Source organism: Lepisosteus oculatus, chromosome 12 (assembly GCF_040954835.1).
Source record: "Lepisosteus oculatus isolate fLepOcu1 chromosome 12, fLepOcu1.hap2, whole genome shotgun sequence".
In the NCBI taxonomy this organism is placed as follows: Eukaryota; Metazoa; Chordata; class Actinopteri; order Semionotiformes; family Lepisosteidae; genus Lepisosteus; species Lepisosteus oculatus.
Genome location: NC_090707.1, coordinates 17,555,542 through 17,699,720, shown reverse-complemented (window position 1 = coordinate 17,699,720; position 144,179 = coordinate 17,555,542). Strand labels below are relative to the sequence as shown.

Sequence of the window (144,179 nt, the reverse complement as noted above, 5' to 3'; positions counted from 1 at the left end):
AAGCAGAAAAGCTGTTTGGTGTTTATACAAATTAGGACTTTTCTATGCTTTTACTAGTGTTCTCAACCATTTTTAAAAAATCTTAGTTAAGTTAAGGTTTGAAGCCCAGCTATGAAATAAAATGGTTACTATTCAGTATAACTTGGGGTTCAAAACACATAACAGTCGAATACGCCTAAGGGTTCCTTCAAACATTAAGTGCACTGTTTGAGACTGCCCATGTTCTGGCTATGGTCTCCTTTGATAAGTTCCAGCTGCACCATGTCACCAAACCAAATATATGACTGCATGTAAATCTATCCAATTTCACATTCTCGGATGGTGATAAAAATCAAGGGAAGTACAAGAGTGCAAAGGAGAAAGTGTAATAGATAAACATCACCATAATTAAAGGTCTTTCCAAATCTCACAATGCCCAGGGACACTCTTGTCAGATTTCAGCCTCACAAAAAAAGGGTTCAGGTTCTCCATACATTTCACAGCAATGTCAAATCTCACGATCAATTAAAGAAGGGTGAAATAGTGCGCCTTTTCCTCATGGAGCGTAACATTATTCTGTCCTGTGATATTTACTTTGATTTGCATGACTGCAAATTTTAAAGAATTATTTGGGGGCAAGCACACTACATTGAACAAACAGTGCGAAATATGTTTGGAGAAGAGAAAACTAGTCGTTTGAAACCAAAATAAAACTAGAACAGGATGGGAGCCATATTGTACCAATGAATGTGAATGGATTTGAAAACAAAATTATGACTATTTTTTAACAGAAAATAATTGCCATTAATAATTCCTTTTGAGAAGGGTGGAAGGGGTGGGGGGGAGGCTTTCGTTATCTCTGACAGATAAATAATTTCCACCAGGGTTTCTATCGATCTGCCTCGTAATCAATCAGAACGGGCAGAAAAAAACACCCCTCCATTACTCAACACGTTCACAAAGTGAGACATTTTCTGTTTCTCTCTAACAGTACAAAACCACTGATGACAAGGGGAGGACTACAAGTAATTTGTCAAACTTTTGTTTATACCCAGTTTCCTTCTCAGTACACACAGCTGGAAGGCTGTGAGACATTGTTCAGCAAAAAGTGCTCTGATTCAACCCATTTCTTCAAGCCAATCTAAAGCCAATTAAACCATCACTCCAGTTGACTCACACCGAGTTTTTTGGGGAAAAAGTTAATAATCTGAAGAATTTCCTAAATTTAAAAAAGCGATTGTGGAAAAACCAAAGTTTGGGGACACTTCAAAAATATAAGATTTTTATTTGACTGGCAGGTCTATTGTGTACTTAATTATCAGAAATAATAAAAAAACTGTTAAAAAGTGGTAGAAAATAATGGACACTGCATGTGGGTGTATTTAATGACAAGTATTTGAATAAAAAAATACCACTTGATGATCACATTCCTTTTACTGCCCTTTAGCAAACACTTCAGTAAATTAATCACATATGATCTTATGAATGATGAAGGAGAGAAAGACAAATGACACTCACCCAAACTTTGCTGCAATGTCATAGACCTGTTTCTCATGCTGAAGAACCATTTCCCGATCACCTTCAAACAACAGAGTAGCCACACACAACTGGTTTGGGTCAAATCCTTTGAACTGGGAAAGAGGATATAAATAAAGCAAATAAGGTTTGGTCTGGTTTTTTTAGATTGTTTGTTCTTCAAGAATGCTTTGTACTTGGAATTTCAAAGTGACAGCGGCCATATGTGGTATTTGCATGGAAAGAAGAGACTGACCTTTGTGATATAGAATTTTTTCAGACCATCCAAGAAAGAAGTAAAAATCGAAGATACTTGGGGTTTCAGAGCATGTCCTACATTAGAAAGGAAGAGGAGAAGAAAAGTAAATTATCTCAATAAGGAATAGAAAATAACATTAACCTTTTTTTTCCATTCTAGGAACAAAACACTTATTAGGCTACAGATTTCTATCAAATGAAACATTTTTTAAATTGTTGAATAACTTCTGCTCTCTCATTTCCCAGGACAGCAATGGGAAAAGACTTATTTGGTTTTGAAGAACAAGAATCAACAGTTTCTGCTGGACAATATTACAACTTAGAAGCTACACACACAGTAACACTAAATCTTTAGAATACTGAAAAATGTTTAAATGCCATGGCAGTATCTTCATTAGTATTTTCATCATTCTTATTGAGACAATTTCTGTGCAGGACCTCAAACAACAGGAGCCAGATGTAACTTATCAATCAAAATGAAAAAGTCATCACCAGCACTGTGGAGATTAAGGACATTTTAATCAGGCCGAATTTGTTTTGTAGTTTCTACAGCATCAAGCCAAGTTATAAAATTATGTGCAAGTACAGATAATTTTGTTTTGAACAAAAGCCGAATTCAAAGCTTGTTTAAAGAATGATAATTCTTTCTTCATACACACATAAAATAAAATGATCAGTTTTAAAGTTCTGCTAAAAATGTCAATCTGGATTAATATGAGTATACAGCCATTAACATGTAAAATATGAACTATTGGCAAAACTTGGTAAGGTGTGCATATAGTTGTTAGCCACTTCAAAAACTAACAAGGATGGAATTAATCAAAAAAACATTTTTAAAATTTAACGTAACACTAAACTGCTTGCTCTCATTTCAGCCATTTAATATTGAACCACATTCAAATCACTTATTGGCAATGGCTTCTTTTTAAGGCCAAACATAGGGTGAAAAGCGAAAGGCCATTTAATATTTCATACATCACCATACAAATATTCAAACTGTTAACTGTCCCCCGGTCAGAGGTATAACCACAAACGTATTACATACACAATCCTAAAGCTTTTTGTATAGAGACATTTTAGCAAAAGAAAAAATAAAGAGCATTACAAGGTAGAAATAAAATCACTAATAAGCTCTATGTGTACTGAATTAAGGGCTAGGATTTTAAAGGAAAAGAAGTGATTCGTTTTCAAGCTTTACAATTAGGAGCATCTCTTGCAACTGGTTTGTAGTCTTGTTATCGATGAATAACATTTTACCCTAAATTTACATCTCGAGTTCATCAATATATCAATAGTTGCATTCAGTTTAGAGATTCAGATGCCTCACATCATACTTGTCTCACAAAAAGTTAGAGCAGCCAAATACCTGATAAACCAGTTAAGAGGGAAAGGATAATTAAGGAATCAAGACAAAGCATTAACTGGGAGTTATAATATGGCTCCATATTTTAGTTGTTAGCAAAAACCCTGGAGACATTACATCTTTCCTGCTTAATGCTAAGAAGTGCAAACACTGTAGAAATCTTGAAATATATTGAAAGTAATGAGGTCCCATGGGAACTACACGCTTTCTAAGGTTGACTGCTTTGGGCAAAAGGCCAATATTTTCACTGAAAACATAAAAAAATGATACAAAACTGTAATAAAACAGAAAACGAATTGCTATAAAGGTAACTTTAGTCATCCTTATATCTTAAATATATGTGTTAAAATGTAAGATCATAAAAATGATAATAAAATATAATTTAAGTAAGAGGACAGAATATCAATGCAACTATTGCAAAACCTTTTTTGATTTTCTTCCTTGTTTGATTAATAATAAAATGCATGTCAAGCACAACCCCATGAATACCAAAATACAGGAGGTCAACTGATGTACTGTAATGCAGGTGACTGGATGTCTTCCAAACAACAGTACCAGGTGTGTGTACGCATTTCAAAGTCAGACAGATTCGAAACCCTCTCAGTTTCTTAAGTTATCCAGCGACAAGCTGTTTACAGAAGACCTGACAACAAAACCATGACAAGGTTTTAGTACGTGTTAATTTATTTCTTTAATATTACATCAATTATGTATTGAGAGTCACAATTCTCACCCAAAACAAAGATTTTATTTCCCCAGTTTAGCCACAAAAAAAAGGAATGCAACAAGAACACCTGAAAAACACCTGCCACAGTTAGGTTAAAGATAAATTTTACTCCTTCCATTCTTTATCCCATGATAATGACATAAAAGCCATGGTTGACAACAGATTTTTCCTACTTTTTACATTTACTGTGCACAACTGATTAAACAACACTAGAAGACGGGCTTGTACCAAACAGAAAAACACTGAAGTGCTGTGTTTGACAAGCAGAAACAAAGGTCACAGCCTCTGTAAGATGGGAAGGAGAGAGGCAGGGGTAGTACAATAACTCACTGGCGATGACGGATTAGCCTTGAGGAAAAAAATGATTTCGTAATGAAGTCTGAATCTTAGCAAGAGCAGTTCAACATTAAATACAACCGTTCACAAACGCAAACCTTTTATGATTATTTTTTTACCACGTTAATGGTATTCTATCATTTTTCAAATTAAACAGTACTGTGTTTCCCAAAGAAAAAAAAGACTACGGAATAAATTCACAATCAAATAATCCAATATAGACCCTTCTGACTCATATGAAGTGCTGTAATGTGCCAGCAGAGGATAAAAAGGAAAAAACCTGTCACTAGCATGGTGACAAAGGTTTCTTAGGAGGATATTAAATACTGTCCCTGCCACATAGCAATTTTCAGTCCTAATGAGGAATTCCACAGTGGAAGTCTTGTGGGTCCACCATGCAATGATTAAGTGCCAGAAAATCTCATTCTGCTATTTGTTTCCTAACTTTCACATTCATTGCAAGCAGCAGAGTAATACGACTAACTCCACATTTTCACCTCAAGGTACACACATACACATATTGTATATAGCCATCTTGTGTTCTAACCTCACTGTATGCACTTTTTATAAACACAGGTGTACAGAACAAGAATTTACGGAAAGGTATTTTTTAAATTGTGAAAGAATGCAAACAGGGATATCTGCCCCCCCCTGATTCTGTAGATTGAGAACCCAAGTTCAGAAATAGAAAGAAAAATCTTGTCACAATGTGTAATGTGCTAAAGCACAAGGTACCACTCTGTAAGTTGTTTGCAGACTTGCCTACAAGCTGCCATCTCATTGCCTCAAAATGATCAGGCCCACATCAATGTCATACTGTATTCTTTCACATTTTGCACTGTAACATTAGTCTGCAACTCCAAGAAAAGTACAACTTCTAAGTCTGAAATTAAGCCATAAAAACCAGTCAGGAAGCTAGAAATCCAATCCACAGGAATAAAAAAAAAATATTTATTTGGTGATGAAATCGGTTTCATTTTTTTCATTCTTTCAGACTTTTGTATTGCTGCTGGTCTCCACTGAGATTGCTTACATTTTTATTGTGGTCACCTCTCAATGCAGCCTTGCTTTAATGAAAAGCCAGAAAAGTACATTGAACATGCTGTGACATGCTTCTCAATGCAACTGAATGCTTAGGTATGGATAGTATCAATGTTGCACTTTAAAGAATTGCTAAGGGACTAACAATTGCGTGCAACATCTACTGAAAACTGGCTTTAAGTTTTCAAATTACGGTTGGACACGAAAGTTGAGAAATGTGAGTTCTTTTTGGTTGTGGTATTGTTTAAATATAAGTTTTAATTATAAAACAACATAAAGGCAAAACAAAACTCACCAAACTGAAACTGTGAGTTGTCCATTAGTCGAATGGATGCAGGTGCACATCTCTGTGGAATTCAAATACAGGATATCATAACATCATTAATTCAAATACATTACACCATTTAAAAAGTCCATTTCAATTCTGAAGTTTCCTAGATGTATTTTTGCACTGATAATTCTGTTTTTTGGGGGCTGGGAAAACATGCAGATTACCAACACAACACCATCACTACTTCATTAGTGGCAGATAAAAAGCATTTTCAGCAATAATTTTGAATGATCTAGCTATTAATTGTGTGCCATATTAACACAATGATAGAATGCTTGCTTGCATGCATTAAGTACATTAAAGATTAGATATTTTTCACTTAAAACTGTTTTGCTAGTGATTTATTAGAGGTGGATCAATGCGATTCTAAATGGCTACCAAAGAATAATACCTTTGAGCTTGTATTGGATACTGAAGACCCTTAAGTTCAGGAAATAAATTATGCTTGGGGCAAATAAGAAAAAAACTAAAACCCTCCCAAGAGTGCTCCTCATGTGTTTGGGACTATTCCACAGAGGATCATCCCAATAAAGCCTAGCAACATGATCAATAACTTAATTGTACACTGGCAAGAACAAGTGAGGCTACAACTTAATTCATTTTTCTTGGAGTAATGACTCAATTCCACAGAGGCTTGACTGTCCAAGACCACACAAATTTCAACAACCTAATTGTCAATAATGGTTTCATCAGTGATAGTGCTGCACCAGTTAGCACAGCAGTTTTAAGTGAGAACTGTTTGAACTTTCGAACAGCTCTGAAAATTTCTACCAATTACAGCACGGTAAGCGAGCTGCCAATTCTATTACACTGTGAAAACTGCCAGTTAGAAATGCATTGATCTGTGGTAGTACTTTCCGCATCTACAATCTCTGCTGCACAGTTTTCTCACATACTGTAACATTAGCACAAAAAGCATGAACACTAAAGACTTTTGCTTTGGCGGCATTGTGGTAACACATTAAATCCAACTGGTTACTTGGTTAATTCTAGGAAAAAACCTCTCCCACACTTTATTTTATAAAATAAAGAGACAAATTTAACAGTTCTACACAGGACTCAGATCTTGTTCAGTTTTTTGATCCAGTGGCACCATAGTGTGCCGCAGTTCACAATTCTGACTAAGCAACATTTCTTCTTCTCCTTTACCCATCACATTTGTAGGTGCTAAGCACATAAGGAAAATACCATGAAGCTGTCAGGGAAAAGCAACCACTGTACCTTGAAAGGACAAATATGTGAAACAATATATTTTACACAGAGATCTGCTACTGATTCTGCTCACTAAACACTTTTTAGTATCCGTTAGAAGTAAATTTAGAGAGCTTACTTCTATAATGGTGTGGACATAAATAGTCAAAGGTTAAGGAAGAAAGTTTTCTATTTGGGTCACATTATTAGGAATGCCCCCACCAAGTGTCTCTCACACTAGCTGGCAGTGCGTGGGTTGGTTTGACTGGCACAAGACAGCTTTCCATCACCTTTCCTTTCCAAATCAAGGCCTCAGTCTCCATCCTACCGAGACCTCTTCAGACCGGTCCAACGGTCCCATTTTCCCTCATTACAACCTCAACTGAAGGTGATCCCACAGAAACAAGGGGATTCCATTGGACAGAAAATATTACAAAGCTCTGTGGAATACATATGATATCCTCTGTGGGTGTAAATGTCACTAACAAAATCTGAAGAACAGCTATCAATGGTGCTATGTATTCATATTAATGTAAAGGCTATAAAGTTAAAGCAATCCAGAGGCCTGATCTGGTTCTCTTTAGTCATGATTTAAAACTCAACTCTTCCTCTACGAACTGCCTGGCTGAGATCAGATTCTCAATAAGATATTATATTTCTTTCAGAGTCCTGGCTGCAGGTTGTTTTCAAACTTACAGTATACCAGGGGCTAAGGGCTAACTACATCAATCTAACCAAACAACAGCACAGTCAACTACGAAGGATCTTACCTGTTTTGCGACCTCTCTCAAGCAAGCCACTCCCTGTTCAAAATTGGGAAAGACAACCGATCCATATTTCTGATACTCTGGGACTGGCCTGATCTTCATCGTGACTTCAGTGACAACACCAAGGGTTCCTGTGAGGGAAAAGAGAACAGTGATGAATGTAAAGGTGTATGAAGGAGTTATCTGTTGTTAACGTGATCAATTGTAATTAATATATTATTTATTGTATTATTGATTAGATAATCTGTGTGATTATACGTAAGAGTCAGATAAATAATAAACTAAGTGAAAGAATAAATAAGCCATGTGAAAGACACAGACTACAAAATGTATAATAAGCACTCATTCCCAGTGACTAGGTTTAACTTATACTAGGGGTTACTCAGATTCTTAATGCACAGTAGATGTAGTTCTGTAGATATCAAATTAATCTCAATGTAAGCACCACATTGTAAATACAGTGGTAATCTAAGGAATCATAACCACTAGATTTACCAAGAGATTCTGTGTTTTCAGTTTTCGCATCGTCAGGCACTTGGGTTGAAGCAGAAGTGCATTTTGGCAGCTGTAACTACAACTGAACATTCTGTTCCCTCCTTTATGGAAGAGACTAGAAAAGATGTTCTAAACATACATAGTTAGCCTCGTCAAGCCTGAAATATCAAGAACCTCACGGGCCATTCAGACAACAATTACCCAGACAATCTGCGGCAAAGAACTGCAGACATGTAACATATTTGTTCCAGATTAGTAGGGAACCTTTATAATATAATATAATAAAATAAATCATTATATGATTTTTACTTAAGCCCCTATTATGGATTCACACAACAAAACCCAAAGAAGATTTCTATACCCAGATCAACCAAGTGAGATTTTCTGTGGAATCCCGAAGGAGGACAAACTTATTCCACTTGGAGAATTCAATGCCAGTCGCAACTACCAGCAAGAATGGAGTTAGAAAGGTCAATTCTGGCAGCATTCTTTGCCTGACCAATGACCACGTGCTCATCAGCACCAACACCAACACTCCACATTACCAGAAAAACAGACACAAAACATGGTGCCACTGTCCATGCCCACAATCGCAAAAAGGTCCAGATCAACCCATTTTTTCCATAAAGGGTCAAGGGGGAGCCAGAGCCTATCCTGACAAGCAGCAGGCACAAGGCAAGATACACCCCGGATGGGACACCTGTCCATCTCAGGGCACACACAGACACAAACATGCACACACTCACACCGGGGCCAGAAGTCAAGATGTTCACATGTCCATGGAAAATCTGCATCAAAATACTGAAGAAATCCTATCAAAAAAGAACACATTTGTGGAAAACAATGCATTAAGGACACTAAAAAAAGTGAGTACAGTAATCTGAAGAATGCCTGCTCAGCTTCCCAGAGAAGTCCAATTCCCAAACCCCATATTTATCACCATTGGGTTATTAGAGGACAATCGCTCTCGACTGCAAGGGACAGCCAATAAACGCATGTTCTTCATGAATTTTTAATGCAACACTGACCAGGAGAGAACTCCAGTCCAATCATTGTAAAAATGCTAAGCACAAAACTAACCAAGAAAATATATTGACATTTAAGAAAATGTAAGGCTAATGTCATGTCTCTCAAGAAAGCTGGCATTTTAAAAAAAAGTACAAATGTTATTGGAAAGTCAATACCAAATACAACATTTTTAAAATGACAAACTGCATCCAACTCAAACTCTTTGTAATCACCAACTGCTTGCAGGTAGTTTTTATGAATCAGAAAAAGATACCTATATATAATATATAATTATATAGAAAGTTTATATTGATGCATGAAAAAATACACCTCTTCCAGCTATTTGCTCATTTAATGCTTAGCTTCAAAAAAGGCAATCAACCATCTAGCCTGCATTGTGTCAGGAGTTCAAAGCCTTGCCCATTTGTTTGCCATATTTCATATTCATGCACAGATAAACATGCTAATGTAGAGCATGTTTATAACCCCCACATTCAGCAAACTGCAAAATCCGAAATGTGGATATAAAACTAGTTATGCTCCTGCATATAAAAATCCACTTTGATAATACTGTCATCTTAATGAGTCTGCATAAAATAACCACTAACTGAGACTAACTGGTATCATAAAAAGGAATGTAGTAAATCCATAATTTGCATTCTGAATGGGTAACTGCGAGTTCTTTTTTATAAAGAATTTTAAAGCTTTGACAGGTATACTGTACAATCCACTACGAATGCAGATATCTTCCTAATTATCTTATCTATGGGCATTTATTTTATTAACATTATAGTTTTGAGGAACACAAAAGACTAATGTATATATGTAATATCTTACATACTATATATGTAATATCTTACATATTATATATATATGTAATACTGTATCTATCTCAATGTATCTGACTTTAACGATACTGGAAACCCCAAGTTTAGCTGACGAGCTATTCATCAAATGCACATCAAAGTCATGAGTAAAGTGTGAAATGCAAAGATTGTCTATAACCTAGAAACAACACAGGCAAAAATGGCAGACTAATGCAGAAATATTTTCCTTTAAAAGACAGACATCTTTCCAAAAATGCCTGCCTATTACTTGAAGCCTAACTGCTTATGCTGTATTGTGCAATGCATATACAATGTACAGGATCACTGAGTTTAAAAAAATAACAGGTGGAAGGATGACACATTAGAGAACATGAGCGCACAGCAAAGAAAATATTCAATTATCACTAACAAACAGTTAAACTCATAACTACAAACATTTGGATTGCAGTTAAAATAATTACCCTTTATGTAGGAAACAACAACAAAGCCAACCCCATTAGCACAGTGGGTACGGGTGCTGTGTGCTAATGAGCCACTAATATCACACTACATGCTGCTCTCTAGTGGCCTAATGGTGAACGTAATTTCTCTTCATCATTCAGCAAGTACGAATCTCAGGTACTCTCGTCTCAGCGTTCAGTGTTCTGAAAATAATACTTGGTATCAAGCCTCAGCTTAGGTGCTTGGTTGCTTCATCTTCACAGATGTCTGAACTTCAGATTTTATTACTCAAATAATTAGGCACAAACTTCCACTTCTTCCATAGATTTGGACTCGCAATTTAGAAATTTAGAAAAAAACATTAGAAAAAGTCTCCCATTCACTGCAGTTTACCCTGAAAGCTTTAGGGAAGACACATTTTCTGCTTCCACTCTGTTAGGTACCCAGAGGAGTGTGAAAATCCCTTTCTTCTGAAAGATTCAATAAGTATGCTACAGTAAACTGCCACATTGCTTTGTAACAATTTCCACTCAAAGTCATTTTAGGCAGCTAAGAGTCACATTAGCACTAACTCACATTTTTACCACAGAACATTCTAGGTTTCATCTGTCTCCACATTAAGTAAACATAACTTACATCACTGCAGTAGAAATACCACCATCATATTAGATTCATTTTAATCACAGGAACATAGAACTGCATTTCAGGTTTTTATAGATTTATCCCATAATTGTACTTGGTTTCCGGATGCTTCCGGATGGTTCAAATATAATTTCCTATAAGGCACTGGTAAAAAATGCAGGGTACATTTGAAATGAGGTATTTTCAAGTTTTCTAGTACTTTAATGGACAGAAAAATTGAAATAGAAAACACAATATACTAGGGATTGAGCAGTCAGCAGAAGCCCTACCAAGAATCCCATTCCATGCCTCCAGGGGGTCTGTTACTGAGGTTTGCAGTCATCAGGTTTTAATACAAAAATGAATTGGTTTCTGAGAATACAACAGCAAAGTATTACTCGCCCTGTTTTGGACAGATGAGCATTTCAGATAGCTTGCCATTATCTCAGAATTAACCTTTTCCGTCCTGAAGGCAAAAGTGTCTTTCCATGCTGTCTAAACTTTTAATACCGATTTATAAAATTGGAAAAAAGACACTGCAAAACAATATGACAACGTTTCAATCAAAGAAAAACTAAAGTGCTTTTCATAACAACGGATGTAGACAATGCAAACAAGACAGGCCCCGAAACATTACATTAATCTTTTTTTTTTCTGGTCAACTCAACATCTTTCCCTAAAAAGCATATAGGGCACAACTGCTTTCACTTGAAATGCATGCTTTTAGAAGTGAGCACTGAAATCCCTGGCAAAGGGAAGTGTTATTCTTAAATGCCAGCTGCTAACCAAGGGGATTTTTTTCATCAGAAAGGGTCACAGAAGGGACCTGCTTGCTTAGTGTCCCATATCAGGATACAATTCTCAAAGGGACTTTGTAACTGACAAAGAACTGAAAGAATGAGAACCACATGGACTATCTGAAAATATGTGGGTTAACAGAGGGGAAAAAACACCTAATGATTTTTTTTATTGCCCTCGAACTGCTGGTATTTTCCTGGCATCCAGAAGGCTAACCAATCTTTGCTTAAGGTCAACGTGCAGTCTTTGATAGGCACGAGATGAAAGTCAAACTTTCTCTCCCAGAGTATTTTGTTTAATGCCAATGCAAGACAAATGCTAATCCATAACCCAGTACATCACATTGCACTATAAAGCCAAGATGGAATCCACAGACCTCGAAGCACAAAATGTAAGGAAATCATTACGATCCTCAAACTGTAAATCAAACAAAACCCTAAAATTAATTTTACCTTAGTTTTAAATAGGTTCTAAAAAAGTATTCATTCACAGATTGCTGATATCAATGCAAGATTTAGAGCATTATTAATATATATTAAGTAATTCATCCTGAGTGATGTTCTGAGGTAACCTGTTAAAAACATACTGTATAGTACAAAAAACAAAAATGATCGCGTACGATTTCCAACTAGACACAGAAATTGCATTTGAGAATGGCAAGGAAAACAAATTAAAATTACAATATTGTAATCCCTCTTAATATAGGCTTAATTTGTTCCTTGAGAATGGCTTGTACGGTGAAAACCGAAGTAAGGGAAACAAAATTTCTATGTTATAATCTCCAGTTTCTCCCAAAACTCAAAAATGTCCCTCAAACACCCAAGCTTCACCTTAATAAAGCACAGGATAGTACCTAAGGTATGAAAGAAAAAACATTCCTGGTTAGTTATTTGAATACCATGCTTAAAGTCATTAGCCGATGCATAAACAATAGATACAGTAGCAAAGCAATAACAATCCTCCTCATTTATGGTACAGTACATTGGCGACATTTTTACAGCCATTAGCAAATGCATAAACATATATTAATGATAATACACATAAGGGTTTATTCTAAAAAAAGTTAAAATGTAATAAAAAAATGTAAATTCCTCATCCAAGAAGATGAGAGAATTTCGGCAACGCTTGACAAGAGCCCAGCTTGAAAAAGTGAAAATCCGCTTGTTAAATTAAAAGACGGGTAAGAATCATTACATCTCGTATAAATGAAAACTCATAAAGCGAGGGATTACTGTACATCCTTCAAAAAGATCACCTGGTGGCACTCTATAGTGTAGCCCCTTTCGAATAATTTTTTTAAACATCAAAACCTAGACAGAAAGTTTTCCATTACAAATTATGTTGCATCGGAGACACAAAATCTGTTTGACAGAGACACTCCAAACCTCCAAACTAAGCAAATGTCATACTTCTAACTCACAAATTATTCACTTGCATTATGAAGGCATATAAACAGTAACTTCATTATTGAATATGGGGCAATAACCAGTGTTACAAATACTCATAAGATTGCCTACTAAAGTGCAATTTGCCATTACAAGGACTAAAAATGAGTATAAATGTCCTAGGTATACACTGCCTTGCACTCAGCAGGCTAATAGCTGTATTTTGTTCAGCTTGTTAGCAAGCAGATGTTTAACATTACAATGCCAATACAAGCTTTATTGAGTCCAGAATTTTCTAATTAAGCTGGAAGAACCTGGCATATGGCAATATTCTCCAAGGGTTCCCAGAAGGACAAAGCAGTAGAAAAAAGGGCAGGTGTGTGCCTGGTATGCAAATGGTACCTTCCAGTCAATTCTAGTTATAGCTAAGCACACTTTCATACCAGGCTGAGTTTCACTTATATGGATAGCCTGCACTCAAATTCAATTAACACAAATATTTGGTTAAGAGAACTTTAATTCAATTCTTTGACAAAAGTAACTTCCTTCTCAGCACATCTGGTGCTGCAACTCCGCTCCAATTTACTCTCACAAAAACCGCCTGACAGACAAGCTTTTACAGCCACATTTTCAGTGACGGAGTTCAGTGGCAGGCACAGAAAACACAGAATACCTTCAGATCCCAAAATGAAGTGATGTACGTCGGGACCGGTCGACATGCGAGGGCCCTGACAGCTCTTCTCTACCACCCCTCGAGGTGTCACCATTTTTATGTGGACAACCTGCAGAGCAACAGAGTGGGAAGGTGGACATTGCAGCATTAGGCGAAAATACTCTGTGGACATGTGTATTTTCAACAACACTTTCCAAAGAGAAACCACCAAAAAAAATCACATTTTGAAAGCTGTCATTAGCTTGTCAACTTTGTAAACAATTACAATTGAGAGACCAAAAACTACCTTTTACATTAAAAAATTGTATATTCTGTGATTATTTTCTGTACAATACAAAAAAAATATGTAATCTTGTAATTAATTGCTTTGGGATTTTCTTAAACTGGGCAAAAAAGATTATCATAAACATAAACACTGAACCATGGGTTTTATTGTAATAAAGGATGTGGTGAAATTAAAAATAAAAAAAATATTGCACATAAAATTTAGGTTACTGTTGTCCACTAAAGAAGCCTCCTATTGACAAACCAAATTTTTCTCTAACATCACTGTCAACTGGTTACTTTAATGTTTATTTCAAATGTGAATTAATGACAGATCTCAGAATTTACTTGAAAAACATTTTTTTTTTCAAACAATTCTCTCAATATTGCTATCGCAATAATGAATTTATGAAGTTTAGATTGGTTGGGGCCAATACAGTTTCACCAGAAACGGTTATTAAAATGTTAATTGTGAGAAATATACTGTTTCAACTTGTTTCCAATTTTAATTTTATGATAACAACACAGTTTCATTATTGGAAAGACTATAGCATTGCATTTTCAAAGAAATGCCTGGATCATGATGCTTAGAAATATGATTTGTTTAATAAATGTGATTTTGCTTAATGCTTATTCTGTACAGTAATGTGTGCAACAGTTGATACTAATTACAGTAAACGCGATTGGTATTTGCAGACATTTATGGAATTCGTATCAGTGTAGAACTCCTTTGGAATGTTGGCAGCCATCTTGCTTGAGCAGGCTAGGAAAAAAATCTTTCAAACATGCTGAGCAGAGAAAAGGTTAAAGTACTGTAGCTGGCACTATTCCTAAGAATAGGGGTGCCAACTTCACTGTACCGTTTCTCCTTTCTGGTGTTCTTAAAATTCCTCCTTAATTCAACTTGAGAAGTAAATTCTCCGTTCTCCATTGCTAAGTTGTGGGGCTGTTGGTGCAGAATAGTGCATATAAACCAGGTGGGAGCTGTACTTTATTAAGGCTCACCTTCCAATATCTGAAACACTTTAGAGTCATATGAGGTGAAAAACTCTAAGCAATTATTACATCAAATTTTAAAAAGTATCATTATAATATCTTTCTGGCACCTGTTCAAGACCCACATGGTAGACATGAGCACCTGTGATCTTTCAACAACAACCAAATCTTTCAACAACTCTTATAAGGCACTCATGTTCCTAATTGTCAAACTGGTAAAGCAACTTTCTGGCTGCAGTACCTACAGGGTGTACTCACAATCTGTTTAAATTCTTAAAATATAACTTGTGTGGCACTTACACTCTCCCCCATCCAGTTTGTGTTAGCCTCACTGTCATTACGTGGACCGATGTTTTTTTTTTATCTTCCTGTACCCAGCACCATGATTAGTCCACATACTCATGTATTGCGTGTTACGAATACAAAATGGAAATCTACTTTACTGTGAGGCTGCCCTAGATAAAGGCAAACAATAATAAAATAATTTCACTGTGATTATTAATGTGTTTATATATTCTGACTTCCCTATAACAAAATGATTGTGATCTGTTTCCGGCATTCCCTGAATATCACTGAATAAAACTTACTAGGTCTTCAATGTTGCCATAGACATTCTTCTTCATGCCAGATGCTCTAGTCGCTACCCAGCCTCCCAGCGAGCTGAACTCCATGGAATCAGGCTCGTGCCCCGTGCAGTAGCCACTCTCATTCAACTAAGAATGGGACAAAAGAAATCCTGAACACAACGTTTCAACACCACCAGCAATCCATCGGCGTATCGGTGCTACATTTATGGCACCCGTTTTTCTGAATGTTTTCCATCAACACAGGAAAGGAAGAACTGTATTGTTTCATAACATACTGCTTGTGAAATTGTTTCTTTTATTTTCGACAAAGTAAAATTGAAACCCAAGGTGATTATTCCTCTTTTTTTCATAAACCTTCTACCAGTTAAAATATGCTGTAAAAATAGTTTCCAGGTACAACTTATGGAACAAACTAACAGTCCTAACAGAATACTATTCAACATTCCTCTGTTTTTCCAAGGATTTGTGTAAAAGGTACAGGAATATATACGTATACTATTTTTTTGCATCCCTCTCTAATAAGACTTTACAGACTGCACATAATACAGATTTGAGCACCACAATATTCAGTAAGTAATTCTCTATTCTGATCTGTAATATTTTGAAACCATAAATCTTCTTCTCATTACCACTGTACTACAAGTAACACAGGAAGACAAGAATGCAAATTCGTTTCAATGCACTGGAAAATTAACTCAAACGCAACAGTGCAATGATTCAGCTCGCTATAGTGCACTGCTGAAAAATGTTGCAATGCTTTTCAAATAACACCAGATTTTAGATTATCTCTCACATTTAGCCTTCTATTGTGGAATAAAACAAAGATCGTGAATTGAAATAAAGAAATGAGTAGCCAATAACTTAAAGAAATGAGTCAAAACTAAAAAAAATACATTTTTGAATACTACAAGCTTATGAATCTACTGAATACTAAAATTCTCCAGACAAACATTTCCACATTCTCCTTTTGCAATGGACTGTTTCGGGAAAAGTGCTAAAACCCTTCAATATATCCACGGTCTTTAAAACCAAATGAGATGTGCATCAACCTTCCAGGTTATCAAACTAAAAACAGGCCTGGTTTATTATAAATTTCCCAAGGAAGAATGGGTTTAATGTCGAGCCATCTGGTAGATAAAATTGAGCTTTCTATATGCAAAACCAGCATCTACTTGAGATGCAGAACACACATTCTTCTACATCAAACAGTAGCTAGTTTTCCATTTTTCTGAATTAGTTTGATGGAGCCATCTGTTCAGCACCTGAGTTTCAATCAATGCCCTTCAACATTTGGGCCAGTAAGGCTCTGTCGCTACCAAGTCTCAAAAGACCCTCCTTAAGCTTTTCTTTGCAGCATTCAAGCTTCATGCTCATTTGATGCCACTTTACATTCCTGGTGTACAAGTGAGTACACTCCAAACATTACACACCAGTGATTTAATTCTATCAACTATCTCTGCACTGCTCCACAGTGTCCTAGCCCTATACTGCAGCTATTGCATTACGTTGTAATTAAATGATGCACTGACAAAATATATGAACACAGATTTTTGCCATCTTTGAAATTCTTAATGTTTGCTTACATTTTTTTACCATACACATATGTACAGATAAATGTGTACATGCAGCACAAGTGGAAGATTTGGAAGCATCAAGTGTTTAGGTACAGTACACACAGAATTTGAAAGTCAGCATAATCCTTGATTATGGCATTTCTTTTTAACACTACTCCTTGACTTAGTATCTTTCTTTGCTTCGGGGTAAGATGCTATGTAAGGCACACTATAAAAGGAAACATCTGCACAGGAACAGATATGACAAGTGTTGGGATAGGAACTCGGGGAGAAAGTTCTGGAAAACTAAATACATTTTTGTGCTTATTGCACATTCAAGCATCTACTGCTTCACAATGTTGGAACTATAGTGAAGCACATATACATTTTTTTTTCCATTCATACCGGGCTATTATCATTAAGCTGTTAATCCCAACAGGCTACCACAAGTATCCCTACCTATCTATAGAACAAAACTACAGTATATATAACATAAATTTAGAAAGACGGCACTTCCCATAACTGGAGCACATTTCAAAATATGAATGTATTCATACAACAAGGTGGATGTTTTAGTCAAATTCAAGAATTCACACATCACCAGTTGAGTCGTCAACTTATAAATCTACTTACCTGTCTTTCCAGATCCTGTCCAATAATGCCAGCTTCAACATGCGCTGTTAAATTCTTCTCATCAATCCACAATATTCGATTCTGAAAAACAGGTTCACATACAGTCTCATTTGTCAAAATCTGTAACAAGTCAAGATGAGACACTAGCCAAAAGGGTAGAAAACGCTTCAGAAGATAATGGAAACCCTATATATTGATTCTGTACCATACTTCTAAATAATCCATGGCATTTTAAGGTCCATGCAAAATACATTTCTGAAAACCTTTTTACCATTGGTCTTTCATGGTTAGACTAAGAAGAGTAGATATACAGATATTCATTTTAATTTGAACAGATACTAAAAATGTTGAAGCAAAACATTTGATAAATGTACCCAAGTTTCTTTTCAAATCCCATAGCAGAAGCATGAAAATCATGAAAATTGAACCTCACAACCTACAAAAAAGACGACCATCAAATGTGTTAAACTCTCAGCTAAATACAGCCACATAACATTGGCTTATATTTTAGAGGACTAGTTTAGATGGCTGATGAAGATAATGGCTTTTTAAAATATTCACTAAAAAACAACAATGGATTTGAGGAAATTGTAGATACTGTAGCACTAGAGGCACAATTTGACAGCTTTTGTTAGCCTTGTATTTCGAGTATGAAGCCAAGGAATTGACAAGTAATCTTCCACCAGAAAGAACCTAAATTGGTAGACAGAGTTTAACCTTTTACAGACAACTCTGTTGATAAGATACGGAAATGTCTGAAACATCATACAATAGCTTCTGATGAATGGCAGAATGTTTCTGATTGGCTAGGCTCCCTAATCACTGCGGTTGGGCCTTTGCAACAATGATAATCAAAGGTGGCTCTCACTCCTGCAGTTCACTGAGTGGTTGAAAAGATCCATGCCCAAGGGTAGAATCTATGGCAATGGATCCTGACAGAAAATGATACGGAGCAGGCTAGGTTATCCATGAAATAATCCTTGTTTGGTATTGCATCCAACTCCGGTAAAGAAATGTGGAAAATCATGACTATGTAGTCCAAAAGATAAAAAGGAAAAAAAATGAATTTGAAAGTACACAGGGATGCATTACAACACTTAAATTCCTTTAACATTTAAACCTGGAAAACTCCTTTAGTTTTAAAGTGTTATTTGTGCTGTGAAAATGCATGATCTGAACACTTTCCTAATCCCTAATCGGTCATTTTCCAAAGGTAATAAAATGGGCACTGTTGTTATATGGTAGCTTTTATGTGCCGCACTAAAACTCCTGATCCTCATGACCTAAATATATTGTTATAGAAAGATTAGCGCAGTGGTATTTGTGCCACTAACTCGGAGGCAAGGAGATTAAAGAGGTAGAAAGTTTAAGACCACAGCATGAATTTATCTCTTCAAAAAGCCTTTCAGAAGCACAATATCCAACATGTATGGAATCCATTCTTATCAAGTGTTTCTTATAACACTTAATGGTTCAAAGCAAACAAATAAAAGCCTTTAAAGAATCACACTCGGACAGGGATTTTATTTCATATTGGTGTATGAAATAAAACAACACTGTTCTTAAGAACTCATTTAGCTTCAGGTAGGCAGATTGAGAAGCTCCCAAGGATAAACATAATGCAGGCAAAACTGAAGCATGAACAACAGTGAACGTCCTGCCAATTAGTTCCAAGCGCAACATCTCCACTGCATCATTAGCCCTCTCCTCCCTGCACGAGCTTCCCCTCACTTGGCCTCTGAGCTCCCAGGCATTAGAGGAGCCCTGCCAGGAACACAAACTGGCACTCCTACAGAAGTCTGTGAAGCATAACCCAGTTCCTGCCACCACCAGAGGAACAAAACTGTCTACAGAATGACGGCACCAACCTCCTTTCTTTCCCCATTCACATAGCACACAGATCTGAAGTAAAGACAAGCAGAATTAATTTAGGCCGATAGAGCAACCCATGTAAAAAGGAAGCAATAGCTTCACTCCAGTGGGCTTAAGTTTTATTGTCTGACCAAACCCTTGCGGTTCATTTTTATGAAATAATTACTCAAAATTAAATGAAGAAAAAATAATTGAGGAAAATGGTTGACTCCACACCCCATCCTCCAGTCTGACAGGTTGAGAGGTTAAGGTTGCAGTCTTTCACAGGCCAGTTAAGGGAATTTTATTACCTACCATTTGGGAGGTATCCAAGGAAACAATAGTCCTGTTTTCTTCAGGTGGGCACTCCAGGGCACTTGACACACTTGTACCTCCTACAAACAAGGAAAAGTTAACAACTGGCTGATTTGAAGTGGGAGTTTTACTTTCCCCTTCTCTCTCTCATAAAGGGCAACTGATGACTCCGTACAGATGGACTTGCTAGGAGGCTAGCCTCTAACTCCACGGCACAAAGCAAGACAAGGTGATTCAGACATGAGTCATGGTATTTCAGAACCTGTGAGAGGACAAGTGTCATAAAACAAAAATGGGGCCATCTGCTTTGATTAAAGCACTACTGTAGGAGCACAATTCCAGTCAGATAAATCTAACTAATAACACAACTTTTAGTGTTTTACATGGTATAGCCGAAGAAAATGTTTTTTATTGATCACAATCAAACGTATTTTATCAAGAGTAACTAATCTCCAACTTCAGTCTGAAAATGACAGAATCTTTTACTTTCTTTTTTGTCAGGAAAAAAACTATCGTAAAAGCCATAGCTAATTGAAACTTTAATTTCAAAGACAGCTGATTTTTGTCCTTGCCAATAAACAGTCAGCCACTTCTTAATTAGATTCTGAGATGCTGACTTTGTTTAATTGCACTTCTAAAATGAACAAGAAATAGAAATATGCACAGATAGATCAGTGGTTATGACACAATGATTTATGGCGGAAAAGTTTTTTTTTTCCTAGTGAAAAGCAGATTTGCAATTCTTTAAACTCTGGCTGAATTTAACAGGACTTAAGGAATATTTTTTCCAGAATACTTTGTTTTTTCTATTAAGACTGAAATAAGTATCTTCTAACAAAAGAAAATATTAAAATAATTTAATTATACTCACATTTCTAGATCAATGTACACCTGGCAAGGGTGAGCACAGGTCAGTACAAAATGTGATGTAAAGTGTATTTTAATAAATATCTACAATCAGTATTTTACAGAAAAATAATCCAAGAATCCAAAAGCACTGGAAAACCAAACACAAGGGCTAAGTGCAGGCTCAGATGCTCTTTATAGTGAAATCTCTTTACTTTGATGCAGAGTGCTCAAAAATTCTTATTTGTTACTTTAGGAAATTAGTCCTGTTGGCATATTCATTTTGTGATTTTTTTAATCAACATTTTTTATATGAAAAAATAGCAACATGGGTCATAAAAAGCATCTAAGTCAAATAGGTAGAAAACACATTTAGTTTTTCCTGTTCTTAAAACAGCTGTAAGGAGTTTTTAAATGTTAGTACGTACCGCCAAAAGGTATTACACAAACACTGTGTTTGCATGCCAGCTCCACGATTTTTACCACATCGTTGTGGCAATCTGTAAGGAGTAAAGGCACATTTAAAAAAAAAAGAAAATCACATTTTAAATACACAGGTCATTATAAACTTCCTGAAAGTAACAAGACAACATCCTTTTTAAATTTTATGATGAGAGTTTGTTAATGATTTGTTAATTTACCACAGTATTATGTATTTTGAATGCCTAGAAAATAAACCAATGGCTTGATTATTGAAGACACATTTTCTTTGTGAACTTGGTCTTGTGGAAAATCACAATAATTGTCTGCATTATGGAATAATCTGAAAATACAGACACCATTACAGCAACAGTACATTTGCTTAATAATACTTATAAGCACTTTTCAAAAACTCAAGGTGCTGCACAATAATCAATGTATAATACATGAAAGAAAATGATCAAATACATCCAAGGTAAAATCATACATTAAAAGCTACATTTAAAACGAAAATAAAAAATGCCCACTGTCACGAGTCTCTAATAGATTTGGTACCACAACCTTAGAGACAAACAAGAGAAGGGTTCCATTGTGGGGAACCTAGTCTAAAGTAGAATCAAATCAAATCTCAGATAAACTGTTGGATAATACTCATGCAAGAAGTCCTTATAACAATCTGGAACTAGTATTGTGCTGGGCCTTATATGGAGGACTTTAAAAAAATCACTCCAGATTTTACTACAAAACAGTACAATGCACAAAGGACAGAAGTGATATGTTGAGACACTGCAGTTTTAGTTTGCACACAACCTGTAGAAGTCTGGACATAATAAAACCTAAGTAGCTACCCAAAATAAAAATAAAATCTTTAAATAAACGCATCAATTTTTCAGCATCAGTCAGAATAAAAGACCAATGCTACACTGACAGAAATTCTACCAGGTACTTCAAATGACAAGATATAGTCAAAACAATTTCCCAAGTTCAATCAAGGGTTGAATGTCTGCCAATGACTCTGATGTCACCACTGTTTGTAGCTGTTCATGGAAGCCAATAAGCAAAGACTCTGTCTATAGTCTAGCTAAAGAAAGTCCTGTTGTATCTGTATCTTATTGTCAGACAGGTAGCTGTAAAGTTCAGAAACCACAGGAGTATCACCTGATTTAGTTTGCAAATAAATCTGAGTGCTGCCTGGGTACAGTAACTGTGAAAACCAAATCCATGAAGGCAAATAATGTAACTAAGAGATAGTGTATCTATATACAGTACATGAACTAAATAGTAAAGGTGCAACCAAAGAACTATTATATACCTGCGTAACCTGGATGTCAGAAGATTTAAAACTGCTGAGATTTACAAATTGGTCTCTATGAATCAAACAGGAGTCAAAGCAAAGAAGAGAGGTACCAGTACTCCCTATACATGAATCATGAGATAAGACTGCAACTGAGCTGCAACCACCCATTTGCAGAATTTGCAAGAAATATAAAAATGGACATAGGACAGTAGTGATTCAGTTTAGGATCCAGATCAGGTGCGACGGCACCTTACTTTAACCCTCCAGGCGCAAGACTAAATATTGATGAGGTTAGTAACCAGCAGAAACTTAAAGCTGAGTATGGGCATAAGAAAACAGTCCAAAGCTCAAGCTGTATGGCTCAATTTTGCTACTACCTCAATCACATACTGTAAGGTGCACCCAGAGCAGTAACTTGAGAAAAACTCAAACCAGAGAGTAGGAGTGAGTGTAAATGACATGGGGAAAACAGGTTATTAACACCGAGAATGAAATCTATTCAAATCTGTTAACTGTCTGGGTCAAGCTTTTAATACAAATACATTAACATTAAATTTGAATTAATTAATGGAACCAAACAAATTATTCTAATTGGAAACTAGCAGCTTTATATAATAATAAAACTATTACACAAATGAGATGAGAGAGACTCTACAGAAAAGAAAAAGCCTACAGGCATTTTTGGAAACTCAGCACTTTGTTAGGGTTGGGGAGTTCCTACTGCCTCAGGCTCCCTTGAAATGAAGTCAAATAATTTGCAGTTTGGTGGGTGTGGGAAGTGGAAGACTAGTAGAATAGAAATACAGAGAGGGTGATGCAATATTTAAGAATGTCAGCCAGCACAAAGGTAGGGTTGGTCACCTGTGCAAATGGTTAAACAGCAGATCTACTGAAAAATGCTAAGTGAATCACCAGATGCATCTGATTCTGTTGGAATCATATGTCTTCCACTTTATTTGAGGTCATAATGTATATTGACCACTGAGGCATTATACACCAAAAATCCAGGAATTTCCCCAAGTGAAATTCTGTCCAGAAACCTAACACTATTTTAATATCGCACCACAAAATGACAAGAAAAATGTTCCCGATTCTTTTATGGAAAGAAAAAGAAAATGAATCCTTTAAAAATGTATGTTGTGGAGCGATGAAGGTAACAATAATTCCTATTTGAACACTATAGTAGAAGAGCTGTGATTTGCTATCCCTGCTAATCATGTTTCAGCAATCAGTCACCATTCATTTGCATGATAAAATAGAGCCAGCAATAACAGCAGTGAACCAATCTCCGGAACATAATTCATGTTTGCACTCTGTTGCTTGAAACCACTGAGTATTGGATGTCAAATGTATTCCCCCAGATGCATCTTATTAAAGCTACATCTCATACATATTTATACTGTACACCTGCCGACTTCTGTCTGCTACGATTAACCCTTTAGGTATTTGAGTTGAAGAAAGAAAAACTCACTTGGCCATACCACAAGGTCTGGAATCCGTCCAAATTTTCCTTCACGAAGAGCAAAGATTTCATGCAAGCAATGGCCTGTTGGAACACAAAAAATTTTACGTTTAAAACCCTTTCATACAGGCATTTATTTAAAAGAAAAACTCTGTACTGTGCTCACCATGAGCACGAAATATCCTGTCTTCTGCTTCATGGGAAAAAGGTATGGCTGAAGCTTTAAGGTCCTGCATGAAGCCCTCATTTAAAATGGGTGGTTGGAGAGCACTGGCATCAAATGTGGACTGAAAAAAAAAGATAAAGAAATATATAGGAGTTAAGAGACTGCAAGCTAGAAAATGGAAATATCGAAACATTACTGTAAAAAAAAAATGAAAACTTACTTTGGGTGGTGTTTTGTGTTCTAGACTTGCTCCAAAGGTGTTTTCAAACCAATCTTTTAAGCCAGGTATTATCATGCCACTTAAACGATACCTGAAATCAACACGTACAGCTGTCAGAGGAGACGGTCCAATTGCAAACTTAAAGAATCATTCCTTCAGCAACACACTTTCTACCCACCAAGGAAAGTTTCATATCAGGTTTTGATTGTTTTATATTTGAAACTAAAAAGTTCCAAGTGCTTGTAAAATGGAAAAAGAACTTTAAGCCCTACGTTCTTCAGAAAAATGGAACATACCGACTCCGGATTCATGTATATATTACAGTCAAAGATCTAATTATGTGCTATGGAATGGACATAAGAACATAAGATCATCTCCTGTTGCATGTTTGGATATTTGTAGCAAAGTGAGTGGAAGATTTCATCAGGGTATTTCTTGAAACAAGCAATACATCAGCTTTTCCAACAGGACTGGGTACTTTGATCTAGCTGCTGCATACTGTTGCGTAAAGAAGTGCCTAATATTCTTAATTTTAGATGTACGTCCCTTTTGTTCCCACTTGTGCTCTATGATTTGTGCCTTACTGCTGGCTGATTCCAAAGAAGTCTGTACAATTTCTTCATCAATGCCTTAGAGGACTTCAATCTTTTTGAATCCTTTACACTCAACACTCTGTTCAAGACTAAAACGATTAAAATTTTTTTTAGACCGCCAGAGCAGGACATTCCTTTGAGTTCAAGAAACATAGCTGGCCACTCAGTATTATGGGTTAGTCATTAGTCATGTTCTAGTGCTAGAACAGAATTTAGAAAACAGCCATGGGACTAAAGGTACATCATCAGACAGCACTTCTAAAGGGTTAGCAAAATATTATATATACTTATATATATTTGATGTATTCATTATTTTTGTCCCATCACTAATAACAGGCTTAAAACACCTGCCACAGACTAATCCAGATAATAGTTTTATACTTCCCTGGTATGACACCAACAACTTGCCTAGATTGTGTAGTTATCCTCTTTTTTGGAGATGAAATGCTTCAGAAACTGAATTTTGAAAAAAAGGTTTAGCTTAATTTTCCATTTCTAATCAAAAAGATGTCCATTTTAAATAGCTTAACTGATATAACTGCTATAATAATATGATTACAAAATATGACAGAATGGAAATATTAAATAGTTATTTCTAGTAACCCTAAATGTAAACTAACTAAACTATATGCCATACAGAAATTATCACTTAACACATCTAACTGATTGAAGTGGAAGAAATATACTGTTGTTCATTAGAACTGTCATTTAATATTCAGATTTATAAAGATGCTGTCATTCAAGAAAATAATGAGGTGCTGCATTATTTCAGTCAAGATACAATAACAATAAATTGGACACCTACAAAAGTATCCAAACTTAAACCATTATTTCAACTCCCTGAAGAATGCATTTTTATTCACTAGCCAAGAGCTTGATTATTATTTTTATGCCACTTCTGTTTATTCCACAAGGACCTTTCTTTGATTTTCTTTTCATTTGAACTTGAATGTTGAAAGTATGTAAACTCACTCTAGACAGAATGGTTTATTCACAAAAACCTTCAATATCAGAAACATCCCTGCAAGTATCCTTAATTAATATTGGGGAATCTACATCTCTAATGGTAACATAAATATTAGTTACCACAAGGTGGCAGTGGTGTCACATGGAGGATATAGACATGGAACCACTGCAGTGTATCTGACATGCAGCTACTTATCAACTTAATCTGTTAAAGTGTGGAATTTACACAAAACACTACATCAGGATAACTCTCATTTATCAACCCTGATAACAATGGAGCATAAAAGACATGCCAAACGCAATCAAAAGTAAAACATAAAGGTGTGCTTAAAGACCTGTTTAAAATCAATACATCATCCTCAGGTGTATGGAGTTACTACACCATCTCTACTTTGTGCAAACCTTTATGTTGGTCCTAAAACATATGCATTTGTTCGTATTTATTGGCTAGTCAGAGAGGTTTAAAAAGGAAGTATTTCTAGTTGGCAATGCAGTTATAAGAGGATAACGCCAACAACTACATGAGACTAGTTACAGTGATAAAGGCACAAGACATCTGGTGGAAGGAAAGGCAGGCTTTACCTGATGTAATACTGATACAAACACAGAAGAAGAATGTGCACACTAGTGCATGAAGCCATCAAAGCAGTATTGATTCACCAGTGAAAGTCAGTATATTATTACATAAAGTTTTATGACCACTTACAGCTATAATCTATCAATGTAATGCAAAAATACAGAATCTGATTCTGTCAAAGGAGCACTGAACTCCTTTTGCAAACTATGCGTGAAAGAAGTATGTGACAAAAATGTATGCTATGATTAAAAGGAAAAGAAATACAAAATACTGTACCTTTTACCAGTAAATTCAGCTTGGCCTTTCTTATTGAACAGGAATCTCGAATCACTGTAGCCCCAGCCATTCCATTTCATAATCTCCTGCCTAAAAACACAACAACAATTTTTTTTAAACCGTTTCACTGAGGGAACATGTTTGCTAGCAACAACTTTTACATTGCAGGGACACATTTTCCATTCTGCCCAGCAGGATTTAAATAAAAATAAATTAAAATAGCTGAGAATTCTTAAGCAATAAAATGTGCCACACATGCAAAATCTGGTTAAACATGTGTGGGTACTGAAAAGATTCCTTTGGAATTTTATTCCTATTAAATACCGCATTGTATATATGTTTTTTTTCAGTGACAAAACTATTAAAGAAAAAGCTAGAAAATATACTTGTGACATGTGTTATTTCGCAGATTATAAACAGTTACTGAATGCTTTTGTTGATATATAACACAATCCTTTTTATTATATAAAATATATCAGGAAATTTCATACGGTATTGGTAAAAGCTGCATTATTATATTACATCCCCAAAAGTAATGTTTTTTTTTATTCAGTAGTATAACATGATACATGAGGAGGAAAAACAGGAAAAAAAATCTAGATAATCTAAAACACAAATCTTTACAATAAAAATTCCAACGTTCTCCTCTTAAATATAATTTACTCTAATAACATTCAGAGACACGCAATTTAAAGGAACAGTATAGAGGACATTAATGTTATCTGTAAAACACGAAATTCAACAGCTGATTTTATCTAACAATAATATGAATAATAACATTCCTGAGCCAAATGAACTTGAAAATGAATGGTGAAAATGCCTTACTAAAGTACTTTTACCACAAAGTACAAGATAAAAAGTCACAGGTAACTCAAATGATCTGGGCTCATTGAATCGCAAACAGTTCACACTGAAAAAAACAAATAGTTACCACTTAAGTGCAGTTCCTTATAGCAGGGAACACTGAATTTGATTTTAGGCAATGGATTTGTGCCCCTCAAAAAGCATCAGAGATACTTTGCAATAAGAATGGCACAGTGGTGCAGTGGGTAGCATTGCTGCCTCACAATGCTGGCACCCTGGGCTCAGTACTGGTCCTGGAATGCTATCCGTGTGGAGTTTGTATGTTCTCCCCATGTTCTTGCGGATTTCCTCCGTGTGCTCTGGTTTCCTCCCACAGTCCAAAGGCATATGGGTAGGTTAACTGGCTCCTGGAAAACGTGGCCCTGGTTCCGTGTGCCTGCATGTTTGTGTCTGTGTCTGTGTGTGCCCTGTGGTAGGTGGTGTCCCATGGAGTATGGGAGTATGCCACCTTGCTCCCATTGTTTTCTGGAATAGGTCCTGCAGCCCTGAATTCCATGAAGTGGTGAGAAAAAGGGATGGAACGGTACTTTGCAATAAAGCTCAACAGCTAAGTAAACATGAATTAATCCATGAAATTTACACAATAATCTTTGATTTTGCAATGTTTTATCTTAAGCAATGCCTTTTACGTGTTGTAGGTTAGACCTTGACGTCACATGCAACATATCACACCAGACTTCAGTTCTGTTTTTGCCCACAGTGAATGAAAACTTAAATGTTTTAATCAAATACTGGATTTTAGACCTAAAATCCGTTACTTGTTTTTTTTATATTTACATTTTGTATTTAAAACCTACAAGTCACAATTTCCATGGCCTGTGCAGGGACTGGTCCATCAGAATATTCAGCACACCACAATCTTGTTGTCAAGGTTAAGCTGCAAACAAAATCCTATCAGCTCTCAACAAGGCAATATCAACTGCAATCACTTCAAGTAACAGGCAGTGACAAGCAAGCCTTTAGTGTAATCCATAGCACATTTATAGTTTCATTCCCAACTGTTTTTCCCCCCAAACTGACAAGAACAGCGCTCATAACTAATCAGAACAATATGGGAAAAAAAATGCATCTGAACACCTTTTTATCAAAGCATTTATGAGAAGTGAAAGATGTCATGCATAATGCAAAGTATTGAGATGAACTGTCCCTGTTTCACAAGCACAAAACTAAAGAATTTACTTAGTAATAGAAAACAAAACAGCACAGAGAAATAAATTATTTTTCTGGAAGTCCACAGTAATGCCAAAACATTTAAAAAACTTTCAAACGAATCCATTTTCAAATAATTCAAATTATTGCATATTCAACATAAAACTGATTTTTTAACTGAATAATGAGTAAAAATGTTAAAACTGCAATTTATGGTATTTTACATACTGTACACAGTTTTAAAATATCTGTTTTTTGGATCTCCTTACCTTAATGATGTAATTAACACATCTTTAAACAACTGATTGCTGTAATGAGAGCTGAGAAAGTTAAACACTTACAGTACTAACAGTAAAATTGGTTTTATTTACTATTTTTGCCACCTATCTGTACCCTATAACTGTACATTTCAGCAGGTTTGTGTATATACTGTATAATTTTTAACAACGTTCATAACCGTATCGTGTTACAGAAAGGCATTTCAGATGAACAGAACAATGAGACATTCACTAACTGGTATCAAGACATTACTTGTACTTGGCAACCTTTTTGCCTGTCCTGCGAGTCGTCTTTAAATACAGGTCTGACTGAAATGTTATAATAGTCTCTTGGTGATCATGTCAGCATCAGGCAAAGCATCACCTTCAGGCAAAAACAAAACCATGAAAAACCAGTTGTAACGCTGAAAATGAATAAGCTGCATAATCAACTGCAAAAATGAATGCCCTCTTATCACTAACTGCCACCGCCTCACAAACAAATGCTCACATTTTTTCTGCACAATAATGACAAGCAAGTCATTAAAACAACACCTGACAGACTTTTGTTCAGCCAGTCTCAGTGACTGCCACCATTAAAATAAAACACACCACATTAACAGAAAGACAAACTGCCTGTAGAAGAGCTAAGAACAGAAGTGAATGTGACTTCTATAGTCCACTTCTTAAAAGAGCACTAGATTTTTATTACAATGTTTACAATGACTTTTCTGTACACTTTAATTAATGCCCTACACCGACAAGATAAATTAAATTAAATATTTCAGTCTTGAAAAGAGAAGTCTACAAGGGGACCCAGTTCAAGTAGTCAAAGTCCTCAGACGCAGTGAGAATGACTTGCAAGTGCAATTAAAACCGAGAATGAGAGACACTTGTTTATACACAGAGATGCAGGTGTCGTGGACTAGCATGTTGTTGAAGGTCGCTTCTCTCAAGAAAGGGCTCAACGATATTCTCGGATCAAAACTAATAGCAATCAAAAAGGCTAAAGGGGTATTTCTCATTTGTAACCACTCCTCTGTTTTTTGTAACAGATTCACAGAGGTTACGGCGTTCTACCTTACCATTATGCCAACAATATCGCAGGTTGTCAGGTTTTCAGTTTTGTGATGGAAAAATGTACCACACGAATGTCTTTCCTCACTGGCTGTGGTACATCACGAGAAAATTCACAACACAAAGACTGGATCATCGGCTCTCCATACTCAGGCATCATTCCACTTTGTTTAATGAATGGCAGCTAATTTCGATGCAATTTCCATCATTCAGAACTTTGAGATGGAGGATTTCTTCAGAGACACAGTACGTGCCCTACATACAAAAGTGGCATTGCCCTTCATTAAGAACAATGCTATTCATCAGTTGTTTTTTTTACTTCAGTTGATATTTCTTAGTTATGAAACTTTAAATAGTGATGATAAATATGGATTCATTCTACTGAGAATTAGTGATTCATGTGATTTAGATTTCATGTACAATTACAGCAAATGGGTTAAAGTATCAACTATGATTACTTGTTTGCAACTAGTTTGCAAATGGAAGTGCAGTACAGTGTTGTAATTCTTGGAGTCCATCTTTAGAAAAGGTAAAACATTTTTCATTTTAAAGACCCTTTTGTTTAACACTCAGTCTATCATTCGAAAACTCACAAATACAAAATTGGAAAATATAAATGACTCCTATTACTGACACTTGAGAAGCCAACATTGAATTGAATACCAATAGCCTTTTAAATCAAGATGCACCAAAGAATGCATCTTTGTTTAGGAATATCCAGGCCGTGTAAACATGTACAAGAGGTCCTATGTTTTTCTCAGGGAGTTTTCACAAAGAATTTCTTTGTATAAACTTGCAATCTCCAATTAGTGTATCCCTTTTTGATCCCTATATCATTATTGTTATTCAGTCTGACTCCCTGGGGTACACTGACAAAAACAGGGGAGAATAATAAAAAGACACAAATGCACCCTTAAGCGCTTGCTCCTAAGTACCAATAACATAATTTAGAAAACTCCACAGCACTTCATAAACACAGAAAAAGGCACATGCTCTTCCTGGGAGAAGCTTTTCTTATTTTAGAATGGGCAACTCAAAATAGCACTTAATCTCAACACAGAATCCTTTATCTTTTCCATTCTTCTTCATACACTTTTGAAATAATTTATATTTCTGTTCATAAACTAGGATGTCACCTGCACATTTGGAAGTGATGGTTGTACGTTACTGATTTTCTATCATTTAATTTTTAAGCTCACAGTAGCACAATTTATAGCTATTTCTCTTTGAGTTCCTTCGCTCAGGTTATTGTTAGAATCATTGTGTTTCCTTAAAAAGTCTGACTTTCTATCACAGGCTGCAAGCAATAAACAACACTAAATAAAAGGTATTAATCAATAAAGCCTTTTCGTACACCAGCCTGCATGTATTTCTACATTTCTACAAGGTATTATTGTGCCAAGAAATGGACAAAACACATAAGGAAGGTTATGAATGGAAGAAGGACAGGGAGCCTATCTAGTTTGTGTCTAAGTGGTACAAGGATATCTTAAAGCCACTTCCTGAAAAAAGCAGTTTTCGGCTTTGATAACACAGATACAGTAGGTAACTTGTTCCAGACCTTATAAACTTTATTTTTTGCATTAAAAAATGCCTCCTCATCTCTGTTCTAAAAGTACTTCCCTATATTTTCCATTGGTGTCCTCTGGTTTGTGTTTCAATGGTGGGTCTACAGTTCTCTTTAGGATGTGGAATATCATTTACTCAAAAAATAAATCCCTAGTAGTCAGTCAGAGTCCCTAGTAGTCAGTCCTGTTCATTCAGTTTTTTTATCCTGACAGAGAAAGACTTCCCTTTAAGCCTGGGAATATATCCAATTGCTGTTCTCTGGACTTTTTTTGCAACATGTTGACCACAATTGCACACAATATTCTGTCAGGTCTTTCTAGTGCATTGCACAACTTCAACATACATCCATTAACACCGTTTTCATTTTTTATTCATTGCAACAGGCGCATGGCAGGCTACACCCTGGACGGTACTGCAGGACACACACACTCACACCAGAGACAGTTTTCTTACAGAACCTCCGTGTTTGTCTTTGGACTGTGGAAGGAAACCAGAGAACTCAGAGCAAACCTTCACAAACATGGGAAAAATGAAAACTTAGCACCTCAGGAGCTGAACCCAGAGCCCCAGCGCTGCAAGACAGCCATCGTGCTAGCCTGACATCTGAATTTCCCAAAATTCTTTAAAAAAAAACAAGACTTTTTTCAAGATAGCTTCTTCAAGCTCAGTGTTTCCTCATCTTATATCAATAGTTTGTCTACTCTTGTCACCCTTAAATAACATCTGCCAGGTGTTGTTCCATATTGAATTTCTTTTCCTGCTTCCAATATACGTATATAGTGATTTGTAATCCTCTTTTTTCTGGTATAATCTGTGAAATTCACCATTTTACAAAATTAACCTAGAATATGGATATACAATGTAAAATAGTTCTGATCCTATTACCCGGTGGTACACGAACACTTACATCACTCCAATTTGATATTTTGCTTTTGTTTTAGCTTGCAATGCAATTTCTCAGTTACCCGTGCATGCAATTCATTCTAATCCGTGCAATTCATGGATTGTGGTTTTTTTTATATTCTTTACATATTTAACTCCATACGTCTTCTTTAGTTTCTAAATTCATTTATGAAGCCACAACTGCTTTCTAGCCTTTTATTCACAGTACTTTCCTCTAAAAAGACTCCATTCATTCTCTTCCGATTCCATATATATTCTATACTATTTTACTTCTCTCAAACTCTATCACATTGATAAGTATACTTCATAGGAAGTGCACTTAAAACTCAGAACAAGTGGTATTTTTTTTTACCCAAAGGGCCGTGGGAGAATGGAACTCCGCCATATTGTTGAAGCCGATACACTGGATCAACTAGCTATTAACTACCAAACAGGCTAGTTGGGCCAAATGGCTTCCACTCATTTGTAACTGTTCTTACAGTATGTTCTTTAACAGTTCTCTCGCTTCTGATTTCCTTTCTCTAGCTTATTTATTGAAAATAATTGTAATTGCATGTTAGCGCAATAACTTCTATTTCCTGCATTTTGTCCCTAACACCCCAGAAATGTATTTAGAAATAATAACCACATTTTTTTTCTCATGGGTTCTCTTTTTGTCTCTGCTACCTGAAGATGTTCGTCCTGGTTTAATGTTTCTTTTTTCCCCATTGTCTCTAGATCTTTGCACCAAGCATACTGGTGCCAATCTCATTTAGATAGATAGATAATACTTTTTTAATCCCGTAGATGAAAATCCACTGTAACTGCTCATATAACCTTCATCACCATTTGGTTCGGTGGCCAGGAAAGCAAAAGGCAGGTTGCTTATGTGGTATTAAAATGGTTAAGTATTAAATATAAACCTTTTCAGCATATAGGAGTACTGTAGGTTTCACTCTTATTAATCTGGATTTCAATTCTTAAATACAATAATTTTCACTGCATCATTTAGTTGCATTTTAAATATAATAGTTGTTCAAATGTAATTTTGCTTGTAAGCAACAGAAAATTGAATTTCTCATGTTCTTCCTATGCATATACAGTGGGGTTGGAATAGTCCATTTTCTCAGTCCATATACCGTATGTCTTGTGAGAAAAGAAGCCACTTGATCATTTTTATTTTACTGTCTTTCAACAGGCAACAGTATCAGGATTGAACCATTTAGTAGGGGTGGCTAACACTGTTACTGCAGACCCCCAATCAGCAGATGTTATAGATAATTAAATCATCAATTTCCAGATGGATAGATACCATGTGCCTTTAATTACAGCCTATGTTAGTGTTCCTGTTCCTTCTCTGAATAGTAATGCTGAGAGGGAGTACAGACCTATGAAACCAGAAATAGAAGAGACAAATCTTTGAATCACTGAATTTCTTATTAAGCTCCAACATCTTCTAAAACAGCTCAAAACCATTTTTTTCCCTTTCATATCATCTGCATGATCATTTACCTGTGTTGGGATGGAGGGTATGTGTTTTATTTGGCCTAAGGTACTGTATTTAACTGCAAATAAGAATATTTACTTGTACATATAAAAATGTCAACCAACATAAGAATTGTTTCTGGTGTATCTTTAGCCACTCAGTAAAAAGTATACATCATAAGTAGGTATTTACATTTGATAAACTGTTGGGAGGAATAATAAGATTGCCTTGGATCAAGATACGTAAAATGTACAATTATTAAATGATAAATAGTACTATTTAACTCCAAAGTCCTGAGAAATATGTAAACACAACCAAAGTCATGCAAAATAATCTTTAAAAATACAATTTATCAAGAAATGTCTTTATATTCCTAAATTGGAACAGCATATGTCCCGAACTTGCAATTCTACAGTATGTGCAAAAAACATGCTTTTCTTTCTCCATATAATTATGACTAGAAAAATAATTATATTTTATCCAAAACTGCATTACCGTTACGACTCCCTTGTGTATAAATTGTATAAATTTGAACTTTATACAATTTATACTATATAACTATATTATATAATTTAAAAGGAACTATCCATTCCTTTTTTATTTTACCCATTTAACACTGCTAAAAGACATTTCCTTTTCACCCCCTATGCCACTGTTTAAATATGAAAATGATATTTGTTCTATAACTAATTGGGTGTGGGTAGTCTATATATTTTAGATTCTATGACTAAAATCTATTTGAATGGGAATTATGGTAGCTGTATCATCTTTCCTAAAAATTATTAGCTTTTGAAAGCACAGCATGATTTTTCATTTTTCAATATAAACAGTCATACAGTATCTCAGAACCTACAGTATAAGGAGCTGGCTGCTCAGATTTCAGACTTTTCCATACAAATGCCTTTACAAGATGTTTTGTGACATTGGCTTGTTGAACTAAAGATCAAGTCCCACTTACACAAGGAAATAAAATCTTAAAACCGTCTGAATGGTGTTTGCAAGTGTATTTGCACACAGGTCTGTGATTGATCCTGTGCAAGACAAATAATGTTCTGAAAAGTATTAAGGAAAACATTAGAGAGACCCTGAATAATAACCTAACAGGATTTGCTCATGAAAAAAATCATTTGCCAACACCATTATTTCATTAATTGTAGATGCATTTTAGGCCCTGCAAAGAGCTAAATTATGCTATCACTGGTTTTTGTGATTAAAAAAACCAGTGGGGGTTCAAACTTTGTGATAGTACAAGCAGGAGACAGAGCATGGGTTGTAAGATAAGGATCTAATTTTTGATAATATTTGTTTTACATGATCGAACAATAAGAAATAAACAGATCATTTTGTTTTTCAAATAAGGAAAATTAGGGCTCACAGACCAGGAAAAAGGCCATTCTGTAGTTATATATTTAGTTGGTAGGTTTGGTAGTTAATACTACCTTGATCTTAAGATCTCATCCAACATAGCTGGGTAGCTCGTTCCATACTCCCACAGTGATTTAGGTAACAAAGTGCTTCTGGTTCTCAGTTTTAACCGAGTCAGTTGGTGAATTAAGCATCACAGATGCATCCAAAAGCACATAATATTCACCTTCACTCTTTAACAGAGCAACAAGGTTCTATTACAGGAACACCACCAAAGCAAATGTACTGTAGGTAGGCACTGGGCACGCCCGAGTGCAAGAGGAAGACACAGCCCTCATTGACAACAGCGCTAGTTCACAGGAAGCAAACAAGCCACAAGGCTCACAGGATATCTTAACGCAAACTCACCCAACTCCAGTGATACTTCACCACATGTGCATAAATGGCTAATGTCCTCTCAAAACAGGTAGTAAACTACAATTGGTCTTAAAATACATGCAAACAACAGGTTCAGGAAAATGAAGGCCCGGTTTGTTTCTATTTCCAAGTAAACCTAGATAAATGCAACGTGATCTTTAACTTAAAGATCAAATTGCATTTATCTAGGTTTATTTGCTTAATTACAGATGAATAGCGATTGCTTTAAATTCAACAATGATTAATTTACTTTTTGAAAAAGCTGCTTGTATCACCAGATCCCAAAAGTTGGCTGACATGAACTATGAAACTTTTTTTATTTGTAGGCACTAATCAGCTTAAAGGTGTTTGCAGTCACAAAAGTCAAACTGCAAAAAACTGCAAGGACACAGGTCTCAATCTGTTGATTCTGCTGAAAACAAACTTGAGAGAAACCCGGCATCAGAATTAGGTGCTTTTTGAAGGGGTTCAAAGACTACATTTCGGAGAAATGTTCAAGACCTTCATTGCCACAATTATCTTTACACTGAAAAAAGAAGCTCGTTTTGTGTTAATCTTAAAAATGTGTCCACTAAATGTAAATTTTAAACCAACAATAAAAAATCCTGCAACAGCCTTTCTGAAAGTCTTTGGTAATATAAAAATAACATATAGCTCAATTTAAAGCTTCAAGGGCTTATTCTGTATAAAGATTACAACATCTTTCTGAAGAAAGATTCACAAGGGTAGTACTACAGTACTGTAGTTTTCCAAACTTCCAGTTCTGATAGATTTTCAATAAAATATATTATGTTCCCCAGCCTACAGGAAGGAAGAGTAAAATGATTTGGGGTAGTCTTTTTTAAAAAGCTGGGAAATATTTTGATTTATCCCAAACACTGGCTTTCACACATGTTTTTTAGACAAATCATCATTAAATACTTTATCTTATAATTTACAAGGAATATTAACATAACTAGGGCAGAAGAGCATGCCTACGCTCAAATGTAAACTGACAAAAAACAAAGGAAGATATATAGCACTTTAATTTTAACAGTGCAAAGAACCATCCAATGTCAGAAAAACCATTTGATCTAAGCATTCATATGAAAATGTTTTTCAGGTTCTTTTATTCAAAAAAGAACATTTTAAAACACAGTGTTAACATACATATTTCATTCACATTCAATTCCACATTTTTGAAACCCTAAAATTAAAACTATTAACCATTCTCCCTGGTTTATTGAGTATCCATCTTGTGATGTGGTCACTGATTAAGCCGATATACACAAGCACATTCTCTTCTCATTGCTGTCTCTCTCTGCCTTTTCACACTTACTGCATTTTGCCACTTGGAATGTTTCATCATTTAAAACGCCCTTATAAAATCACATGTTCTGTAGCATGTCCCTTTAATTCATACAGTGTGAGAAACGGGAGTTTAGAGAGTCCAACACAGTACACAAGGTCTGTAATTTGCATAACAGTTTTCTTGACACGCCTGTTAAAATTACAAATATGCAACTATACTCAGCTAAAGCAAATTTCACACAAAGGTAACCAGTGGCATCTAGGAAGGACATGTTTATCAATTCTAGAGACAACATGAATGCTGCTGGTATAAAATAGTCACATCAGATGGAGCTAACACATATGCATCCAACTATATCCTAAAGTCCCTTGTGTACAAGGAACTTCACAATAGTACTCACTGTGGAGAAGAGCATGCATAAATACAGTGGAATCCAGTGGGACAGAAGATATCCTCGCTCATACTGCCACAAAACTGCAACTTCAGTGGGTAGGCAAAAGGCCCTCATTCAGAAGTCAGAGAAATAGGATCAAACACACGCAATCACAGAATATTTATTAGAGCACTACTATACTCTACAAAGAGATTAGGAAAGTCACTGGCACAATATATCATCTGAATAAAGGACCTCAAGCAGAGACGAACCCTACACAAACACAAACTCGGTGTCCACAATATACAAGAATGGCCCAGGACAGCATAAACCAGAGAGACATCAGAGACTGTGGACGGTGAGAACAGTACGTAGTGATAATCCTGCTACATAGCCTCAGGACTTCGAAAAACAAATGCTGAACAAAAATTCCCATCCCAAAGAAGAAAGAACAGAAAAACCGGCTTCTGAAAATGCCATAGACTGAGAGGAAGTCTAGAAACTGAATTTGAGGTCTTTTGTTTTATATACTGTGTACATATTACCAAACAGTTCTGTAAATGTTATGTAAACATAAAGCATGCAAGTGTTCTTTATAAATAATATTTATACCTAGTTGCACTGTTCACAGCACTAGTGTTTTCTTTTGGCAAACCTGGTGTACACAAGCTTGTCTTGCCAATAAAGCTATTTCAATGAAGCTGTATGAATCCATTTACTACTACAATTATCCCCCCAGAAAATATAGATTATCAGTATCAGCAGTAGAAGTACCAGCTTAAACAAGAACTTTTTTGTTCATACAGCACAACACCTTTGGATCACAGAAAACACAATGTACAAAAATAACTTGTGTGGAATGTCAAGGCTACAAGAAATGCATACAGCATTTTAGTTGTTGTAAGTTTAAGCCTTTTGAAGTCATAACATAAAATTGTTTAGAAACTCACGGTTGTTTCATTACCCCAAACCCTAAGATTCTGATGAAGGATTTACCTTTCTTTAATTTCAAAACTATGTGGCCTGACCATTAATTTCAATGTTGTAGCACAGTGAAGAATTTTAAAGATTTAAGCCTACAGTATGTCACTAAAGTAAAAACAAATAACATGCAGCTAGCCATGTTTATCTTGATGAATACAGTATTTATAGGCTCTTGCTTCTGTTTTGTCAATACAGCAGGGCATTTCCAGACAACGTTCTCAAAACGTTTAGGCTTTCTCTATTTCAAACAAGCAATACCAAAACGAAACAAGGCCCTTTCATTCTGGTCAAAATGCAGCACTTGTAGTTAATAACAGTACTGTTGACATTCTTGTCATTTTAAAAGCTTATGTACTCTGGTTATCCAGTATTAAAAAACAACAGATTTTCAGTACATTTAATCACAGTGTTTGTTAATTCTGCAAAAAAGGCAGGCAGGAAATCTTGATACGGTTTTATATCACCTGTGTAACGAATATACCCCTGCGTATAGCGCCGGAGACCCAGGTTCGCGCCCAGGTAGTGAGGGGCGAACTGGCAGGACAGGAGCGACAAGGGAAGAAACCCCAAGAACCTTACACCTGCAAATAACTTGGTTTCACAGAACATACTAATTAATGTTACTGATACAAAGGAATAAAATACTATGAGTTATACTGTATGGTGAATATTATAATTACAAGGCACGTTACACTGGTAGCTTAAAGTCTGATCAGCATTAGACTCGGTCGGAGATTTTACATCAAGCACCAGAACTAAAGGGGTTTATAATACAGTATTGAACGCAAATATTTTCAGTACCATACATTTTCATAACACTATTCAAATATCTAACACTAGATGTCACTCTGATTCTAAATATCCCTTCAATATGAAAAGATTCAACGATCAGACCACCGGGCGTTTTGACCTATCAGCTTTCAGCTTTTAAACATTATATTTACCCGCATAACTCAAATTATTAACTAGAATTGCAAAACTGCTGCCAATCAAACTGATGTTGCAAGGAAAACCACATCTTATATTTAAACCCAAAAGTACGTTTTCCCAACATCACTATAATTCTTAGGTATTGAAGCAACTTGCCTTAAATTACACCTAACATTACAGTTGGGTGAGTAATACTGGACTTATATCATTTCTCTGTTGTATAACCAGCAGTGATACACGGAAATCTTTCTAATTCCAAAATGAATATTTTATAACCACAAACTGTGAATCAAAGCATTTAGTTGTATAGCTACCGTAATACAATCGTTCTTTTTTGCGATTCTAAATTTTAAAGCAATACCACAACTCGAGTTTTAATAGTTAACAGTTTATATTTACGTCACTATCTCTATCTAGGCAGAAATGTAATTCTGACAAATTACACTGTGTGCAATTACACACACCATATTCGTAAAAAAAGAGGGAAATTGGACTGTTTTTTTAATTACACCATTAAGGATCGTGTTCTCAACACCTAATTCCTTGCAGAGTAATTAATAAATGAGCGACTATCATAATTAACCCACAAAACTTTTTGGGCGCGTCCTTTGTTTGAAATGCAATTATTAACCAGCGCGGAATAGTCCACATAGGAGCAACAAAACCGTAAGAGGACGTGCATATTAAACCATTTCTCACAGGCCTGAGTATAGCAATCTGGCATCACTGCACCCGTTCTTGTTTGAAAATGAAAGACCACATTGTCCAGAAACCATTCAGACTTAATATTCTATTTACATAATCTGCGAAGTTCATTGCCACGCCAAAGCAACATAGTTTTCGACTTTTTAGTTACGTAGAGTCGGCGATTTAAATATTGATCGCAGTCTTGTTCAGTCTTACACACAAGTTGGGGAACTCTTTTAATATCCAGCTGTCACTAAACCACAACTACCGTAACCGAACAGTAGTAGCATGCCATCGGTTTTCCTTTCCTCTCAAATCCCCACCCACCTCCGTTTCGGTATCTTCCTGTTTTTCTCGGGCTTTGTGTCGGCAGCTTCTCCTTTACAGTCATTTGCCAAGACATGGGCCGGATCCCTGTTTGCTTGTTTTTGTAAATGGCCAGCAATGATTCTCAACCTTTGCTGTGCAATCTGCTGCCGTTCGGAGCTGTTAGACGCCATGCTGCTTCCGTGTTGTGCAGGGGAAAGGCTGGGCTGGCTGTCAAAGGTCAGCGGTGATGATTAGGATGTGAGGTATAGAGCTCACCCCCAGCATGCACTGCTCGAACGAGGTGTGTACTTGCAACTTCAGAAAGCAGATCGGAGTTCTCACCTGTCAGCTCCCTTATAGTAGTCTTGTTTGCGGAGTAAGGGTGTAACAACGTACAGTACAAATACAATGGAGGGGGGTTTGAACGAGCTTTTAAAAAACAAAACTTTCCTGATCTCATTTTCAAATAAAGATTTAAAACCTTGACGTCATGAGTTTGGCTTAATAAGAAGAACGAATTTGCCATGTATTGATGCACTCAGAGACCTGTATTAAAACACATTTACTGTCCTATATTTTCAATTATTTTATCGTTATTTTGAATAGGTACACCAATTACATATACTAACGTGCATTGGGAAATTTACAGGAAAATACTGTTAATGTAACAGGAAAACATCGTACTCTAAATCATAAATTTGCTTAAATTGTAATTTAACCTGTAGTATAGTACAGGCTACATCTTTTTTTATGAAATCCCCTAATTAAAAGGGTTGTCCTGTATATATCCACCACTTTTCAAATTTTGCTCATTTTCGTTTTGCATTCTGTTTTGATCTGCTGATTGTTACTGCTCTTCTAATGTTGACATAAAGATTTCAGACGAAAAAGACTTTATGTGAATTCTGAAGTTAAAGTAAATGTAGAATGGGTGGCACTGTGGCACAGTGGTTAGCATTGATGCCTCAGGGTGCTGTAACCCTGGGTCAAATTCTGGATCTGAGGTGCTATCTGTGTGGAGTTTCTATGTTCTCCCAGTGTTCTGGTGGGTTTACTCCCGCAGTTCAAAAAACATAATAGTAGGTTAATTGGCTTCTGGGAAAATCGGCCCTGGAGTGAGTTTGTCTGTGTGCCCTGTGAAGGACTGGTGTTCCATCCACTGTGTATTCTCTCGTGCACCTGTTGCTTGATGGGATAAGCTCCAGGTCCCCCATAACCTTGTATTGAATAAAGTGGTTAGTTAATGCATGAAACAGGCTCTTGGTGTCACATTCTTTACTGATCTTCAGAATACTATGTGTGGTGACACTTCTTCAATAAAGCTTCCAGAAATCTTTTTTCTGCTTTTGTTGGATTAGAGGGTGGCAAAACGTACTCTTAAGGTGCATAAAAATCTAATCCACATAATAGATGACAAATAAGTGAAATAACTGAACAAAAGATGAAGACTATTTTAAAAGAAATGAAACCTGAAATTACATTGAATATCTATATTTATAACACTTACATAATAAGTAAATATGAGTCTCCACTTTTTGGTGTATTACCTATACAAAAGGTTACAGTACATGGACATTTCAAGCTGCAGACTTGTTTAGACAAAGGAATGTTACTGACAGATGGTAAAATCTAATGTAACATTTACTATTGCAATGGGCAATACCAAAGAAATGTTCAAAGAAATAAGATGGTGTACTGAGAGATGTAACATATGATTGATCAGAATAACTGGATGCTTTATGGAATGCTTGCCACATTTAATAAGCAAAAATACCTAATCCTTTACCATGCATCACCTCTTTGTGTGCAGAGAATCAATTAATATATATCAATTGTAATCCTGTCCTGAAAAATGAATTCTTTCTTGTTCAAATTAGGGAAAAGTAAAATCACTTGTTTTGACAAAGTGATGTAATTCTACTTATATTTTGGCTTCCTTAAGTAAAATGTGCATGCTTTGATTTTCACTTGCAAACATAAAAAACTATTTTCAAGGATTTTATAACTCTTTTCACCACTTTAAAAGAAGGACTTTTAACAGACTATTGAGACTAGAACCGTCAGACTAGAACCATTTTCTTTTTATATAGGAAAATTAAATTATCCTAACTGTAAAGTCGTTTCACACCCACAATGCATTTGGTTAAAAACAATAAATGATTTCTGAAATATCCCACATTTAGGTTGAATATACTGTGGTTAAATGACAAAAAAACAATTCTCTCCTTTATTACATAGTCTCACTGTAGTGGAAACTGACAGTTTTTCAGACTAATTATATGTAAAAGCTACCCTGTGATAAACTGGCAGTTTTGCTTTAAAATCATGCCTAACAAAATCCCATGTATTGTCAACCACATAGCATGTTATTTTAGTCAAAACCAACCTGACAACAACTGTATATGTCTTATGTCTTAGCTATTTCTTAATTACTACTCAATGTTAAATTAAAACGTATTCCATCCTTATGGAACAATCTGTGATGTGGCAGCTGCAGTTAATATTATTGTTGTGTGGCAGTTCATATACAAAGTGACTGTAAATTGTACTAAGTTAATAATACTGTATATAAAAAATAAGTGTAAATTCAATGTAATAAACACCCAGAGAAGACAGTGTACTGTACTTTACTTTGAATCTTCTATCCAAGATTTATACAGGATAATAAAGTACTATGGTTCCAATGTGTGTACAGATACCCATTAAATAATGGTGTGATAGTGATGATCTTTAGATCAAAAGTGAAAGACACCTTGGTTTGTGAAAGCAAACAAATTTGTTGGAAGATTTATTAGTTAATGGCAGAAATCTTGCAAAGCTTTAATTCATTATTGTTACAAAAAATATTACATTTCTTTTAGAACTGACCTTCGGCACATGAATTGGATTACATGACAAGAGAATTAAAAACAAAAACACACTTACACAGTCATTTAAAGGATTATAAATAACCAATGACTTTTCACCTTCAGTCTTCCACCATTATTATCAGATTAAAAGTTTACAATGTGTTTGCAACAGAATACAAGAAAGTGAAGAGAATTAACGTGTTTAAGATGCTGTCTCATACAAGACAGAATTAAAAAGTTGTTCAGAGTTTGTTCAGCAAGACATCCAGCTTTGTTTTTTTTTCAGTTACGCTGGAAAAACAAGAGAACTTTACAATTAATTGCTCCATTGTTTTCATACTGCACAAGACCTCTTAAATCCAGCACTCTAGTGCAGAAATAATGAATTACAAATGTTCCGGGAAATGATCTCTTCACATTTTACTGCTCTGGAAATATAATAAAACACATTTTGATAAACAACCATTAGTTCTGACTGATATGTGTAAATTGTAATATGTAATTAAAGTTTCAAAACAAGCTGAGTAATAATGGTGGGGTCCAAAGCAGATTTCATCATATACTAATAATATATTTTATTTTAGATTTAGATTGTAAAAAGCTTTACAATACCTAAACCCAATTTATGACCGTTGCAAACAATTTAGCCATTTTATTTTCCAGAAACTAGTGAGAAAACTAGCCTCCCTGATCTCCCTAGCAATAAATGTCCTGAAAGCAGCAGTGTAACAACTAACCTAAATAATCGCACTTGTATCTGGAATGGTAATATATACTGCATCTGAGTATGGAAGTGAGAAACAGCATAAAGTGGGAAGATGCTTAATCATGCAAACATTTGTGAACACTTTACAGGGTCGTGTGATGTTATAGTTTAGGCTATCATATGAACAGGGGCAACTATCAATACCTGAAGAAGCCAAAGAGCATAAAAGTGTTTCTAAGTAACAAAATTACTAAACCAGACACCAGGAATACTCTACAGATAGTAAAAAATTGATTCACAAAGAAGAGAGATTTCACTGCCCTCCTTCACCACCAATGTGTACCACCCATCTGAATGATGTGGAGGCAGCCAAAGTGCTCATAGTACACTCACCACACATCAGCCATCAGTGGATAGGAGAACAGAGTAATAAAGCCAATTCATAAATCGGATTAGGAGGACATGACTGGTAAAGTCCAGGGGGACACTTGACCAGGAACACCCTAACTCTTTCTGAGAAATGCCCTGAAATTTTAAAAGAAAACTGAGTGTCAGGACCTCAGTTTTACTTCTCCTCCAAAGGACGGCAGCTTTTTTACAGTATAGTGTCCCCGTCCCTATATGGGGCATTTGAACCCACACAAACTGCAGGGTGAGTGCTCTACTCGAGACACATTCACTTAAAGATTGTGTCGACCTTTCTTCACCCTAATTTCAAGAAGAAACCTTGGTTTTTCTATGATTATGACTATAATCTGCATTTTATTTACAGTGAAAATAATTAGAAATGTATATTTGAAAGACCACAGGCTAAGAACAGACTAGCCTGGTTTGTTCAGTATCCCAGTTCAGTTATGGTCTCTCCAAACATGAGACTAGCATACGTGTGAGGATCCCAGGGTCTTTCGCATCATATGTTTAGTCGCTTGCCAACTTCAGAATTCTACTTTGCCATTAAATATCTTAGTTATTTATTGACAACTGCTGCATTTACTTGTATTTATGTTGCAAAGCCCATTAATTAGAAATCCCTCAGAAGTAAGAATGTGTGAATGTGGTTATTTTTCTTCATTTGGCTTTATGTTTACTCTTCTTGTGAATTTTGACATTGATCGAATACTTTTTACTCTTTCATCTGTCACCCTCTATTCATCATATTATACTGATATGAAATTGATGAGGGTTTTTATCTGCATGAAGATTTTCTAACAATACAAGCCAGCAATAACTGGAACATAAACACACAAGTCTGTGCTTTTATTGTGACATATATTCTCAATATAAAGTTTTTTCAATCGACTGAAGTTCAAATTATCTAAAAGTGAAGAACCCTGATGAAAAATGCAGTGTACTGTAGGATGAAAAAAATAATACATTTTGCATCATTACCACAACCTCCAAAGGTACTATTTCCTCAAAGCCAGAGCATTAACTCCCAAAACAAAGTTCTGTAATGCACTGACTGCAAACAATTAGAGTCTAAGTGTATTACAGAACTTTACTTGGAAAGCCACTGTGCGGCCACGTTTTCTTCCAGGTTAATGGTTTTCAGAAGTCCCCCAGTGCAGCACCTTTAAAGCAATGACAGAAAAATAAAAGGCATCAGAAAAGGTTATAATCTCTGGTTAGCACTTACTAAAGCCCCAAATTTACTGGAAACCGATAGAATAAATTAGCGGTTGCAATTAGTACGTATATTTATACCAGGCATTTGAAAATTGATTGATAAGTACTAAATGTAGGCCTAATTGGAAGGTAGAGGAGAATTATAGATATAGACTCCATTGCAATAAAGACTAAATAAATTAAAAAGTAATCTGGAGCTGGAAAATGGGCTCAGGTTACTAGTTAAAAAGACACAGTCACTTAAAGACCTTCTGTTGTTCCATCACATATTTTAACACATTCAGAGCCTGGAAAAAGTCTCAATGTGTTCAATGAAATTATTAGTTTTTATTATTACAGCACACACGCAGACACTGCACGTATAAAATAGCTTTTACTCAAAATACACTGCTCAAAAAACGTTCAGAACAATAAAATGAAAGTCTATTCAGATCCTTTAAAGACTTTTTGTCCATGGACTTAAGTCAATAGAACAGTCTTGTTCCACCTTGTCTGTCTTCAAGGTTGTGAAGTTAACAATTGTGAGAGCCGATATGTAGAAGAGCTGACGTGTCTAAACTTTCCAAATATAGAGTCGGGTACTCAAGACAAATCCAAAATCCACATTTTCAGTTGTATCCACAGCTTCCAGAACAAGTGCATTTTGTTCTGAACTTTTCTTTCAAGCCGTCTGTCACATACGGTATAACGCAAACTGCACTGCTGTGAAAATTACAATTACTTTAAAAGATCAATAAAAGTGTCTAATAGATTTATGCTTCTTTGCAAAATATGTGATCACTTTTAAGGCAGATTTGTCGTGCACATTTTGGAATATTACTTACTGTGTTAGAAGTTGAAGGAATGCCAGTGTCCATCACCTTCGTATTAAAATAAATGAAAAAAGAAAAAACCGTAAAGTCCGTACCCAATAAATGAAATACAGTACCATGTAACTGCTTACTTTTAGGAACACTTAACATAAAGGAAGTATACATACCTGGCTGAAGTAAGTGAACACTATGGGCGCCAGCTGTAGTCAAACACGCAGTGAAGGAGAACATACATGCAAATACCTGATCTAGTAACAGTCGAATGCTGACAAACAAAAGAGGCGGTATACAATTTATCTGTGGATATTGGAAATGTCGGCCTTCGTAAGTCTTAACATGAACTGTTACACAGCCTTTACAACGGTATACCTCCGAGTCTGCCTGCTCTGTGCAGAAGTCTGCAGCTGGAAGAATGTCGACGTGGAGCTGCCAATCGTGAACGCGTCCTCATGAACGCGCTTTGCAAAAGCACTTTTTTAAAGTGTGATTGCAGACACAGGGCTGCACTGTAAGCTAAGGTAGAGGCGAAGTGAGTTTCTTAACAGGTACGTGTAAAAATGCGGGGTAAAAGCCTCTATCATTAGGGAGAAATCTTTCAAACCGTGACTAATTGCAGCATGTCAATACGTTTTACTTGCACACTGCTGACAGAATTTCTAGATCTGTTTCCTCAAACTATGACTGTACTCGTTGGCTTTCAACAATTTTTTCATTGAGTACTATTGCAGTTTTTTATTGTAAGTTTATAACTATGCTAAATATTTTTGAGCTACTGAGTCTGAATTTAAAACTTAAATGGTAAATAATGCATGACTGTTTACGGTATGTACTGTAATCCAGCACCCCAGACCTACAGTCTAATCATAATATTTTAATTGGAATGGTTATTAATAAAAGCCTTAACCGTTTCCTTAATTGTATGTCGGTGATGATGATGATAATATCACCTATGAAAGCTGTCATCTCAAAGAGCATAACATGGAAATCATAATAAAAATTAAGATTACAAAACTACATGTGAAAACAAAGCAAATAAGGGAGATAGACCGTGCTTTTCTAAAAACATTTGATACATTTCATTTTTTTTAAGTCTGCGAGGTATAAAAACACCCAATCTGTTCAAGTCCCTGATTTATTTTGGAATGCTGTTCAAGAGGTCTGGGTATATTACAGAAAAACAAGAAAAGCCCCTGTCAGCCACAGAGTGTAATGGAACTAAAGACACAGAGATTTTCACAAGGATTTTCAAAAATGTTAATTACAATGGTAACTATAAATATGCAAAATAAATGCGTCTTTGGATCATACAAGAAGGGTTGTGTATGACTCTGAAGTGGCATGTTAAAATGCTGCTCTTGGTTATGACTCACTAGATGCTAGTTCTTTAAACAGGCGTACTTGTGATTTACTAATCCCTCAAAATTGCAACCTAGAATACAAAATTTTACAATGTAACATGCCATACAACATTGTGTGGAAATTCCTATGTTCTTATATTTAATTCGTATTGGAGTTGCAAAGAAATACTGTCTAGCTGGCACACTAATGTTCAATATACATTTTCTACAAGGAATTTTCTGTTGCTTCGTTTTTTCCAAAACAAATTAGGAATTGGGAAATTCCTGAAGATTATGGGGACTTCATACAAGAATTCCAAATCCCGAAAGGTATTAAAAGAGCCAACCGGTTTGGGTTCTTTCGAATCAACAGTGAGACATTTTTTTTACAAAAGGGGTTGTTGGAGTCTGGAAAAGGCAAGGAAATCTTCTGGTATCCGTCAATCCTCAAACAAAATAGCTACTAGTTAGCTCCAAACTTTACCACATATTAGAACATTATTAAACAAGACTTAAACTACTGGTCTTTTTACTTATTTCACTTTTCAGAAAAAAAGACTTTTCTTAACTATTCATAATCAATTTTTCGTATTCCCTTAACCCTTCCATTTATTTTATTTCCTTAACATCATATTTGATCTCTCCCCATTTATCAAACAGTTTGGGGCTGAAGATAAAGGAACTGATCTGTCTAGGCTGCAGTGTAACACTCTGGCCTAGATGCAAAACATATACTGTATAATTGATTGCAGCCAAAAACACAAACAAACCCCTTATTTGCCCTTTGGAGGAGGAATCTCATGCAGATGCTTCATTAGCAGAAGTTTAAATTTAGAATTTGTGAGTCAAGACACAGCTTATTCCTCCTGGAAGCCATTCGTATCTTGCTTTGAGGTATTCAAGCTTCTTTCTTGACATGCCGGTCTCAGTCTCTGCTACTGTTTCTTCTTATCTCTGTCCTTCCCTTGATTTTTTGTTATTTAAATTCTATTTTTTTCATACTTTTCTAATGGGAAACGAGGTTGACCCCTGCACTGAATATATCCACATTTTGTTTACAAGTGTTTTGCATTCACTTTTGTATTCTTGTGAAAAGCTAAAATGAATAAATCGAAATAGATTGTTTAAAAAAAGCTACTAGCAAGCAAACTCAGTGGGTCAACTACATGCCTCTTGGTTGTTACATTTCGTATGTCCTTATAGTTCAATGACTTCACATACAGTACTGTCTTGTCTTGACAAAAGTATTTACTGTATAAAATACTGTATTATAAAAGGGTATTATAATTACCTAGTAACTAACAGATTAAATTTCAGAAGCAATATACTGGCATCACACTTTTACCAAGTATAAGAAAGTAGACTACCTTCTGTGCTCCAATACTACTGGTGCTACTCATTTGCAAAGTTTTAAATAATTAAAAAACTACTCTCCATATGTACCAATGTAAAATGTTTAAGGATTTAATCAAATGAGTAAACATATACAGTATAAGTGAAGGTAGTAAATTTCTGTAGTAGACATAAAACCTTTAAAATACTGATTATTTTAAGACTCTGAAAGAGGACAAACATCTACTTTCAAAAACAGCTATATTTTTAGAAGGTTGTAATGATCCAGAGATTAACCCAAGAGGTACATGGTGCAAAGCAGAACTATCTCGAATGTTACTACAACACCTTAGTGGGGAAACCTGTCCCATGGTGATAAGAAAATGAATGTGTGTAACATGCAAACTCCACACAGAAGGTGCCCTTGGATAGCTAGAACTACAACCAAGAGAAACATAGAGGAGTACTGACCACCATGCCAACCAGGTACAATTGTTTGAGATCTCACTGACCTGCTGAAGAATGGGGTTGAATTTCCAATTCATTTATTCAGACAATAAAAAATTAACATCCATAGCCTTCATGTAAAAAATAATTGTATTAAAATTTTCTGAATCCTGTTTTGGAAACTAGACTAAAATTGAAAGGAGTTTCAACCTTTTTCCATCCATCCATTTTCTAACTGCTTCATCCAATACAGGATCAGAGGGCAACAATGCTAACCATTGCACCACTGTGTCATTCAACCTTTTTCAGTAAACATAACATTTGAAACCCTCAACAAATTCTTCCCTTCTCTCTTACAGTGCTACAACTGAAAAGATTAACTTCCTTCAAACTGTCTGGTCCTTTTCCTGCAATTCAGGCATGCTCTTCAGAAGTTTGTTTAAATTTATTGAAAAATTTGGTGACCAACACATGATTGTCATTAGTGCTCTAGCTGGGGCATTTTCCATCACCCAAGGGGAAGAGATTGTTCACGCTGGTCAAAAATGATATATATAAATAATTGGTTTCTGGGAGTGACACAGTGATGTAGGGTTTAGCGCTGATTCATCACCATCACCATCATCCACAGTGGGCCTGTGTCCCAAGAAGAAGGTGCAGTAGTTTCATCTGGTGCCCTGTGCTTCCAGGATTGCATTGACCCTTGCAAGAAAACAACAGCTCTCAGACGATGGATGAGAGGGTGGGCATTGGAATAGATTTTCTTTAACAAAGCCTGATTAACTACATTTATTCAGTGATATTACAATTAAGATGTTCCAGTCTAACTAAAGCCGCGACCCCTACCAGGAAAAGCGGAGTGAAAATGGATGGATTGATGGTCTATATATAAATAAGATTATGGCAGCCATATAACTTAAAATCAGAAAGGTTTTATGTTAGGATTGACAAAGGGAGGAGCAAATTCATAAAGCTTATTGAAACAACTGAGTTGGTAATAAAATAAAGCTTTTGTTTCCAATTAGCTCTTGGCAAAACCATGAATGTGTTTGCCGGGATAACTGTTATGTTGCAAGAGAGCTGTTGTTGTCTGCAGCTTTGGGCACTAAGCTGCCATCTGGAGTTTAGTGGTCTTAGCTCCCATAATGCACAGGGACTGGAAAATACAGCAACAAAGCAATTTTGCTCTGCAGTAAGATTTCCCATAGCCAATACTCCTTTCAGGTCTGAAAGTCCGTGAAGAGATACTTCAAGTGCAGCCAGAAACATTTGCCCAAAGACATCTGACTAGAGAAGGACAAGCAGCAAGGAAGGGGCTTATATGCCACTTCTGTGACCTTGCCTATCTAGGATCTTATGAATGAATGGAAGGAAGACAAACCAAAGCTGCACATCAAATTGAGTAAAGTATAGCTTAGAACGGAGGAATCCCTCAAGAAAATGCCTGGAAATCCTTAAGGATAAGTTGGCTATGGAAGAATTACGTCTGTAATGTGTCCCATATTCTTGAAGCTTGTTTCTAGTTAAGTAATTCTGTGTTTATTATAACGAAATGCAGAAACAATTAGAAAGCAGCGTTACATTTCTTGCTGTCGTTTGATGTGTTTTTTTTTCTTGGTCAAAAACTGTTTTTCACCAAAAGGATACCAAAAATAAATTGCTTACTCCAAATCCATCTATACTCTGACTGCACTCTGTTTGGGTTAATTGCAATAATCTTCATCCTTAACTTTAGCTGTCCATAGGTTTCAACTCTGAGCCTTGTGGTAGGAGACAATGAAAACAGAGGCACGCTCATCATCTCTGACCAGCCACAAATAACAGGTTTTTTCCTTGCACATTGACGTAAAGAAAATTTTAGTGAACTTCAAAACAGTTATTATTTTATCTGCACAGGGTCACTTCAGTCTCACCTTTCCACTACGTTGGTGTAACTTTAATTGTACAAAATGATATAATTCTGTGCAGTGTTTTTTGGGGGGAATCAGGGAATGGTGCTTTAGAAGCCAAGGATGAGGCTTAACATTGAAACAAAACCTGTCTGAGTCTGATTGTATTTTTACAGGGTTTAACACTCACAAGTTGACTGCAGCAGTTTTTTTTAATAGAAAATAGATATATTCTAGCTGTTTTTCCAATGACTTTCAGTTCAACTTTTTTTGAAAAGTCTTTAGTAACACAATTACCAACTTTATTCTGTAACTTTTAATAATAATCTCTTTTTAAAGTAATTTAAAAACGGAATTTACCATATCAGTGGTGATAGTCAAGGCTTCGAGTCAGATTCGAGTTGTGACTCGCCTGACATTTATTAACTACAATCCAAGTGTTTGACAATGTATTTTATTTTATTTTTTTAGGTATTCTTGCTTCTCCAATGGAAACAGGCAGGAATTTGGTTTGTAGTTTCCAATCGTTCGAGCCACGTTCGATTGTCTATCAGAAGCAGATATATTTTCTGCCTTGACGAAAACCATTTTTTTCCCCAATTTCAACCGCTAGGGGTCATTATGAAACAAGCACTCGCGAAACAATTCAATGTAATATAACAAAATTATTTTTATCCACACAGGGAAAAAATGTGTCTGTGTGTACATAACGTAATAAGTTACGCCATAATATTTATAAAAGGAAGGAAAAGTGACTAATGCACTATTCAATATAATTAAATGAACCATCATGACAGTGAGTCTACATTAAGCCCTTAACCTCAAATGAAGCTAACAAAACGTGACAGTGATATAAAATGAGAAATTCTGATTGCATTCTGTTCTCTCAGGGACATGCCCAGCTCTGGAATAGTTCTGGAAGGATACCACTTGGAGGCAGAGCATATTTAAGAACATCCCAGACGTGCTGGTATATGAACAGGAGAAATTCAAAGTACTTAATTATGAGAACATCATCAAGCACACAGGCTCACTGAGTCTAACCACTGACCCACATTGACCCACCATTGTTATTCCTGGACAATGTAGCAGATATAGCGATCAATATAACTATCTATACTGATCTTCCAACCATTATCTGCTTCCTTGAATTTCACCAGCCTCCGTCATGTCAGCTCTTATCTGGGTCACAGAAATAGACTTCCTCTTCATGATGTGCTATGGTCTGACATAATGTGAGGTATTAAGTTCACTGACGTTTTTTTATATGGCCTGCTTCCCTTAAGGTGACTTCTTCACACACATTTCATCAATGTTCGAAGGAATTTCTGAAGTCCTTGCTGACTCATTTTCTATGCATTCCTACACAGATTACTAATATATAAGAACATAAGAAAATGTTACAAATAAGCGGAGGCCGTTCTGCTCATTTAGTGAAAATGTGCATACTATATATTATGAGAGTTATATAATTTCAGCCAGTACAGTAATGGACAGATACTACCGTTACATTGTTCAGGGGTCAATTATTAAAATTATGCAACCTAAATCTGAACGAAACTTTCTGCGAGGGTCAATTTTTTTAAAAAAATGTTTATTATTGGTAATTAATTTGATATTCTATACTAGAGTATATGTAACCGGGTGTTAATGGAGGGGGTATTTGAAATTGACACTGGAATTGGTCGCTGTCGCTTGAAGGCGTGCACGTATGAGTGACGTCAGCGCTTCAGGAAATAGTGGGGAGTGGATGTCGTAAAGTTGAGTGTTGTGCGTGGCTACGCGTGATTTGAATGCAGACGTACAGTAAATGTTCAGAAAATGGATAGTTGATTGTGTAAGTATCGAAAATGGAGTCTGGTAATCCTTGAAAGAGGCGTATATTGCTGATATATGAGTGGATGGTGACATATTAGTTAGAGGAAATTGGTGGATGTTCATGAAATAAGTAATCCCGATCTCCATAAGGTTCCAGTTGTCCTTCATGAAAAAATGTATAATGGTGATAGGTTATTCAGTTCATCAAGACTCAATGCAAACCAAGCTACAGTATCTCAAATTTGGTATTACATTATTCAAATGCAAACATTTGACTGTCTGAAGAAAGCACCCCATTTTTTGTCTTTCATTTTCACAAGCAGTTGTTTTTATATGAAATTCATGTGTCATTGATTTTTACAATACCTGTATATAAACTCTTATTCATCTCGAGACAAAACAATTGTTTTATTCTTTGCATACATACAGTTTAAGAATATAATAAAATACTGACTTGGCCAAAGAAATAGATGTCAGAAAAGCAGGAAATAGTGCTTTGAAAACCATCAGAATAAACAAAAAGACAAAACAATAATTGCTTACACTTATATAGCGCTTTTCTGGATACTCCACTCAAAGCACTTTACAGGACTTACAGGATGATGCGACAGCAGCCATAGTGCGCCAGAACGCTCACCACACATCAGCTATTAGCTATTAGCGGGGAGGAAGCCAGTAATGAAGCCAATTCATAGATAGGGATTATTAGGTAGGGAAATTTGCCAATGGGAATTTGAGTAGGACACCAGGGTTACACCCCCTATGCTGTGATTTTTAATGACCACAGAGAGTCAGGACACCTCATCCAAAGAACAGCACCTGTTTACAATAGAATGTCCCCATCACTATACTGGGGCATTAGGACCCACATAGACCGCAGGGTGAGCACCCCCTGCTGGTCCCACTAACACCTCTTTCAGCAGCAACCTTAGTTTTTCCCAGGAGGTCTCCCATCCACATACTGACCAGACTCACACCTGCTTAGCTTCAGTGTGCTGCCAGTTGTGAGGCAGGGTGATATGGCTGCTGGCTGAACAAAAGAGCTACTTGACTAAGTCAAATCTTTGGAATCTGCACGGGGTGGAGATGAGAATGCTGGTACCCCTACACATTTTACAACAAAATCATGTGAATTCTGTTTAGACCAGATTTTTTGCAGAACTTCTGTGCATCTAAGGATACTGCCCATTCTCAAAACACTCTTTACAGAATTCTTAAACTTGCCAAAACTGTAAAATTGTTTTATATCAAAAGGAGTCAGACTTACTCATGACTCATGATTAAGAGATATTAGTTGTCTAACTTTCATACAAATAATGGAAACTAGTGTTGGGAAAAACACAACAAAGTCCTTTTAACAACACTTTAACTTACAGTATGTAGGCCATGTTAATTCATGATTAATTATGTGTGCCACTGCACTAAATTTAATATTACAGCCTTATAAATACTTTTCAATCTTGGGAAACCTTATCAAAATGTTTGGAATATTTACACACATTTATAATCACTATTCTCATTACTATCATTTTAAGCTTCTTCAAAAAAACACTAGAATGTTTATTAATCTCCCTCTCGATAGCCCGGGCAGAGTATTCTCAGTGACATCATTGCTGTACAAATGTCATTCTAATTTCTCCCTAATGACAGACTCCAGTACTCTATATGACTTTACAAGATATATACTTCAAGCTGACAGGCATCAGATAATAGAGCTTGAAAACATCTATGGATGGAGCACCCTTGCAGTGGCTGGCTGTTCACTGGAGGAGATCATCCAGGATGACCTTTGTCACTGTTGTATTTTTATTCAAACACCAGTTATGCATTAGGTCCTGAATTTTGTCCTCTTTAAGTTATTCACTGTTTCATGGGCCTGAAGGGCAATATCATTCTTAGCTTAGGAACTATCTAAAGCTACCAGTTTTATTACAATGATGATTGTAGTGAGTAGACAATGGCATCAAGCAGGCAGTCAAAGGCCCAGAAGGAAAGAGAGAGGATTTTCCTTCCACTCTGAGAAAGAATGAAGTCTTTGTGTCACTTAGCAGGCTGAAGCTTGGAGCAGTCTGTGCAAAGCGGGCTGTGGCCGCTGCACAAAGGGAATTTCTGCCTCCATCTTCTTGGTCCAGGAGATGTTCATCGAGCAGATAAAAAGACATCGACAACCTTCAAACATGATGCCATAGAAAACCTCCCGGAGAATATTAATGGTCAGTGCTGAGCAGTAAAAGAATGTTTAGGAGTCTCCCTGCCTGGAAATGGCAGCGAGAGATATTGTGTTTCTCAACAGGTCCTGGACAACAGATGGTCCAGTACTCATGGCCCCACCTAGTGAGAAGTTGAGACAGAGCAAGAGCACCTCCTCCTACCCATAGCATGACTGCAGCCGGCCTACTTCAGCACTTCAGCAGAGAACTGGCTGGGTGGGTCTGATGGAACTGTGCAGTGGGAAGAGTCAGGGATTTGACAGGTGGTGGCTCAAAGAGGTGGAGTCACAGAGAGATGATGTTAAGGGGGGCCAGCCTTACAGGGGTTATGCTGATCATAAGATTGATCATTCAAGCTGTTTTGCAACACCCCTATATAACAGCTCTAGGGGCTGGTATTGCAGTTTCTTCATAGGCCACTTGGGGAAAGCTAGAGATTTCCATTCTGGACCAATTAGAAAGGCAGCACCAGTCTGCACCCAGGGGGCAGAGAAAAGTATGACAGGAACTGCTGCAAAGTTTTGGAATCTGGCTCTTGCTGGAAGGCAACTCTCATATGATCTTTCACCTTGTGACGCCAAGGTGACCTTCTTCACATTATCATCTCTAAGCACCTGCTATGCACAAGGTTCTTTCTCTCATTATTCAGTGCATATTACACTATCAGAATTTGTCAGTATAAATATTTCCAGAAAACCCTCTGAAACTACTCATATCATGGAAATATGTTAAAATTGAATATCTGTACAATCCAGCATGGCGGCCTTACCACCATTTAATTCTGCAATTTCGAACTGTTCCTGAAAAAAAGCCTACCAGACTTGGGAGGTTTCAGGTTAAAAAAAAAGACAATGCAAATCCTGTCCAGAAGTATGATATTCTGTACAACCCAATGTAACTGCCCGAACGCCATTCTCGTCTGCAATTTCAAACTGATAATGATCTAAAACGGGCTATGTGATTAATTCCGAAAACGTGCTAAAGCTAACGTAACACTGTTTACAGCCTATCTTAGAAACTGTACAAAGCAACATATATTTTCAATAATAGAAAATGTTCTGTTCAAGAGAAACATAATTACAATAGAATTTACAGTAGAAATCTATGTTATTTTCTTGATACACCTAAAAATATTGTAACACAACAGGGTTCAGGTGGGCACCCTCGTCTGCTGCCCGACGGTGCGGGGCCGACCTGTGTAGGCAGCAGGCAAGGGCGCCCGCCTGAACCCCGAAGCACCTTCTCCATCGAGTGTGTCTTCTGACCTCTCGACTTGATGTTTAATAGTCTAAGAAGTCTAAGAAAAGCCGGTAGACATGCACTGCCTTTGAAAGATTAAAATGCCCCGCTAGCCATCTGATGTAGCAGTTACAGTACTTCCAACGTGTTCTCCAGTCTTTGGAGGAAATGCACTCTTAAAAGTCAGTGAAGACACAAATAATTCCAAGATTATTGTCTTTACAATTTGCATCAATTCCGAACCTTACACGCTTCCTATTTTAATAACTATAATGTTTGCTTGTAAAGTGTTAAAACTGCTCGCAATTCTGGTCTTTATATTGTTATTAGAACATCATTCTCATACCTTTCTGCAGCTGCTCCAGTTTTTAACAACTGTTAGTGATTACTAATATATTTGAAGAGCTTTGAAGCAGATACCATCCATGTCTGATGATTTTACTTTTTTGGCTAACACCTGAGTTTCTTTTATTCAAATCTGCATTTTGCTTAAAAACCTCTGGCTTTTATGAATGGGTATATTGGTGACATCTTCATCGGTAAAGGCATAAGTACTATTTATTCCCCGCATATTACTATTACTGCCTACCATGTATTTAAATGAACGTTATGTCCTGCTCAACGTTTAATTTCGTTTTGATAAAATATCAATGTTTGTTAATAGTAACAGATGAAATGTTTTTCATCTGATAATTCCAAGTAACCGTTTCATTAATGTCTTACCAGCGTCTAGAATTTATCAGGAACATGTTCTAAGAAATTAATTCACACTTCTGTGTGACCGAGGATTTAAGTACCGGGTTGCAGCAGAATAAAAGCCATATTCCTCGGTGTTAGTATGGACGTCACATGCTCCAGCACGTGACTCCCAAATAATTATTTTGGTAGCCTGATGTAAACTGTATAATCCAAAATACATCTAATTAGACATAATAACGATCTGGATACAGTGGCTATTTCATAATTTTGAAACAATATCACCGAAACGGGATTACAATACAGGAAAAAAATAAAAGAATAACCTACAGCATGTTATCTGATTTTTTTACATAAGTACAATACTGTAGCAAATTCAAGAAAACTTATTTCTCATAACCTCAGGTCTCGCATACTCTGACGGCTAATTTAAGACATATCTATGTTTGCGAGAGAACTGAGTTTTGTGAGAGGGTAAAAAAAATGTAAAGAGCAAAACGTGCCTCGCACAACTCTTAATATTTATAGCCCTTGTGAAGCGAAAGGCGAAATTGAAGGATTAGGGGGGACGATCCCTCCGCAGTTAGTCTGGACGTCCTTGACTGGCTGCTGCCGCAGCTTGTGGGCTGGGCTTTCGGGATCTGCTGGGGTTTCCGTGTGCTTTCGTATGACTTGAAGCATTTTCTAACACAGAAGAGATACATGCCTTACGATCTAGTGTGTTTGATAGTTGTCATTTCATATAGTGGCGAGGGGACACACTGACACTTAGGATATTGGGTGTGTTGTAAGGGAGGAAAGGATTACAACTCGCTACCGTGATGGAGATCGAGCTGCCAAAATTGCATCAGAGTCAACAGGTAAGTTGCTACAGTACGTTGCTGTTATCATCATCATGGTCCGTCAGAATAGCCCTGCCTGGAAATCTTATATAAACTACAGCACAGGCTTACCGGGAAGTAACTGTTTTAATATCTATCATTCATTCTTCTTCAGTTCATTGGTTGAGAACTTAATGTAATACAATAAATCTCTTAAACTGTATTTGATGAAGCGTACATGTATATATTTTATGTTTTTCAAACATATAACTAAAACAACGCAATTATCTTATAAGGTCATATGAATTGTTTACTATTTGGCTAATACGCAAGTGACGCAACAGGAAATTTACGGAATTCCATAGTTATGGAATAATATGTTGTTCTAGAACTGTACTCTGTAATAAGTGTAAATTAATTACTGTTTGCACTGAATTGTTGGCGTTCAGAAGAGCTCTGTATCAGATTCTGCGCCACTCACGCTTTCATATAAAATTCTGCGAAGTCATTGAAGTCCGTCCACTGGGTCCAAAGCCCTCGCTCCTTGTGTGAGGAATTATGACAGTTTTTCAAAGAAATCAGAGACGCGTGGAAACAAATCATCTTTGTATAAGCCTAAACGCCATAAAGTTTAGACAAAACTTCACTCATCACTTTCTCTCCCACTACAGTCAGGTTTGTCGGAAGTCAAGTTCCCCCTTGACACCATCTAGTCCCCCCATAGCGTGTGATCGCTCTAAAAGATGGTATCACAGGCTAGGCTTTGCTCTGTGCAGCTGATTGCACAATCGCAAGCAGCCCTTACCAGGAATTTATTGTTTGCTTTACCATGATGTATTCTGCACCATAAAGAGCTTAATCTTATCTCAGCAAATAATAACTGGCCCGCCTATGAGAAGATTTGTTGACAGCTATGGTTAAAATTGGCAGAATGTCTGAGCCCAGCCGGTTTAATTGTGAAATCCCCCTTTAGAGAACGGAAGCGTTGAAACGGGCGTGACAGCAAGGGGATAATGTTCCTTTTTAAAAGAGCTCAACTTGACACTCGCGTTGGAGTGAAAAGTTGCCCGCGCAGGAACCCAATGGAAAAGAAGTAGCTCAAGAATAACAGGTTTCTTAGTCTGGTGGCATTTGAGTTTGCCTTCAGACAACCTTTATTCACACTAGGTTTATCTGTGCCAATGAACCTTGCCTCAGTGGTTGCCATGGTACGTCTGCATGTGCACAGTTGACTGGTTTAAAGCCTGTTCTTGCCTTGGTGTTGGTGTGGGCCTGACCACACCAGTTTTCCTTAACACCTTACGTAGCCTCTCTCTATGGAGTTCATGCTCCCCTTGGGCTCTTCATTTTGCTTTTCCACAAGCCAGAAGTTCAGGGAAGGTTACATACTCCACGTGCAGCCTCTTACGCTGGGATTTCATTGGTTACGTCTAAAAAATATTTAGTAGTTTGTCCATTATCTTTACGCCAAATCAGTAATGTGAATTTGAGTGGCTACACTTCAGTGGTGGATAGAGTGGATCTCCTCCTTTATATTAAATCCTGTGGAATTTCTGGTGTTGTAAACAGGTGGCGTAACTCTTAATAAAGTTTGCTAAGTGGAATGCTTGATTAATTTATGGTTTATTTTGGGAACACAGAATGCAAAGAGGCCTAAAGTTTTGAATTCAAACTGTGTTGAAAAATTTTATTAATGCAGTTTTTGTGAATTATTGTATGTTAATGTAGTAAATAAACTGTATTTCTATAATACTGTAACGCATACGGCTGACATTAGAGGTTGCGTGAGCTAGCTTACCAGCGTGGTGACGTCACCGCCCTTCCCTGTGAATAGCAGGGACTGCAGCCATTGGGCTGATGGGAGATTTTCCTTTAGCTCAGCTGGCTGGGTCCCTGTTGAGTGACGCCGGAGGCCCGGGTTCGAGTCCCCAGCGGTGGGAGGGTGACCCTAGGCGGCAGCGGCGAGGGCGCATACCCATGTGAACCCCAGAGCGCTACAATACGATGCTTGAAAGCATAAACTGTACATTCACGTGTGCCACAAAATCCATTTCAAGATATTTCACCCAAAATGTGGAGTACTTGGCTTATTTCTGCATCTTGAGGTTTTTGCAGAACTTAAAGAATGAGAAGGGAGGTTCCACAATGTATAAAACTTCAAGCTGCTGCAGCATCTGTTCAGTTAATGAACCTGTAATTGTGCCTTCATTTTCAAGATGTCGGCCTTCATTCAGGCAGCAGTTGTTTGTCTTTGAGGATGCTGGCTGTCTGACATCATTCTCAGCTACTGGGAAAACCACAATGCAAGCACTTCCATCGCGTCAACGTTTGGAGACAGGTGCTTTTGTAAGAGCTTTGGTGTGATGGTTATTGAGTACACTGCAAGCCCAATTTGTAAAAAAAAAACAATTCCAGACAGTTTCAGGAGCATGCAGTATTGTAACAAGCTGTAGTCTTGGAACACAACTGTGTAGCATGTACAGTAGTCTTATTATAGAATTAAAAACAAGAGTTTCTGCTCCTACAATATTTTGCTTAATAATTACTTTCTGTCATATAGTTCAATTAAGTAATTGAACTTAATTGAGTAATATAAAAAAGACATGCTTTAATGCTACTTCACATATACTGTAAGTCAGAGCCTTTTTGTATAATACAGGCCAAAGTTGAGTGACTGTACAAAGTTATTTGTTGCTTGTAAGTTCTATACAGCTACTACTGTATGTGTGTCTGTTTGACAAAAGAGTTGTTGCTGTGGTATTTAAACTCCTTGAAAATTTAAACAGTCATACTCATTACCATAAGGGAATGGTTATGATTTACTGTATGTGCCATTGAAACATTGACAGTGTTTGTGTTTATCTGTGATTTCTGTACAAAAGGTCAATAGAACAGGTGAGAAAAGAAGTAGTATATTTTTGTTGGGCCAGAAATAAATGTGATTTGTGTGAATGTAATTTTAGCAATGATATTCAGAGAATATCAGTAAGGATTTTATTTCCTATTTTAATTTACAGTGTTTTGAAAAACCCATTAATGTTCATTTACAAAGATTAAACATAAACATAGATAACCAGGCAGATTGTTTCTTTATCAGATAATTAAAGTTAATTCCCCAAACACTAAAAAATAAAAGAAACAAAATGTGGAAAGTTTACATTTAAGGAGTGCTCTTACATCATCTACAGTAGACTGAGCACTGCTCTAATGACCTCTAGAGTGTGCGATGGGGGGACTTCAAGGAGGCTCCCTTAAAAAAATACAGTTGAGAGTACAATATTCATTTTTAATATACAGAAGCCTAACTATTAAACTTTTTAGTTAATCAAAAATTAGAATCATGATTACATTGAAGTACATATAGATGACATTCCTTGAGTGTTGATATCTGTTAGCCTTTAGGTGAATTTTGAACAGAAATTACAGCCCTGTTTTAAAATAAAATTTGCCTCTGCATGTTCAGAGTAAAACTGACCATATGACCATACAGTTCTGAGTGCGTTAATTTGTGGATAAATGTCACTTTTGATAACACATGAATTTCAGATTTTTTAGAACATTATCTTCACAGTCTAAACATTGCAGTCTTGTAGAGCTCAGCTGAATATTGCTATAATTATGTTTTCTTTAGAACTCAAATCATGTTCATATCTTGTATTCTTAGAAAATCTTAAAAGCTCTAAATTTTATAGAGAAAAGTATTAAGTAACAAATATTAAATATGGATTTTCGCCAAGATTATTGGATACTATTAGATGTACAAATATTTAATTTAATAAATTTCCACTAAAACATCCAATATTTGCTTTCCAAATCTCATTGTAGTGTACCAGTTATAAAACTTGTCCGTGTGGATTTTATTACTACTACTTATGCAATTTTTTTTTCTTTTAACTTTTCCGCATACACCCCAAAGTATATGTAATGCCAAAAATCTTTTTTATAATGAAAGTCTTTTATAACATCTGAGATAACTGTGACAAAAAGAGCTCAGTGAAATGTTTCATCAACGTTTGGCACACGGCCTTTATCAAGAATGATTTCACAAACATGGAAGACATTTAAAAGGTGAATCAAAGACAATTATTCAACCTCTTGAATGGTCAGTATCTATTCTAAAAATATGCTTAACACTTTAGACTCTTGTTGCATTACAGTTTTAATCACATTGAAGCTAAAAACATTGAAGAATGAGGCAGAGCCTGTCCTGGCAAGCTTTGCGCTCAGGGTAGGATACACCCTGAACGGAACGGGACGCTTGTACATTGCAGGGCACACACAGACACAAACAGACGCACACCTGGGCCAGTTTTCCCAGAAGCCTGTTAACCTACCAGTATGTGTTTGGACTGTGGGAGGAATCCAGAGCACCTGGAGGAAACCCACATGAATACGGGGAGAACATACAGACTCCACCCAGACAGTGCCTCAGGAATTAATCCCAAGGCCCCAGCACTGTGAGGTAGCAATGCTAGCCACTACACCACCTTGCCGTCTGAGACTAGTATGCATTCAGACATTTTCAGTAATCTTTCCATTCATAGAGGACTGCAGTGAGACAGAACATAACTTGTTAACCTAGACGACAGCATGTCTTACGGATACCTGACTATATTTTGTAGAATAACAAAGAGCAGTTTAGACGAGTATCATGTGGGATGCTGGTATACACAGAGCAAAAACGGTTGAACCCAAAATGTCCATTTCCATTATGTTCTGCACTTAATTACAAACATTAATGGCATCAGTTATCTTGTTGAACATCAGAAGAATGGGTATGCCCACTTGCTCTAAGATCAAGAGCTGAACAAAATCAGCAAAAAATAGAAAGAGGCTCTTAGATCAAAGATCGTACTCCAGATACAGTGGGACTGCCTGATGGATTTTGGAAAGATTTCTGAAATAAATTAATGAAGTTTTGTACAGACGTTCAAAGGGAAGGTTAGATTATAATTTTGCCTACTTGGCCTACTGCTCTCCTACATACATATCATATGTATCTTGCTTCTTGAACCTCCTTTGAACATCTGTCTTGCTCCAACCACCCTATCTACACCCTTACAGCAGCTCCGTAGCTCATTCCTCATGAAAGTGAGGGAGATTTTGATTAGGCTCATCCTTATGGTTAGGCTGCCATTCCCTCAGCTGAGCCAACTACACCAAACAACCTCTAATATATTTAGTCTCTATATTGCATTTATTAGGATCTGGTTACTGAGTAGCTGTTCTTGGATGTTTTGTATTAGAAATTCAAAGTTTGTGACTCAGAGCAGTTTTAAACCTTTCAATGTTCTTTTCCAAACTGGGGTTAAAGCCTATTTTCTTCATAAAAGTGTCTGTAGATCTTATTTTTATATATAACTGTATCTGTAACACTGATTGGACCCATTTTATCAGCCTAACTATTCATATGTTCACAATAATGAATCCAAAGTAGAACAACCAGGTATATTTCTGGATTTAGAGGAATGTCACACTCTAACAGACTAAAATAACTGAATCTAGGAAGATAGAAGACTATGACGGGATCTGATTCTAGTATTCAAAAGCATTCTTCAGAGTCAACAGTAAAACATTAACCAGATGACACAATTGGAAACTACAAGGAAGTGCATTTAATATTGAGAACAAGAGGAACCTTTTCAAAAAATGTAGGTGTCTGGAACAAGCTATGCAGCCTTGTTGAAGCTGATACCTTTGCTTCTTTCAAGATGGATGAGGGCCTTGGTTTAATGAACTGCTAGAGACCAGACAACTTAAATGGACTGAATGGGTGGCTCTGTAACCTTTATATTTTAATGCTGTGTTAATTTTTAAATTGTTAATGAACTTCAGAATTTAAGATACTTGTGAGGAGACATGGCAGCCTTTACCGATTGTAATGATTGCTGTCCCCTTGTCTGCTCCCCATCCACACAGATGTTTTGCATTTTTTTTACCTTCTAGCCTGCCTACAGAATCTGTTATTCCTCATGCTTGTGAACACTCACAGTCTTGACTCACATCTGTCCACCATCAGTGATCACATAGTTACTGAGAGTGCTGTTTGGAGACAAACTGGCTGCCTCAAAAACATCTTGGGCACAGCTGGATAGTTTATATCCAGGGCAACATCTTCTGCATTGCTTTGATACAAATATTTTATTTATTTCAGATAACAGTGGGGCATACTTTGTTTCGGAAGGTTCACAGGAGCGACTGTGGTGCAGCAAAAACAGTGCTCTTGTGTAATCAAAGCCATCCTTTAACAATCCTCTAGATAAGCTTGAAAAGTTTTTTTTATTGATTATGGTGACATTCGTGCAGTGGGAAACTCACCCAAGCAGCCAATATGAACCACAATTCTCATTTTACTCTCCTACATTTGGTCTTTCATAACTGTTTCCACTGTACAAGCAAGCTTCACGGCACCACAGTTCTGTTGGAGAAATTACAGAAATATATTGTACTCAGTATGCATAGTATTCTGCACAGCAGGGCAGTGAACTGCATCTACTGTAATCTTTTTCTGTCGTGTTTTTAGAGACTGTAGTGCACCAATAAAGGGTTAAAATAACCTGATAAGTTTCAGTTGCATCACGGCACTCCAGGCACATTGTGTACCAGAGTACACACCCATTTGTGAAAAACAAATTGAATGTGGGAGTCATAAGAAAATATGTCAGAAGTCCTGTTTAGCCAGAGAACCTTTTTTTCCTTCCTGAACTTTGATGCCTTTATTCTGTTTTATCCTTTTTATTAAATAACTTCTACTTAGAATGTTGTATTGTGCAGCATATTAGCTTTCCTGAGGCCTCTTTCCAGAGATACTTTGTTGTAATCACCATGGTGAGGCAATGAGCTGTGTCTAGTTTTTTGCTATTGTACTGTTTGTAGTGCATTAATGATCGATTATCTGACATGAGTGTTCATAAATACTTGTGTATTTAAAGAATTGTTAAAACTCTCATTTTAAATTCTATCCAAATGATAAGTTATCTGGCATAAATGAAATTACATAAATAAGTTAAAAAGCATAACCTGTTTTCTCTCAGAAAGCTATATTGAGCTGTATGGTGAAAAATTGCTAGACGAAAGGATGCAAAGCATGTTTTGTGTCAACAGAGACCTGCCGGTTTTTTACTGTTGAGGTCATGTGCTTGAAAATGGCTGGCTGAGCCAGCTATAATAGTTGTACAAGAACTAGTAATTTATGCCAATTTGAAACAAGAAAATACTTGAAGGCCCAGCAGTGTATTATTGCGGTGTCCATGATTCACAGTGATGTAATATTGTGTGTTTTGTGAGTTCCTATTTTATAAAGTGCTGCAAGAATGAAAAGCAAAATTTGAAATATATCTACTTATTTGAGAACTTGTGCTTTCACTTTAAAGCTCTTATCATAAGCCAGGAGCCTGTAGCAAGCGGACATGATAAGCCAAGAGTTTAACTTTGACCTTCATGCATATTACAAAGACAAGTTAAGAATATCTGATGTTGTGATAAAAGGCAGCACTGCAGCAATACTTCCATTGCACGTTTTATACGCAGTTTTGTAAAAAAAGTTTGTCCCTTGATTTATTTATGTACGTTTACATCTGTCATAGTTCAAGAGTTAGGGCTGTGAAAGAAAAAAAGCAACAAAACTCTCCGCTTTTACAGAGGTCCAAAACAATCATCTACTGAAACTTTATAATAATTTTCAGATTTCTATGGTTTATTAATTTCTATTTACTATGATAATATTTACCATATAATATCTTCAGTATTTAAGGTAAATACAATATTTAAGCAAGGATAGTTATTGAATGTAGTATTATATATTCTGCTAGGTATTATTTCAATATGATTTCAAATTTTCAATATGATATTGATATTAAAATATTTAAAGCTAATTTAAGTTAAGTTATTATTAGCGGTAGTAGTAGTGGTATCGGTGGTATTATGACTAATATTTTACTTTTTTTAAAAATGAAAATTTCCACTTAAAATATGATCTTCATTATGGATATTGACAACAGATCAGACACACCAACATGTTGACGCCTCAGGCATGGTCGTTTTTGCATGACACCACTTGACTGTCGAACCTGAATTTAAGTGGTCTAGGTTTTGAACAAATATCTTGTTGTAACAATGGGGCTAACAGTCTGACTCTTGTTGCGAGTGATTTTTATGTCCATTTGTTTGAATAGGACCTTGTTTGGTGTTGCACATAAGAGACAATAATTAATAATTTACACAATATTACTGTATATTGTGCTTTTGATCCCACAGGATCTACTTTCCGTATCCCCATCTCCATTCTCTTACTTCCAAAGCCCATTAATTCTCCACACTTGCTCCTCAGTGGAATGAACTCCCCACAGAAATCAGAACTGCTCCATTCCTGACCACCTTTAGCACCTGCTCATTGTCAGACAGCACCTGTGATTGCTCAGCTCTCAATTACAGTCTTGAGTCACTCCTGTAGCGTTTTGTGTTAATGCGCTTAACTTTGAAGATGGCAAAGTGATTTGCTTTTATTCAGAATAAACACAGATTGCTTCTTTTTTACTGCTTAGCATCCACATTTTCTGTGTGCTGTTTTAAAAATATCAATTCCTTAAATTTATTTAGCACATTTCATCCAAAGGATCTCAAAGTGCTCATCTTATAGGAGAGGACACAGCATCTACCGCTTAGTACAAGCATACACCTGAACTTTTCAAAGCCCCTATCCTGTGCTTCACAGCAGTTCAGGAACAACATTAAGAGAGTGTTTGACCAGTTTGGTAAAAAGAGAACTTTATCAAGGCCAGAGTGGAATATAACCAGGATATAAGGGTTAACCCCTACTTTTTTTCTACTGAAATGTATGTGCTTTCTCAGCTCAGCTCCAGACAAAGACAGAACTGGTATTTGAATTATTTGAATTAGTAATAAAGAAGTGGCAATATTTAGCGAGACCAATATTGTTTTTGGACTGATTTAGTTTATAGAGCAAGTACTGTTGTTTAAAATTGCCTTCGCCTATGTTTACTGCTATTGAAAACTCATAACTAATTAATTGTTCTAATAACTTTGTTTTCATAAAGTGCTGTCCCTTATAATTCAAAACAGTGCCTCTGTAATGCAAAGAAGATGTTTGGTCTGTTAGTTTTGTGGCTTTCCATATAACATGGTAGCATATTTGGTGTTATTTCGTTTCAAACTGTCAAGCTAATGAATGAAAGCGTTTGGTTTGCCCATTACTATCGGTTTTTGGATTGGTTCTGTAAAATTTGGTTCTATATTTGGGTTTTTTAGCATTGTACAGATTTGCTACAGTATGCACTCACTGGCCAAAATATTTGGAACCCCCTATTATAATTACTTTCTAATTGATTTTTAATTTGTGATTGGATTAACTAGGATTATAACTTGATTTTAATACCCTTGAATAACCTTGACAGAACAATCTTTACATCCTAATTCTGTTGAAAACTGATACAACTGGTTTATTTTAATTGAAATTCACAGTGAAGTATTTCCTGTTTCTCTTCCTGTAAATTAATTCAACAGTTGCAGATTATTCTAGTATCATGAAAATGACAGTTTAGCTTGATGGTGACAGTTGTCTTAAGTGCTGTTTCATTTCTAAAATTGTCAAAGCCCTTCAGTGCTGAAGTTCTGGGAAGCTGAACAGTTGTCTTTCTGCTATACTCTGTTTCTCATCAAAAGAATGAATGTCTACTTCGTTTGTTGCCTCTTTAAAAAAAGGCTTTCTCTGAGACCATTTCCAGTCAAGTGATGCAAGACATTCAATTGAGGAAGTAAAAAATTATTGTTTTTCCCAGATGGGAAAAAAATCACATGTCTGGCAACTTTCTTGTGATTCAGTGTGTGGGTTTTTGTAACCTTTCAGGGCTCTTGTAACTTCTAAGAGCAACAAAGCTCTTAGCATGTTTGTTGAAAAGCCTATGGGGTTCATGATGGTCTGTCTACAGGCTTTTGGTAATCAAATGTGTCTGAATCTTTCTGTCATATGATATTTTAAATTTCTACAGTAAACCCCAAGCTGATTGATATAGGAAGTATTTTGCAGGTGTTATCACAAATCAGTTACCCTTTTCATACTGTACTAATAACTGGAGATTTGTACATAGAGTAATTTTACAATAAAGCTGGGTTAATGCCTTATGAGACATAGGCTATGCATTTATTTTAAATCCCCCCTTAAGTTAATTGGTAAGGCACAAACACAGTCTAACCTACCTGCATGATCTGCTTGGCAGTAGGGCGACTGGTCCTTGGTATCTTAAAAAATAGGTTTTTGAATGAAAGTTGCTATATGCATGCAGCAGTTATTTATTTAATCTCACAGGAGATTAACATATCTGAACTGCCGTTTAGAACAATTCAGACGTTTTTTCTCTTCTAAATATTTTTATATATTTTTGGTCAGAATCCTTTGCAATTATTGCTTTATTAATCAGAGAATCCCACCTTTTTGTTTTGATTTTACAGCTCATATTTGACCTTTACACTTTGATATGCTCTTTTGACACCCAGAATCAAAATTTGTTTAAAATGATCTGTTATCTTTGTATTTGCTTTCTAAAATAGTTTTTACTTGTGATTTAAAAATAATGCCTTGCACAAATAATGAATGACCAACCCAGAACAGTTTTATGCAGTATATTTCTAAAGCTGGGGTCTCTAATCCTAATTCTGGAAATGAAAGCTGGAGACCTCTGCTTGTTGTGCAAGTTACATATGTGTACATAATAATTTTATATGTCTTACATGTTTATGAATTTGCCACATTTTTCGCTGACCTCTCTTTGTGAGATTTTTTACATGTTTATTTAATCCTCTTTATTCCTATATACAACATGATGAAACTTCAAATACAGAATATTACTGTAAAACATAGATGATTTTCTAAAAACCTCTTGGTTACCCGTAACTATTTGGTTATCATTGTCCCCTTCCTGACGTTAATCTGTTGCTGTTGTGAATCTGATGCCTAGAGCTCCTTTAAATTAAAATATTCGAATGGGGGTCAGTTTATAGAAAAATACTTAGCCTAGCATCCAAGTGGAAGCCGTTCTGATATTTAATGAATTCAGTTATAAGTTGTAGATAATAATCATCTAAGAACAGAAGGCAAAAATTAAATAGTAACAATAGACAACAACAAACAGTAAAACAGGGAAATGGAAAGTCACAGATAGCTACAGTAAATAATTTTCTATTATGTACATTGCAGGTTATGCTTGCAAAAGCAGAGTTTGGTTAAACAGTGCTGGTTTGTGTTCCTACCTGAAAAGAACATTCCTTCCTGGGCTGTCTTATGGTTGGCCATGCCCCTGCTGCCGTGTGATTGGAGTGAAATTCGAGCCTTGCAAACGATTACCCTCCAGCTCTGGGTACCTCAGGGTTTCAGGCAGCAGCTTATTCATGGGAATGATTGGTCCCTTAAACCGACACATTTTGTTATTGCCTGCCTAAAGGATATGCACCACAATCCTGAAGGAGGAACAGGTTAATTACAAAATGCTGCTTTTGTAAGTATTCTAATCTTTTAAATGTACTTAAACCACAACTTTTCATGGTTATTGATACAAAAGGAAGTAGGTTTCAAATTTTTCCTGTGTTTCCTGGTAATCCTAAGCGGTATGTGGTTTTTTTGTTTCTTTTTTTTTAACGGCTAGACTTTTGTCTCATATAAATGTTTGGCTTCTGTGAGCTATGACTGGAGCTTCCGGCATAAGGAAAAAGGAGAAATGCATCTATTATTCATTGTGCTTCTCCATTACAGTCACCTCATAGTAACGTTGCAGGGTTGTGAAGTCAAAGCACGGCCAACTAGTAGGAAGAGGTATCGCTGTGTTTCTGTGGCGTAGCACGTTCATGCTGTACTCATGAACGTGCTACGCTCAACCACAGTTTTCTTTTCCAACCTGTTTTCTCTTGCAGGATATGGACCTGATTGACATCCTCTGGAGGCAGGACATCGACCTGGGCGCAGGCCGGGAAGTTTTCGATTACAGCCACCGACAGAAGGAGCACGAGCTCGAGAAACGGAGAAAGCTTGAAGAGGAGAAGCAAGAGCAGCTCTTGAAGGAGCAGGAGAAAGCCCTGCTCTCTCAGCTGCAACTGGATGAAGAGACAGGAGAGTTTGTTCCCCGGCCACCACAGAGCACTCAACCTGAAACTACAACAGCACCCACAGAGGCCCCACAGGTACCCAGCTGTCACTGCTGCCAGCATAGAAAGACTCATCCCATTGCATGCTGGAGTTAATTTGGATGGTAACTAGGTAACTGAATTACCCACTGTAATTAGGATAAAACAGGTGGCTGAGCAGTCCACATGGACTGTTTTAATGCCTTTGAAGCCTGGGTAAAAAAACCTTTGTATTAGCTGTATGAAAGCCGGACAAAGCCTTTTTTATTGTTGTTCATATAATTATGGGTAAAGAAAACCTTACCATGTAAACTAAAATTCAGTACCCTATCCTTTTTTTTCCCAGAATGTTCCAGAACAAAGTAAATGTGCAAATATAAATATATGGTGCAGTTCTTGTACAGAAAGAAGACCGCGTACTGACTTTTTCAATCTCATTTGCAGAATGTCCTTTTCTCAGAAGAAGAAGGAGAGTCGTTGTCATTTGACGAATGTATGCAGTTGCTTGCAGAGACATTCCCTTTGGTAGAAGACATTCAGGTAAAAGGACACCTTTTATAATTAAGAGCACCTCTGCTTTTCACTCGGCACCATATCAAAACTCAGTTATAACTACATTCTTTTTATTTCCGAAGGTGCGGTCAATTCCTTGCCTTAAGTGTGCCTTTTCTTGTATTTTTGTAGATTAATACTGTGTACTCCTCCCGTTTCAGCCTTCAACACCGTCACTGGATTCTGCGGTCACACTTGGGGCAGGGAGCAGCCAGGTCTTAATGGCACCCCACCAGCCACAGCAAGTTCATCCTTCTCTACTCACCTCCTCACTGCCTGAACAGAAAACTGTTCAAGACTTGGAGCAGGCTTGGCAGGAGTTACTTTCCATCCCAGAGCTGCAGGTAACTACAATAGACAAATTCATACTCTGCAATAGGAAGAGATTGTAAAAGTAACAAACACCCAAAGAATTCTGCTGTGGAATAAGCCAGCTATTCAGAAGACAAGCACACCTTTGTTCTATAGATATTAAAAGGACATGCAGGCAGCAGATGCACATCGGTAATTCTTCTGCGATCAAATTACCACAGTTCAGGCTTTTAAAATATAAAGAAGGATACTTAAGATCCCTTGATGCAAAGCTGGGATGTAAAGGGTCATATATCCTCTCAAAAGAATTTTCTTTTAAGTGCAGAACAAACATTGAGAGTTCTCTCTGATGCAGTATCTCTAGAGAAGACTGTGAAGCATTAAACCTAAATAAAGAAATTCTCTTATTTGAGTAATTCTTAAAAATCGCCGATTACCACATTTTGATTAAATTGTATTTTTGTTGCCTTTTACACCATTTTGTTTGGCTTTATTGCATAAAAAATACAAAACCTAGCATTGTACTGTGGAAATTCCCAGTTTGATTGGGGTTCCTACTCTGGTAATCACCTGTATGTTCTCAAATGACACAAACTATAAAAGTATTTCATTTCCTTTTTTTTTCTGTGGAGAGAGCCATCTCTATAATACTGAACCGGTGATCTCTGTAAACAAGTCACCTTGATTTTTAAAAATTTTATTTCTACTGTTAAAGCTGTTTTGTAAATTGATATGGCATTTGGAAATACCTTTTCCAAATATAAAATTTCCTTTTTGACAAATATCATTTGTCTCCTAAAAATCACTTTAAATTGGAATGTTAAAGAAAAATGAATAGGACAAGCATAGGCAAGAAATGAATTTTGCAATTCTGTTTAAGGAATGGAAGATACTATTTAAGAAGCAATAAACTGTATTTTAAAAAAAATCTTAGGTGAAAAAAATATTCTGTGCTGATCTGTTTTTAATGAGATGTTCACAAAATGTTTCCGGCGTATTCCCAACTAAATTCCGATCAGCAGTATTGCTTACTTCCTAACACAGTTATGTTAATTTGTTGATAGGGGCATAAAACAAGTGAACATACTCTTTTTCTTTCTTTTTATCTAGCAGTGCCTTAGTATGCCACTCGAAGACATGACTGATTTGACAGGCTACACAACCACAAACAAGCCTCCAGAGCTACAGAATGCAAATTACAACTACTACATGTCCAACCCTGATGAAGTTGGAGCAAACACACCAGATACTCTGTGCCCTTCGGGATTTCTCAACACATTTGAAAACTGCTATACCAATCTTGTTCCCCCGGAGAACCTCAACCAGATGACACTGAATGTCTCAGATCTAGGCGCAGCCTTCAACACTGATAACTTCTGTGATGTGTTCTATCCTGACCTTCAACTCAACTCAAAAGCACATGGTAACATTCCGCCAGCAAGCACTGGAAACAGCCCACAGGCTGAAGTTCAGAGTGGGCCACCACCAAAACCAATGGACATCACCGAGTTTACACCGGGGGATGGTTTTGAGAACAGCAAGCCTCAGAAACTGACAGAATTTCATGATTCTGACTCTGGGCTGTCAATGGATTCAAGTCCTAATGCGGCCTCACCACAGAAGTCCTCTATTTATGGTGACACATCCTTTGGGTATAGTGATTCTGACCTTGAAGAGATGGACAGCGATTCTGGGAGTTCCCCATCCGAGCACACAGAGATGTTCCCGATGTCATATCACATGGACGGCTATCAAGTACCACCTTCTACTCCTCCACAGGCAGGTGAGTCACTCAGCCTCACATCGAAATTACAGAAGAAGGAGCTGCCAGCAAGCCCTGGGCATAGCAAGCCTCCGTTTACCAAAGACAAGCAAAAAAGCCGCGCAGAATCTCGTCTCTCACGAGATGAGCAGCGAGCGAAGGCACTTCAGATCCCTTTCTCCGTTGACAAGATCATTAACCTTCCTGTGGATGACTTCAACGAAATGATGTCCAAGCAGCAGCTCACTGAAGCACAGCTGGCTCTGATCCGGGACATACGCAGACGGGGCAAAAATAAGGTGGCGGCGCAGAACTGCCGCAAGCGCAAAATGGAAAACATCGTGGGACTGGAGTACAACCTCGACTCGCTGAAAGAGGAGAAAGAGCGGCTCCTGAAGGAGAAGGGGGAGCACGACAAGAACATCCGGCAGATGAAGCAGCAGCTGAACAGCCTCTACCTGGAGGTCTTCGGTATGCTTCGCGACGAGGATGGCAAGCCTTACTCGCCCAGCGAATATTCGCTGCAGCAGACATCTGATGGCAGCGTTTTCCTTGTTCCCCGTAGCAAAAAAACAGTTCTGAAGAAAGAAGTGAATTAGCGCTTCTCTGCATACATGGACATTATTTTTATACTGCAAAGTTGTGATATCTGTACCAATTATGCTCTAATAACACTATGCAAAAGAAAAAAAAAGTCCTTTTTAGCCATTAAATTGCTTTCAGACAATGTAACAGCAAAATTAACATATAGTATATGCATACTGTATATTAGTATGCTGATGTCTTAATTTTCCAAATCTACTTTTTCTTTTGTACTGCTGTTTTTTTTTAAATGTTTCCGTTCCTTGGTATGGTTTGTAAATACATTTCTATCTCATTTGCTATTGAACTATGAAATTTATAGCACATTTTAGTATGCTAATGATTTTGGTTTTGTTGCCAGTCATGGTATAACTTTAAAAGTCTTTTCTAAATGATTTCCAAATTAACTGTTCAACTGCAGTTTATTTCCTTTGTGCTTTATAAAAAAAATAAACTATTTACTGTAAATGGCTGCGTTGCACTTTACAAGTGTTTATCTCTTTGTTTTGTGTTGTCACAGGGCTGTTTTGTTGTCTTATCTCCTGGCATCAATGAATCAACAAAGATCTCCGGTACAAAAAATATAGATCGGGGTTAGGACTCCTAATGCTGGTCCATGTGAATCTCTAAATTAACTAGTTTTCATGCCAGTTGAGCTCTAAGCCACCATTGCAGTCATTTTAACTGATCTGCTTGCTTGTTAAAACAGAACTATTTTTTGCACTTAGTCCTCGGTTTAAAAAAATATTTGTGGTATTTTGGTTACCAACGGCTTCAGCATACAGAACGTAATACAGTCCTTCCAATATTTCACAACTTGATTAATTTGTAAAAAACATCGGTGAAAATGATAGCGTATCAATCACTCCCACGATGAGCATTTCATTACTTCTGCAGACATCCAACCAGTTACATGAATGAGGGCAGTTCAGAAACTCTAGTCAAGGGCCGATACCAATTTTATGTACCATTTGACCTTTTTAAATCTGCAAGAAAGTTTTAAAATACACCTCAAATGGCAAGTGAAATCCATTAGCCTGTGATTAAGAATTCAATGGAGCAAGGAACTGGAAAACACATCCTGGATTAGAAACCATCTAACCGTACATAAGGCAGAAGGTTGTGGTAAAATTCATAAACAATTATGATCCGAGTATAGTGCACACAAGGCTATAAACACACACTATGGAAATCTAGTGTACTCAGTAATGACTTGGGAACTTTATATCAACAAATATTCTAGTTTAGACAGAATGTACATGCCCGTTTGTTAGGCCATTTTGTGTGTCTGAAGGAAATGTTTGCAAATATAAATGCATTCATTTATTCAGACAAAATCCTGTTCAGCACATTTATATGATAAATGTAAGCACCACAGATGTTTGCAGAACTGAGGTAATAGCTGCTTTCATGCTGTTTGCCCTAAATAATCTAAAGAAACTAGAATATACAAATGCAAACTGGCAATTAATTATATATGAAATGTTAAATAATTTTTTTGTAAAGCCAGACAGATAAAAACAGGACATCGTTGAGATTACACACAGATTACACACATGTTCTTGGCACTTGCATAGCAACATTTCTCCAATGTCTTTATCACATGAACAGCAGCCTCTTTTCTGTTGTACTCTTCAGCATTCCCGTGGAATTAAGTAAAACAAATTGCTTGTTTCTTAAGTAAATGATTCTTCTTGCAACACCATCTCTTTTATACCAGTTCACACGTGTGACTTACAATCTTTAAAAAAACCTGTAGCCTTAGAGGTATTGAAAATCCATAACCTGGTTGATAAAATACAGTTCACCTGAGGCATTTATCAAATATACCAGCAATTTAAATAGAAATTGAGTTCCAGGTAATCCCTTTTTTATGTAAGAGTACAACTGAGTAGTACAATGTTTATTGTAAATTCACCTAATATGGAAAATTCAGTTACTAAATATAATGTGATAAATATTATTTTAAAACATTCTTTTATACTTCATTCTTTACTCTGTGAAGGATTATTAACTACATACCTAAAGTAGATTATTGGCAGGTTTTCTTCCAAAAGTGTGTTTAGACCGGGAATTGCTTAATTGTTAGGGAAAAGAGTACAGATATACAGATAAGAAAATGTTCAGTTTGGACAGACGTACTTTGTAATTAGCACCACAGGAATTTATACTGGGACCACTGTTCTTCCCAATTCATCATAATCACCTAGATTTTGGTAGATTTGGTAAAATAGTCAAGTGTGAGGAGGATTAGCACACCGCAGAAAAAGCAAATGAAACTCAAAACATTTTAGATGAAATTCACAACAGATAACATTTAATGTAAACAAGTGCAGAATGTTATGTGCATGCAGCAAAAACAAAACGGTAAATGGCAAATGCTGATCTTAAAAATGCTACATATCATTTACACGTTCTAGACAATGTGCAAAAGAAATAAAAAAGACAAGTTAATATTTTAATTAATATTAGTGGATAGTTAAAAGTGTAGAATTAAAGATGTTAAAATTGTACAATGCACTAGTAAGACTTAATTTAAGAATACTGTGTACAGTTGTGGTCACCATGTCACAAAAAATATAACACTACTCTGGAATCAGTTTGAAAAGAACTGCAAACTGGGTTTAATGAAATGTCCTACACTGACAGTCCTCTCTGTTTAAGACTCCTCTCTTTTAGCTGATCGAAATATTCACAATTCTCAAAGTTACTGACAAAGATAGCCCAGGGAACTTCTTCAGTATCAACAATTAAATATGAACCAATGGCCCCAAATGGAAAACTGTTTTTTTTTTAGTCATGTTATTGAAGCAAAAACCCTGGCTTCTTTCAAGAAATAGTTGCATGAGATCCTAGCTGAGATGAATGAATCGGTCTTACCTTACCTTAACATAATGAACTCCACTGTTCATCAGGCAATACGGCAATTTTAAATAGCTGTATTTCACAGTTTGTGCTCTTCTTATGAAACATCAGTTAAACGTGTCTCCAAACCTAACTTGAATAATCTTGCTTTTTTTCCTTGAATATCAGTCTTGGGTAAGAGAAAAATCAAGGGTTTCTGATAAAAGTGACACAGAACAGCAAAAACCAATGAATTTTGCCATTAATTCTTTTTTTCATTCTTGTGTTTTTTTTAATACATTTCTCCACATACAGTAAGAGGCCCTTACGAAGCAAAAACATGTCAAATAAAAATCTCGTAATCTTATGAACTTTAAACACTGCAAGGATTTTTAAAATTAATTTATTTGGTTGACAATTTTATCCAAAGCAACAAACATTTCTACCTATTTATACAACAAGGCAATTCCAAGTGAAACATCTTACTCGAGGGTACAACAGTAAATTTTGATCTAAATCCACACACTGCTGCCTTAAAGGCAACAGCATAGTTGGTATAACCTCCTAATCAAGCTGGATTTGGTTAAGAAAAAACTGACAGATATTTCATTAATTATTTTTTACAGTTAAAAAGTTAACCAAAATGAAAAGTTTAAGATGATGGATACAAAAAATACAGGACTGCAAGTTTTAGAAAAAATATCTTTATTTAACAGAATAAAGTAGAGAGTGTTAATTCTATGTATAGCTCAAAGATGTATTCCAGGAAGGGTTTCATTTTAATTTGGTGCAGAACTACTCCTATAAAAAAAAGGTGTTTTCTAACATGTGTTCATTTCCTCAATTCCAACAATATGGTCACACTAAATTTGCTTAATGCACTAGGAACAAACGAGTACTGTAATGAGAAGTAAAATCTTCTGGGATATAGAACAGAACCTCATGAAAATCTGTCAATGAAAAACAGAACGAAGCTACATCTATAATGTTATATTTAATGAACAGCTTTACTACCACCAGTATTATGCCATCAACGAATACTGATGGTCTCTCATTCAGTCTGTTAAGGTTTCAGGCAATCCAGTTTCATTCAAATTCTATAGCTATCAAAACCATTTAATAATGCAGAGAATTCGTACAGATTTGTAAGGATGCTCAAGTTGTTAAAAATGCAGCATTATAAATTAACAAGTAATGTTATTTGGGTCACTACCCACTATTGCCGAAGACAAGGAACTACTTAATTCATACACTGTGCAGAATCTAAAGCTTTATGCTCTGTCTGCAAAACGCTAGACTGCTAAAATGGTTACTGTTTATTTTGTTGAATACTCATGAGTTATATATATTTAAATGTGAAAGCAAAATACATTGAAGAAAGATTTTCATTCATAGAAGAAGGAATTTTCAATCCCAAATCTCTTAACAAACCCTTCTGGTATTGAATCTTTTACAATGGTGCATCAGTAACTGAACAGTACACAATTTGAGTGTGGTGCTTGCAGTAAATTAATGCAGTTATATTTGACATTTGCAAACTGTTACCTTTGATTTCAAAGGTCTGACCAAGTGCAGAATTTGACATCAAACCATTTAAAGTTTTTTTTTATCAAACTGTATAGGGTTCAAAAGTTAATTTCACTAGTAGCACAGGATATGTTCAAAATATGGTAAATGCACTCCCAAGGTCTTCTACTTAATTGTTTTTTTGGATGTTAGACATCAGGTAGTTTCAACAAAAGTATGAGATTCAGTGTTTTGCTCATGTTCATAAATGTAAACATACATTTTAGAAGACATGCAAACAGTGGCAAAAGAGCCACGTAGCGTAATTCGGACAAGAAACTTCTGATAATATTTCACCTTAGCTATTTGTAGGTTATGTTTTAAAATATAATTCAGCTGATTTATCCAATTCAGGGTCATGGGGAAGCTGGAGCCTGTCCCAGCAAGCTTTGGGCTCAAGGCAGCATATACCCTGAAAGGGACACCAGTCCATCGCAGGGTACACACAAACATGAACACACTCATATCGGGCCAATTTTCCGAGACGCCAATTGAACTACCAATATGTTGTTGGACGAAGACGGAGATTGGAGTACTTGGAAGAAACCCAAGCAAACACAAAGAGAACATACAATCTCCACACAGATAGCTCCCCAGGAATTGAACCCAGGGCCCCAGCGCTGCGAGGCAGAAATGCTAACCACAGTGCCGCCCATTTTTGTATACCTTATATACCTTAAATATAAAAAAATCCTTCGCCTTACCCATCCAGAACCTTCGATGTTTACGTGTCATAAAAGATTTTCATTCGTAAAGCAGACAGCTTCATATTCCATCTGTAAATCAAGCAAAGTGGTTACTCTTACCTTTTCCTAAGTTACGGCTCCATCTTCTTTATTTCAAAATACTTATTGAGAAAGCAAACCTTATACTCACTCCCCTTCCTTTCAGGTCTGACAGCTAGACCTAGCGTGCATTTTCTCTGTCAACTGAAGTAGCTACGACTCAAGGTGACTCCAAATGCCGTGGAACTCTTCCTAGACTTTCTTCCATATCGTCAGCTGCTCTTGGAAGATATAGCTAGCCTCCAGAAAGTCGCTCACTATCAGCACAGTTAGGGCATGCTTTCCTCGAAGATGTAGCTGTTGGTGCTGCCTCGTCTTTGTGTAATTTTAGGCTGACTGGTCCACATTGCTCAGGCAGAAGAAGTCCTGTCTTAAGTCACGTGTTTTCATCCAATTGTCTAATGAAGCCCAACTGCAGTCTGAAGTGGTTTTATTCTGCATGTTATAGTCTGTCACTTGCTGGGTTTTTAGCACCACTCTAGAACTAGCAGTAGCTTCACTTCATCATGATACAAAGAAAACAAAAAACTTTGCTGTAGGCATTTAAAAGAACTACACTTGACAAAATGGATATGAAACAGCATGACAATACACACATCAACTTTGTATTCTGAACCAATGATGCACTATACTTCATCAGACAATTTACTAGACAACTTTATTACATCTGTTGGTCACTTCTCAAAATCTTTTAACAATCTAGAGATCTTGCTCTTCATACATGATTTAAAATATAGAGCTGCATAAAACATAAAAATCTGACCTTTTGCACCCCATTTACTAATATTCTAGTTCAGAGTTAACACTAAAACGTTTTAAAAAATTACTTGATAGTCAATCATAACAATGTTGTTTTAACAATGATACCTTGCAGCGCACCACACGGTCAAGTTCTTCTTACTTGTTTCTATTTAACCCATTTAAAGCTCTACAGAAACAAAAAGAAATGTGTATAACCATGGAAACTGGTAACAATCTCCAGTTAAGACACTTTAATGACTCAATGGAAAAACTGACTACAGAAGTTGAGTTAAAAAGGGTTGCTTGATTTTATTCCTGACATCACTACCACAGTTTACATGGGAATTATATTTGTAAAACAAAAAACAAAAAAATAAAAATAAAAAATCTAGCAACAAATAAGACCTTAAAGGAATGTACATCTAACAGACACTGGGTTTCTTTAGTCAGTAGCTACACTCTTGCACTCTGTAGCTAGTGGATACAGTCCTCAACAAGAAAAGTTCTCCTGTTTAAGCTGCGGTAACTTTCTGACTAGGGATCCTGGCTCCTTCTGTGGCAGACTTAGTTCCTCTAATGCACTTGGACGACTGTCTCATAGTAACCTGCAGCTTTCCTGACAAATCCTTGCTCATCTCCTCTCCTGCTAAGAACTGTAGCCTGTTGAATGGATACAGGATAAGAAGATTATTATTCTAAGTTCACAATAAGTATTCTATACAAAAGAGAAATACTGAAAGCAACTTACCATATCTACTAAAATTTAATATCTCCGTGTACTGTATCCACCTCCACTTCCTCCTCCTGAACCATAGCCACCTGGTACAAATGAAAACCATGTAATCTTTAAGAGCTCTGTCCAAACACTGTCCAGAAAATTCAAAACAAAACATAAACCTTTTCCATCAAACAGTGATAAAGTGTGCTTACCACCATAGGGACCACCTGAATTCCGGCCACCAAAATTGCTGCCTTTCATAGGCCCATAGTTAGAGTTGTGTCCACCATAACTTCCAAAGTCATTGTAGTTTCCACCACCACCACCAAAGTTTCCTACAAAAAACAAAAGGTATAGACTATCAACAACATTCCTGAGCTAAAGAGAAAAGCGTACACTACCAGGATGAAGAAATGTTTTTTTTAGTTTCAATTAGAGAAGATTAACTAGAGGATCTGATCCAAGTATAACCAAGTCCAGTGGACCGCTTCAGAGTGACTTAAACACAAACCAGGGGAAACAAGGAAACTAAGTGGAAGTGCATTTAAAACATGACACTTTTTTCATCAAAGGGCTGTGGGAGTACAGAACAAGCTGCACAGCCATACTGTAGAAGCCGATCCTCTGGTTTCTTTCAAGAAATGGTTGGATGAGATCTTTTGATCAATTAGCTACTACCAAACTATATCGGCTGAACGCCTCTTCTTTGTAATCCTTCTTATTTAACAAATTGCATACTGGAATTTCTTTATGCAAGATGTTTCCTAATTTTGTAAACACTCATAAACACTTTGTTACGCAAGCTACAAACACTGCCTTGCCTAATGAACACAAGTACTTTTCTTTCCAGGATTTCATAAAAGGGTGAGTAAATATCCCAAGCTGTATTTTAAAAACAAAAGGCCATCTTTACAAGCAACTCCCACTAACAACTTGACTTGCTTTCACTGTATGACTTGTTTCATAAATCATTAATTCCTCTTTCCCAGTTTTTGCCATTTTATATACTTTTACTCCCTCAATCATGTATTAGAATCTCTAACTTTTATTGTCTGTACAGCCGGTTTCTCACCTCTTATACAAGAGAGTTCATCAAATTTGAGTTAATCGAGTTCAGGAATATCCAAAGTTTTTTTTAATCTAAGCAAAACCACTAATAACAAACTGCATAGCGGGGAAGTTCTCTGAATCTCAAAAATTAGCAGCCATAAGAATTTAAAGGCTTACCTCCAAAGTTGCCTCCATCATTGTAATTATCATATCCTCCAAAACCTCCTCCTTGGTTACCATATCCTGGTCCACCTCCCCCGTAGCCACCTCGCCCTCCACCATACCCAGGGCCACCTCCATAGTTTCCCCCTTGAAAAAAAACATGAACCTAAGGAGCTCTAATCTTTAAAAAAAACATCAGATGTAAAAATAAATGTAAAAATCATATCAAAATTCTAAAATCATCTACAACATCTGGTCATTTGCATTTCCAAGTGACAACAGACAGAATCAATCAATAAACTTAGCAGACAAACCATTACTACGCTGCATTTTTCAATTTCACTACATATTCAGACAATACCTAAAGATATTGTATATGGGAAAAAACTGGATTACATTTCTGATTATTTAAGTACTTTCTTTTAGAAAACGAACGATTTTTTACTATTTCAGAAAGCACTTACCATCTCCACCAAATCCATTGTAGCCACCTCCATCACCTCCATACCCTCCTCTGCCCCCTCCATATCCTCCTACAAAATAAAGATTTAATTAAAGCCAAACTTCTTTCCACTGTACACCACAAGCAATCATTCTGGACTTAGCCCTACCAGAAAAGTTGCCACCACGGCCAAAATTGCCTCCTCCGAAGTTTCCACCTCTACCCATGAAGTTCCCAGAGCCGCCGCCACCACGACCTAGAAACAGCAGAATGCGGTAAGACTATATAGTAACAGCCATAAGAGAATAAAAACAGGAATATATCAATCTAACTGCAAAATACAAAAACTTTCAAAAGTTTTTTTAAAAAACGTCATGATCTTCGATTTAAGAGAAAACACTACTATATGATTCAAAACGAATTCTACTTAATTCCACTTACTTCTCTGGTTTGCAGCAGCCTGCATTTCTTGTTTTGATAGTGCTTTTCGGACTTCACAGTTATGTGAATTGATTGTGTGATATTTTTGGGCTGCAAAACAATTAGAATTCGATTTTAAAAGATCACTTTAAATGAATGCATACTGTAGTACTTTTACTGTCAAATATATGAGCACTACTGGAAACATTTAAAACACAGGGAGTTGACAAGAAATGGCAACACCAATGTAAAGTCACTTAATAGGACCACACTTTGGCCTTGCCCTATAATGTAATGAGAGTAGCCAAACCATACCAGGATAATACATGCCAAACTATGTTGGAAGACCAGAACACCCTTCCCTGTTGGAGCCAAGCACTTCAAATCTGTAGGATTCTTGAAATTGGTCTAACATGTACGTGTCCTTTTGTCAAGAATAGGGTGAATGACAAATCATGTGACCGTATCACTTTTCTCCACTGCCAGGACTTGCTGTACCACTGGACTAACATGCATTGCCAGGTGTGATGAGCAGCTTGCGCGTTGCAACCCAACTATGGAATCCAGCTCTCTGGATTTCTTGTTTGGACTGTTTTGGGCAAAACCGGATGCTCGTGCCCCAGGTTGAGATGTGCAGTCAATGAATCTGCAGTTCCTTGCCCATTTTGCCCTGTTCTTCCAATTCATGCAGGCCTATCTCGATCCTGAATGCTCTTCTGCTCACTGTTGCCCTGTTGTTGATGATGTTTTTCCCTCAGAGCTCCATGCTGACATCACGTTAGACACCTCAGCTCATGAAACATCAGCAAGTTGACCCATCTTGGTCACTGAAGCTCCTGTCAAATGCACCTCAACAATCACCTCTCTTCCAAAATCACTGAGGTCCCCTCTTGTGCCCAAGGTTAACTATAATTACAGTCAACCAGGCCTTTTTTATTCTTGACCCTAATTATAAGGAGATGGTATATGTTTAACTCCTGAGCCACAACCATGTAAAAGCCCTTGCTTTTAATATAAGTGCATGTTATTGCCTTGCTTACAGGGACAAGAAACCCTTTTTATAACTATGTAATTTCATTATTAGTCAAGTTTTTTTCATATACCTACCCACAATTTTATCAACTGTGTCATGGTCATCAAACGTTACAAAGCAAAAACCCCTTTTCTTTCCAGTCTGGCGTTCCTCCATTACTTCAATGCTTTCAATTTTTCCATATTTTTCGAAGTACTCTCTCAGATGGTACTCTTCTGTATCCTCTTTTATCCCTCCAACAAATATTTTCTTTACTGTTAAATGAGCACCAGGTTTTGAGGAATCCTGCAAAAAGTACAAGCAATCAGCCTTGTTTCTTCCAGTAGTCAGCTACTGTTGTAGCAGCAGGTAGGGAACACTAATAATGAATCACGCAAGGCTTACTTCTCTGGAAACAGCTCTTTTTGGCTCAACAACACGGCCATCAACTTTGTGTGGGCGGGCTGACATGGCTGCATCTACCTCCTGCACACAGGAGTACGTCACGAATCCAAATCCTCGCGAGCGCTTGTTTGCTGGATCTCGCATGACCTGAAAGGCATTCCCCCACAACAAATGAGCACAATGAAATAATTTTTGTTTAATCACTTCTGGCAAGGAGTCAGTTGATATTCATAACTCTTAATCCTGTCGCCAGAAAAAAATTTACAGAAAAACCTGATACAATTTTACCTCCCTTAAAAATATGCTTTATAAGAGTATTACCTGTTCTACCTATTTCCTTGAGGGGTGATTATCAAGCCCAAAGTGCTAGATTAAAATTGTTATCTTGTTTCTACATCATCTTATCTCGGTGTTTCTTAAGGTTAAGGTTTTTAGCTGTTTATGATTTTAAAAGCTTACCACACAATCTGTGAGCTTCCCCCATTGTTCGAAATGTGCCCTCAAGCTCTCGTCTGTGGTTTCAAAACTCAGACCCCCAATGAACAGTTTCCTCAGCTGCTCTGGCTCCTTGGTGTCATGGCTCTGTCATTTAAAAGTAATAAGGTCAGTGGTGGAACAAAGACTGGGGTTGAATATGGACATTAATAACTACAACACCTCTAATTTTTCAGGTCATAAAGTTTCTAGTTTAGTCTGAGGTGAAACAGGCCATCTCAAATTCTAATGGCCTTGACTGTCAAGCATGCTTATGTTCTATGTCAGGGTTACCCAAGTCCAGCCCTGGAGTCCAGCAAGTTTTACAGGTTTGCACCTGAGGAGATCAGAAGAGCTATGTTCCTGCACCAATTAAATCACTGGAATGTTAAAATCCGAATTGGAATAAAAATCTACCAGACTCTGAACCGCAAGAACTTAACTTGTCCAATCCTGTTGCGAGTGCTCATACTGCAGGGATCTCTTTCGTGTGTTCAATGCCCCCAAGTTAATAGAATCCACTGAGTGCTGTAAGGCAGTGGCAGGAGCATTTGATCATATTAATACTGCATGCAAGAAGAAAAGGCTGCACTCATTAAAAAGCAAGCCTAAGATCCCCCTAATAAGAAAGATGCATATATATAGAGATTAAGTACATATATAAATAATAGGGATAGGGAAAAAGTATTTTCTCAAAGCTCACAAAATATGTACTGTATAATAGGAATGGACCTAGAGCTGATATTGTTGTTTGCATCACTAGATACTGCACATTTGTTATTGAAATGCTAGAAGTTCCAAAACAATAAGGCAGGCACTTCTTAAACATTTTTTTTCACTTAATAATTTTTGAATACATTGTGGCACTTTAGAGCTGATGAATCCGAGATACCTTTCTGCAAAAAAAGAACCCTGGTATTTTTCTCGATCTGAATTTATTTACTGTTTTTTTAAGGCCAGATTAAAACCACACCTTTTCCGTTGACTATTTCCTAAATATTAGCTAAAAGGGAAGAGTGGGTTGTGGGCTTATACTTTATAACTGTTTCAATGGTTTGGGGTATACAAAATGCTATCATTTTTGTTATCATTTCCGCGGTTTTTATTTCATTGTATCTACTTGATGTTTGTATGCATGTTCGCTACTGTATCAATTTCGTCTTTTGAATAAACAGCGCTTGATAGCTGGGATACACTTAGAAAAAATCGGATGTTTAAGATTTCCTGCTTGAAGATAACGTATTATTCAGCTAACATATCAAAAGATTAAAGTTTAAAAAATAAGACGCGGAGAAGTTGGTTATTTTATTCCCTACACAATTATTTGTACTATCAGACACAGACGACATACAGCTACCGAGCCACATAAAAGATACGGATTTCCAGTGCTCCCTACTCTATCCGGTGTTTTACGGAGAACAGGGCGTTTAGTCGACAAATTCCAGATGTGTGCGTCTAGACAAGACAGAATAAGTTCTCTATTAAAGTAAAAATTATCATGAAAACATTCCCTACTATTTGTCGTCTGTCATTTATTATACTAAACAAATGCATATATAAATGACCAAGCGTCTAGAAGTTTCTGTGAAAACGAATCCATGCTGCGCCATTTTAGCTTTCAGACTATTCCTCCATATTGTAAGCGGTGTTTAACAAGTATGCACCAAACCATTTACCCACGACAGTTCTCCCGTTTTAAAATAACCATGCACTATATATGCTTAAGAAAATATTAATCATTTATGACTCTTAAGACAGACAGCATACATGCACTTAAACTGCGTTCAAGTAAACTAAAACAGCTATTTTCGAAACAGAAAACACTACCATCATTTTTCAAAATAAAACCGAAGCATGCATTTATTGTACTCGACATTCAACAACGGGAAAGCCCGAAGCAGCCATTGCAAGAATCGTCTGAGGTTGAAATCATGCATCGTAATATAAAAATACACAGTTTAATTCGCTAGGCTAAATATACCTATAACGTCTTTGAACATCATGAATGGAAATGTTTAAAATTTAAAAAAATATGAACCTCCATTTTGCAGTGAACTCCTTTTCTCCTCGCTTCTGAACGGAAGAAGGAAGTGCCGATCTCCACGTGATGCATGTTCATCAGCTACTCAATAATTTACTATGGTGCCAACCCCTTAAAAATCGCATTTATTGCAGCACACTAGATCACCACGGTTAATAATGTAAGTAATCATGGAGTATGTGGTTCGTACAGGTTCTTTTAAACACTCAGTTTCATTTTTTTTAAATGATACTGTACTGTAAATACCTTTATTTCACGATTGCAATTTGAATATCGTTTCAACGCTCAATATGGTTACTGTACAACAACACTACACCAAATAATATTTAATTTGAGAAAAACCTGCTTCCCTACCGTCTTTCTGAAGTTTAGAGTGGCCTCAAAATAATAATAAAATGAAATTAAATGTAATAATTATTCTCTGGACCTATGAAGTAACTGTACATTGCTGTGTACAGTGAATACAAACCTATTCCATATCCGAACATCCTCGAATCAAAGATACGTACACTGAGAAGTAGGACTTACAGTTTTATGTGAAGTGCTGTTTTTAAATTGTGTTGCCGTGCTCTGCATAGATATTTTAGATACTGAAATGCACATTAATAATAACCTACAGTATAATTTATCTTGCACCTTTCATGGTTTTTCATCTCAAGGCACTGCACAGAAAAAAAAACAGTGCACAAATTAAACAGTAAAGGACAAAAGTAGGATTATGGATGTGTGTTTTACGATGGGATTTGAAACTGGTGATCACCTTGCAAGATCTGATATGATCTGGAGATCATTCCACAGTCTGGAACAACAGCCTCGTATTAGGATCTGAAAGAAAGCCAGAAAATGAAGAGCACAGATGACTTGTACAGTATACTCTAGGTGTGTAGAGGCTCATTAATGTACTGCCAAACAGTACAAACCCTTAAAGGTGAGCAGCAGTATTTTATTCTGAAATCTGCAGGGAACCAGTGTAAGAAAGTTAAACCATGTCATATATATGCTCATGTTTTAGCTTGTGTAAGTTCACTCTGAATGATACAGTACCTTATGAATAACTACGTATAAAACCTAATAGCACCTTTGCAATACAGCCAAAATCTTGGGTGGAAAGAAAAATCTATGTACTGAACACACCATCCATTTCACACTACATATGACATATTGTATATGTATTTACTGTACAATTTGCCGTTCCATACACTGGTGAGCTGATGTTCACTCTGTGGAAAACCCTGAAAAAAGAGTCAGGACCACAAGCTAAAACAGTGGCACAGAGCGCACAAAGCAAGTAAAACTGGAAGTTTAAAATAGAAAATACAAATTTTGGAGTCTAAATTGAGAACTTCCAATCATATTAACAGTAAGGTTTATAGCTAAACAATAAGCCCGTATTTAAGGAAGTCCTGGACTAATAGTGCAATTGATTACAATTGTTACTGCCAGGGTGGCACAGTGTGTAGCATTGCTACCTTGGCTTTAATTCTGCTCCTGGGGTGCTATCTGTATGGAGTTTGTATGTTGTCGCTCTGGTCATGTGGGTTTCCTCTGAGGGGTCTGGTTTCCTCCCACAGTCCAAAAACATATTGGTGCTTTGGGTTAATTAGCTTCTGGGAAAACTGGCCCTAGGTGTGAGTCAATGTGTATCTGTGTGTCGATGGACTGATGTCCCATCTAGGGTATACCCTGCCTTGCGCCTGTTGCTTGCCATGACAGGCTCTGACTCCCCTGCAATCTGAATGGCAAGAAAGTTAGAAAATTGATGGATGTTACTAACAATTGTAATTCAAGGCTACTGATCCTGATCAGGAGGTTCAGGCCTTCCTTACCTGAAAGTCAGGACAGGTAGTGGGCAGGTCTTCTCGGAAATTTCCTCCAGGTTGCTTTGTTTTCAGGTCAATACTCATAATTTGGCAGACTAGCTGAATTTGGTAGATTCTAGGGCAATTTAAAAGAGTTGGCAACCCAAGTTATAGTTTAGTACCATGTTCTGGAAGTTAAAGTGATGTCGAGATACGATTTTTAGAACTGTTTTCTTTTTTTAATTTTCATAGGATTCCCTTCATCTGTAATGCAATTTGTAATTTACTTGTAATTTGTAAATATCTGTAATAATAAATAGTAATTTAGATGGAGAAAGAATGGGAGATATTCATGAATTATAGACAATTGCTCAAGTTTTTGATTGATATTAAATCTGGGATTTTAAAAAAAGGGCTTATGCTTAGTCTACAGTAGAATACAATGCCTCCATATTGAATTATATAAGAGGGCGTTGAAAGGAGATTAGTATTCTGTTTTCAGAATTTATGGATAAAGGCAGTGTGATCTGATTGCCTAGGTACTGTTAGCGAAAGGTATTAAAACAAAATTAATGACATTTACTTTCTCAAATATAAACATTTAAAAGATTCAAGGTAGATAAAAGATGACCTAGTAGCAATCATTTTTATGTACAACGATCACACGCAATTCAAATGTTTCCTGAAACACACCTCTTTACTCTCCTGCCTAATAAATCTTAGTTAGATTCAAAGGAAAATGTTGGTGACAATCTGATTTCTTTTCAGGAGACTTTATGAATCAAGTATTTGATTTAGGTGTGTGGACATGCAATAAACATTCCAAGTTGCCAATCTGGCAGCTGCAGATAAGTACTTTTTGTGAGGCACAAATATTTAACCCTTCACCTAGTTCACCACCATGTAGCCTCACTTAGCCCTTTTGGATTCGTTTTTTTTGCAATGTGGGGTTTTTACACACCCTTCATACAGTAGCTGTAAGTATGTACAAATAATCAGTGGTTCTTTACCTTTACTGCAGCCTGCACCCTTATGAAAATGTGCTGTAGAAGGCCCGTTCTTTAAACGTAAGATATATCCAAACTATATAATGAAATAGACAGACTTATGTATTTATAGTAATTTCACAATAAAATTAAGAATATGTAAAAAATGGTCACTTTTTAAAACATTAAAACACCAAAGTTTGATAAAACAAAGTTATGTGCTTACAAGACCAGACTTAGGTTGTGTTTGCTTCTGTGATTTACCATCTAAAAAAATCTGGCATTTTTCACCCTCAGGTTAAGAACCACTGTATTACACTACGTTGACTAAACTTTCCTTCTTTCTTTTTAACAAAGTGCATGCATGCCAAGATTAAATGAGGAATAGAGTGCCATCTACTGGACAGTTTATTACAAGTTACCTTTTAAATTCAGATCACCTTGTTGAAGCTTCTAATTAGCTTTATGACTCAACATCAAGAGCCACCAATTAACACTGGACTGATTAAAAGGTTTCTGTTAGCATTGCAAATATAATGTAAACCCAGTGAACCATGACCAGAGCTGTTATCTTGTTTTACACTTGTAAAATGCATTTATGATAAACAACATTACAATATTTATTAATTACAATATTTATGGTATTTTCCTGTGTAGAACACTGCAGGACACTGGTTCTCAAGCACTGGAGTTGCCCAACTAGGACATCTTGATGCAGGTAACATCACCCAATTTAACTTTAAGTGTTTGAAAGCACTTTTATATTTGATGTGATAATAAAACAAAATTATCAGAAAGATGAGTCACAGATCTCTGAAGAAATGATCTCTGAAGACCTTTAAATTAAGAAGGTTTTTAGTTTTTGTGTGTAATAATACTCTTAACAGTAATGAATAAACCTTTCTGGCAAAATATTTTGTTCTTCCCTTTTAATGTAACTTATTGGTAAATTTAAGCCTTCAACATGGATTCTAAATCAGCCAATGTATTAAGGAATGTATGTGCATTCATGGTTTTTTTTTAAATGGTATCTTCTAGTATTATATTAGTAGTTATAATTAAGGTTACTGTTAGGAACTGGCAATTTCTATGCTGAGATATTGATAGAACTGTCCAAATTTTCTATTGCAGTCAAAAACAACAGAAGTATAGATTAAGATTCCCTTTGAGAATAATAACAGGCTTACAAGTATCTCTGAATTTATGACTGTTTTATGGGGTGGAATAATGTCTGTTATTACCATTACAGTGTGCCAGAAAAAATACAGCCATAATAAAAATAACAATATTTCACTATCATTAAATCTGACTTTTATTTATTGACAATTTATAGTCTAGAAGCTATCCTAAGCCTCTCACATCTTTCTTAAACTTTTGATAGCAGGGGTTAAATGCATAGGAATGACGATTGAAATTGGAGAGATTTGTTTTCCATAATATTTAAACACTAATGAAAACCCTCATAACAAATAAATGAAATGATTCAAAATGAGACATAAAACGGTAATGAAAGGGAATTAAACACTTTATGGCTATACATGTTAAATCCTAAGTTTAATTATAATATTATCGCAATTTTAATTTAATACGAGATAAAAACAAACTCACATTCTAGATTATTTATGTGCATATAGTATGTGGATTTTCATATAGTTTTTCCTAAAAGGACAAAGAAAGTTTAATTTCTGATCCATAACACTGTAAATGCAGTCTCCCTGCGGCTTGTATATTAATTGTCTGGAGATAACCAGATATGTCATGTACTACTTTTTGTGTTCCAGTACATTTATTTTGAAATGAAAGCGAAAATGGGATTTTGGTCCTGTAATATTATTTCTGCTTCAAAGCGCTCTCTTAATTAAGATACTGTTATAGTTGCAGAGCATCAGTGATGTCGGCTCATACACCCAGAGGGATAATCAGTGCATCAGGATTTTGAGAACCCTAGCTATAAATAATTTTAGTAAATTACATATTTTTATTCATTCCTATTCCTGTAGATACTTTTTTGTCTCAGAAAAAGGCCCGCAAGGGGTGATACACAAAACGTTTAATCCCAAAATATTACTTTCTGCCAGATCCTAATACTTGGCTTGCACTAGATTTGGAATTTATTGAAAATAGGTTGCCGCAGCATATACAATAGAAAAAAAGACTGCGGCAGCAACATTAATGATTTGAAATCAGTTATACCAACAAAGGAACAAAATACAGCCTAACATCACAAGTGGTATTATCATGAAAGGTATTACATTAGATTCCCATTTAATTGATGCCGAGACCATTGGGAATAGGCAGATGTGATGATAGCCATGTTGTCAGAGTGCTCCATAGTGCAGTTCTCCAGAGTGTATCAGATGTGACAAAATGAGAGAAACAGAGACAGCTTTTGCTGTAAACATTGAGAGGCCAAGGGGAGATCGTTGTATACAGTACATAACAGGCCATTGAACTGCATACAATTCTGCCATAATATGTGATATAATACCTCTATTAGAACATTTGAAGTCTGCCTTTTTCTTCTCCTTAGACTGATCACTTCATAAACAGACAGTGTCCTTGCCTGTCCGAGTGTGGTTTGTCTGTATTAAATCATACTGTACCTCAGAGCTTCCGATATTCAGCGCTAGTATAAAATGTCAGATGATTGTGTTTCAATCCTACTGTAGAATCAAAAAGAAAGAGTTTTTTTTATTTTATTTCATGCAGTTTTGGCAGTTTATAATGTGGAAATGATTCATGTTTTTTTTTCACCCAGCAATTTTAATAATATTTGGACTTTAAAGCAGCACTCAAAAATTTAAGTGAATAAAAATGACATGACTTTTAAGCACCTAACAAAGTATCCACAAATGCAAACATTCTGCTGGTCTCTTGCCTGAGTTTGGTTAATGGCTTGTGTGCATTTCCTTGTGATAATCTAGCTATTGTGTGCTTGTTATGCTGGTGATGCACCCCTTTACTCTTTGAGCACATACTGTACTGTTGTGAACTGTCTTTCTATAAATTTGATGTAGTACAAGCCGAAATATTTGAAAAACATTTATGATATATTTCCAGTTTCCAGAGTTAAAAGATTTAAGGTGTTTGTGTTATTTATACACCACCTTTACCACAGTTTCATTATTTCCTATTTCTTTACAAAATTAGGGTGATTAGGTGCTTGAGTTGAACTTCTAGATTTTTGGGAGGCTAACAGGATCCCCAAATATATTTAAGGTATTTATAAACATTGATTTTCTGTTCTATTTCGACTGTGGGCTTTGCCAAAGTGTGACTGGAGTTTGAGGAGTTTAGATTGCTTTGCTGTTCTTTACATAGCTTTGGATCTGACTGTTCATTGAGCCTCATCGTTTTATAGAATTACTATCCATAGGGATTTAGCCAAATAAACATGGTTCTTTGAAATATTAGTTCTATGATTTATGGTATTATTGCCTTATCCTACAAAATTTTGCTGTACATCATGTTTTTGGCAGACAAGTGCATGAGGTAACCTATTCCTGAAATAGCAGTAAGTGACATCTTCCTTAGTTTTAAAGCCAGCACTTAAGATAATAATTAATGCAGTTTTACACCTGTTTTAGAACTCAAATTATGTTTTACAATTTATCTGTGACAGCACACCCTATAAGCATGAACTAAGTATAAATCTCAGTCTAGCGAAGTCCCTGAATTAAGGAGGATACGAGCAATGCCCCCCATTTTTAAAGTATTTATCATTTCTGAAAGGAACTTCCTACAGTGCAAACTTAACACATCCATTATCCAGTACAATGCTTATTTAAGTTATGATTTTCAGTGTAAAAATGAATTGTATCCAACTGGTCTTTTCAAATGGTTCAGAATAGGTTCCAGGCAGTTTTTTTTAAGAATGAAATGAATGAAAAGAGAAGGCATATATTTCTTTTTTATTTCAAAACAACATGCATGAAGTCTATTTAAACCTAGTTTTTAATGCAGTTTTCTTTTTTTCCTTGCAGCGTTTTACTTACAATTTATTGTACCAGTAGATGGCGCTGTCTGCACACTTCGAAGAGTGTGTCTTATCCTTTGTCTATTTCATAAGACACTAACGTGCTTTGACCCCCATTCATCGTATTTACAGTATTTGGACAAAGACTTCTTTGCGTTTTCCAAACAAAATATGAAGTGTGGAGGCTTACAATTACAATTGACTAAATAATAATAGAAAATGAATTTGAATTATCTTGATCTTTTATCACATTATAAAATTAATACACGATAATTGACATAAAATTATTTCACCTAACAATATCAGTATTCATTTTTTCACAATAATTTTTTGAAGGTGCAAAATACAACGTCATATTACAGTTTTCTATTGTAATACTGACCTCAATAAATTAAACCAGGCATCAAACAACATAACAATGTTGTTGCACAAACAGTGCAATATATATTTTTCACACTTGCTTACAACAAAACATATCTTCGCTCATGCAAGTTTTTTTGTGCGTTTTGTTTTCATCATTAACGGTATCCTTAAATGTTACGCTAAGGACTAAACTCCATTAATGAAAGTAAGCGTGAGGGAAATACGTTATCATAAACAATCTTTATTATTATGTGTTGCTATAGTGTATTTGTAACTTTAAACTTTGGTGATAACTTTAAATGTTGGTGATAACTATGAAAGTAGTGCAGACAGATTTTGTTCTTGAGAAAAGAGCTTTAGAAAACCATCTCAAATCTTTCAACTGGGACTGAAAAGAAAATATCTTACTTTTGACTTAATACTTTTGAAAATGGCTTTATTAATTATAACAGAATATGGTGGCCATAATGCACATTTTTTACTTTGTCCCAAAATATTCAATAAGACAGGAATTAGTTAAGTATTCTTGTGCATTGTCAGTGCAAGTGAGTGTATTTTTACAAATTAAGCCAAAGAAATGAAGCCAACTGTAATTCAGGGTTTTAATTCAGATGTAAATTTCACTATTAAAAAATCCACAGAAAAATGGAAAAATAACAGTTATCTTATCAGTTATCTATTTTTTTGGTTGAATTCAGAATGCTTATTGGAAATTTGCTGGGTTACATAAAATGTAATGTGAAATAACATAGTGTACAAAACCCTTTAGTGTTTGGATCCTATGGATTTTGTAAAAAATACATTCAAGACAATGCTTGATCATCTTTTCCATATTGATTAAAACCTTAAAACCTTGAAGTGACATGAATTCTTTCCTCTTAATTTTTTTGTTTAAATGACAAATCCCACCTGACATGGTTATTTTTTTAACTTTAAATTTTAGGTGGGTCTTCATATAATATTTAGATTAGAACCACATTGGATTAATAGGTAAACAACGTTTAACAGATTAATGCTTAAGATTGTGTTTGTTAACACTTTTACTTATTGGAGTGATCCTATGTGAAAAACATTTTCTTTCCTTAAATATTCTGTTTATTTAATATATTTATGAAAATAACTTGTATTATAAGATGTCAGAACAGGAAGAGATATTGTGTCATAAAAATGAAAACTTTTCTGATCTTATTGGTAGATAATGATGTAATATTGAATAAATTGTGATTTTATGTGAACTTTGTTTATAAGAAGTTTAAGATTCATTTTTATAACATCATCTATATGCCTAGCCTGTTACAATGTTTTAACCAAGTAATGTTGTGGAAGTTATATCTGCAATATACTGTAGTGTAAATTACCACCAAAAAGATGAATGTCCTCTAATTTATTAAATTTCCAGATATGAATGTTTTGAATGTTTTTCACCTCAGTGGATTGCTCAGTTTTGGTTTGTTGCACTAGATGGCACTGTTATCCATGAAACAATTAAAAACTCATTTCATTTCAAAGATTTCATTTCATTTTACCCTAATACGCACAGCTCAGAAAGCAACTTTAGAATTGTTGGTGGATGCTACATTCCTATTGGTTTATAATTAGTATGTTATGTTTGTGCGATGGTAATATATATACAAAGGTAATATATGGTTTAGTGTTGATTCTAAGCTTTGTGGTTAGATAGGAGTTATTTTAAAACTCAGGTTAACCAAGAATTCCACTGTAATTTAAGTTTGTGTCATTTTAATTTGTATAAAGTAAATTCATTCTATAACTATCAATAAAAAAGGCTATAATATTTTTATTACATTTCTGTGGTGAAAGGTGAATAATGTTATAATTTAATTATTTATGGCATGGAGCATTACCTGAAGTTTAATGTAATCATTTTTTTTAAAACTACACAACAGAGGGCATTTCTGATATACTATTATTATAACACTCTTGGAAGAGGCCTGCGGTACTGTAGGTTTTTATATGTACTGTAAATATAGGCAGTAGCATTTACAAAATGAATGTTTTTATTACTTAGGAATCTCAATTAGGCCTAGCATTCAATATATTAATATATTTATTTATTCTGAATCATATTACCGGCTAACAATAGATAGGATGTTTGTGCCACAGCCTTGCTTGAAATCAGGTGTGAAACGTGTGCTTTTTGAGGGAATTTGTCATCACCCAGCGTGCTCTAAACCTCTTTTAACCTGTAAAGAATTAGCAAGAGCATGAGGTGAAGATTGACCTTGTCCTGGGGAAACATCTCACTGGATCTGCAAAGGGGAAAGCCTGCAATAAAATTTGAGCCAAGCCTGAGTTTGCTGAAGACGGATGTACGTAAGTGGAAATTGTGAGGAAACGGAGAATGAGGGCCGGGAAATCAGAAAGCCAATTTAGCTTCTCTCTACCACCCTTTTGCATGCAAGTACAAAGCCGAGACTGTACATCAGTGTTAGCCAGAATCTCCCTCTCAGGAATTAGGAAGAGAACAATTCCCAGCATCTGTTTCCTCTACTATCACACGAAGGATATTGGCTGTAAATCACACCAAATAAAAATAGAATCAGCGCTGTAACTCAAAACCAATTGGGGGTGTAGGATAGTTATTGTGTCTTTGTTTTCATACATAAAGGAACAAAATATAATAGCGTGCAAAGCTATTTGCTTATTCTCAGTTTATGAAATGTACATAAGTTATTGGATATTTGCATTTAGTTTGAAATTGAAAGTCAGCATCAAGTATGCCTTGATTTATTTTTGTAAAAAAATGGTATAGAAAGAGTATCAAATAAAAATGTCAGAATCCAAAATGCAATAGGCCTTACAATTTATGGTACGTTCCCCCCCCACCTTATCAATAAGTCAGCTGTTCATGACACTTTGTTTACAACTCTACTCCTCTCCAAGCCCAAGGAGCCTTTCTGAGTAAACTGCCGAAAATTCCCAGTGAAATGATCAAATATGTTTATCGTCATTTCATTTCTCCTGCAATACTGTCACTTTTGTTGTATTTAAATTCTGTAAATAAAAATCCCATTTTACCCATATTTAATTAAGGTTCTGTGGAACAATGCCAAAGAATGATTAAAATACTCTGAAAAGACATGTTCGTCTGTAATTAAAATGCCATACTGTAGTTACCATCTTCTAAACATTTCTACACTTGAAAATCGGATTCAGTTTTTTTTAACTTTTTTGTCTGCCATAAATAAACCATATGGCATTTCACTCTTTGGAGGGTGATCTGTTAGTATTTTATTAAATATATTTCCAATAGTGTTACTCAAAATTGGTCCACTTCTTAAAGCAATAATTCATTAAACAGTATTATTTCAGTATTGCTCCATAGATGTTTGCTAACATATGAGTCTTTTAATCAATTTTCATTTTGATTATCTTCTAGTTATCTATATAAATATAATTAACATACTGTATATACAGACTGTACAGTACAGTATTTTTTTTGTACAAAACGAGTCACTTATATGCCTAGCTAATAAACAATGACTTAGTATTGTGAGTATCTGTGACCATACATCTTTGAATTATTTCATCTAATATAAACATGTTTTGTATTCTGATCATTATTACCATACACTTATCCTGATATATACAATTATGATTTAAATTGTTGAAAGGGAAATTCTTTCATGTAACAAAATCCTGTAAATGTTCGGTAAACAAGCATGTGACATATTGTTACCTTACTGCACACTCTGACTCATAAACTACTCAGAATGCTCTCTTGGCTGACACCAAATGAGGAAAAATACATAAAAAATACACAGAAATATTATTTATAATTGCAGGAGCACTTTCCTCCCACAGTAACATTAATGTTTATAGCTTTTAACCTGAGGGAATATTTCTTTGGCTGATCTGGGCTGCAAGTCTGGGCTTGCAGAGAGCTTGTTGGTGTTCTACTTTTAATGTAGGTATATTTTCATCATTATGCATTCATTATACAAACTTCCCCTTTTATATTTCCAAGTCTGAGTATTAAAAGACAATTTGGCAAGTTACAGTGATATAATGTGATCGTTCTGTTTTGGTGATGACATAAAGATTGTACAGTAGCAAGAACCAGCTCAGTGCCAGCCCTCTGTTTCTTTCATTAGTGCTAGAATTAATCTAACCTGCATCGATGTGTTCTGTGTAATAGGCACAAAATACCCAGAGAAATAAGTCTGTTGAAGAATCTGTAAAATTATTGTCTTTTTTCTCTGTCTTGGATTTTAAGGTGCATTATGTTATCAATTGAATAATGACAGATAAGCATAATCAAGAAAGCTGCTATTTAGAGCTCAAGCAAAAATATGTAAGGCACTATAAACTATGTACAGTATCTGCATTCTGCTTGTAGGACAATGCTAACACACTTACTGTAAGTGTTCCAGATTACAAGCCCTCTTAATCGGTTCTATCATGCATTGAATGCTATTTTAGGATTTTCCTATTACTTTCTTTAATGGTGAACTTTAAAAATCATTATATCTGGGGGGAAAACAAATGTTCAACAAATATTTGATTTGTTACAATTACAATTACAATTATGTGAAACCAAACTTAATGAATCCCAGACAACAGCTGAACTTTGTTTTTTTTTTAAACCTGGACAAATAAAATCAGATATTTTCATTGAGCCATTTGTCTAGAATAATGAATGGGGTATTTTCACTTCATATGAGAGGAACGCAGTGAAAAAGAATACACAAAGCGACAAATCTAACGTGAAATTCATTCTAAAGACTTTGGATTAACTGACTGTACTCAAGTGAAAACGAAGTTTAAAATCACACAGAAACAACTAGGTCTTTTAAAGGAATGACCATGACCTTTAACCCTCTAACAAATGAAAAATAGAGGATCAAAAAGTGATTACATTAGGAAACATTCAGCTGGGTTGGGGTATTGATTACTGCACGGAGAAACAGATAGCTAACTGTAATAAAAACCTTATTTACAGCACCTTCGTGGTAAGCAACAATAGCAAGCCACATTTTTTTTCTCCCAACTAATTAAAGGTACATTGTATGAAGCTGACTCTTCCCCAACCAATTCTAACATGTATTTCCTAAATACAGTTATAGCTGCTAGATACTGTACAGTATGTCTTGTATAATGATTTAATTCATTAATAAAAATCACAAATGAATGCCACAATGAAAAAAAAATGTGTACAAAAATTTCTGAACTGATATTAATATTGTCAGCATACTGCAAACCCAATTTCAGAAACACATAGCTACTCCTCCTGGAATGAGGCTTTCTCCGAAGAAAGGGAAGACAAGTTCCAGTAATCCACACAAAGTGCAATAACAAAAGGTGCTTTGAGTCAGAAATTGTGGTTTCTACTGTATTTCTGTTTAGCCTTGGCCTGGTTCTCTCCACAGACTGTCTCCCACCGACCACTGTAAGAAAGAGAGAAAAGCCTCAGCTTTCTTCCTTTATTTCTGTGAACAGGCAACAAATGACTCCAAAAGTGCTGTTTTCACATTTTTGTGCTTTGCCTTTGGCTTCGACAGCCCACAAACAAAGGGATGGAGAGATAATAAAACCCTAGTGGAGTGCAGGGCAGATGTTTCCTGGTTGCAGGGCTGCGTGTCTCCAGGGAGAGAGGGAGCTGGGCTCCTTTGGAGTGGGACTGCACCTGCCTGCTGTTCTGCCCATGATGGATAGATAGAAGAGGAACTGACTCAGCACACTGCTCCCTCTACCTGGGATTAGTGCACAGAGACTCAGATTGAAACCCTCTGTCATCTTACAAACAATAACACACATCCATCTTCATGCATACAGCACTTGAGCCACTGATTCTGTTTCTTTTGCATCAGGCATCAAAGCAAATTGTATCTGAAGTGACACTGCTTGATACTGAAATTGGAGGATTTACTGTGAGGCGTGAACAGGCCACAGCCTCCTCGTTTCTTTTGGGGAAATTCTGCTGATACACTGTCTCAAACCGTAAACTGTTTCATGGGATGGAATATTCCTGTGAAATAAAAGCGTAACAGAAAGATGTTGGATCCGATGGCGTGTCATTCTTACAAAAGTTATGTAAGTTGCTCTTGGGCCAGAGTTTGTAATCTGATATCTAGATTGTAATGTGCGCGACCGTTCATACCAGACCATCTGTTCAGACCACCAAACTCTGGATTGGTCTCTGGAATAGAGGTCCCAGGAGGAAACAGGATTACAGCAGTGATTTCAAATATTCTCATACTACTTTTCCTGATTTTAAAGTTATGTTTCCTTTTAAGGTCCTTTTAGTTCTGATGTGCCGTTGATATACGTAGTAGACACTAATGTGAAAGCGTGGAGTAAAATTATTTTGCAGGCTTTGGGTCTATAGGCAGCCAGTTACATTAAATAAATCTTTAATTAGAAGAATATATTGTGAGATCTATAATTGAAATACTATAGTTAGAGAGTTATTTGCAGTGACAAACAAGGATAGAAAGCCTTAAATTCATATTAATGCCCCCCAAAAGCGCAATAAAAATGTCAATGTTACCTGTTTCATACATATATTTTCTTTTGGGTTTGATGAATTAGGCAGATGGATGTCCTTCAGTAGGAAAATTACAAAAAATGTGCACTTTAAACAATTACCCCCATAGGAAGACACCTGTGTTTTGAATTAATAAGGTTCAAAACTACAGCAAAAAATGGAATATAGCCAGCTCAAACTTTAGAGGCCGTAATACACAGCAAGTAGTGAATTCTACTACTACTGCAGCTGAGATTTAGTAATTAAAAAACATCTTTGTAGGTCAATTATTTACCTGAGGACCATTTGTTACTAAACAATAATGAAACTTTCTACACCCTATTTTTAAATTATTTGCTCTTTAAATCTTTAAATCTCATCATTCCTTCATTTAGCATTTTTCACTAGACATATCCAGTATATGTTATATTAAATTTTGAATTTGCTTGGCTCTCGTGTGTTGAATGTTGGCCTTTTCAGATTGCTTTTATATTAATGAAAGAATTTTAAATCTTTACAAGCTTCAATGCGGTATACATTTAACTACCTAATCTACAGTATATCTTCTGAATCACACCCTTTTAATTTGCGTTTCAGAAACTCCAGAGGATGAGGTGATTAAAAGTCTTTTAAAATAAAGTTGTTTTTTTTAAGTGATCAGGAAATGAGAAAATTATGTCTCACAGTGATTTGTTTTTATGTGAAGATTAGTTTGCATACAATACTGAATTTCTGAAGCATAGAATTCTATAATAATTAGAATTATTTTAATGTATTTTTGAAGTTATGCAGTACTTGGGCATATCCATAGAGGGGACAACGTACACAGAACTAAAACAGAAATACGTAGGTGGAATAAGTATTATTTAAAAAAAATAACACGTTTCTTTGAGTCTAACAATGTGACATTGCAACACACAATGTGAGTCTTATCTGGAGATACATAAAGAATAAACGTTCACATACAGTATTAGTTTTGTACCCAGGAGGACATGTCTTCATGTTCTTTAGAGGATTTTAAATACTTACAGTAGAGCTTGATTCATCAGGCTGCAACGTTATTTAAAATGTAGTCTGGGCTTCAAAGGTCGTTTCTACAGCTGCCTCATTAGCTGTGACCCCTGTACTGATACCTTGAGTGAGTGTAGACAAAATTAGATTAACTTAATACCTCACAGCAAACACGAGCCATGTGCTGTTTGACTAATTATCAACCTTCCTTCATTTATGTCATCGTAGTGCATTAAATGGAAAAAAAAACTTTCTGGATATGTTTTGGGATAATGTATGAGAAAACATTTTCTCAAAATTGTACTCTAGATGTAAGAAATTGCAGCCGTTCACAGAATTTGTTAAGCATGTTCATTTTCACACAAAACCGATTCACTGCAGCTGACCAACATCTTCACTGCTGTAACAACGACAACAACAACCATTACAATCTTAACATTTGGAGAAGCAGTAAACTTCACATTTGTTTTAAAAATATCATTCAGTGAGTAATTGAAATATTTGAACAGAAATTTACCCGAACCTGTTTAAAGCTAAACCAGTGATCAAGATAATCTGTAGATGTGGACAGAAATAAGCAGCACCATCAAATTCACATTCATTGTGGGTCCTGTTTGCAGGATTGGAAAAACAGGCATGTAAACCCCTTTCTCTTTACTTATCTATATTTTGTGTTTAATAGATAATTTAAGCAGTTAAACTCTCACCTATTGTGAGATTTTTTTGTATTGGATTGGAGAAAAAAGGGCAAAAAGGCATATCTTAATGAGTTCCAAATTCCAATTGTACTTTGAGCTAGTTAACCTTTTTGTAGACAATTTGCTAAGAACATGCTGGAATAGAATTAGCAGTCATGTGATACAGAAGGAGAAGGGGCCTCTCATTTTGACGTGTTTTGCCATAAAAATAGAACGATGAAGGAATAACTGTAATATTTATGCATAGAACAATACGGATTCTTCCCAGAGATGTCATACCTTAAAGGAGTCATTTACAATTACTGTTCCTTTCTTTTATTTCATGATTTATTTTACAAATGATAATTTTCCATTCTCATCGACACTGAAGATGACTGTTTTTTTCTGTTTAGCTGTGTGGAGTTCCATTTAATATGTCCTACAAAAATATTTTCTGAGAAGAAATTTTCAAAAATAGCTAGGAAATGCACAGAGGAGGCTCGTCACACGAGAGCAGTGTGTGAATCAGTACTGTGTTATGGTATTTTGGTATCCCATACCAATGTATGCCTATCAACATACAGTACAAGCTCATAACATACATACTGTACAACAAATAGGAAGTAAAATGCAACACTTTCTTTGAATCTGGCACTTTGTACCAAAGCTGTCTTTTCGTAAGAAAGTGTCATTAAAGCAAATTATTCAGATGAGGTGAAGTACTATTTTAAAGTACTTCATTGACTTTCACCTGTCCTCATTTATAAATACTGTATGTACAGTATAAACACTCATAAACAATACTTAAAGCTGAAAACAATATTATGATACTGTATGTCTATGTATTTTTAAATTTTTGGTCCAAATTCTAACGTGGGGAAAGTCTGGTGGCCTGTGTAAAAAGCAGTAATAAATTATTTTGTGAAATAATTGTTTACAGTTAAAATTAATGTAACATGCATTTCTCAGCAGCTAATAAATTAGAGCCTTTCTCATTAGCATTTGAATTGATTTCCTCTAATTCCAACACACAGCACACATGCATATGACTGATTTAGTTTAGAGTTCTGCTTTCTTCTATCTTTTCATATGTGTATGTTGACTTTTTTTTCTTATGATAAGAAAACAGTTCTAAAAAAGTCATAAAGGGATACAAAATATTTAAACTGATTTGGTCAGTTTACTTAGTAAAAATTACTAAGGCTTCTTTGTCCATTATAATTGCTCATAAACAGAAATACAGTGAATTTCTGTCTTTCTTGACAGCACTGGAGAAAAAGAATTGTTATTGCTATAAAAGTCGATGTTTTTCCAGCAATATTGTCTGTTGCTTTTTACAGTTTTTAAATGCCTACTCTGTAATGAATAAAAAATACTCTGCTTGGAATCTGTGCTATTTTAGTTGGCATGCTGTATTTAATCAAAGTTACTCCTTGCAGGTATCTCAGTTTAGTACAGGTGTGTGTGTTCCACATGATGGATCTCCTGACTCCATATCCAGATTTAGGAATTTCATCAGAAAATCGCTCATTGAAAGCAATGCTTGGCTGCAGTTCAAGAACATATCTTTCATTTTATTCTTAATCCTGGAACGTTTTTTCCCTTTAAAAAACTCTGGGCAAATTAAAAAAAGAACAACACTCTTTCTCAATGTGAAATCAAAATGAATTGTGCCATATTTTTGCCTCGGCACGGATATTACTTTACGTGCCTATCTGTTTAATGTACAGCGCCAGTTCTATAATGAAACCAGCGCTTACACCTTGCTCCATCTGCACAGACGGCTGAGTGAAGTCATACCTGACCCTCCACCACGAAGCCTATAAATGATCCAGCATGTGCCCCCATATTCTCTTCCTGATAAGGGCATTAGGAAGGAGTCTGGGACCAAAGCTTTGAGCGCGATGACAGATTTAGCAGTTGCCATGAAAGGCGGTGGACAGAGGCTGGCTGTTGCAGATGCATATGACACACAACACTCTTTCGCAGCTTAGAGTGATGATATCCTTTGTTTAATGAGTTAAGTTTATATCCTCATATTAGCATCGGCTGTCTGCAAAGCTGAAGAAATGGGAGCTGTAAATCAGGCCTAGATCATTACCGAAATAATACGGGAAGCATTACTTAATGGCTTGAAAGGTGACAGGCTAATTTTTGCTGAAATGGTACCCCTGTTCTCCTTGGAGGAATTCTGCGGCCCAAACGTGTTAAATGTTCAGCTATTGGGCCTTTTATGATGTTCAGCTCTAATTAGGAAAAACATGCCCTGCATAAAAATGCACATTTGGCTACTAGACACTTGCAATTTTCAAAGACGAATCCCAGATACCCTCCTGGTTTCTTTTTTTCTTTCCGAACAGACCTTGTCTTAAAATTCCTTGACTACACAATTGTTTTTCAGGCCATTTCTGTCAGGGTCTTCTTTATACTTTCAAGCATGAAAGCTGAATTGTTAAGTGCTGAAGTCAAAGGTGATTTCTTTGTAGACTGTGTGTTCTGCTTACCTGTGTTAGTGCAATAAAACACTTATTTTTTCTAGACTTCTGTTCTCTTTCAAACTAAAAGTCTCTTAATTGCTTGCTGTACAGTATAAATATCTAACCTCCCGTTTATTGCTAATGGTTAAACATACTATATTTTCAAGAAATTATTGATCCTGAAGTAAAGCATAAAATGCACGTTTTTAAAACATCTATGACATACAATTTTCTAAGGTATATAATTTCTTATGTTTATAATTTGGTTTAAAAAATGTACCCTACAATAAAGTGGTAAATCCATTGATATACTTTGTCTGATGTTGAGATATATTTATGATTGTAATTATTTTGATGTCGTTCCAAAATACAGTATCTAAAAAACTGCTACAGTGATTGCTGACTATTCCAGCCTTTGCAATTAATTCTCTGCACAGATGGGTTTAAATAATGAATTGATTTGCAGATATTAGACGTTCGTAAAAAATATCTGAAATCTGATTAAACAGCAATGTGCCTTGTAAGATTCTGATTGTTCTGATTAAAGAAATATATGCATCTAATAGAATGAATGGTTTTTGATTAGAGTTATTTGAGCAATATACTGTACATAAGCCAGACAAGCATATTTTAGTGCAGATAGCCTTCCAGTTTTTTTATGTAAAGCACGGATGTCTTTAATCAGATTCTCACATAATTATTATTGCAGTGCATTCCTGGCAAATGCTCTCACTGTGATCTCGAATTCCTCTTGGGCAGATTTTCAAGCACTGAAACACTGCGATCGTTTTAAAACTTAAAGTTCTGAAGCCGTTAAAACTTACAATGTAAAAGACAGGATATCTTAAATAATCATGTAACGTGTCACTTGGCTTTGTCCATTAAAAATGATAAGGCTATGTGCGTTTCCTGCTTAACCATAAGCTTTGAAAGTCTATATATGCATCTGAAGGCTTTAACATTCAGAGAAGTCAGCATTCAGACTCTAAGGTCTCAGCAGCACCTTTTTTCCCACTGCTGCTCACATAATTTAGCTTTTAAAAAAGGGAAGGAAGTACTATGTCTTAACCTGCTACTCCTTTCATCGCTTTTAATGTTTAACCTTGACAAGTCAATATGATATAGAAGCAATTTGCTTATCTTATCTTTACATAACCACTGCCTGGGGAGTGGGACTTAAACAGTGTACTTGCTCCATTAGTACCGCTAATAAATGGATTATTCTTTCCAGGAAACTAAACACAATACAGGATTAAAAAATCCTAAATCAAAGCAAAACTCTTTCAGCTATCATCTGTGCAAATGTTTGCGTGTGCCTGTGTGCATGTATTTAATATGTAATGGCAGTAACATTTACTCACAGACTACATGGATGAAATAACCATGGATGAATTATTTTGACAGTCATAAAAAAGTCATCATTTGTGACCGTTAACTTCCATTTCAAATGCTTTTATTTGTAAGTTACTTAGATCACGATGGTCATACTGAGCTTCCCCACTTATTAAAAGATTATGATATTCAGCAGTAGAGAAACAAATTCCATATTCCATGAATAAATGCAACCTCAAATAATTAAAGGGGGTTTCTTTAAATCCAAACCAATTCAATGATATTTGGTGTGGTAACACAAATAACGTTGCTTGTGTGAGTCATTGCGAAGCCAGTGAGTGAAAAACAATGCAAAGCACCGCTTTCAAAGTCTAACAGTGCGAGCCAGGCTGAGAACTGTACTGTAAGTGTCTGATTTTTAACTATTGGTGAAGCGCTAGACTTTGATCTCTGAGGCATTTGTCATCAGCTGATCGCTCTTAGCCAGGGTGTCACTCCTTCTCAGAAGTCTGTTAAGCGTTGTCATTGAGCCTTATAAAACCGGGCACTAATCATCTTAAATGGAAATGTTCGGCAAAAGAGGCATGGCACTTGTTTAGTTAAGAATGTAGCAAGAGGAGCCTGCAGTTTAGCTGTCTGTGCACTATCACTCCACTTGAAGGTGAGATGATTTAGAGGCCCAGGAGAAACTTAATTTTTCTTGATCACCATGTGCAACCTGGAGCCTTAATGGCAGGCATAATTAATTCTGCTGATGTTAATCATCAGGGCTGGGCCCCACAATTATCAGCCCTGTGCAGATGGGGCACAACACAGACATGAAAAATTAGGAAAATGAATCTGTAATGGGGTGGCAGATCTAATCTGCATCATGAAAACAAAGTTAAAAAAAAATAGGGAAGAGTGAAAGAATTTCAGCTGAAGCCTCAGCGCCAATGCACTGTGACAGAGCTGAAAAATGTTGCTGATGTCCAAAGTGATTGGTAATTACTAGGCCATTGAATTTTTTATTGTCAATTTATCATTGCGCCAGAGGTTACATTTAACATCTTCTTCCACGGCTATCTCACTAGAAGGAAGGGAAGCTGAGGTGTCACGTGGTGCTGGAGTCAGTGAAAGGTTAATCAGGTTCTCCTCTACTTTGTGTGGGCTTTGCAATCAGCTCCCATTCAGCACTGCACAAGTGAGAACAAAATTACTGAAAGCAGAAGATGCTGTGCATTAAAGGAATAAACCCCCTTTTGGTAAAACAATTATATACTGCTAGAGTTACTATACTAATGATATCCACCCACATCAATTTCTTTTACCAAACTGTTGTTTATTATAAAATCTAGTTGATAAATTAACAATATAGTCAATATATTAAAATTGCAGGATGGTAATGTGTCATGATTTGCTCCCTACTACTGATACAATGTAATTAAAATTTTATTTGCATGTTACAAGTATATTATTGTTACACCATACAGTCTTTTTTAGTTCTACTTACTCTGTGGATCATTAGGTTTGGCTTGTTACAAGCAAAGAAGAAATATATTCACATACAATGTTATTATCCACATTAGTATCAGAAAACATCAGTGATGGTCACATTCATGGCAAACACAATCTGTTCTAAGGCTTTTAATACTCATAAATTTATGCTAATTAATTTTAGCCCAAGAAATTGAGGTTGCAGCACACACAAAATTGCATGATTGTTCGTTTTTAGGTAAAATAACCCCAAAACTCCTCAATAAGATTCACCTGTGGTTGTGTACCAGATAATATGATGAGTTGGTGTAAAACAATTTAAAAACATTAAACAGAAGACTGGCAGTAATTTCTGGAAGCTGATTTCACAGGAATTGTTACTATTTCGAAATCAAGCTTAAATTCAAAAGTGTTGGTAGTTGATTTTTTCTTATCAAGAGAAGAAAAAATGCTGTCAGTAAGAACTAAACCACAGCTGAAAAATAAAGAACTTTGTGGTAAAAAAATGTTTAAATCTGGTTTTGTAGCACAAAAGGCTGCCGGTTTTAATACAAAATTTAATTTATCAGTTGATCAAACAAATAAAACAAGACGTTAACTTAATCTGATAAATCTGCTGAAAGTTACTTGTAAGTACAAAATATAAATTTCTGTTTTACAAGTAGTTAAAAGGAGCGAATGGAAACTAGCAAACATGACTTTTCCAAAATTCACCTCAGGTTAAAAGCTCATTTTCTTTTAATTATTCCCAGAGGACAAGAAAGCAATGCTTTTTTTTTTGGTGGAAGTCAACAAGTAATAATAAATGAGCTGGTTGGAATTCCTCATTGTTCCTGTTTCCCTGGTAAAACATGTAGCATGTTTAACAGCCAGGTGTTCAAGCACACCAGGAGCAAAAGTGAAGGGAGACCCCTCCTGGAGTCCCACATGCTTTTCAGATACATTTTTTTTCCGTTGCCAAATCCATTTTTACTGCTTTCAATCAACGAACTATCACTAGAGCACATGTAACAGGTATTTACAGTACTGCGTTTCATGCATAATTAAAATATCTAATCTTTAAGTCATCATTATCTGATCAGTGAATTATAATTTGCAATTTAGGGCTGCCATTTGGGAGAAGTGTCTGCTGTGTAAAATGATTTATTTGGCTTTATTTTTGTAACACAAACGTGTTTAATATTTCATCCTCGGTAACCTACTGCTGGATCTCTTGCTCCCATGCTGATTCAGTGCCCAGATATTACTGATTAGCATGCTCATAATTTCTGAAAATTATACGGTAATTCACTTGACTGTTTGTCAGAATAAAATTGCATTTCAGTTATTAGGATGATAGTGCTGCAAAGTGCTGAATAGCGTGCATCTCATTGCTTGCCTATTTCCCTTTCAGCATTAGCATTTTTATTATCAGCAGAGAGGACCACACTGCTCAGAACACAATGCCTTCAACTCCCGGGACTTTATGAATGTGTTGAAATGCAATTCATAGAACAATTATACAGCTGCTTGTCCTCTACCACACACTGCATTTGTTTTACATCCATTGTGGGTTTTTTTTTCTTTTCCTTTTACATTACTGAACTGAATGCATCCCCTCTAAATTAAAAATCGGAGTGGCCTTTGGAGAAGACACTGTAGAGGAATCAATGCATGCATTAATTACTGCAATTCATTACCCAAATAAACATGGGACTCAACCTTTGCAGGATACAAATTTAGGGACGTAAGCTTTTGGCTGCAGACAAAGGCGGGCAGTCCCTGTTGCATTAATCTGCAGATCAAAGTCTGCTCTGTGTAGAAGCTCCTCTGGGGACATTCTGACTGGGATCAATCCGGCCATGCAGGCAGTGAATTATTGCTGCCGAATACAAAGGTGGCCATGTGATGCAGCTATCACCTAGAAGCAGAAAAAGCTTGTCGCCTTGTGGCTCTTAATGGGATCTTACTTGTCTAATGCAGCTCCCTTTGTACATTTAGAACCAAAAAGAGCTTCAGTTCTGTATTGTGTCAATGGAATCCAGAGATGCTTTAGGCTGGGTGGTTTCAGACTTAATTCATGCTTATGAAGGGCGTACAAAAAGGGAACTGTCCCTTCTACTTATAAATGTGTTCCCATTGGAATAACGGTGATACACGTATCCATCACAGTCCATGATAAAAAAAAAACACAAATAATTTCTGTGTTGACTGCAGTGCTTGGTAGAGATTGTAACCTACGTCGTTTTTTTGCCTCTCAGTGCCTGCTCTCAAGATACTTCACTGTAGTTAATTTATCCATTTTAAGCAGGGCACACGCACAAACACGCGTGTGAAACTGCGATTCTGCCTCATGGGCTCTGCTTTGATCTTGCCTCAGGTGCTTTTGAAAATGAGGGAGCCTGTGGTGTGTGCAGCTCTGTCTGTGGTTGACATTGCTGTTACATTTTTGTTTGTCCAAGACAGATGCAGTCTCAGACAGTTGCTTTTTTGAAGTTCCTCCTTTAGTGCTCAGCCTAATTACTTGCATACTTCGAGCTGCTTGCAACTCCTGTGTTGTTGTGTCCTTCCAGCAAGAGGTCTATTGGCAAACGTTTATGTGCTTCAGTCTCCGCCCATAGTTAGGTGCTGGCTGTGGGTCATTTGTGTGTTCTGGATTGTATCTTCTTTGTTTCTGCAGCAAAATAAATCAAAAGGGAAAATGATTTGGTGTGTGTGACGTTCGATCCAATGAACTGGGCTACTGGTGGTTTGTGGAGAAGTAGCTTCCAGTGGTGTCCTTCACTTTTGAAGCCTGTTTTATTTCAGTGTGACTTACGGACATTCCTGATGTGGCCAGTGGAGGTGCAGTAAACTTATCCTTGTTTAAGATTTGTTGTCCTTGTCATTTTCTTCACAGCATTCTGTCGCATTTTAAAATTTCGTGGAAGGATCAAGGTCATGTATGCAATTGGCATGTATTATGGATTTCCCTTTGAAAATGTTGTCGCCTTTTTCTGCTTGACCATATAGTTTATGTAACCATCTACAGTATTTTTATATAGAATTGCCAGAGCACCCCAGTTAAGACATAAGTTTCTTCAGTATCAGTTTATTTTATATGACTACATTATCTGTGTGCTTTGGACTCAGTTTAATGTATTATGTCTAGCATGTATGTAGTATTTTATATTTTAGGCTGAGGCCAAACAATTCTAGATATAATCTGACACCAATCTGAAAAATCAAGATAAATAAAAATGGACTTCAAATTTTGAATTGACATTTGAAGAGACATTCAAGATAGGAGTGTGAACACATGAAAGGATGTGACCATTTTCTCCTTCAGAATTGATTGATTTGACATAGTTTGACCCCAGTGAAAATGACATTGGAGGGAATTCAATATATACCCTCAAAAACGCCTTGTTATGGATTGCCATTTTATTCCAAGCTTACAGTATACTGCTAAACTAACTCTTGTTATTGTATTACATATTTGTCTGTTTCAATAACAATTGTATTTATAATGCATTAAGTAAAAAGTGATAATGAGTGAACTTTAATTTATATAATGGTTCTTTCTATGCACAGAAATATTGTTATATATTGATCAATATAAATACTGAGTACTATTGAGTAATTAAATATTGATACAGTAATATATATAATAAAGTGATACAGTACATTTTATTAATATTCCATCATAAATTCCACTGACTTAGCAAACAGCTCAGTAAACCCCATGTTTGCATACAATAATACATTCATCCCTTTTAATTTGTTTTGTATTGAATTACATTAGAGAAAATTGGAATGATTAGTTAAAAATATCCTCTGTAATTTCATTATAAGCATTTAATATAGCATATTCCTGATATATCTGTTCAGTGGTAAATATTTGAAATAATATTTTAAACAGTGCTGAATAACATTGTAGAGGAACTCCCATCTGTCCGGAGTGCCTTAAAGCAGTCACAACACTAAAGAGCAACTCAGTGGCTCAACTTAGTTTAGAGTGAAGTTTTCCAACACTGTAAGTAACATACAGCCATCTGAAAGCTTGGGCAAAATGATTAGTTATTTATATGGGTATCTTTTAATTGGCTGTTATCCAAAATGGTAACTAATTAAAAATCAATTCAGGGCCATTAGTAACTGAGAAGAGTGTGCCAAGGTTGCATATTTCAAAAGAGCTGCCTTAATGAGCTCAGCTTTTGGTCCAACTGTGAAGTAAACAGATTGGAGATAATGTAGGGACCCTTTGCAGCTGAACTCAACAATTGATGCTACATGTAAAGATGCTGAACTTGTAGTCTTCTCTAATTGATCCACTTACCCTTTCAAGGGAAAGCACAGAAATAAATGTGGGTATTTATTGTGCATGAGTGGTTCAATAGATAACTATTAATGCTAAACGTGTTACCTTGAATCTGATGGCTCTAAAAAGATTCCTTACCAGCAAGGCATTTGTCTAGTTTACTCCAAATAGAATTAGATATTTATGTGATAAATGTTAGTTAACACAGAGCAACACTAGGGAATAGAAGCCTTAGAAGTGGAAAGTCTGACTAAGGAACCTATTAAAAATGCAAAAGGCATATTTCAGAGCACCTCTCCAAAATGTGTCCAATTACTGGTGGATCACCACTGTTGCTTCATAGCTCCTGCTGCATTCTCTACAACTGCAGTCTCACTAAAACTGTCCACAAGAGCAGTACAATAATGTACAAGTCTCCAATAGTAATGGGTAGTTTTCTGTACATAAATCTCGCTGCTAGGACTTTTTAATTGTGATACATCTGCACAAGAATGCTTTTCTGAATTTATGGCTTCTGCATCATGGTACAAATGGATAACACAGTTGCAGTACAGATATGAAACAGGAAGTTACCTTTTTCATGATACTAGGCAAGTGAACACCATCACAATCTCCATTTGCATGTGACTTGAACATTGACTTATGGACAATTAATAATGGTGAAGATATGGATCCTCAAAGGTTATGGTGTAATTCCCATAGCCATTTTGCACTTGTAATTGGTTTCTTTGTTTATATCCGTGTGATATGTAGGTCCTTTCCAAGGTTTTAATTACATGGAATACTGCTGTGTGTTTTAAGTGTTATAATTCTAGAAAGTTATGTTCAGAAGCAACTCCTATAATAATGACAGAAGCTCCTAAAACAGACCTTTGCGCAAGTGAGCCAGGAATTTAAGAAAGGCATGAATTTGAAAATCACATGTACTGCCTGTAAAAACAATTCTTGAATATCCAGATGCCAGAGTGTGTATTTATTTTAAGTATAATAGAATTCTCCAAGGGGGACGTAAGGCATGAGAAAATATTCCGATCAAGACTCTTGATTAAAGATAACTAAAATAAACTTTTGCAAACCATTAGTTGTGCACAATTTCACATATATTTTGTTTTTATTGTGTTAAAATTGCACATTTTGTTTGAACTGTCAGAATGCAGTCAACATGATGTACAACTGTTGATGTACAGTACAGCTATTTACTCAGACTGACCCTCTACTGTTGACAAAAACATGTTGACAGCTCAACATTGAAATGGGGAAAGCAATTCATAATTTGCAGCAATGATCATGTTCTAATAACAAGTCTTAAATATAATATTTGTTCCCACTGTTATAAGTGTATTTTAGACACATGAGGTAATGTTTAATTATTGTCAAGAGACAAGACAGTTTTTTTGGTGGCAATTTATTTTAAGTGGTTTAATTAAAATGTAATTGCTTTAAAATAGCGAAATAAAGGTTATAATGACACCCAATTATCACCTACAGTACATTGATGTTTCTGTTATAAGAGTTAAATTGCACATAAAATATGGTCCATTAATTTTTTATCTTTCGTTTAAGTAATATGTAAATAACCTACCAATAAATACATAGAAGTAGAACAGAAACAATATAATAATATCATTACCATGTGTCTAGCACCGCTTCATTCTTCAAATTCCAGGTTCTATCCAAAAATGCTATGCCTGGTCTATGACTTTAGACATTAGCTGAATCTATGAAACAGACTGGAAACAAGCCCCACCACGACACAGACACATGTTCGTAAGGCCTTCTTTTGGCAAGTTTTTTAAATCCCATTAGGATCATTTGTTTCCCCAAAAGATCTATACTTTTCCCCGGAAAATGATGGCATGTCTACCAGTATTTAATTTAAAAAAAACAAATCACTTCTCTTTAAATGTTAAAATCTTCATTGAACAGTCACAAATAGCTGTTTCACTATGCACTGTGCGGTAGTGTTTCACTTTTTACCTTGTAGGAACGCATTTTCTACAGCTGTTGATTCTCGTTAGTCATTACCTTCCACCTTCAGAAGTCTAGTTGGGACATATTAATTTTATTAATATCATCTCACCTTCAGAACCTGATTTACAAACAATCTGGACTTGTCCAACGTGTCTGTGTATTAATGACAGACCTGAATGCTTGAAGAAGATTTGTGGTGCCTATGACAAAAAAAATTCAAGGAGAGCTCAATAACATGGCTGTCAATGTATTCCCAGATTTAGTTTATTTTTAGTGCAGGCATCATGAGCCTCATGCATATTTCAAAAGATCTTTTGTATATTAGGTGTAAAATGCAGACAACTGGACTGGAGAGTAATGCAACATGACACTGGGAAATATAGGTTTGTTTCTGATATTTGACATAGCAGCTCAATGCCACACAAGGCAGCTGCGGTGGCGTTTTATTTGACTTTCAGTGGATGTAGAAAAAGTTTATTGAATGCTGGCGAAATGAAAACAGAGATATGGAATCAAGCACAATGAAAACAATAAGCATTGTGTGAAGATCCTTCTGCACCTAGAAAACAATGTCTTTGCTCACTCTCACTCACTTTAACATGCTTCTGCTCCCTGTGAGTGAAGGGAGAACCTCAGTTTCAGCTGGGATGTGGCCAGCTGACGGTTTGAACCCACAAATGAATCCACAGAACCACTCGTGCATGCAGTTGTTGATATATCTCACAAGATAGCTGTAGATTATCTCAGATTATGGTTCAATTTTCCAGATCTGATTAAATCAAAGTTTATGAAGCTGTCAGAGCTGTACTTGGTAATGCTGATGATGCTGCCATAATTTTGCTCTAATGCAAGGACCGGTTGACATTAGCAAGCAGCTCTCCTGGTTACCCTGCAGAGGCTTGCAGTAGTTCACCACAGAATTACATTACCTTGTTTATTTCCTGATAAGGGACCTTGGTACCATATTCTTTGATGAGCTTCTCAGGAAAAAAAAGATAACAAAACCAAAATACAATGACTATGACAAAAAGAAAACAGATCAGAAGCAGCTATGTAAGACATTTTGCAATATCTACTGTAGGTGTGAGAAATTAGCCCCACATGTGGAGCTCAAAGAATTGGTTGCTTGGATTAGGCAGATGGGACTCCCCTTTTATATGTCAGTCTCTTTCTTTCTTTTACTGTGACAATCAGGAAATATCAGGAAAATATTGCACAGTACTGTATGTGTGCATAAATGAAGTTTTAAAGTCGCACACAAAGTGCTGTAGTCATACAATTAAGACTTCAGTTAAATGTCCAATTGATGAAAGCAAAAAAAAAGAGCTGTGTTGAAGATCTGTGCAACAGCTTATTTCAGCGTCTTTGTCAGCATTATCAGCCAGGGCTCTGTTGCCTGTAGTTAGTTGAGAAAGTGCAGTGCCTTTGCAGTTTTAAGAAAGCAACCAGCAGAGGGAGTCGAGTGATACCTGTAATTAAGTCCCAGGTGAATGGACTTTTCCTCAGGTATGCTGCTCTTTTATATATTTCAGGAAATAGAATGTAAAATAACAAACAACCATCCTTTTACAGAGTGCGGTCCTAACAAAATATTACAAAATTAACAAAATAAAGTTTAATATAACTCCCTTTTCCTGCTGAAAAAAAGTGCCTTATTGAGTTATTTGTAGGCTCGTTTTAGAAAACCTTACTGTTGTTTAACAGTGTTTTGGATTTATTTTTTTTCCCAATGGTTATATGGGAAACCCTGCATGTTTTTTTTTAAGGTAACAGTAATAAAGTCTTGGAAATACCAAATTGTCACAAGCATTTTCACTGCACAAAAATATAATTGGGTGGGATGAATAGGAACTTTCAATGCGCTCTAACCAAAGAAATCTCGAAGCATTTGTGGAAGAATGGGAATCGGATTTCTGTTATTGACTTCTGCTAATATTCTACTGTAACTGTTTCTAAATTGGTTCCTCAGGGCTTTAAGTATACTAGAGCTTTCTACTGTATGTCCTTCCAGTAAATTGTGGCATAGGAGCCCTCCAAGTCAATTGAACAGCGCTGGCCTTAGTGTGATCAATACTCAATTCTAGGCAGTGTGATCAGCAACGGTTTCCATGGAAACATTGATGTCACAAAGGTTGAGCAGTGGCTGTTACAACAAATCATTTCCTTTAAGCAACTGTAATTGACTATTTGTACAGTTCACTGTCACCTGATACTATTTGCATCAAGCTCTTAACTGAACAACATTAGTTATTCCAGATCTCTGAGGGAAAGCTTCTCCATTGGTGACCTTAAAAATAACAAAGAAGGTGTTGCCATAGCAACCAGGGTTACTTTGCAGTGACTATAGGGAAAAGGACAGCTGACTGTTGAAAACAACCCTTCTAATTCCTGAATCTTTGCTATCTGAAATCCTGTGTTTTTTCCTATCATAATAAATCATTATTATAATAGATAACACAATCATTGAGTAACTGTATAAATCACAAGATGAATTGTTTATATTTTTGAAGAAAACTCTATAACAATTTGCCACAACACATTTTTACAATACATAAAAGACTGATACAAAATATTCAGAAATACTGAAAATGAATCAAATGGATATTATTTGGGTTTAACATATTTGATTAATAATTATTATATATAATTCAAATATATACATACAGGACAAATATGAATTCCATACATATTGCCACTCAATTATTTTTGCTGTAATTAAATATGTAAAACCAAAAGAATTCTGTGATATTTAAGTTTAAATTACTTTTCCAGTAATTACATTTGTAACTATGGGCTCCAAAGAAATTTAAAAATGGCTGCATGAGTCAGGTTACTGCTTCTTCAGTCTGGCACATCTGTTTCTGAAAGAATATTGCAGCAAATTCTAGAGTTATAAGTGAAAAGTCTGATACAAATATATATATTAGGAAGTACTACGTACTAAGTATACGTAAAATCAGCATAAGTCAGTATCTTAAAATATCTTTAGCTAAATGCTCAGGTTAATTAAACACATTATTATATTAGGAAACATTTAAGTATGCTTTAATGACTTTTTAAATGTATACATCATTGTTCTTAGATTTCCATATCTAATGATAAAAAAACATAGAAAATTTCCTCTGATGTGACAGAAGTGTGTAATTTAATGAAGTGTGCAATTTAATTATTCATATTCCTATATATGCCAAAGTTCTAAGTTAAAACATCCTTCATATATTTGTATGACAGTAACAAGATGTCTCAAAGAATCTTTACCCTGAAATGTAGGTAGTGCTTGAAAAATGTTCTTCTCTTAGCCCACAAAATAATTTTTAATATTATGAAATGTAATGGATTGAAAAAGTTTATAAAGTTAATAAATTATTGTTTTTAAAATAGAGCTGTTAAACAGAAGTTCAGAATCTTTTCTTGTACAAGGTATTTGAGTCCTACCAGAGTTTTGCTAGATTTTACCTTTGTTTTCCCGTATATCATCATCTCACTCTATTAAGAGATTTGACCACCTCCAAAATAAGGCAGGGTAGGAACCAATTTCTTGCCTATTGTTGAACAGGCAGCTCTTCAGTCTTTACCTCTCTCTATATAACAACCAGCTCCCTGCCTCACCATGCTGTCTTTCCCTCCACTGTTTTCCCCATTCACTCCATTCTCTCCCTCTCCCTACATTTCCTATCTTTCCATTTCTGGTTGAGTGTGCAACACTCTACACCTACAGTGCCAGCCTACCTATGTTGTTTGATCTCTACCCCTTCCCATATACTCCTTTTACTATGCCCCTAGGAGCCCTTGGTCGCTAATGTCCATTCTGTGCTGAGGATGCAAATGCCCTGGACTCTTACACAGGGTCCAGGCCTCCTTATTCACACCCCGGTGCTTGTACAATGCTTTTGGTCTGTTACAACAGAAATGACTTCCCCCCTTTACCTTCCCTCCAATGGTGTCCAACTGATGAAGTGTTGGCCCTCGACTCTTCCAATCTCTGCTCTTTACAAGCTTTCACCTTTGGCCTCTTGAGTGTACTTAACTCCTAGACCATCACTGATATTTTTCTCCTTTGGGGTTTCCATGTGGATTCTTTCCTCATCTATGCAGTAGTAACAAACTTCAGAGAATGGTTACTCACTACTAGTGCTACATTAGTGCAGATGACCTCAGGCTACTGTTCCAGGATCAGTGCAGCTTCATCCACTGCTCACCACAGAATTCCAGTCTCAAGCCAATCTGGGATTTGTTGGTTCTGCTGAAGCCTGTGTGCTGACTTGCGTTCCATAGCTTTTGTCATATAGCTTTTGTCATATGCAGTTGTCATTCACACCAAGGTACAACATATGTTCTCTGATTAATTCTTTTTCATAACCTTGCATATCTGAACCAACTTGGTTAAACTAAGCTTATACACCAGAAGCATAAATGCTAAATGCTTTTTGGCTATTTTGGCAGACCTGACCTTATGGTCTGAACCTGACCACCCTTACGTTTGATAAAGTATTTCAATTTTTTATCAAATGTTTTATTTTACAAATTAGCACAGGGCCCTTTCAGTTTCTGTGACTGTCACATATTCTGCAGTTAAACAAATGTAATTTATTTTAAACAGTTTAATGCTTCTGCAGAAGAACATTAAAAAAACTAAAAAAATAAATATAACATGTGAAAATGAAAAATATATATTTTTAAACTTTTTTAACATTTTAAAATGTGGAATGTGTATTAATGTCCCTGTACATAAGTTTTTATAGGTTTATTTAAAAAAATCTTATGGGGAAAAGAATGTTTTAAGATGTTGAAGAGTTTTGTGCCCCTATGTAAAGTGGGGTAACATTAGGCTGCACTACTGGTATATCAATTTTCTTCATAAAAATGCATTTCTTTCTCTCTTTTGCTTTTTTTACTTTTGTCATCTCCCACTGAACAGGAATGACCCATGCCATGCAATGTACCTTTTATTTATTTAAGTAGATGACAAGTGAAATATTTTTTTTCTGTTAGATATATCATTTATACTGTCTGCCAAAGGGTAATCCCAATAATTCATTAAAGATTGAGATGAAAGCATTATTCAAATATGGCTCATCTACAAATACTCGAGCAAGCTTCTCAGATTTGAGCAGTGTATCCATGGCTACACAATCCAAGAGAAGGAGGTTAATCTTGAACATTCATATTAAGCAATAAATTCTCTGTGTATCAATTTATGCAATACCTTACAACTAATACCCTTGCATTTCAAAACTATTCTTTCTTGTGATTTTTCTTTATCTTCTTGGACGATTAGTCAGGTCAAAGTCACCCAGGACACAACCTCTCTTTGCTTAGATAACTGACAAAATACCACCTCATCTGTATACATTTACAAAAGAAATGTGTTTTTTTCCTGCTCAGACAAACAGAATACAAACATTATTCTTTCTTGCAATATGGTAACGTTCACAAATTAATTTTCACTGACCTCTAAGATTCTCTGTTTTTAACCTACAGGTCTTATTAATTTCTGAACATTTTCCACCTGAAAATAGAAACATACCATAAGAAATCCATCTACACCATATTCATTTGGTTGTATGCTGCTTTTAACAAAATAAAACATTTACATACTTAATGAATATGTGTGGCACTTGTTACATTATTGATTATAACAACTAATATACAGTGCAGTTTGTAAGATACATTTCAATCTCCACCATCTTGTGTTTTTACCTATCACTGTAGAAGCAAACCACTTTATATTATTTACTAGATGTTCTCTTCCATTTTTTTGAATGTGTTTGATTCAAAATAAAGCTGCCTGTCATCACTTTTTCTTTGACAGATAATGATACATTTTTTATGTAACAGTTAAATAAATTATGGCTGAGCACACATTAAAACTTATACAAACATCAGTGATAACCCTGACTAGAAAATGCTGTAATCGTGTTTACATTCTCCAAGTAAATGCCTGAACAGGTGCTTAAAACACATTTTTTAAAAAAGCATGGATCTTTAATTCCCATAACCATAAGAACAATTAAAGGCAATAGTAAAGGTAACCATTTTCCAAGTTAGATATTACTTATTGCTTTGTTACTTCAAATATAAAAGCATGATTTCCAAAATGCTTGAATATTAGCTTACTGTAATGAAGTCTCAAGAATTATGGCTGTAATACTATATTGTATTCATTAGATTTCTGAAATCTAGCTGTGCTCTCATTTGAATGAACAATGCAATACAGAGCTTCATTTGTACATCCAATATGCAGATGCTATCTATGGGGTGCCACAATGATGTACTGTCATGATTTTTCACAATGATTTAGTTTAAAGACGCGCTCATGAGGTACTCTGTGATCAAAACAAATGCATTATCTCTCTCCCTGTGCCACACTCTGAGTTCAAGCACTAAAGAATCCTATTAATTTTTTTGTAGCTCAAAGAATGTACTGTGTCTGTCTTGAATTTGTCAGGCACTAAGCGTTCTTCAAATGTGAAAGCTGGGTTACAAGAAAAGCCTCCTAACCGATACCTCAATGGCAACTTCACCTGTACCATTCTCAAACTCATTTCTTTATCACAAATCAGACTTCACAACTCTTCATCTTTCTTCCCCTTTGCCGACTTAACTTACAAACCTATATTATAATATATCATGGTTTCAACGTCCGATTAAATATTTCACCTAATATTTCTTTTCTAGCATGCTGTTACCTGTTTTTTAACTGGTAATATCTACAGGACCCTTTCTTAATAGCTTACAATACTCAGTTCCTGGTTGAGGCACTTGTTATTTCAGACTGGACTACTGCAGCTTTGTCCTGGCTGACCTCCCTTTATTAGCGATGTTCTAGTTCTAGTTTATCTAGAACTTAGTTGCTTGCCTAGAATTTTTCTGTGCCTTTCTTCTCATCTCTTATCTTTCAGACTTTTAATGTGGCACTCTGGACTGGCTGCCTGGCTCTGCTCAGATGCAGTTTGGGTCTCTAGTCCTTGCCTGAAGCGCTCTCCATGACCCACCTTCAAAATGACAGGAATCTGTGATAAATGTTCCTTGTTACTTCATTTCGTGGGTTTTATTTATATGATAAAATATAAAAGTCCATAATCGATCCCTAAGCAACTTGAGAGAGCTTGAGGAAGCAATTTAAAGCAGTTGTGACACTTTCTAGCCTGATCTTGAGAGATTTCAGATGGGAATTATGCCATTATTGTAAGACAGTAGGTGGCACTCTTCCCTCTAAACCAGAACTTCCCAACCAAAGACCTAAACCACCAGCCACAGGGGACACTGTGCTGTAAGTGGTGTTAATCCAGATGTCCTTGCTAAATTACAGGTCTGGCTAGCACAATCCGGACGCCTACCTAAAGCTGCCCGTCATCTGCTGTGCACAGGGGCTACTGGTGCTTAATGACTGCCACATACTGTAGCCCCCACTGTAATTCAGTTGTGGAAGAACTGGGTACCCTATCATAATTCAAGCACTTTGAGACAAAAAGCACTTTATTAATACAACTATTAATATTAAGTAAGTTCTATCCTGAGATTTTACTGAAGTAAATTATTAATGTATACATTGGCACCATTTCATTCAGGAATCCAATCAACTTCAATAATGAAGAGTATGACAGTAAACAGTTATTGCTAGCCAAACAGTGCCATTTTGGTCAATTGTAATCACGGAGCATGTATTTTTAGTTCTTTGTCAATGAAGCTCTAAGTGTACTCAGTGGAGTACCTCAAAACGTAGGCTTTTCCCTAATTTTGTGCCCTCTCTAGATCTGGGAGAGTTGGCCTTGTATATATGAATGCTCCCAAGAGCCTCACTACCTTCTGATTCAATCATAACTGCCCCGGGTCAGCTAAAAGTATATTTCCTGACACTGATATATTGCAGTATTTCCACAGTCCCTCACTCTAACACTGTAAAGATCCACTTATGTCTGACCAGTCTCATTGCCACTGTTTTTGTATTCATATAGAGTATAGTAATATACTGAGTGAGAAGAAATGTATTCGCTCCTCCAATCCCTTTTTTTCCTTTATCAGAATTTTTACAAGACTCAAAATGAATGAGGTTACGCGAGGTAAACAGAATTTAAAAAAACAATACTAAAAAAAGGCAAGGCTAAAAATAACTAAAATTAATACCTGCCTTGATGAAAACCATTCAATTAAATGTAAAAATGTAAGTGAGAAAATAGGAATAAATAAATGTCATACTGAAATGGACGTTCTTGACTAAAGTTCAGAAGGAACGACGATGAAGCCAGTTTTGTTGCAGCTGTTCTGAATCAAAATGAGTGCTGATGACATTTTTCAAAAGCTACAGCATGTCCATCATACACAAATCTTTCTCTTTTCACAGATCATCTCACACTTCCTGTCTCCACCAGAGCTGGACCTTTACAGTTTACTTTTACAGCCCCTTGGTCACTCCTCTTTCTGTATGGGGGTCCCAGCCTCCTCGTCCGGTGACCAGGAGGTGAGCCCTCAGTTAAGTGGGTTAAGACAAGTCTCACTACACATAAATGCTCAATAAATTCCTAAAATGTATTCAAATTCTTGGGTTGTTCCTCTAGAAATTATGAATGGAGAAGCAGAGCAAATAGATAAATTACCTAACCACTTAATTTTGGAAATAAACAAAAAGGAACTTATTTTATAATAGAACTACAAGAACTTACTCTGTGTTGCTGTTTAGTCCACTTAATCCAAAAAAGGGCATAGAAATCTTAAATGTGCATTTTTAATAACTCCAAACGTGACTTGTTTTTTACACTGAATGTTCACTGTTTTTTTTCATACTCAGCATAATCTTTCTTTCGTTTGAAGGTTGGCTGGTGTTTCTGTATGTCATTTCTGGCTTTGCCAAATACATCAACCAGTGGAAATGTATTGTATTGTCTGCTTAATCTTACCTTTCTGTAACTTTGTCATTATAAAGAAAAGAAAAAGCAGTGTATTTGATCATAAAAACATAAATATTAGACTTTACAAAGCTTTCCAGGATTGACAACGTTTACGAAGTTGAGATTTATGTTGAGTTTGGGCTGTTTTGAGCAATGGGACAGTAGCTGTGATAGATGAACAGATGTTACGAGTACTCCCACAGGGTCAAACCAACCCCAGCTGACACAGGCATCTTAGTTCATAATAAAGAAGCCTTCAAAAGACCCCATAAACAGTATGACACATGTTGACAACACAGCACATAAAACAAAAGTGAAAGAGTTTAATTTGGTGTTGGGGATGGCAAGTTAGAACCAGGCCCGGAGCTAAAAGTTTTTTTTAATGATCTGACCCCCGGTAGTCCATACTAACACCTGTTCTTGGTCTGCACTTCAGGAAAGACACTGAACAATAAAAAAGAGCTCCCTCTTTTAAGTAGAAGTGGTTTGGTGGTTTCAGTGAGAAGAAAAAAAACCCACTTCTTTATCATCAGAAGACAAGGACACAGCCTCAATGCCCTGTGCATTGTAAATGTCTACTGAACAAAGCTAATGACAGGAAGTCAATTATTTGGCACCTTAGTATGACACACTAAAGATGTTAGCTAAACACCATAAGACAATTCTTCCCAATGCTGTTTTCAGTTGCTAGAGTCCCTTTTCATAGTACTCAAATTACATTTTAGCCCAGAGTCACTATATACTTTTGATCTGTTGAAAAATAAAATGCACAAACTTTCAAACTTTCTATGTAGGTGAGTAGCAGCAGTAAATGCTTGAAAAGCAGATGTTTTAACAGCTATATATATATATGTTAGTTTTGGTGTAAATATGCATGAGGCAACAGCAAAACAAAGACTATGCTTTTGGAAAAAGCAGAAAGCTAAACCTTCTTAAGTCATTTAAGAGTCAGTTACTCTGCGCTGAATCTATTGCACATTATAGCTTTACTGTTGAATACAGAGTGTACTCTTATGTCTAATTTTATTTTTCTCTTAAAAGAATCTTGGGATTAGAATAATCAAGGAAACTGATTGAAAATATTGTTTAATTAAAAAAGACCTTAAATTTAAATGGATAAATTGGTTGAGAACTATGGGAGACAGCTTCCCACTTTGGTTGCCTTCCAGAACAGCTGTCAAGCTGCTTTTCTGCTAAGTCCTGCTTTAGTCGTTCTTGGGAATTTTAAGAACACTCTTAGCTCCTAGCACTTATCTCTCACCAAAGGTGCCTCAGCTTGCTCTTGGCAGCTGTAGGCTGTGAAAGCATCACACCACAAGATAATTATGACTTTAATTCAGATGAAATGACATGTACGCTTTAAGGCTGAGAAATAAAATTAATTTGTGTAAAGCCAAGTTATTTAGTACGTGGTGTTTATGATTTGCTCTCTGTGAATATTAACTTGTGAAGCTGAAATGAAGATTCTTTCCAGGGAGGACATACTGAAGCTACAGCAACACCTGGAAACTTTGCATTGGGTGTGATTCTTGACCCAGAAACACTCACTAAAAAGTCAAAAAAGCAGCTGTAAAGATGTAGATATATTTTCAAACAATTAGTACTCTTTGGAAGGATATGGAAATGGTTTTTCATTGTACTGGGGCCTGACTGCTGAGAAATGAAGAAGAAAAACAAGAAACAAAATTAACAAAGGACCAATTCCACAGTATATTAATAATATATTGTTTACACTTTATCTGCTTCGTGGTGTATTACAGGCTTTCCATTAAGCAAGCTAATTAATAAAAACCACAAAAATGAATTTTGCAGCTACTGACAAATGGAAATATTCCCTAATGAGCATGTTTTTTTTTCTTCCTGACAACTTGGGCATTCAAATGATGACACTGCACACTGGAATGAGATGGTTCTGGCTGTTTTTGCTTATAAAACGCCTGTAAGAAAGAATGTTGCCTTCAGAGTTATTTTTACTTGGGCACCTGGAAGTGGTTACAGACTTGCTCTGGCCTGCAGATTTCTTCTTTGTGCAATCAGGTGTTGGAGCAAGTGGTCTTCATTTAGAGCAATTAAAATTCTAACATTCTCTTCTCTAGGCACGCAATTACTGCACCTCTGCTGTTCTCACTAATTGCTCTTGCTGAGGATATTGGTGGGAAGCCAATGATTTTGATGGGTAGAGGATTATCTTTTTTTTTCTCTGGTACCTTAAAAAAATCATTTGTAAACTCCCAAGTGTAATTAGCGAGGCTTATGATTAATTGTCCTATAAAATTAGCCTCACTCTTGCTTTCATTTTTACTGCTACGAATATTAATTAATGTTAACTCCTTTTTTCAACTCACAGCTTTTGAATATTAAACATTGGGTTGAAAAATGGGGACAGGTTTCTGCTTGCATTATATCACTAAATAATATATATATGTGGTGGAATTAAAAGATCTGTTTTGGGTCATAAATAATATTCACAGGGGGTCATCAGTGGAAGTAAGCAAGCACTTATTTAAATAATGTTTCATCTCATAGTATACCCAGGGAGACATCCAAAAGTGTGCAAAAGAGCATCCAGGCTTATGTTTGTTAAAAAAAAATGTTAGCTTTCAGTCAGCATTTCATTTTTTAATCCTCATGGAAAATGACAACGAGATAAAATAATAGAAAATACTGAGATTGTATTACCCCTTTCAATAATCGCTTAAAAAAAGCTCACATTGTCACTAAAACAGATGAAAACATTAGAAATTACTAACTGGTTGCATATTTCATGCAGAAGAGCTTTTGCGTAGGGATATGATGAAAAAAATGCCTGTCAATAAAGAAGATTAATCAAAAATATATTTTTTCCATTTCTTACTACAATGAAGATTCTTTACACAGAATAAGCCCTTTTCTCTGCAATGCACACAACCGTTTGTATTCTTGTAATACCAATTAAGAGCTGAAATATTTACTATTGTCATTTGTTCTTCATTATAAAGCTATTGGATTTTTCTTTGCAGGAAAATCAATAGTCATCTCTCTTTACTTTTAGAGCAGCAGCAATATTAAGTCACTCTCGATTTGCAGCATTACTTGTGTATTTATAAGTGCCAGTACTTGTGTTTCAGTTGAGAATATGAGTTGGGCACTACTGTTAATCAGTGCTTAGCAACTCATATTTTGAAAGAGTGCCAAAAGTGTAAATCTACCTTCTTTACTTTGCCGCACTGCTGAGGCCATGGGGTTCCAATATCATTATTAAATCATCTTGAATGTGCATAGGCATTCCTCATTTAATTTAATCTAGGCCAGATAGTGTGGTTCTGTCCAAAGCTATTGTTTTGTATTTTCATATACCAGTCCAACCATTTGGATCAGATACAGTACCACAACTCTCAGTCACATTTATGTACACCTGTTACCAGAATGAAGTTACAATATATATAGATCTTGTGGTACTGTATGGTAGAGCAGTGGTTAGCATTGTTGGGTCCCTGGGTTAAATTCCAGGGGTGCTATCTGTGTGGAGTCTGTGTGTTCTTCCCCATCTCTGTGTGGGTTTCCTCCGGATCCAAAGAATGATTACAGTACTTGGGTTATTTGGCTTTTGGGAAAATTGGCCCTGGTGTGAGTGTGTCTGTGTTTGTGTGTCTGTGTGTGCCATGCGTCCAGGGTGTACCCTGCCTTGAGCCCATTTGCTTGCTGGGATAGGCTATGGCTCCCCTGCAACCCTACCATTGGATAAAGCCATTTAAACTGACTTAGTAATAGGATTAATGTGAACTGTTTGACCATTTTCAGCCCTTAAAACCATTGTTGGTTTTGTTTGGGTTTTTTTGGGGGGGAGGGGAACAGAAGAAAGTTTGAGTTGAAAAAATAACTTGCAAAATCTTCCAATCAAGCCACTTGTAAGCTCAATTCAACCTTCAATTACATAATTAAGCTCAGCAAGTATACAAGTCTCCAGGACCGGGACTGAGAAACTTTGACTTTGGTCATATTTTGTTGTATGAAAGGTCAGCTTTGTATCAGTGGCTAATACAGAACGTTCTTCACGTGTAAGAAAAATACATTTAACTCTGTGCAAATAGTGGGGTCTTGCCCAAATACTTCAGCTTTAGTTTTTTTTCCTCAGGAATTTCATGTACTGTCATTAATTAATTTAGTAGAAAGGCACCTTAATGGAAGAACAAAAACCCATCCATCCATTTTCTAACCGCTTTTGCCAATACAGGATCATGGAGCCTATCCTAGCAAGCAACAAGAAGCCATCCAATGAAAAGATTCAATGTAATTAGGAGTCTTGTGAGAATGTTTACTTTTAAACTTTAGGAAGTTCAAAGCACAGAATCTTCTGTTATTAAGGCACATATTTTCATACTGTTGGGACAACTCTTAAAATCAAAGATTAAAGTTAGTCAAAACAAAAGCAAGAATTCTATTTAAAACCCCAGTTAAAATGTGTTTAATGCCCAATTTGTATTCTGTAGCTGTGCACTCCTTTCAGAGCATAATGCTGTTATCAGAGTTTCACTCATCTCAGTCTGTGTGGCGAATTCTAGTGCTTTGTAGACATCATTAATTAACTAGTTACTTATATTTTATGTCAGAATTAATAGGAGTGCAATGTAGAACTAGCCTTTGATGCTATGCTATTTTTTATGTACTGTATATAACAGTTTATTTATTGCTGTGATTAGTTATCTGCTGACACTGATTCTTGTTTTTAAAGTTGATTGCATTCCCATCTAATTAGTTTAATTAAAATACTCCATAAATGTACAGTGTGTATGATGCAGGGCAACCACCTCTGTGACATTATTAAATTACATGTTATTAGTAATAATCATAGGTTTTCCGCTTTTAGTTGAAGCAAAGGTCAAGTTTATTAGAAAATGTGATCACAGATTCTGGAGTTTTAAATATTTGGGGGGCTTTCTTTGTAGCTTAAAAATGCTTATTTTGTTAAAAAAAACAATAAATGCAAAATAATCATTTATTATTTGGTTCAATAGTAGTATTATCTGTTGAAGTTTTGAAACAAGAAGCATTTTTTTTCCTAATTTGGCAATATGTGAACTTAATATTAAATTAAGACTACAGTAAATCTCTGAATTCTGGCCAGATATAATAGTGAGAAAAACAATATTACGACCCTTTTAAAACTACCTAATTATCAATATTAAACATAAGTTTAGAAGTAATATCTGCCTTCCAGTACAGTAAGGATCATATCTAGTATGATCTACACACTGCCGAGTACAGATGGGCTACAGGTTTGGTTTCACTGTGAAGACATGTTATATCACATTACCAGTCAACTTTATAATAGGAAGATTATTAATTCAGTATATTTTTTCAGACCAGTAATAAAACAACAAAATAATAACATAAACCGTGATCAATTTAGAAGAACAGTGACTGATGAGGAGTCTGTCTGGCTAGTAATCGTATCAATTTATCTGTTTTTGCATCTCTGTAGAATTTTGTAGTACAAAAAGGTACTGTAGATGTAATGTTTTTTTTTTTTTCAATTAAAGGAAAATAATTAAACTTTGAATTAACTTTATTAATTACTGCACAAATATTAAGGGGCTTTATGTTTTTTTTTCTCTGTTGTACTAATCAAATATCTATGAAAAGACATGTAATTTGAGAGCTTTTAAATAGGTATCCTGACACAATAGAAGTGTGTACAAATAATTTTGTACATGTTTCTTTTAAATGCATTGTTAAGCAAGCTTCATGATCTGCTTTAAAATTAATTTTTAATAGAACTCTGAAAAACTTTGCATTTTTTCAATATTTCCCCCTTCTTTTCCTCTGTTTATTCTAATAAAAGGAATCCTGATCACTAATCCACACACATTTAAACTGCATAACTGCATAACCTTTGTATTTCTGAGATGGTGATATTAAGTTAGAAGATGATGTAAAGTTAAGAAGGGGGCGATACCTTCTGTAGTCAGATTTTTTCTTGTATATGATCATATTGCTAATATTTATCAGTGTCCTTTCTTTCAGTGTCCGTGTGGTGGGTAGGGCTATTGTTATTGGGAACTTCACACGGAACATTTCCCACCCTTGGCGTCAGTGAGCAGAGGAGGCGGAGGGCCTGTTCTGCAGGGGAAATGGGGTGTGCTGGAAAATAGGGAATGCAGTGATGCAGAAAAAACAGCTTCCGTTTCACCTCCCAACAGATACAGGTGATGAAAAAGACTGTGCTCTGCTAATTGTCTGGGAAAGCACCTGAAAACAATATTAAAGCATGGCATTCAAGAAATACAGTCCGTCACTAATGAACTTCAGGCAGATCTTAGCATTTAAAAAACGAATATTCTGAGCAGCTCTGTGTAAGAAAAAATTGCAGTCCTGTAAAAATATAGGCAAAGATGAAGTTTAAAGCAGAGGCTTGGACCTGTTTAGTAATATGATTGGTAATATTTAGTCTTGTGTATTCATGGGGGGGGAGGGTAGGGGGTATTACGATTTCCTTATGCTTCCGTTGTTCCTGCCAGCTTTCCTTCACAGATTCCTCTGCAATCCCAAACACGAGTGCAGGGGGGATATTAATATCTTTCAGCCAGCCTACGGTTGAAGTTATCTTGACTTACATGCCAGGTGCTTAAATAAACCCCTCTCCTTTCTGTTTGTACCAGCAGAAGTGCTGTCATAATATTGGAGTTGATTTTCATTCTCCCAGATGGGCAGCTCAAGTGATCAACTTCTAAAGAAAACTGCCAAGCTAAATTACTGTACTAATTATCTCTGTAATTCCATATTGAAGTACTTCACACTCAAAGTGTAGTGTGTGCAAAGATAAGATCTGACCAAGTGATGAGATCAAGGTGTACCTATAGGCAGTTTTCCAAATATTTAAAAGAAAGAATGTGGGTTGAACTTATTGTGAAAAATTAGACTTTTCTGTAACCACACTACCGTTCTTCAGCTGTGATATCGTAGTGTTAATATGCTTTGTAAACCATGCAATTCTTGAATTTTATCACATGGTACATTTTATCACAAAACATGTGGCGTAAACCACATCGACGTGTGCGGTATTTTGGGAACACCTAGGCGCTCTCCGCTGTTTCTGCTCAGTGATTTGCCTGTTAGCTAAAGGCCAGCAGAGGGCGCTATATGTAGAAATTACTATTTGTAGATCTGCTACAGTATGTCTGTATACATAGCTTTTGAATAATTGTTGACAGTTGCTAGTAATGAATTTGAACCAATTTCTATCAAAGTTTATCCCTTACCTGATATAAAAACTGAAATTGTATCTGAATAATTAATAGTTATAACAGTTATGTCCAAAATTCAGCAGCCAGAATCCTGACCAGATCTAGTGCAAGTGTTCACATTACTCCTATCCTGGAGTCCTTGCACTGGCTTCCGGTCAAATTCCGCGTAGACTTTAAAATCCTCATGCTCACCTACAAGGCTTTACATGGCTTGGCACCTCAATACCTGTCTGAACTTTTATCGCCCTACTCCCCACCTCGCAACCTCCGCTCTTCAAATTCTGCCCTCCTTACTGTCCCCCAAGCCCGTCTACATTGTATGGGCGACAGGGCCTTCTCCTGCTATGCCCCCAAGCTCTGGAACTCCTTGCCCAAGGATATTAGAGAGTCACCTTCTCTAAACTCCTTCAAATCCAGACTCAAAACCCTCCTTTTCAGAAAAGCCTTTACTTAACTGCTTCCATTCTTCACCCCTCTGCTCTTCTTAATACCATCTTCCACAGTCTCCTCTATTGTTATTGTTGTATTGTTGTAATTATAATTGTGTCCTGTCTTGTGAAATTTTCTTATTTATTGTTGTAGTCTTCTTATTTATTGTTATTGTCATCCTGTAAAGCGCTTTGAGAAGCCACCTTTAAAGGCGCTATATAAAATAAAGTTTATTATTATTATTATTATTATTATTATTATTATAACTGTTGTTCTGTGCTTGAATAGATTCCTTCCACTGGACATACTTGAGCTCCTGATTTTTAAGAAAACAGGTCTTATTTCATTACAGGAACTCCCCTGAGGGTTCTCCTAAACCTGGAAATTGTTATTTCCTGGTTGAGTTGGTTATGTCTGAAGAGATAACAGTAACCCTTATTTGACTAGATATCATTTTTTGTTCATGAACAAAAAATAGATGTTTTGACAAAACTCCATGATTCTTGTATTTCTGAGAGCAATTGTCTAGCATTTCAGGAGACCCAAGGTCAAATTTAGCTGAGGTCGTAAATTGTTTTGTTTGATGGCCTACATTTGCTTCAATAGCAGAGGAAGGCCAACCTCATAAAAACATAAAAGATGAGGCACTCATTCTCTGCCCTGCACTCTGCATTGTTGTCTTGAGGAGAAATTCCCAGTTGAAGTTTCATGGTAAATAAAGCTGGTTAATACTATCCATTAAGGACAGAAGGCTTTGAAAACTCATTACTGCTTCGGTTGTGTCTGTGAAGTGACAAAAGCAGATTCAAAGCTGTACTTATCATATTGTTCCCAGGTCTCCTCTTCTTTGGTTTCCTACTTTTTAATTTTAGAATTACCTCAGTCAAAAATTCACTAATTGAATAATGACAGCATTCATTCCTGTATTAGACATTTTTTTTTTTAAACAAGGAAAACTGCAACAGTTCCTTGAATGTTTACAATGCAACATGTGAATGTTAATCCCTGGAACTTTCATTTCATCCTGTATTGTTTAAGTTTAATTGGATCAAAGGCCTATAAGTGTTTAATTTTACAGGGACCATGACTAAGGGCCTCTGTTATTTTCAAATTAAATGTGTTTATATAGGATGAGTCACAATATGATTCATTATTTGATGTTATTATATTTAAATTATATTTGGGGTCTTTTTTTATATTTTCTATATCTTTGCTTATTTACTACTCATTTATTCAAATGGATACCATTACTGATGTATGTTCTAATTTTGTCACACAAATATGCATGTGGTATAGTTATTAACTTTGGATCTATATATTTCGTGTATTTCAAAAAAGTCTTTAGCAGCAACATATTGAAGATTTCTTAAGAAATTATAGTAACTAATTTTGAATAGTTATTTTCTTTGTGGAAATATTTGAAATTGCCTTTCAATTACAACATTGAACTTAGTATAAATCTGTAAGTCAACATGTACAGAGAAAAACATAAAATATGTATTTGGAATACCTGTAAGTACTGTATATTTTCGCAAGGTAGCCATCTGAAATGTAGCGCGAAATGTAGCGCGAAATGTTTGCTAAAGTTTTGTAGAAGACATAGTAACCAGCCTTTCTTAAATCATTTGTTTTACTTTGATCAGATTATCTTTTCTCAAAATGTTAGCAAGGCATCAACAGGATAAAATTCTTTAAATCCTTTGGAAGTTGTAAAAAGATTCTAATACACCATGCTGAGTAAGTGGTTACAAAACACTGGCAAAACAAATAGGGCTGTACATAATCTGTTCAGAAAAGTGAATACTTATCCTAGTGAAAGATTATGTATTTGTTTTTAAAAAATCTCAGGTATACCACTGTCTGCTCTGTACTCATAGCTATGTTTTTGCATTTGCAGTCAGTTACTGTCATTTAACAAGACATCGCATTGGGGTGTAAACTTTATAGAGAACACTTTTATATTCATCAACATCTCTGCTAAAAGTTTGGGGTACATGAGTGCAAGTACACAGCATGCACCCTTTCCTAATTTTTAAAGAACATTAAACTTGCCTGTAGTGGAGCTGCTGGCTTTGCATAAAACTCTGCAGGTCCCCATTCAATGGCTGCAAAAAGGATAATGAGGACTGTAAAAATGTCAGAGGAAGAAAGAATGTGTGTAGGATTCCTTGCCTATAATTCAGCTGTGCCTCTAAGTAGCCAGAAGAATTATAAGAAATGGTTTTCCACAGCATTGATCGGACCACATCAGAGAAAATATTAACGTGCAGGGAACCTGGCTGGAGCTGGTTGTAATTCTCAATCTAGAAAACTACTGTGGCCTACAGTTGGAAATCTTCCAGGTCCAGCTTTCTATATAGGCTGAAGATAAATTCCATCTAAAATCTAAATAACATTCTTTTCCTGTACATTTCCCTTGCTTTTATGTGTTTTTGAGAATTTCAGGGCCTTCTGTAATTCTCTTCCCTTCATTTTCTGCATTGTCTTGAAGGTAATCATCACAGCATTTAAGGGTTTAAGGGTAGTTTAAGCTACTCAACATCTCCATCCAAGGCAAATCTAATTGTTGAAAGACATATGGATGCATTACATGATATTTATTAACATATATTTAATATTTTATCTATATATATATTTAATCTAGTACATGATTTTTACTAGCATATAGGTACATCCTACTGACCAGATAATTGTCGTACAATTTATGTACAGTATATGCATATATACCCAAACATATATAAATGGATATCTGTGTTTATATTTAAATAATGTTGTGATTTTATAACTGATTTTTTTATCCTTCATGCTGCAGAGTCAGAAGTGTAACAACAGGATAAAAGACAAATGCAGATTATTCAATTTTTCATTTTAGAAATGAACTTAATAGATGAGGTATCCATACTGTTGGACTCCTTTTAAACACCCTTTTGTGAAATACATTTGTAGCCCATTCCCGTAATGAGATGATAAGGAAAATAGCTTTAATATTGGTTAAGGGCACATTAGGCTGTTATGTTGTCATTTTAAATATAAACTGTATTTATGACTGCACAGCTGTGTGTTAGTTTAACCTTAAAAATAAAAATGTAATGCATGCATATATCTCACAACAATTAGATTTGCTCTGGATGGAGATGTTGAGCAGCTTCACAAAGCCCCATTTTGACAAATGAATACAACATGCATTAGAAAATAATTTGACAGGTGACAAATGTCACATAGTAATAAAATCAGAAATCGGGGCACAAAAGATAAGATTCCTGTGTTAAAATATTCACTCGGGATATTGGAATGTTATTTGAAAGATTCAAAAGATCTTATTTCATTGGATTATTTCACAGGAGCTACAATTGTTCAAGCTGGCGAATAACAGTGGTTTTCCGGGGAGAGTGAAAAAACAAGCTATTTTTCAGCAGACCGAAAACACAGGCAGTACATCAGAAACCTAGCTCGATGAACAAGGTCTGTCACAGCGGGGCACAAACAGTACATTAATTTTAAACCTAGAGTTTCCCATGGTCATCAAATAAAAAAAATATACTGTGGTGGGAAATAAGAAGACATGCTTTTCTGCCTAGAATATGTTTTGGAAACAAACGTGATCCAGTTTTACATTGCTGGTACTGTAGGAACAGGAAAGCTGACATTTCGATGCATGCAGCTGTTAGACTGCAGAAAATGTAACAAATGAAATTGTAATTACAGTATGTCTGCACTAGTCTGAATGTTATACAAAATGACTGAGAATAAATGTTCTCAAAAGCAAACAAATGGAAGGAGGAAATATTCTAGACAACCGCAATGATGTAAATCCCACATTTAAATGATTGTTTACATTATATGAAATAATAATAAAACTCAATAATTTTAAACTGGCATTAAAGTGCTGAAATAATACTCTGATAATCCATTTTTCATTACATGAACTGGGGCACACATTATTGGATCATTTGTAATAATAAATGTTGTGGTTTGGGGAGTCTGGAACAAGCTACCCATCCATGTTGAAGCCGATACCCTGACGTTTCTCTAGAAACAGCTGGTTGAGATCCTCACATCAATTAGCTACTAACTACTAAATGCGCTAGATGGACCTAATGGCCTCCTCTAATTTATAACCACATCATATGTTCTTTTTAGTGAAGAAGTGTGGTTGTACTATCGCAGTACAGTACATGTAGGGAGAAGAAATAAGAAAAGGAATAATATATGAGGGCAACATTCAAGGTTTACCTCCAGCCATCCAGCCAAGATGCGTGCAGTTAAACGGCCATGTAATTTATGGTTGCTTTTGTAACATTTGAACTGCATCTTTCAGCTGTAGCACATGCTGTATCTGCATTTTCATTTGATTGCTGCCGAGATCACCAAGGGTTAAAGGAATGACTCGGCTATTTTTGTCAGAAGAAGACGAAAGCATTAGCAGATTTTCCATTCGACTTTTTCGTCATTTTCTCCATTTGTTGGAGCAAAAGGGATCAAGGCAGGAGGCCTCTGGCACCGTTTTCAAAAGAAAAGGTTACAAAACAACATGTCCCAGTGAGGCACGGCGGATATTGACAAGTCCCAGTGGTAATGGCTCAGTGCCAGGTCTCAAGTAGCAATAGAAAGTTGATGGTGGCTTTTTATGCCTACTGCAAGGAAAGGAACTATACTTGTTGAAAGACAAATTGTAAGGATAGTGCCAAGACACCACACTTAAACACTTCCTTAGCCTGTTTTTCATATTTTAAGGAAATCAAGATACATTAAAGCCTTATGTAATTCCTAAATCTCTGCCAGATGCTACAGGATTTAATTGTGTTTTCATTGTTGTGTCCTGTCTTTACCAAATTTCTGTATTATTTTCAATCTGAAATCTAAACAATTTCCAGCTTAATCATTTTATTATCATTTTCACTTTCAAAAGTGCCAAACCACTTTTTTATTAGAAATGTCATTTTTTGTCAACAGTACTTCATTTTAAAAAAAATATTCTTTGAATTCAAACCTTTGCTATTCTAAACTCATGATAATTTTCAGATGCGAGAAATGAATTCACAGGCTTCTTTTGTTGATGAATGTCTCAGACTTCACCACCAGAGCCTTGAATGTCAAAGGTCTTAGGCCATGTATCTCATCAGGTGGAAGGTTAACATACACAGACATCTTGTAAACATACTGTGTAGATGGATCTTAAATAGCAACAACTTATGACCTTATGTGGCTCAATGAGGTCAATTATCAAGGTGTGGATCTAACTCCAAGGAAATGTCATTAGAGATAGTTTTATTAAAACTAGTCTCTATTAATTAACAGTTGCATTAGTGTGGAATCATCTTTATATTCATAGACATATTGAATCATTTTATATGAAGCAGAGCTATTCTGTGTGTAGCTGGAAGAAATATTACTGGTAGTTTTCAACGTAATGGAATTATTAAAACAGTAAAATGGAAATGAAACTGTAGTAGTATTATGTTTTTTTGTCTGTGCATAAGACATTGCTGTTGTAAAACATAAAGAGATTGACAAAAATCAATTGAAGGCAAAATCAAAATCAATTTCTGCTGTTGTCTTTCCAAGTCTGTGCAATGACTTGCATGGTTTATGTTTGGTGTATCAAAGGTTATCTTTGTTCTAAATTCTCCTTTTCTTAAAATGGAGTAAGAATGAGCGAATCAAGGAATGACCACTTGGGGAAAAAATAAAAAATCCTGTTTAATTTTGTACTTGAAATGGCCTCATATTAAAGATATAAAACACTCTGATGACTCTGAATAAGTTTTCATTATTTAATTATTTTCCACAAAATATTGTACATCCGCTCTAATGAAAGAAATCTGAGTAACGGTAAAAGGAATGTTAAAGGAATATTTTTCAACTCTCACTAACTGCCAGCTTTTCATAATGAGAAACATATTTAATATGAACTTTATCTTATTTTGTGAGCATGAATTAGTAATTATAACTTATTGTAATACAATTAAAAGAAACGTAGTTATGATACATGATATTAGAATTCCGAACTGTTGTTATCTTGCATTATGCATAACGCCGTAAGATAGGAAACAATTAAAAAAGAGGCCATTCATCTAATTTTGACTTGTACAGTTGCTAGTAGTTAATTGATCCAGAAGTCTAGTCAAAACAGTTCTTGAACTTTTATAACTACTATGGATTGGCACATACAACATTTCCATCCATCCATTTCTGACCGCTTCTTCCAATTCAGGGTCACAGGAGCCTGTCCTGGCAAAGCAACCTCCTGGTCGAATTTGTGAAATAATTTTTATTCAGTTCCCATGTTGTGTAGCGCTACCTAAATACAGTACGTGCCTAAAACTGTACAGTATGTAGTGTAGTTTTCTGTAGTAAATGAATATCTGGAGAATGATTTACTACTAATCAAGTATAATATCATATTTCTGTGATAGTTCCCAGCATTCTGACTGCTGTAACTGCAAATATAATTTGCATACAATAAATGTGAGTGTAAATACAAATATGTAGATTAGGCACATATGTTCTTCCCTAATTATTTTTATATATTGCTTTGCATGAGTTGTTTGGTTTTCTTCTACTACAGTACATGATTTACTGTTCATGGGTTTAGGTGTAGATAGGAAATGTGCCGTCTTGCAGGTGATAACTCATATCCCAAAATGCTGCTTAATTTATGTGATATGTATTCTTCTGTTTTTAGAGGCTTATTGTGTTTTACCCACAGAGCCTCTTTAACTTTTACAGGCTGTAAACAGTAATATACAGTGGTTCTGAAAAAGTCCTCTGATCCATTAAATTGTACATAGCAGAGTCACCTAATTTATTTTTTCTTGTTGAATTAAAAACTTTTCCACTTCTGATGGAAGTCTAGGTTGGCAAATTCACCAAATTGGACAAACAAATATCCTATTTCCACGGTTAACAAAAACTCTCCTGTCCAAGTGCCTACCCATGTCTCTTACTGATCTCTGTGTTTTTGAATACCTCCAGACAAACTGGAATTTTAATGGGCTTCTTGGCCTGTTCTGACTTAATATGAGCTGAGCAGAAATACAGTCATCACCAAGCATGTCAATCACACTTGTCGTGAACTACAGTAATGTATCCCATAAATCCACAGGAAAGAAAGAGGTGATGAGTTTCTATGCACAACATGCATGCAGTTATAAAGAACTAGTAATGCTAACTAGTTCAACCCAACTTTCTGTATTGCTTTATTTTGTACCCCATGCAGTGGTCTTTTTTACCTTCTCATAATTATAGCAATTGTAGAAATGAAAATGGAATCCGATTGTAAGATGCTGTCGCCATTGAGAACAGGAATCCATTTCCAGATGCTTCCACCACTGAATTTGCACAGGAGTCAGTCTGAGCCTTTAGAATGTTCAAAATGTAGGAAAGATTTTACTCTTTCAAGCTGTTGTTTTCACCCAGCATATCACTGTGATAATGCTAAGTCTGGAACTACAGCTCTTGCAGCGACTTATGTTGTTATGTCTAACTCCTGTTAGAAATTGCATACATTTAAAAAAGGATCCTTCTGAAACACATACTTTCTGTGAAGAGAAAATGAATATGCACTGATGTGTCTTATTTTTAACTTCCATAGTAAATTTTACTAGAGTAATGTAGAGAAAGATGGGTGAATAATAAACTAAAGCAGTTTGCTGGAGGTGTCACGAACAGTTCTTTCCGGGCCCTATGCGGACGACACGATCCGGAAGGTGAAGAAACAATAGGGAAAAATATCATGCAGGAGTGGGTCAGGAGACAGGGGGGCGTGTCCGAGGTGAGTAGGTGTCTAGGGGAAGTGAGTCTGGGTCGAACAATCCAAGCATAAATCCAAAAGGGAAATCCAAAATGGGAGGCAGAGTCCAAGACCAGGGGATCCATCCAAAGTAATTAAAAACCAGAATCGGGTCGGGACCAGCGGGACAGGGAATCAGGAACAGGAAACTAAAACCATAACGGAGCCAGACGCAGCAGGAGCCCGGGCTCTCACGAAACGGGATTCAACGGGAAGCCCCAGGCAAACGCCTGCGTCTGGCTTTAAAGGTGGAACTACAAAGGGGCTGGAATAAGGAACAGGTGTGGGCAATGGGACAGAACGAGGAAGGGCTGGAGCGCCCTTAAGAGGAGGAGTAACGATCGTGACAGGAGGTAGACAAATTCTTTATTTTACATTGCAATGCAAGCAAACGTGATACATTTTAGAATTTTGCTTAATTATTAATGAAATTACTATTGCGCCAGACTCCAAACAATGTTGAGATAATAATATCATACAAACAGACCTACAGAGCATACCTATTAATTTAAGTCAGAGTGGCCCCAGTGCAGGGATTTTCATCCTCAAATTCATCCTCAAATTTAATTCATAAACACTTGAAACACTTTGGTTTTGATCATCTGATCAATGATTACGCAGTTTACAGATCACTTGAAATGATTGCCCCAAGACTGTGTTGGTGCAGTGGTTAGCATTGCTGGTTTGCAGTACCGTAGCCCTAGGTTCAGTTCCTGGGGCGCTAGCTGTGTGGGGTTTGTGTGTCCTCTCCCTATTTGTGTGAGTTTCCTCCAGGTGCTCTAGTTTTCCTCCCACTGTATAGTCCTCAAGGCATACTGGTAGGTTAATTGACTTCTGGGAAAAGCAGCACTGGTGTGTGTGTGCGTGTGTTTTCTGTGTGTGCCTGGATAGAGCAGTTAGAAAATGGATGGACACTAACACCCTCTAACTCTCAAGGGCCACAGTTGGCTGTCCCTGACATGATTAAATCAGTTCGTTTATTAAATTGACCCACTCTCACGTGTTCCAAGTCTTTACAAATTGATGATTTAAGGGTGACCTACAAGACCTGAGAAGTGAAATTGTGTCTGTCCAGGAACAGGGCTGACCACTCCTGACCTTGTCTTCAATTGAAACAACTGTATTCACAAAATCAACAAAATTTACCACATAGAAGTACAACATTTGTTTGTGATAAACTAGCTGCCATGGGTTTTCAAAAGCAGGTAAATTATATTGGGCTCAATTTAGGAATACGATGCATTGTAGATGTACTGTATCTTTAATTATTTCACTGCCATTATAAGAATTTCTCATCTAAATGTAATTTTTATGGTCTTATGTTTTGGCAGGAGACCTTTAATTTCATTATGCTGCACCTTTGTTATTAATATGCTGCCAAGTTACTTCTGTGAAGGCTTTTAGTGAGATGCTTCTTACACATCCTTCAGCACTGCATTATAATATCACTGTTGGATACTTCATATTCAAGTCTTTAATTGGCCTGTGATATTCTTATTGACATATTCACTTGGTTGTTTAAGAAACTGCTGAACAAACATACACAAATCTAATTTTAATGTGCTTTTTTATTTAAAAAGGCAGTTTATTTCACATTTAAATGATAACTGCTTAGTTTAATTAATTTGTGGCAGGAATGTAATAGCCTAAATAGGTTTAGAGGCCAGAACATTAACATTCGAAAAGTAAAATGTTGAAAACAAAAAAAGATGCCTTGCTTTTAAATGTCTAAGAAAAAATGTGTTTGGTGTCTTAAGCATGTTTCCAAAACTTTATTTTTTTTCTGGGTCATACTTTGTTGGGTAGATTACAGGAATACTGGATGTACAGTATTTGCCATTTGTTTGGAGGATGAGAGGCAAACTTTATCTTTGGGTTAAAATGCAGGACTAGATTGGATATTGACCAGCTATTAGCTCTTAAGGAATTGTAGGCTGTAGTTTTGCTACATCAGGACAATGGGGAAGGTTTCTGAGGCTGAGAAGGAGTGAATAGGAAGTGAGAAAAATGATCTATTATTTCAGGTCCTCACAGCTGCTACATTTTTGCCATTATTACTAAAACAAATTGATTGAGCTCTAAAATGTGCCAGTATTATAGACACAGAAAACAATATTGCATAAATGTTTTAATTTTATACCCTTAAAATGGAAAAACAACTACTTTATAGTATAGGTAAAAAGGTTTTATGTATTCCTAATTGTTAAAAGTTACTTTGGTGAATTATGGCATATGGAATTAATCTTAAATATACTGTTGTATAACACAACTGAACATATGTTCTCATTGTTCAGCAAATGCATTATTATTAAGGAGTGTTTGCTTTTTGCTGTAGACTACTACCTAAAAATGAAAGAAATAAAGAGATGGAACTGTAATTAATTTGATTTAGTAGAACTTTCCTGCATATACTGTAGTACTTCATTATCTTCTGTCTGAGCATGTATACTGTAAATGTATTTGAATATTTCTGTTCTTTTTAATAACATGTTTTTAAAAACCTTTTATCATGTCCAGTTGAATCTCTAACATGGATTTTACAGATTCTTTATTCATGAATGGTATGTGCTTTTATAAAAATGTTATGTTGTGCTACATTATTCCTGCCAAGAGCTATTATAACAAATAACTATAATCTTTGAAAAAGTGCTCACATTTTTGCAATAAGAGTCTGTATTTTTCATATAATTACATGCTGTATGAGGGAATAAATAATTTTCTGTGGAGGTAATATGAATACACTTCAATTCACAGTGTACTTGTGTGGCTATTCATATGACCCATGAATTAATCATGAGCTGACATTTATTGTAAAGTGTTGGTAAAAAAGTTAAGGAAACCATTTTTTTGCTGTAAATATATACCTCCCACATGGTAATTTCACTTCGCTCTTTCACAGCTAAAAATGAAATTTTATCAGGAACATAAACATAGTGATGTTTGGGAATCCGAGTCCTGTGTCCAGCATGAATGTTGAAAACGTTCTAGCGTGTGATAAAATCTGTTCACCAGATGCACTGTCTGTCTCCAGTGCAGCTCGCTGGAGCTTCTTCAAGGCTCGGTGCCCATTTATTTCTTGTAATTGCCGTCAGTGCATACACCTTAGGGTACCCTAATTCCCTGCTTTATTTCAGCCACTGCAAGAGAAACCATCTGTCCTCCCTCTACTCTTTACACTTTATCGCCACTGCAAAAATGAACAGTTTAGGCACACACAGGCAGCTGAGAGAGTTAGTCAATGAGAGCTGTTTACATTGCTTGCTTGAGCTGGGTACAGAAATCAACTGCCAGATCCGTAGATATATATCACAGACCAACTCTGGAATTATTACACACTTAGGGTGGAATTAAAATCTTGTATGAGCTATTGGATATAGATTTTCACAGGAAGATACAGGCTGGTAGACCTGCAACCAACACATCTATTGTTTGTAACCTTTCTTTTGTTTTTATTTTATTTTATACTGTATGTCTCGAATTGCTGACATTAAGTATGTGTATTTGTTATAAGCTTCATATGTAAGCTGGAAGCTGAATATACAATTCTATTTCAGTTTTCTTTGTGAAATGTCATGATGTGACGTTTTAGTTTCACAATACGGGTTCAGTGCCTGTACTTGGACTGCTCAAAGCTTATTCTCCGCTCCTTAAAAACAATTTCTCCTTTTTTAAATAACGGAAAAGAAGGTTCCCTGTAATTGCAGTCCTAGAACACTCTGCTTATTGTTTGAAATAGATATGGACGTGATTGTTGGAAAGAAAACAGTGTATTTTTTCTTACAGCACGTGTACAAACACCAGACCTATTGTTAGTACTTTAGTAGCTTTAAAAAATAAGTTTTACTCCTGTCCAGAGACTTGGCTAAAAAGCCAACAGCAGGTTAGGTTACTTTTCATTTTAAGATTCAGGTTTATTGTTGTTTTCTAACTAAGTTCCCCTCCTCCTTCCACACTGTGGACCCCTTTACACGGCCAGGCTGCTGTTTGGCCTGCTATCAGAGAATGGCCATTGAATTCTGAGGTGGCTGCCCCTAATTGTCAAATTGCTTGTCTCACTAGAATATTATTATTGTCTTTATGACCCTTAGTTTTGATGACAAGTGCTATATAAATTGCACTTGTTCTGCAGGCATTTCTCTGGACACTGTTCTGTGCCTCCTCACATCCTTCTTCAGTGTCTGTCATGGATTTCTAGTCTGACATGCCTGACCTTTGTCACTTACTTTTCATTCAGTCTTGTTGATATGTTACATTTCTTCATTGAAAAGGTTCATTTTCACAGACTATTATGTTACAAAAAAGAGGTTGTTAACTTTTAGCTTTCTACTTTGAAATACCCATTTTGTTATGTGCGTCACTCACCTTTAATAAAACAGTCGTTAAATATTGATAGACAACAGGATGTTTTTTTTTCCGTCTTGGGTAAAATTGTGAACTTAGTGCCTTGAATCAAAAAATCAAATTTGAGAGGTAATTATAAAATAATTGTAACATTTTAACAATTACCTTTTGCATAAATAAAAACAGAAACATTTTTTTTGGTTTCACACATACTTGGTTTCTGATCCCATATGTTCCTGTCTTTTATTAATTTGAATTTGCTTTGTTATGCAGCTTGAAGCCAAAGAACAAGTTGAAGCTACTGTAGCAGCACAAGACATTTAAATATCAGCATTGCTCATTAACATGCAGAGATATGGCAGTGAACGACAATTACATTTATCTTGTGTTGTGTTTCAGCACTGGCCTTGGAGAGTCATTAATGCTTTTTTGAGAATGCACATTTACCTCAGCTGGCAGCACAAGAAAGCAGTTAGAATATTTTATGGTATATTCCTTTCAACATTATATCAATCAGTGCTTTAAAAATAAAATAAATTTAACATTTTTTTAAACAAAATGAATACGTAAAGAATAATTACAGTGTTGTAGCTTGTATTACAGTATTTATTTATGCATTTATATCAGTGCTACTGTATAATTATCTTTAAAGCCAGATTCTATTTTTTAATTCTTAAAAATTGTCCCCGGGAATTACTGTAACTTAACCATTTAAGTTATGTTATTTCACATTACTCGCTGTATTTTAAAGCAGTGTTGTGACCTGATTGTGAAGGCAAACCAAATTTGCAGAACTTTCTACTGCAATAATTAAGACAACGTCTGGAGGAGAACTTCCTTATTTGCCATAAAGCAAAGCTGTGACAGAATCAGAAAACTTCTGTTGGTGAACTTTGTGAGTTACCTATTATAGGAAAAGATAACAGCATGGTCATAAACAAGGTTCTTCTGTAAAGGCCAGGCCTGCAAAGAGCAAGGGAGTCTTCACTCAGGACCCATAGAGCAGTACATCGATCAAATTATAATATTTATGTCAAGAGGAAGAACTCAGGCACCACCGTACACAAATGACATATAATATTCAACATGTAAAGCTTTCTACAGCATGTTAGGCAATTGAAGGAGCAGCAGTACTGATTAAAATGGTGAGTAAGAGGTTCAAGATTAAACTTGTTATAGTATGTCAAGGAACATTGGTAACATAAGGTAATGTTTCATATGGAATCTGTGTAGGTGACCTCTGTACCTTCGTTTACTCCATACATTTCAGTTTTTAAAGTTTCTTAAGGAGTTACTGTACATAGCTTACAAATTGTGTCTTCCTTTAATCAAAAAGGACAATGCAAGCAGATTGGTAAGATGGAAGTTGCCATGACTCTTCAGTGCTACTGTACCCAAGTCATCCAGTGTCACCTGGTCGATACTCTTTTTGTCTATGGAATGCAGTCCTTGTGAATTGTTTTATACCATGCTTGATTCTAATGATTATCATTAGTAGTTGCAAAATATTTACTGTTTGCCTCTCTGTCCCATGAACCTTGTTCATAAAATTTCATTTCATTATACTTCATTTATTTAAGGTATAATATTATTGCTGAGGAAATGTATTCAAATCAAACCCTCCCCCCACACCCCCCTCCACACACCCCCGGCCAAGTTCTGAGAAACATTTAGTTGAAATTAAAACCAGTATGCAGAGCTGCCTAAGGGAATTTTTTTGTACATGTTTTCAGAATGTTTATGATTACTCATTCAGATAAACTATCGTAATAAAGCTTTTATTCCATTGATGAATTGAGCTGAAACCAACTATAATAGATTGCAACACGTCTGAGGCGAAGCTTCTGTAATTTCTATTATAATTGCTTTAGTGACTAATTCCTGCTTTGAAGAACACCACAACAGCAGAGCCTCAGTCCTAATTTATTATTCTGGACTACAATAGGCTGTGAAGAGATAGCCAAAGCTCTTCTCCCTTTTATGCAAGTGAAAACACCAGCCTGTGTCCAAATGCTTTGACAGTGGGTGGGTGGCTAATTGCAAACTCAAGGTGCTGTTTTGCTTGAATTTGTGATCAGAGCTTTTCAGTTACTGCCATTGAGAAAGAGTTTCAAAGCTAAACTCGTCTGGATATGCTCTTTTCCTTTTTCTCATCATGTACTCTATTTTAGATCTAATCCTCACTGTTACGATCAATGTCGATTATAATATACTGATCACAATATGTGGCTGGTATCCAAAAAACAGAAAGGAGGACAGAAAATACTGAAATGTACCGTACCTTGGTGTCGTTTCAATATTTTTGTGTACCATTGTACATTGTGTAATAGATTGTCTGTTTCTTTTATTCAATAAATCACGGATATGTAAGATATTGTAAGACTTCATGATATAAACTGTAAATAGTGTTTGTTTAAGCATAAAGGTTTTTGCATTTGTTCACAGAGGATTTTAGATTGTTTTTTTAATTAT

The 144,179-nt window shown here is 35.9% G+C and overlaps 3 protein-coding genes and 2 long non-coding RNA genes across 11 annotated transcripts in view; 2 read left to right on the top strand and 3 right to left on the bottom strand.

Moving 5' to 3' along the window:
- Positions 1-40,659, bottom strand: part of agps (alkylglycerone phosphate synthase) — a 55,085-nt gene extending 14,426 nt beyond the window's left edge. The window contains exons 1-14 of the mRNA XM_006636488.3: positions 40,437-40,659; positions 26,779-26,868; positions 24,367-24,457; positions 24,147-24,267; positions 23,990-24,064; positions 21,230-21,301; positions 19,956-20,035; positions 17,790-17,870; positions 15,604-15,729; positions 13,757-13,865; positions 7,512-7,639; positions 5,515-5,566; positions 1,751-1,827; positions 1,498-1,610 (exon numbers count right to left, since the gene is read on the bottom strand). Of these exons, the coding sequence (XP_006636551.1) occupies positions 1,498-1,610; positions 1,751-1,827; positions 5,515-5,566; positions 7,512-7,639; positions 13,757-13,865; positions 15,604-15,729; positions 17,790-17,870; positions 19,956-20,035; positions 21,230-21,301; positions 23,990-24,064; positions 24,147-24,267; positions 24,367-24,457; positions 26,779-26,868; positions 40,437-40,609 (1,388 nt within the window). The 5' untranslated portion in view covers positions 40,610-40,659. The remainder of the gene's footprint in view (positions 1-1,497; positions 1,611-1,750; positions 1,828-5,514; positions 5,567-7,511; positions 7,640-13,756; positions 13,866-15,603; positions 15,730-17,789; positions 17,871-19,955; positions 20,036-21,229; positions 21,302-23,989; positions 24,065-24,146; positions 24,268-24,366; positions 24,458-26,778; positions 26,869-40,436) is intronic.
- A 2,525-nt stretch (positions 40,660-43,184) lies between these two features.
- LOC107078788 (uncharacterized) lies at positions 43,185-46,789 on the bottom strand. Its single transcript, XR_001479758.2, has 3 exons — positions 46,579-46,789; positions 46,424-46,459; positions 43,185-45,544 (listed from the first exon to the last, which is right to left on the bottom strand). It is a non-coding gene; the product is annotated as an uncharacterized lncRNA (long non-coding RNA).
- Positions 46,790-58,013: 11,224 nt separating this feature from the next.
- nfe2l2a (nfe2 like bZIP transcription factor 2a) lies at positions 58,014-74,011 on the top strand. 3 transcript variants are annotated; one of them, XM_015359041.2, is made up of 5 exons: positions 58,014-58,239; positions 70,123-70,389; positions 70,777-70,872; positions 71,046-71,228; positions 72,310-74,011. In XM_015359041.2, exons 1-5 carry the CDS (start codon positions 58,201-58,203, stop codon positions 73,555-73,557), a joined length of 1,833 nt encoding a protein of 610 aa, XP_015214527.1. In that variant the 5' UTR covers positions 58,014-58,200; the 3' UTR covers positions 73,558-74,011. The 3 variants fall into 3 exon arrangements, with proteins under 3 accessions (XP_015214527.1, XP_006636636.1, XP_015214528.1); XM_006636573.3 differs by having other exon boundaries at positions 58,015-58,239; positions 72,307-74,011; XM_015359042.2 differs by lacking the exon at positions 58,014-58,239 and adding an exon at positions 69,583-69,710 and having other exon boundaries at positions 72,307-74,011.
- A 2,760-nt stretch (positions 74,012-76,771) lies between these two features.
- Positions 76,772-86,298, bottom strand: hnrnpa3 (heterogeneous nuclear ribonucleoprotein A3). 5 transcript variants are annotated; one of them, XR_001479765.2, is made up of 12 exons: positions 86,198-86,298; positions 84,145-84,267; positions 83,686-83,832; positions 83,376-83,586; positions 82,290-82,379; positions 82,018-82,104; positions 81,871-81,939; positions 81,422-81,553; positions 80,407-80,529; positions 80,225-80,295; positions 79,603-79,663; positions 76,772-78,726 (listed from the first exon to the last, which is right to left on the bottom strand). XR_001479765.2 is itself a non-coding variant. In XM_015359021.2 (11 exons), the coding sequence occupies exons 1-10, from the start codon at positions 86,276-86,278 to the stop codon at positions 80,240-80,242; spliced, it is 1,119 nt and encodes a 372-aa protein (XP_015214507.1). In that variant the 5' UTR covers positions 86,279-86,298; the 3' UTR covers positions 79,375-79,663; positions 80,225-80,239. The 5 variants fall into 5 exon arrangements, 4 of the variants coding, with proteins under 4 accessions (XP_015214507.1, XP_015214505.1, XP_015214508.1 ...); XM_015359021.2 differs by lacking the exon at positions 76,772-78,726 and having other exon boundaries at positions 79,375-79,663; XM_015359019.2 differs by lacking the exon at positions 76,772-78,726 and having other exon boundaries at positions 79,375-80,136; positions 86,198-86,297.
- On the top strand, positions 86,270-121,517 carry LOC138241974 (uncharacterized). The gene is made up of 3 exons (XR_011191242.1): positions 86,270-86,360; positions 89,643-89,703; positions 121,379-121,517. It is a non-coding gene; the product is annotated as an uncharacterized lncRNA (long non-coding RNA).
- Positions 121,518-144,179: the final 22,662 nt, after the last annotated feature.

Bases quoted from the DNA above. Each gene is read 5' to 3' on its own strand.
- hnrnpa3 (XM_015359021.2), bottom strand. From the start codon at position 86,278: ATGAACATGCATCACGTGGAGATCGGCACTTCCTTCTTCCGTTCAGAA. The intron at 82,380-83,375 runs GTAGGTATATGA...ATTGTTTTGCAG, and splicing joins CACAGTTGATAAAATTGTGG to CCCAAAAATATCACACAATC. The intron at 80,530-81,421 runs GTAAGCCTTTAA...TGTTTTTTGTAG, and splicing joins TGATGGAGGCAACTTTGGAG to GAAACTTTGGTGGTGGTGGT.
- nfe2l2a (XM_006636573.3), top strand. From the start codon at position 58,201: ATGGAGATCGAGCTGCCAAAATTGCATCAGAGTCAACAG. The intron at 70,390-70,776 runs GTACCCAGCTGT...TCTCATTTGCAG, and splicing joins CACCCACAGAGGCCCCACAG to AATGTCCTTTTCTCAGAAGA. The intron at 70,873-71,045 runs GTAAAAGGACAC...CTCCCGTTTCAG, and splicing joins CTTTGGTAGAAGACATTCAG to CCTTCAACACCGTCACTGGA.